The sequence below is a fragment of the Panulirus ornatus genome, chromosome 16 (assembly GCF_036320965.1).
Source record: "Panulirus ornatus isolate Po-2019 chromosome 16, ASM3632096v1, whole genome shotgun sequence".
NCBI lineage: Eukaryota > Metazoa > Arthropoda > Malacostraca > Decapoda > Palinuridae > Panulirus > Panulirus ornatus.
In genome coordinates this window covers 9,635,820-9,741,537 of record NC_092239.1, presented here as the reverse complement: position 1 = coordinate 9,741,537, position 105,718 = coordinate 9,635,820, and the positions used below count along the sequence as shown (strand labels likewise).

General features: G+C 41.9%; 3 protein-coding genes across 3 annotated transcripts; all 3 read left to right on the top strand.

Annotated features, from left to right (window-relative positions):
* The first annotated feature begins 1,989 nt into the window (after positions 1 to 1,989).
* LOC139754129 (uncharacterized) lies at positions 1,990 to 5,833 on the top strand. The gene is made up of 3 exons (XM_071671246.1): positions 1,990 to 2,178; positions 4,869 to 4,968; positions 5,331 to 5,833. Exons 1-3 carry the CDS (start codon positions 2,134 to 2,136, stop codon positions 5,729 to 5,731), a joined length of 546 nt encoding a protein of 181 aa, XP_071527347.1. The 5' UTR covers positions 1,990 to 2,133; the 3' UTR covers positions 5,732 to 5,833.
* Positions 5,834 to 8,067: 2,234 nt separating this feature from the next.
* Positions 8,068 to 15,343, top strand: LOC139754128 (uncharacterized). The gene is made up of 3 exons (XM_071671244.1): positions 8,068 to 8,181; positions 11,059 to 11,161; positions 12,765 to 15,343. The coding sequence occupies exons 1-3, from the start codon at positions 8,161 to 8,163 to the stop codon at positions 13,226 to 13,228; spliced, it is 588 nt and encodes a 195-aa protein (XP_071527345.1). The 5' UTR covers positions 8,068 to 8,160; the 3' UTR covers positions 13,229 to 15,343.
* An 8,999-nt stretch (positions 15,344 to 24,342) lies between these two features.
* LOC139754127 (uncharacterized) lies at positions 24,343 to 73,915 on the top strand. Its single transcript, XM_071671243.1, has 5 exons — positions 24,343 to 24,477; positions 26,686 to 26,718; positions 69,240 to 69,429; positions 71,216 to 71,298; positions 72,529 to 73,915. Exons 1-5 carry the CDS (start codon positions 24,436 to 24,438, stop codon positions 72,760 to 72,762), a joined length of 582 nt encoding a protein of 193 aa, XP_071527344.1. The 5' UTR covers positions 24,343 to 24,435; the 3' UTR covers positions 72,763 to 73,915.
* Positions 73,916 to 105,718: the final 31,803 nt, after the last annotated feature.

Below are 105,718 nucleotides of genomic sequence, written 5' to 3'. Positions count from 1 at the left end.
TTAATTCAGACCTAGTTCAGCGGGACACCGCCAGATGCCATTCTACCACCCCACTCACGTTCGAGGGGCATCACTGTTGTTGTCCAGGCGGCTGACGGAACAAAATAAGTAGCTGATGGAAGGACCACTCAGGAACGGTGGATGGAACGAATACCTCCGCACGGCTGAAGAATAACTGCTGAGAGGTGTGGTTGATTTACCTTTGGCTAGAACTATGCTAGGATCCGGGCAGCTGATGGAGCTCGACTTCTGAGGCGCAGCCTATGATCTAACATTCGGAGACTCAGAGAAACACCGTCTACAGGACCCGCGTCTCAAGGGATCATACACTTTCCAACACCAGCTGTGTCGTTAAAGTCGGCGGGACAATATCCACCAGTCACAGAAGCCCTCACTCCAGCTGCGGAGTAAAGGGTAGTAGCCTCATGTGTAACGGTGAGCCACAGCCGCACCTCGTCAAGCGGTTTTGGTATAACTCCACAACTGAGTGAGTGAAACATGTCAAGGATTTCTCTTTACGATCAAGCACTCTTTAAAATCTTTAGTATATGCAAATAACCGTATCATGTAAGGATATTTCCTACTTCATTTTATCCATGAAATCACTGTATTACTGGTCTGTATGAAAATAACATGAAATAAACCAGTGTATTATTACAAAAGATATTCTTGTGTGTCTGTCAGGCAAACTTAATACTCTTGAAGACTTTTTCGCTCTCTTTTCAAAGCAATAAACCCGAGACTGTTCTTAAGACTTATTCATCTGGCATATTTCATTCTCCTTTCAATATTTTTTTCTTTTTGTTTCATTTCTCATTCTTGAGATCTCGTGTCTTCAAGGTATTTGTCAGTTGAAGGTGAAATGCGTGTGATCAATGAACGCTTGCACATCTGTGTGTGCGACAATTTCTGAACCTTTTGATATCCAGTGTCTGTCTGTATTCCTCTTACGTCTCGTTTCCTTTGATAACTTATCCCCACGGAGGGAAGGTGGATGAGTGACCACGGCAGGAAAGTGTACAGGTTGCTCTTTCCAAACCTTAGGATCGAAATCAGTTTGTTTGTGTATCAGAGCATAGCCTTAAAGGCCAACAAAGGCCGAGTTATCAGAATGACTACAGCTCCATGGTAGAGCCAAGAGGTCCCAAATTTTGGATGGAGGCACTTAAGAATCTGAGCAAGGGTTTCAGTTACCGCTCTCGTTGGCCTTGAAGGGCGTTCTAAGGCCGCCAAAGGCCAACCCATCCTTATAGATTACCGTACTCCGATTATGAGGAAGGTACCCCATGATCAAAGAAGGGTCAATCTAAGGGTACAAAACCCTGCCCGTAAAAACCAACAAAGACCACATTTGAAGATTCACAGTTACTACTGCCTCTATCAGCACCAAGAGGCTCCTCTAGGTTTAGGTGTAGGTACCTCAGAATCTAGGTAAGGTTTTTAATCTACGCCACTTTGGCCTTCAAGTTCCTCTCATTCATTGCACGAAAGGCCAACCATAGGTCATCCCTGTCTTTATATATCACACTCGTTCAGAAGAGGCGATCTATCAATCTCAGATCATGATGAAGGTACCTCATGACCAAAGGCATGATCCAAGGGCACCTGATCCTGCCTTTAAAGATCAACAAAGGTTACCTTTCAAGGTTCAGGCTTATCACAGATTCATAGTACTCAGTCACCTTCGAAGTCACCATCTATTCTGATTTATCAATAGTCGTCCTTGAAAGCCATTTGGAAGTCAACAATGGACATGTTCCAATGATCTTTATTATAAAAGCCATATTTTCTCCTGTGCAGGACCAGGATCCCAACAAGTTTAATTCAAATCCAGTCCACATTCCGAAGAGCGGAAAGAATTTTTCTTAATACAGCATCAAATGAAACATTCTTCAATCCCAAATCAATAACATGGCAACCCTCGTGTTTAAGTTGTCAAACCGGGTAAAGAGATTACACATGATAGACGATAAGGTTATCAAGGTAATCAGACGAAGGTTTAGCAGCAACAGTTGTAGGCTGTGTCCCTACATGTGGTAGTTAGCAAGTGTGGACTTTACCATAAGCAACAGTTCCCTGCAACAGTCGGCCAAGTTAACAGCAAATGATAAGTTAGCAGAGGCTACTTCCATCATGGACGAGAGGTTTTCAGGCGACGTGGCCTCTTCCTCGCAAACAGTAAGGAGTGTCAACGAACGGGATGCCACTTTAGTGTTCTATAATCTTTGTATAATAGCGGGGCTCGTAGCCTGCACGGCACGGCGGCCGCTGACTGTGAAACATACCGTTTACATCTACCAGACCAAAGACAAGAATCCTAGGTCACTAAATTCCCTAAGCAAGTAAGTTATACCACATTGCTCCTCCGTCCGCGGGAGGTGGCTTAGTTCCTCGAGGCAAGGTGTTTACATCATAGGCACGACGGTGCATTAGGTATACTTGGGATCGACAGGGAAAACAGCACTTCATTTTAGTATCACGGGCTTCTGGAGGTCAGGGGATGTTATGTTCACACTCTTTCTCTCCTTACGGTGAGCGCTACGCGCTAACTCCGCCTCGTGTCAACTCAAGGACCCTTCCTCCGTGCGAGACTCCTGCAGCAGGCGTGGGGAGTTGGTCTGACTCCACTATAACTCAGTGAATTGGACAAGATCGATTCTTTGAAGCGAGGACTTCTTTGACAAGACTGTACTCGGTTTCGTCAACTGATCTTGTTACAACCTTGTCAAAGAAACAGCGTGTGTGTGTGTGTGTGTGTGTGTGTGTGTGTGTGTGTGTGTGTGTGTGTGTTTGTGTGTGTGTGTGTGTGTGTTACTGGACCCACCTGCCTGTGATTGCAACGCTAATGAAAAGCCACTTTTGGTGAGGTCTGTCGACGAATGAGCGTAAAATCTCGTCGAACAACTGCCCATTCCAAAGGAGTCCATCACTTCCCTAACACTGGAAGTAGCGCAGCCTTTGGCGGCAGAAACGTTAGAGAAAAGGGCCTAGATGGTGCCAGGACTTTTTCTTATAAATATGTCCTGAAGTGATTGTAGATAAAATTAGTATATATATATATATATATATATATATATATATATATATATATATATATATATATATATATATATATATATACGTACACAAAATGTGTGTGTGTGTGTGTGTGTGTGTTTCATTGATATATATATATATATATATATATATATATATATATATATATATATATATATATATATATATATATATATTGCAATTTGCTATATCTCGAGTGAGCGAGGTAGCGTGAAAAAGATAAGAAAAAAAAAAATCCTCGCTTGGCTCCTTCCTCTGGTCTTACTCTTGAAAATGAATTCAGGAGAGAATTTCCAGCTCCCTGCCCCCGCCTCCTTTAGTTGCATTCCACGACACACAAAGGATACCTGGGCAGTATTCCTGTTTTCCCTGTCTTCCTACCCCACCCCTCACACTCTCTCTCTCTCACACACACACACACACACACACACATGTATATATAAAACACAGGTAATGAGTTTTCTTCCATCTTCATTCTACTAAGCTGTTCCACTCCATGTTCCTATCCGTCCTGATATCTCCACACACATCTGAGGTCGTCTCCGCTGAAGCCACTTTTGTGTACACTTTCCCCGCTTTCGCCTTCTCTTGCACTGTATCGACCATGACCTGCAAATCTTCAACTCGTTTCTTCTGAACTCTTAGTTTTACACATCAGTTCCTCAGCCTCTCGTCCTCTCTGATCCTAGTTTCCTCATTCCCATTCGTCGTCTTTGATGCTTCTACGTTCACTTCCCTCACCAAGTATTAATATCAAGTGATGTAATAAGTTTCTACTAATCTACGTAGTTCACTTCGAAGGTCTCTTATTATATTCCGTATCTATTCTAACTCTCATAAACACACACACACACACACGCACACAAAAAAATGACCAGTCATAGCTCCTTCTACTCTATCTTCTCTACATCTGTATCAGGTAAATTGATCTTTCTGTAGAGCTAATGAATATCAGAGGTGCGTAACACCCCCTTGATGTACTCCACACACTCCATGCGTCGTCCACTGACTGATGCAATATTTTCCCGGAACCTCCTCTCTCTCTCTCTCTCTCTCTCTCTCTCTCTCTCTCTCTCTCTCTCTCTCTCTCTCTCTCTCTCTCCATCTAGATTATTTTCTCTGCTGGTTCCAATATTTTCCCGGAACCTCTCTCTCTCTCTCTCTCTCTCTCTCTCTCTCTCTCTCTCTCTCTCTCTCTCTCCATCTAAATCATTTTCTCTGCTGGTTCCTTTCTCCCAAGTCTAATCAGCACGATTTCCTCGAGAACAGATAGTTGCAAGGTGGCTGGTTATCTCCCGCGCTTGACATCTTGAACTCAGAATTCTTTTCTTAACTGATAGAAAAGAATTCTATATTCATGAATATTCTAAGAGAGTAAGTGACTGGTAAAATGGTGCCGTTCTTAAGGACTAAGTAAGTGGTTTCTAGCATAACCTAACACCCATGTTGAAGGGATCTGTTTATGGAAAAATATTATTATATTACTCATGCTTTTCAAATGTTATTGATTTATCTGGATCTTTTCGCATTTTTAGGGTGAACTTCTGTAATAGCATGACATGAAAAATTAGTAAGTGTGAGAGCATTTACTTCTTTATCTGTTTCTTGTTCACCAAACAACTTAAAGTTCAGATATTCCTTCAAAAGAGAATTCTGTTCTCTAGTCATATCATTCGCTGTGATTTAGGCACGTTCACCGAACGTTGGGAAGGTACAGTTACCATCAATCTTAAGACTTATTAAGGTATGCCAACATAGTACACGGGGTGGAGTGTCTGCAACTGGTGATAATACGGTATTGTTCTTTTCAGAGGAAAGTTAGGACAAAGTTCGCCGTTTGTTCGGCTGCGTGTGTCATAATGAGCATTGTCTCCAGCTTCCTGCAAGCGTATCTAGCGTCCTTATTCTTCGGTGAGTGTTTGCAGCACACGAGTTTGTTTTTTTGTTTTTATATTTTTGATAGCCAGCCATTGTTTACTGCATGCGTTGCATTATTATGTGGATTCTTTGTCCGTTTTACCATGAGATAATTATCTATTTTTCTCGTTGATATATATATATATATATATATATATATATATATATATATATATATATATATATATATATATATATATATAGATAGATAGATAGATAGATAGATAGATAGATAGATAGATGGATGGATAGATAGATAGATAGATACTTAGAGTCATCTAATGATACTTTTGTACTTTCTTGATGGATTTCTCAAAACTGTGCATTGCTAAGACCTTTGGTACCTTCCATGCAAGGTGGTGTAGCTGCGGTGTCATTCTTACTCAGTTTCAAGGCGCAAACGAACCATGAGAGTAACCTGAATACAACCACCTCCAACGCTACCAATCATCAGGGACCCTACTTCCCACCTCACAACACCACACAGCCCCCCGGACTTCAGCAACTTGATGTCTCGGGACTTGGTTTTTCAGCCTCCGCCACAGGCCACCAGCAAAACGATCCGAGGGAACCTCCTCCACCTTACTCGGAAATACACAATAGCACTCCCGTTCCTGTTAGGAATGACATATCTTCCCACCTTTACGGGACCTTCCCACCTAGATCTGACGAAGGCGGTGCGGCAGTCATGGAGCAGCCCTCGGCGAACGAGCTACCTAGCTACGAGGCCGCTGTGGCCACCAGGCTACCTCACTGACCCAGCCTGATGACACTCCTCACGAGGCTTGTGAATCTATGCTACACATCCTTAGGTCTGATCATATGTGTATTTTGTAATATAAAACAAGACAAAACTTTACATTTCTGTCTATACCACCTTTACCTTCTTCTACTGCCAGGAGGCGGTGCAGACTTTCAGTACGCATGAATATGTTAAGGAAAAAAAAAAAAATAGATGAAAACCCGTGTAGGTTCTGGAGATTTGGATGTGAGGGGGATATGGGATCAGCACAATGAAAGGGGAGAGGGTATATAACCCCAGCCTCACTGAGACACATGGGGTCGGCACAGTAGGCGGAGGGAGGAGACCTCACCTCACCTGAGGCACAGGATTAACACACTGGGAGAGAGAGAGAGAGAGAGAGAGAGAGAGAGAGAGAGAGAGAGAGAGAGAGAGAGAGAGAGAGAGAGAGAGGTAGCCAAACTTCACAAACACACGGATGAGGAGTGGCTGGAGTCAACACCGCGGATGGAGACAGTCCAGCCACATCGACACCGTCTTTAGACGTAGAATGATCTGACGCTTAAGTTTAACACCGTCCAGTCTATAAGGATTAATGTACACTGCATCCTCGACGTGGATGCTCAAGATCCCGAGTTCGTCACACCCTTATCGGTCATTCCATGCCATTAAACTGCAACAGCACACTCCTACACTACCTGGAAACGCTGTGTGTAATCCTGTCACAAGAAAAGCTTGTATAGACATCAACTACACACACGGTAAATCGTGAGACTAATTACTGCAGATGTTTAGACTTTCCCATAGTCTTACAGTATTACAATACAACAAAGATACTATTTTTTTTTAAGTCAAACAATGACAGTTCTACCCTAAATGCCTAGCTTCGGAGCAATAAATCTCGTGTCGCTGAATAAATAAACAGCAACAACAAAAAAAAAAACTACAGAATCGTTTTCTGAACTTTCAGAAGACAACGTTGTAAAAGATCTTAAGTTTCACCACACCTCTGTAACTTTGGCCTCAGGAAGTCGTCGAAAATCAGACAACAGTAAGAGTGAGGGATTTCTGATACACCACAAAAGATGACGTAAGAAACTCCGTCCCTGGGGTTGTGAAGTAATAGTTTGCATAGGTTCTATTCGTTTCGGTTTATGTTGGTATGAATTTTTACACTCCCCTTCTCTATGATCTTCAAAGACCCACCTCTTGGCAGGGAACGTAACCACAAAGACATGCTAAACTTACTTGTTCATTCTAATGAATAGGTAACAAGGCATAGCAATGAGACAGACACGAGCTGTTGTATATCAGGATTCAATTCTCACATCATCGATAGATTTCTTCCTTATTTTCCCTTAGGGTGACAACGAATCAAAACGTGGAAAAATTAATTTTTAAACCGTAGCTCGTGTCTCTTTGCTACCATGCTACTATCACTTCGTCATCTCGTCCAAGTCGGAGTAGGTAGAGGAAGCTGTGCCGAGGCGAGATGCAGATCGAGCGAGAAAAGATGCAACAGATTTGAAGGAAGTTTGGTGATGATTCAATTAGTAATCGAGTCGATTTTTTTTTTAGCCATGGGGCTGTAATATATATATATATATATATATATATATATATATATATATATATATATATATATATATATATATATATATATATCTATATCTATCTATCTATCTATATATATATATATATATATATATATATATATATATGTGTGTGTGTGTATATGTGTGTGTGTGTGTGTGTGTGTGTGTGTGTGTGTGTGTGTGTGTGTGTGTATGTGTGTGTGTGTGTGTGTGTGTGTGTGTGTGTGTGTGTGTGTGTGTTTTAGCTTTCATACATGTTTGCTATTTCCTGCGTTTGCAAGGTAGCGTCCAGAACAGATATTTAAGCCTTAGAGGAGAAAAGATCCTCATTTGGCTGTTTTTTTTTCATACATATTTGCCATTTCCCACGTTAGCGAAGTAGCGTTAAGAACGGAGGACTAAGCCTAAAAGAAAAAATCCTCACTTGGCTCCCTTCTCTTTTCCTTCTTTTGGAAAAGTCAAAACTGGATGGGAGGATTTCCAGCCCCTCGCTCCCTCCCCTTTTAGTCGCCTTTTATGACACCCACGAAATAGGGGGGTCGGGGTATTCTTTCTCCCCTAACCCCAGGGATGATATATATATACATATATATATATATATATATATATATATATATATATATATATATATATATATATATATATATATATATATATATATTTTCTCGCCGTAATCAACAACATGGTATCATTCATAATACAGTTGCCAAGTAGCGCAAGAAATGAGCGATAAGGCTATCATGCAAAACCTCTCCCAGTTGAAGCATTACAAGTGGTGTCTCGCGTTATACTTGCGCTTCAGTGGGAGGCATATTGTGAGGCAAGGTTCCAAGTATACATATATCCAGCATGGCCTCCCGGCAGTCTACAGTAAGAACCATACATTCACTACAACTTGTAATGGCGCTACTCTAATATAATATATATATATATATATATATATATATATATATATATATATATATATATATATATATATATATATATATATATATCCCTTAGAATATGATATTTGGTCTGTCCTTTTTTTTTTAAGAACAAACGTTGCAAAAATTCGATTTAATTCGCATCAATGAGAGATGTGCGATGTGTACTAATGACATGAAAATACGTGATACAGAGGGTTCATTTGGAGGAAAATTTCGACAAAAGTGTCATGAAACGAAGGTAAACTGCACTGTGGGTAAACTCAGCCTATCGCGCGCTTGTGTTGTGATGGTGCAAGAAGGCTGCTACAGTCACACTCATGTGAGACTTTCACAGTGGAAAGTTCTTAAGCTGTCTGAGGGAATACCCTACCTACCTACCTCGTGTTTGAAGGTCATCAGCGGTGAACGAATCACGATGATTGTGCTGTGCATCAAATAATAACCGGAATGGCACCAGTGTTATGGAAAAAGCTGGATGGTAAAGATAGGCCCCAACGTTCCTTTGAAGGAGCACCAAGATAACGCTTCCAAGAGTAAACATGACGTAACTATTATATTTCCCTAAACATTTCTTTAAAGCTTTGGAAGCTCCCTGTGACTATTGCAGTAAACATTTCAATGGTGAGCGAATAAAGTACGTTTATAGAAGAGCCTTGTGGATGGTGAGCACGTCTTCACCGTCTTCCTACCCAAAACGAGATGAAATTTCAAATGGGTTGTATTGTACTGTATAGATAAATAGATGAAGGTGTTTCCGTACTCCGTCCGCCAGCGGTTACACCATGAGTGAAAAACCACCCTCGGCGAGCTGGATCATTGTGTTTTGACAAGAGGGAGTGTGGTCTCGTCGAAGAGCTTCTCGCTTTCGTAACCCGTCACTTGAAATGGCTACTTCCTCGACTTCACGTCGATAAGTAGCAGTCTGCTCGGGTGGCCTTCCCCTGGTGCCTCCCGCCGAAGATAACCTACGCTTTAATCACTGATGTTGAATCAACAGAGATAGGAGTTGCTTGCGTAAAGCTCGAAGGTAGGGTTGTGTGCCTATCATGAATTCTCAACGGACATGCTATATCCATCCAACATATTTTCAGTATGATTTAGATCCAGGTTCGCTATGAGCCAGTCGACTGCCAGTCGACCTAACCTAACCTCTTCTTCAAAACAGCTAATAGGAAATATTGAACATCTTCCTCAGGTGTTCTAAAAACCATCCACTCTCTCACTGTACGATTAGCCTTCGTTCACCCATGATGTATCCTTAGATGAACAGATTTCCCATTCGACATGCCTACAAGTTATCTATCGATACTAATGACCTATAAATGGTATCCATTTCTCATGCACATATCTTTGTTTACAAGCGATAACAATTGACTGTACTATCCTTTCTGGGAAAGTTTGAAATCCCGGGATTTATGGACATAACTATCGATATCATTCTCCTGGGCTACCAACCAGGCATATAAAATCCTTTCCCTTGGCCTAGCCACCACTTGGAAACTGCAAGAGCTGCCCATGCATTAAGATATTTGTGGCTATGCGGGTGCTGAGTGTGTCTGGTTCATTGTCTATAGAGTAATACTTTCAAAACAAATAAGCTAGTGGCGGTCTTACAAAAATCTCTACATTGGGTAGGATACAAACGCCTTCCCAGTGTGTGTACTTCAAAACGAGAGGATTGAGTGCTATTGTGTTCGTAGCGCCAATGATAAAGAAAGCATACAAACATTTTGTACACTTGTAACAAAAGATCATGAGGCGAATGTGTTTTCAAGATATGATTTGCTTTTTTAGACCTTCATCTGTGGCTAGCATAATGTCACATGTGCAACCTCAGTTAGTATGTGGCAAATCTGGAAAGGTTTGTTTTAATCTACTGATAACGTTGACGAAATGGTAACATGAAATAGGTACTGTACTCGGTATCAGGGTTATGAAAATGGTCAAGTTCAGCATATGATAACTTAAGAAAAAAATTTATCATCATCACGATGTCATACTGCATTAGTATGTATGGTACTAAGGTCCAAAAATATAGTTTATTCCATTGACAACTGAGAGAGAAACTGATCACATAGAAAACGGGGTACTCTGCTTGGTACCATAGTTGAGAAGTGGACGAAGACATATGATAATTCTTCTGAAAATACTTTTTTTCAGAGACCATAATGTCACATGTATATCTTGAATACTTGTGAAACAAATCTACAGTCTTTCAGTCTATTCTATTCATTGATATTTGATTCGAAATTAGTCACTGTACTTAGTGATACAGCTAAAAAAAAAAAAAAAAGAGGACCAAGTTCAAAGCATGATAATCATTTTTCATCTGTGTTTACCGTGATATCGCAGGCGCATGCCCAATACATTGGGTGTAGATCTGCGTAATTTCAATTTAATCAACTGATAATCTTAAGATTGCCCAATGTAACCTGCCTCTATAGCTGGTGAGAGGAGTGAGGAGGGAGGAGGTGGGAGCAAGTAAACAAACAGGTCCCTATGGTGTCTGTGCTCCTCACTCGTTGAACGCTAATGCCCTAAATCTGACGCAGAAAGACATCATCATTACACAGACTGCGTTCTTTTCATAACGCTAAGTCCTTAACCGCTCATCTTAAGTGCTTGTGTAGCTCTTTCCACCGGCATGTAGGTAAACAATGCTGTAACACCGGGACTGTATGACAGAAGTGGATGCCATGCACAGCACACTGGGCACAAACTGGGAGAAGAGTCATGTTTTATATCTATATACTTTTTTTTTTTAATATGTAAGAAGAATGGTAAAAATATATTTGCAAGATTCTATCCTGTATTGCAGACAGAGAAAAGCTCAAACATCCTCTTACTTGCCATGGCGATATTCGGCGTCATCTTCATCTCCCTCGCATTACAAGGGTTGTATGAATATGCTGTTATAGCAGGTGAGTGTATTCTTTACTCATGTTTATCACTAACTGAAAGTCTGTGAGGACTTTCATAAACGCCCGTAAGAGCCTCTAGACCTTATGGTTTAGTAATGTCCTCCTTTCTTTAGTCATCAACATGGCACAGGCAAGGTATGCTGAATTTAAGACCATCCCAGGTGAAAGGGAAAAAGACTAAGAGAAGTGAGATGATCATATTAATCAAGTCTCCGCAGGTGTTTGTAGACCTTACTCTGAAAGGTAGAGGGGTTATAGGGAGATGAATAACACGAAAGATGAAAGAGAATTCACACCTTCACTGTTTTAGTGACTTTCATATTAGAGGAAATTAATTTTCCAACCATCTGTCTGTCGACGTATGTGATACCTATAAACGTCCTCACACGCTCAGCAGGCAACAACACTGTTACCCACTTTCTTGAGAAATTCAACTGTCGGTGCCATCCACTCAACCGCTTTGCCACTCTTCACCTCATGCAAGGCATTTACTACCTCTTCTCCTCTCACCAAACCACTTGCCATGACTGTCACGTCTCAAACACCTCACATCTGCCATCCTATCCTCTAATACATTCAGCAGCATTTCAAAGTACTCCATCTCCTCTTCACCTCTCTTTTACGTATTACCACTTCTTCATCTGTTGTCTACACAGATGCTCCTAATTGTTCTTTTGTCTTCCTTACACTATTCACAACCTTCCAAAACATATTCTAAGTGAAGTTGGCCGATATTCTCTCATTTGAACCCTCATTTGCCCTCTTTTTCAGTCCCTGCGTCTTCCTCTTGTCTTTTTGCCGCTTCCTCTTATGCATATCCCAACGAACTGCACTCTTTTCCTGCAGTTAAGTAACGAACATGCAACTGTCTTTATTTCATCACGAACAGCCTAACTCCCTCATCCCACCACTCACTACTCTTTCTCCCACACTCATAACACACCGTCCTCCGTCGCCCACATGCAACGCACTTCCCTTGCACATGTTAGCACTGCTTCCCTAAGTACCTTCCATTCCTCACCCGCTCCTCCTGTTATATTTTCTTTTCACTTTAACGTCTTTCTTCACCCAATCTCTCCTGATATCTCCTCACACAAGATTCTTTTCCAAGCGCACTTTCCTTCACCACCCTCTTATCATCCATATAATTTCGTCTTTTCCTAAAGCCTCTACAAATATACACCTTTGCCTCCACTAAGAAATGTTAAAACGTCCCACATTCACATCCAAAAGTCTCTATTTAGCACACCAAACAAACAGTACTGCATTATCCGCTCATGACATATTCCACCAAGAAATTCACCATTAACCAGATCATTTCTACGTAGTCTATAAGTAACAATTTATCCATTAGATTTCCGCATTTCACTGCGTCTAGTGAAATTCTAGCTTTTGTATCCCTGAACCATGTAAGGCTATCTTATTTTACTACATTCTATATGTAAAACAGGGCCCTTGGTCAAGTTCCATTTTTTGCCTAATTTCATACTTTACTAACAATTGCTAATAAACACACGGTTAGTTTGAACTTCACATTTTTCTTCACTATATGTCCATGATGCATACGCGGAGTTGTGCAATATATATTTGATTTTTCCCAAAGGTGTTCTCTCAGCATTGTTGTGTCTGGTCGCTTCCTGCTGCCACCAGGGATGCAAACAAGGCCAGACTGACCTGGAGATGGCAAGAAACCCACGGAACTTTGGGAGAATGGAAACCGACACTCAAAACGCACCAAACCAGCCGGGAAACGTACCCATAGCACCATCATTCCCCACCACACACGAATCGTCCCTTCAGGAACTAGATGCTTCAAGACTTGGCCCACCATTTTCAGGCTACAGCCTCGGGGAAGATACTGCCGCAGCACAGCATCCCCCAAGCTACTTCGAGGTGCACAACAACAATCCTATCCTTTCCACGGGTGAGCCAAATCCTCCACCCTATTGCGTCATTGATCCCATGGTTAGGGAAACAACGTCGAGTTCGCCCAGTGTCTTTCAGCCTTCTGCAGACGGACTGCCCAGCTACGAGGCAGCTATGGCCACCAGGACCTTCCCTTCCTGAAATCATAATATTTAGCAGCGTCTCCGGCCCACTTCTCTTCGTCTGGATTAACATCCAAAAATTTATGCATTTTTCTTGAAATTCGTATCATGAAAGTTATGTATATATATATATATATATATATATATATATATATATATATATATATATATATATATATATATATATATATATATATCAGGAATGATAGAGGATGTGTGGATTAGGTGTTTGCTTTGAAGAATTGTCTGTGAGAAGTACACAAAGAAACAGAAGGCTCTGGATCTGTATAGGGCATTTATGGGTCTGGAGAAAGCATAAGATAGGGATGACGGAGATTCTTTGCGGAAGGTACTGCGAATATCTGTGTGGGAGGAATGCTATCAAAAGCATAAAGAAGCTTTTGTAATGAAAAGCGTGTTGAGCAAGTAGATATAGAGGACGGGGAGACATTCCAGGTGAAGGTGGGTCTGCGGAAGGTGTGTGTGTGTGTGTGTGTGTGTGTGTGTGTGTGTGTGTGTGTGATGTATCCATGGCTGTTCAATCTATGTCCACAGTCTGTCAGGTGCTAGGACGCTTTTTTTTTCTTTTTTCTTTTTGGAGGGTGAGTCAGTTTCTGTTTGCTGGTGTCACACCGATGGAGGCAGATTCGAGTGAGAAATAATAGAAATCACTTTCTGACTTTGGGAGAGTGTGTTAGAGGAGTAAGTTGAGTCAAGGTTATCAGGTTTAGCTGTGTAAACGACAGATTTGTTAGGGAGTGTGAGTTTGAAAAGAGGAAACATGGAGGAACACCTGGAAGTAGACGTAGCGGCATAGAGATCCATGTTAGTGAGGGAGAAGAACCTGGAAGCCCTGAGGAATGTGTGGAAAGTGAAGTCACTATCTGGAAGGGTAAAGATACGTATGGTTGAAGGTATAGTAGTCCCGACACTGTTGTATCGAGGCAAGGCATTGACTCTTTTCTAACCCCGGGACTCCGTAGTATAGAGGTTAGTATTATGACCTTATATCACTACAGGCTAACCCTGGATTGGACTCGCATAGGTTCGAATCCTTGGCGTGGAAGTCGGCCTACACCCAAACCAGGTATTGGTCCCCCTTTGGGGCTGGTCGATAAATGGGTACCTGGCTCAAGTTCAAGTGTGTGTGTGTGCGTGCTTATACATATATATATATATATATATATATATATATATATATATATATATATATATATATATATATATATATATACAGAAGTAAAGACATGACACATATATACTGTTAAGAGACGGGGCAATACGAGTGTAAAAGTTTTTCCCCGTAACACAAGTAGCAGTCATGAAAGTACAGCTTAGTCGAATGTGTGTGTGTGTGTGTGTTCTGGTTCATAATCACAACCATAATCATTTCATAATAAATCTCGCCATAATTCACGACTCATATATTTATATTTTTTCCATTTCTTATGAACGGCAGGAAACTCATTCATCATATTGTACTAAAATGGACACTTATGAAATAAATGACACGTGTGATTATACTCATCTATACACCTATGAAAAATGTGCTTTACCTACTATGTGGAGTCTAGAATTCTGATGTCTGCAGTGAGACAACATTCAGAGAAATTCGGCCAAGCTGCACAACCTGGAGACCACAAAATATTTTGGACTCTAACAAATGAATTTTGATTTGTCTCATGTATTCTGAAAAATTCGTGTATTTGGAATAAGAAACCGAAGTTGAATTGAAACTCATGTTTCAGTAATGTTAATATTTTTAAGTGAACTACACCTTAATTTCATATACCTCACTCATTGTATTGCTAATCCATTCAGTTAGGCACCCTAAAGATCCAAGCCTCGTTTTCTCTAGTTCTTTCCAATTCTTTAAAGACGTCGGTACACTTAGCCTATGGCATAAATGGAAGATCAATTTCGTTTGATTATAGTATCATTTGAACAAAATACTACCTCAGTTTTATGCCAGATAATATCACAGCACATCATTGTTGAAAATTTATCTCACAGATACCACAAACAAACATAGTTATCTTTATTTGATTACATCTGGATAACTCATGAATTTTGTCTTAGGTTATTAGTTTGTCTTTTCTGTACAGTTCATTGTTGTAATCATTCGTTTTTTACATATGTATATTACATTTTATTTGGATCCTAATGAGCCTTGTACAATTACCGCTGCTCACTGATAATGGATTAAGCTGAACCAGAAACGTCTGATCGACACCTATAAAGGTCAAATATTGTAGAAGACGGCTTGGATTATTTCCTAATATGTTTCCGCTTCACAAGATGAACAAATCAGCAAGAATATATATATATATATATATATATATATATATATATATATATATATATATATATATATATATATATATATATATATATATATTGACGAGAATTTACGACAATAGGTATACGAGGTATAAGTTTATTGAGTGTACCTGTTAAGTTGTATGAGAGTAATTACTGAGAGGCGTTGATCAGGCAGTTCAGGTATGCAATCTGTAGAGATGAGAGGTCGGTCCTTGGAAGTAAGTCAGTTGTTGTTCGCTGACGTCACAGTACTGGTGGCATATTCGAGTGAGAAACTGCAGAAGCTGATGATTGAGTTTGGGAGAGTGTGTGAAAGGAGGAACTTGAAAGTGAATGTGAATTACAGCAAGATTATCAGGTTGTGGCAAAGTTGAGGGACAGATTAGTTGGAATGTGAGTCTAAATGGGAAAAAAATGGAGGAACTGAAGTGTTTTAGATACAAGGGAGTGGACATGGCAACAAACAGAACCATGGTAGCTGAAGTGAGTTATCGGGAGAGAAGGCGATGGTTTTGGAAGCACTGAAGAATATGTGGATACTGAAGTTATTATCTGGTAGGGCGAAAATGGGTATGTTTGAAGGAATAGTAGTCTCGACAATGTTGTATGGATGCGAGGCATGTGCTATACGTGAGGATGTGTGGAGGCGGGTGGAAATGTTGGTAATCAAATGTTTGAGGACAATATGTGGTGTGAGGTGGATTAATCGAGTAAATAATAAAAGGTAAGAGAGAGGTGTCGAGTAAATAATAAAAGGTTAAGAGAGAGGTGTGGTAATAAGAATAGTGTGGTTTAGAAAGCTGAAGAGGGTGTGCTGAAATGGGTTGGACATATGGAGAGAATGAGTGAGGGTAGGGAGGTTGATAGAGAGAATATATGTGTAAGAAGTCGAGCGGATATGGAGAACGGGGAGATTCGCTGGACAAAGTGAATTAGAAGGATGTGGTATACAGGGGTCGACGTGCTATGAGTATACTGAACTATGGCGCCTGAATCGGCCGGATGAACCATAGAAAGATCTGTGGGACCTAGTTGTGGATAGGGGATTGTAGTTTCGGTGCATTGTACATGACACCTAGAGAATGGATGTGCAATGCGGCTTTTCTTCTTCTGTTCCCAGCACTACCTCGTTAACGCAAGAAATGGCGATCAAGTGTTGAATCTATGAGAAAAAAGTCAGTGAACCGAGAATCACTGACCGTCAGCTTGTAACTTATACATCACTTAGCATGGTTGAGGTTAGAACAAGTGGCCTGGTACAAAAACATCCATACTTCTGTATCAAAATTTCTCCAGTAACACAAACGGCTCGGATTGTGGGGTGGGACACCTATCAGTTATTAACCCTCACTTAAACCGCAGTAACCAACTGGGAATTACCACACTGAAGAGTACTGGTTGGGGCGCAGCCTGTCAAACCTTTACCTCCTGAATGTTGGAGCCTCCTTAAGGAGTCCGTCAATTAATCCGCAGGCAGTGATGTGGTGGTATTCAGGGATATATCATCACCTCATAAACATGCTCAGCAATAGAATGAATCCCCAAAACACATTTATATATGCACTTCGAAACACCCTAGCTTTTGAAATAATCTTAAGTGAACACTGAAGAGTATTTTGATTTCTGTAATTCAGTGTCTTGCGCTAGTAAAGGAAATATGTGGGCAGGGTTATTTGCCCTAAGCATTAAAGTATTGTCTTATATATTCTCCTCCCACATGCCTATCATGTAACTGTTATCAGTCCACCCCTCCGATAAAAGACAAGAGCAGTTACGCTTATCAGTGATGGAAGAGCAATGTCGCTGGGTCATTACCTCAGCGTTATATTTCTTTTAGTCATAGAGTATCTTCCTTTACGTTTTTGGGGTCTTGACCAAAAGAAGCTTATTAGACTTAGTCCCGCAAGTACTATGAGTAGAAAACTCGTATGTAACACTCACACAGAAAACACGTTTATTGAAATGATGAGGTATCCCCTTCAACAACTACAATCAAAGAAAATGCTTCCAGCCATTTATAGGGCGCATTTCGACAGGAACTTTACTAAAATAACGTCACTCTAACACTAGTACTACTTTACATCCGATTCGAAAAAATGATGATAGCACTATATAACCGCCGATCGGTGAAAGTAAACCACTCAACTGTTCCTGCGCTCCTCTGCTTTTCGTCTTGTTGTCTATGTGTTAAAAGGGACTTAAAATGTCCCTATTTTTCTTAGACGTGCCATTAGCTCAGTGGTCAAGCTTTTATTATGTAATCTCCACCTCGTGTCATCACATGGGCCAACAGGCTTTATACAGTTTCAGTGAACAAGTTCAACGTATAATCAAAGGATAGTTGAAACCTGATCGTCGAATATCGCTCAACATGTAGCTTATAATCAAATGAAACATTTTGATGGTCGAACAAAACGATAAATCGCCTATTATTATCACTTGAAACATCGTGGTTAAACTATACTCGACATTTCACATGCAATCAGTTAAAAAAAACCATCATTGTCAAACAAGTTCGTAAATTGTAATCATGTTACGTAAGTATCCAGTTGGCTGGTATAGGACTGTGAAAACTATCAGTCACTAGCCATGAAGTTCTCAGGAAATCAATCACCTTTCAAATATCCCAGGGAATCACACTATGTTTAAGTTTTGAGTATAATCTTTGAAGGTTGTATCGTACTCAAACCATTCATTATTTCTACATAGCTCATTGTTTCACTACATTTTTCACTAACCATTATAATCACTAATTGTCATTTATCCATGTACTGGTCACCGGCCCACAATAAATCTCATTGATCAATTAATATTTGCACCATATTGTTCAGCAATCACTGAACCACGCAAGAGTGAATGTTATACTCAAATTCAATCTTTCCCCAATCCAATCAAGTAAGTTCACAAGGAAAAACTAATCACTTGATTTTTGTGCCAGAAATGTATCAAGATTTCATTGGAAGCATAAATGAATTACCGTGATACACTTGGTCTAATGTTTTCGTTAGAAATAAATGACTAGCATCATAATTTCCCAGTGATACAAAAACAGACTGGAATCACAGATGACCATATAAATGATTTACGGAGATCTGAGTCAGTAGAATAGTGATATTCGAGTAGACGTTGTTTTCCAGTTCAGTTTCACACTCAATGTGGACACGTTCTTGGTCTGGACATGAGTGGGTATAGTCACTCATTCCATTTCAAAAAATGATATAAGAATGTGATCGCTCAAAGTCGAAATTTTCTAAAGGAACTGATTCAGTTGCACTGTATTGGACAGATATTTCGCAAACACAAAAACGTGCAGGATTATAAACTTCTGTGTAGTCCCACAAAAATACCAAAACCTCTCCGTTTTCTGTGATTAGATTTCAGCATAGAAGAATGCAATACCCCACTCACGCCGTCAGAGAGAGAGAGAGAGAGAGAGAGAGAGAGAGAGAGAGAGAGAGAGAGAGAGAGAGAGAGAGAAACTTCCACATTCCATAGTTTTCTAGATATACACGTTCACTACACGTCAGCAGCACTTTTCCTGCAGACACTTGGACGGGCCAGATACATAAAGGAGGGAATTATGTGGTTTTAGAATTATCCGTAACACCTGGAGAATGCTTTAAAGATATTACGGGTGGTGGGCGTAGCTTTCCTTGGCCCAGCTAACCAACAAACCAATATACTTGTTATTATCAGCCAGCGAGCATTGTCCATATATATATATATATATATATATATATATATATATATATATATATATATATATATATATATATATATATATATATATATATATATATAACGAGTGTGAAGGTGGTCTTAGAATTATCTTCAAAATTGAACAAGGTGTTGCATAATATCTTGGTGGTGATTATTACTTGACCTTGACGGCCTTAATGACCCTCTAGTACTTTGTTGGTTTGAATCTCAACTAACCAACCTTATAACAACATTCATCAGAGGCACGGAGCGCATCCAAACCACTTTCTATTATCTCAATGAAATTAAGTAAGAATATATATATCACAGCATTTGTGGTAGCAGACATCAAGAAAGCATTTAACACTGTCCCCTGATAAATCATCTAAAATATACCTGGGTCTACTATCCTCTACGACAATGACAAAACGTGGTAGGTCAACATCTTTGCTGACCTCAAATCCTTAAGCTTTACTGTGGAGTTACCCAGGAACAGTTCTTTCTCCAACTCAATGGGCATATCTAGGAGGGGGAGGGGAAAGACGACTGGGACAGTCGTCCCTAGCTTGAGCTTCGCAAAATATATAATAATGATGATTGATATCTGTTTACAGTTATTCAGTTTATTCTAACCCTTTCTGATACTGAAGATGAAAAATGAATGTATATCTACGTATGCAAAAACACCACGTATTCTAGATGACACGCACTACTCTTGACTTCTAGCAATATCTATGTATATTCAGCTGCTTCAGTGGTTTAAGTTAGTGACCACTGAAAAACCTTGTTAGTTTCCCACTTATAAAGAAATTTTCTCTGCCAAAACAAATGGATGTTTTATCAAACATAACCCCCTTGATTATTGCTATCAGCTGTTTTAAGTTATTAAATAGCATAATTATTTTTACTCGAAGCTGGTCGCCGGTCTTACACTAAACTTATCTCTGTACAACGGCTGTATTCCATTTCATGAGAATTTGAACCGTATTAGTAATCAAAATTAACGTCCATATAAACAAAAAAATCGTCATGCTATTTATGGTACAATGTGCTCTTACATACCACTCTTGTTTTGAACTTTTAATCATTGTCTTAGTGAGTTCATTATTTCCTTTTCCCTTCCTCTGAATACGCGCTTGCTCTAAACTTATTCAGTCTACTCCTTCATGACCTGTCATCACCTCCTGAAGACCACACTCTGGGGGTCTTTTCGTATGCAGACTTCTTAACACATCACAGACAGAAAATGACACGCAACACCTACGTTACCAACAAACATGGAAAGCTACAGCCATCATACAGAACGCCGAGTCTTCAGCCAACCCTTTTGACCCGACAGACACGAAACTAACTTGCGCCCTCCCGTCACTCGACCTTCCTAAGCCACACTCGCATTTCTTGTTCCATGCCCTCCACCCCACCTCTGGTACACAGCCTGCCACAAGTGGTGGCGGTCATGCGGGGAGGCTCCGACCGCCGCCGCCGCCGCCGCTCTGTGCACCTCCTCTCAGCGGGTGTTGGCAGTCATGCTGTGATGCTCTTACCGCCAGCAACGCTCTGTGCTCTACCCTGCTGTAGGACTGTTTTATTCGTATTCATGTTCTCTTATGACATTGTTCGGTCATTTCTAATGTATAGATAAACAAAGAATATATTTAACGGACAATTTGCCTCTGGTGTCTTGAGAAACTTCTCTGCTTCTGGTAAGGTTGAACTAACGGTATCTCGAGCCTCAAGCGAATTGAGAGTTCTGGGGCCACTAGTTCAAACTAAGGAATACAGATAGCTCGTTGAAAAGGTTGAGGATATTCCCTACCGGGACACACACACACACACACACACAGACACACACACACACACACTTTGCATCTCTGTTTACTAAACCAAGGAGATGGGCAAAACACCATATGCGAATATGACTGGCTGACTTGTTTCATGAGTGTATGCAGGCCACATTAAATACCATTCGCATTAGCTGCTCCAGTTTCAACCATGCACTTGACTAATTTACCCAGCAACGTTTCCAAGAACGAGTATTTTCACTTTTCCTTGGTCAACAACGACTTCCTTGACTAAAAACAAACTGAAACGTCTTGTGTCCATTTGTACGGAAAAGAGTCCAACATCTCCACTTTCCTTGACAATATCTATATTGATCATGTCTCCAAAACAATGAAAATCTTCGTCACAGTTGTCTTACCTAGAAAGTATAAACGTTTCCTCTCCCCCATCACCCTCCCTCTTTTATATTCTTAATGAGATATGATTGTTTTCTTGATCTTCTTCAAATGTTCCTATAGATCTAGATCGTACACCATGAACTTCAAGATGCTCCTCCTCAAATACAGCTGCTACAACATCTTTATGCCTGCATCGGTACGGCCAGTTCTTATAATAGAGAATAAAACACAGTGACAATCATACAGGTAAAAACAGCACAACTGCATATAAGTCTTGTTTAATTCTGAGAAATAGTTAATCACGTCAAAAGCTGTTTTAATAGATTTGTCATTGGTGCTTATGAAAATACAAATGTCTCGTTGAAAAGTTGAGAGCACATAAAAAGTTGATAGCAATAAAACACAGTGACAATCATACAGGTAAAAACACCACAACTGCGTATAGGTCTTGTTTAATTCTGAGAAATAGTTAATCACGTCAAAAGCTGTTTTAATAGATTTGTCATTGGTGCTTATGAAAATACAAATGTCTAGTTGAAAAGTTGATAGCACTGACAGATCTTGTGCTCAAGCTGCCGAATTGATTGTGGGGTCAAAAAAGAAAAAAAGAATATTGAGTCTGCAGTAGGAGATGAAAATCTATGCTATGATCATCACACCCTCAGTTAATTCAGTATCGTCGGTAAAAATTACATAGATTAATTTAGCATTTTTCTTATACCGACCTTGCTACTGGTCTCTTGACAGCCCGATTCGACAGTCCGTGTTCGATTCCCAGCTAACCAGCCTCTGGTCAGCATAAGCGAGTTACAGACGATCATAATCATATATGGCTGACTGCATTTACTTACTGTTTTTCTCAAAGTCTATTAAGCTTCCTTAGGCATTTCAATCTTTTATTACGATGGCAGTTAAACAAGGATTGATTTTTATAATCTATGTCTAAAACTGCTCAATGTGAATCATTCTATTGTACAACTCCATGACCATTTTCATTGGGTTCCTACAGCTTCAAGGCTGAGATCCGATTAGAAACAGGAAAATGGTGGACTCTTGAAACGAAAAGCTCCTGAACGAGAACGTACTTCTTTTGGCCTACTGATGATACAGCCTCGCCGAAGGTGACATTTCATTATCTGTGTAACCACATTTATCTTCGAATCCCTGCAATAAATTTCTATGAAATTTCATGCATTCTTATCATCATCTGACTAATAAGTATGAAGAGATACGAAGTTAAAGGTACTGAAAGCTGATGTTAGTGGAATGGACTTTGCGACTGACTTGGGCCTAAATTCTGGGGTTCTCTACTGCAGAGGGCAAAATCCTAGAAAGGGTGGACCAACATCTACCCCTTTACAACATGTCTTGCAAATCTATAAGTATTCTTACACATGGGTCTAGATGCACGCGAAGCAGGCATAAACCAACAAGAACTAATAGTGTTATAACAGGGCGCTGTACAACACTGTGAACATCAGGGCGCTGCCTCAGGCCAGCTGGACGGCCCGCACGCGTTGTTGTCAGCTCATTATTGTAAATGTCGCTATAGATATAAGCGCCATGAGTGCAAGCAACACTGTTGATCAATGCTATTCAAAACAAAACAGCTAACGACAGATACGCCGAATGTGACGCCCGGAAAGCGGGAGATCTCAACTGATTGCGTAAGTTTCCCGTCGAATGCGGGAGCTTGGCATGTCTGAAATTGCCACTAGGGCCCTAACAAATAATGCTACGAGGAGTCAAATGGAGAATGATTCAGAGGCAAAACGAGTCATAGGAAAGTTAAAACTTCAACAACACTAGAAAAAAGATACGAATAGTTTTAAATATATGACGAAAATAATTTTGCACATTTTGTATTACCTCGATGTATTCTGCTCCAGTGTTTTGAGGTACATAAAACTCAATGCTGCTAACCTTGGAATCACTACGGTTTCCTGGGTTATGTTACCTTTCACTATGATAGGAGTTCTAGTTCTTAATTTCTGTTCTTCTTTAACATGATATGTACCAGGAATAATCAAGATGTGTCAAGATAATAACCCATATGACTCATAAGAATACGACTGCCAGTAACTGATATCATTTAGCTTACGTTTACGTGTTACATGTAATATTCTATCGGAAAAGCTTATGCATGTTTTAGCGTGGTTTGCCATGTATACCACACAACCATGGATTTATCGAATATCATTGAAAGAGCGTGTGAGGACATATATAATGTGCAAGCCTGGATGGCCATCTGAAATGTACAAAAGTTCATTACTGATATCTTAAATTTCCCTATGAGCTTTGGCTTTATGGGAGCGAATTTTCTACTCATATTGTCATTGCTTATGGATGCATATATTCATATAACTGAAATATGTGCCGCGTAGAAAGTAATAAATTTTAGAGATGACATCTAAATAAAAGTGGAGACATATCGTCAACTTGCTTTCTTAGCTGTTAAATGTCGATACTTTAATTGTCTCACCAACGTTTTCATTCCATAACAGTTCTCAAGCACACATGTATGACGAATATTATCGCAACGTCTCGTTATATTGAAAATGCGTAGTTTCGAAAATTTTCAGAAGGAACATCTTGGGGGACAATATCTCTACATCTTTCTCATTAGTGTTAAGTCCAGCTGGATCACCACTCTTGTTGGCGTCCGTGTGGCCTGCGCATCTATGTCATAACTCTACGATGTCAAACCCATCGGTGTTTGCTAAGCTGTACATGATGTCTAGTAGTGTGCGTACACTGGGTTAGTGTGGTAACGCACGACGTTTGCAGTGGTGCTAACCCAAGCGTGTATCCCCCATCCACCACCCTACCCCATCGTCCCCCGCAACCACCACACACACACACACACACGGAGCGCGTCGCCTTTTCAGTACCCTCTACATCCCCCGCCATACCCCCAACTCCCAACTCTCTCAGCCCCTCCATTCGGCGGAGCGGCAGTTGGAGACAGGCGTTCAACGAGTGAAGTTGCCGTCGTTCTTGGACCGGGACTTGTATACCAATAACCATGCCTATCCTCAGTAGCTGCTGTTTTTGTTTGGACCTTAGGGTAAGTAACATTTTAATTGACATTAGGGTTCTGTAAAATACATTTAGATAACACGGATTAAAGGTCTGGATCACTGGTATAGCTAGTTCAGTAATATGAATACCGTTACTTAGTGTTTGAGTTTTATACATTATAACTCAGTTGAATTAATGGATTTCTTGTGTTACTGAGTGTATTTACTGAGAGGTCAGAGATATTCAACCACTATTACGATCGTGCATAACTGTGAGGAAACCACCGCAGAAGTGTGTGGTTTGTCCATGACATTCAAGTTCTTATGGGAAACTGTCGGATTATGATTGAAATATAACGGAATTGTGGAGAAGTTTTAGAAAGTGTACGAAGTTCAGAACTAGTCTAAAGGTCTACGAAACTATGCAGTTTACTAGCGATTTTAGTTGTGGCGTCGCGCTTGCGTTACCGTAGCCTGGCGTTGCGCTTACAAGTTGTTTGTCAATCCTGGCGTGATTCTTCAATGAACTCAGTGGTGGATTAGGGTCTGGAAGCAATAAAGTAGGGCCTAGCCAGCTACAGGGAGAATCATCGTTTATCTTGAAGTGCTGCTAAGGCACCATCGCTGTTTTAGAGGGCTACAAGAACACTGTCATCTTTGGTTTAGGTTACTTTGGTAGCATCATTGGACTGTGGTGCATTATGCATGAGTACCACTGTCGGACTAAAGAGTTCTTCCTAGGGTATTGTATGGAAGTCATGATAGTCTAACTGATGCAGTAGAATCGCTGTCGACCTAGGATTTGCTCTGTGATGTTGCAGTAGCACCAACTTTGGTCTAGGATGCTGCTGTAGTACCAACTTTGGCCTAAGGCGTTGCAGTTGCACCATCTCAAAGGTAGGATGTCAGTAGCACCGACTTTGGGCCGGTCCAGGATGCTGCAGTAGCACAACCTCTAGTCTGGGATGCTGTAGTAGAATTAACAAAAGGCCATTTTTTTTTTTTTATGCACGAGTCACATCTGGAGGTCTGCATATTCCCTTGTCCACATTATGGTGGGTTCTAAAGATATAGTTTCCTGAAAACTGACCCACTGGTTTGAGAAACCAATTTTAATGAAAATAAGCCGAACTGCTTCTTTAGATTTTGTTTAGATTGTTTCAACATTAGTCGTATTGAATACGGGATGAAGCATTCGAAGTACCGTGCCCATTTCCATAGTTGATAGCTGACCTCTGGCAAGGAGACCATCCAGTCCTGAATGGTTCTGTCGTTGTTTAGGCCTTATGTTGCATATCTGCCAGTGGTTTCTGTGTATAAGATTTAGTCTTCTACAGGAAACAGATCAGTGTTTGGTAAGGTGGAAGATATAGTATTGAAAGAGGGCCATTTTGGACGACGGAACTGGTGAGTGGGAGGGAGAGTTGACGTCTTGCCCATATATGGAAGCAAGATCGGTTTATTTTGTTTGGCCCCCACTAATTCGGTCTTAGGTTTAAATGTTCACAGATACATATTCATTTCATACAGTAAGAATGTCGTATAATCCACAAACCTAAGTGAATGGTTTGCACATTTAAGATAGAAAATTGTATACCCTTATAAACAAATGGAAAGTTGAACTGTTCGTCGGCAACATCCTATTGAAGGTTCCTGTAAACCATTAAACTGTCCTGGTTTACGTTCGGAGCAACGCCTGGGCCTATCCCACGATATACGACATATCCGTATATCTGGCCTCATAGTTTGCTTGTAGCAGATGTGATAGTTCACTTTCACTCATTATCGCCCCTGATAACATAATAAAGGAGGATGCATGCATAAAACACTGCCAGCGGACTCTCTCTCTCTCTCTCTCTCTCTCTCTCTCTCTCCACTTGCTGGCATTCGAACCACAAACGCTAACTTGCCATCTTCCACATAACACTCGACAACGCGTAACTCGTTTGCTTTTAACTAAATTTTCCGGCGGTGAGTGCTACGCCCTAGCCTTGCCTAATGGCGGAAACTCCTGGTGGGTATTGGTAGGTAAGTATGTACTCTCTGCAAATGACAAGTCTTGTTTGAAGGTGCATAGTGCTTAACTAACACAGGTGTTATTACGTGGACTAGTTCCCTCAACGAAAGTAGAAGTAATTGACAAACTCGATCACTCCGGTACAATATTGGCAATATGTATTATGTATTTTATTGGCTGTAGAGCTAGCTGTACATTGAGCAGTGGAGTGTTACTAATTGCTTTGTACTTTTCGCAGGTCGGGACCAAGATAATAGGGGCTTTGAAACTGGTGAGTATTAAAACCGATTTTACTTCTGATAACGTCTGTTTTGATTATGCAGCTTATGCTCACCCTTTGAAGGTTAGCGGAAATGGATTGCTGAGATTATCAGTGGGCAAATTATTATACATTTGATATCATATTCATATTCATAAGAGTTAACTCATTGAACTGTCCTGATATTTTCTTATAAAAACTATCTAATGCAAGACTATAAGACTTCAGGTCTTATATTCTTATCAATAAAATATTGTGTTGTTTCTTACAGGGTTTGTTCAGATCTTTAAAAGGATGAATTTGATCAGTCTAACACATAGTGCTTTAGTGTGTCTAAATTCCTGCCACAATAGGTTTCATGTGATCAGCTAAATTGTAAAGAAAAAAAAGAAGAAGATCGGCTGAATCGTATAGTGACATCTTGTAGGCTGTTGATCTTGTTGCTTCCCCCCCCCCCCCCACCCCTTTGTTTGTATAACTTCATGTGGATAGGTGTGTTGATCTGGTTGTGCCTGTTTGCATTCTTCCACTTGCTACAAATGTATGACTTTCTCTCTCTCCTGGTTACAAGTTTTAATCATGTTGGTGATCTTGAATTGCTCTCTGTAGTCTCATCAGCGTACGTTTACTCTTAAGGCATCAATCAGCTTGTGCTCTCGGAGACCTGTGTTTGGAGGAATCTTCAACAATTCGACTAGAAATCCTCTATCGGATACGCATGCATATCTTTATCTGGCTTTAGGAACAAAAATTCCCTTTTCGGTAGTAGGGCGTTTGGACAAGACTGTCCAAGAGTTGCCCTCAGTGTTAGCCGAGGAGCGAGTCTCGGCAGCTACTCCCCACCGACGCCCCTCGTGCTGTCATTGACCTTTGATTTGGCTGCCTGTTGCTACTCACTTTCTCGAGACTGCATGTATTTCCAGAGCCTTGGGCTATCTTGTATGTTTGAGGGTAACTTTCTCAGCTTTCTACTGAACAGCCTTTCGTAATGCTGGTATTTGAACCACTCGACATGGTTGCTTCGTTGAAGCGAAGATATGTGCCTTGATTGTCATTTTTTTTCCTGTAATTGTAGTACTCTAGGGTGGCTGTGGGATTCAACGGCTGGCGCGCACCACACGCGCTCAAGGGGCTTCATGAATGACATTTGAAGGGCAAAACTTGTATATGCTCGGCGGATGGACGCGGACCTCTGTTGAGACATGATTCTAGCTTCTTAGGACGAGATAGTCAAAGTAAACGATTATATGGAGTCTTGTGCACGAGCGACGCGGCCTTCTGGCGAAGACATAACATTTACTTCCCTCCTCACCCCCATCTGTCATCACCTTCCTTGCTTGTTTTCACCTCACGTATACTGTATCCTCATCTTACCTTCTCAAGCCTCACTTGTTTTCTCCCCACCCTTCGTGCCTGCTTTCCTTGCTTGTTTTGCCTTCACACTGTTGTCTTTTGTCTTCTGTCCCAGCTTGTCGTCTCATACGTACCTGTCATTTGCTCATCATCTGCTGTCATCCTTTCTTTCTTTCTTGTGACTTTCTCCTTCCCATCAGTAGTATCCTGGTTCCCTATCTGTTGTCCCATTGTTTCACCAGTCAGTGAAACAATCTTTGGTCAGTCGCCACTAATTTCCTATCTTTCGTACCGATGAGTCACAATGCCAACACTGAACTCTTTCTATCACCTTTTCACCCTGAACTAATAGCCCAATCCCGGCCAAAACACTACCTCATCCCGTCCATACACCTTCCCTAACTACCTCTGGACACAGATATTGGATTTGCACCACCAGGCTGTAGAATCCACAGGCTTTGTGGGCAGGTTGGAGGCATTAGGTGTCGAGGTCTGATACCGACAACCGACTGCCCTCTGCTACGTTAGTATCAGTGTAGCATTTTCCTCATTTTCCTGTCAAGAAGTACGCATCTAGCTTCTCCTCTGTACTTCCTGATCCTAGTCAGGTTTGTAGGAAACATAACTGATGGTTATGGTACTTATATTTTACATTGCAAAGCCGATCTGGCTAGCTATCTCTCAATATGTGTGTTTTACGTATATGTACTTGTATGCCTTTTGTGTAATGGTATGGCGACAAAACACGAACGTTGCTTGTTTTATATATGTCAGCGTCCACCATCCCAGTCATCTGTTTCATATATGTCAGCGTCCACCATCCCAGTCATCTGTTTCATATATGTCAGCGTCCACCATCCCAGTCATCTGTTTCTGAGGCCGAGTGAGGCTTGATCGTGCACTAGGAAGGCGACACCCCGACCTTTCTGGTTGGCGTTGGCTCCAGACTGCCTCTGACGGACTAAGGGTTTAACCTAAGGATCTGCTGACGTATATGATGGCTCGGGAGATTCAGCATAGCCAGCTTTCACGAGTAGAAGTAAAAAAGAAAAGGGTGATAGGCTGAGACATAATATATTTCTCAGAGCGGTTACACGTCGAAGAGCAACAGAGGTGACAGGTAAATAATCACCAGAAGACGTGTCCAACTTGGGAGATAGGATTAAAAGTAGTACGAAATTTGGAGGCGATTAGGTACTTATGTACAGGCATGAGGATGTAAATCACGGGCATAGAGGGTAACTTTAAGGTCTTGTATGTCATGCTGCAGCGAAGAGGAACTTCTTTTTGTCATATCACGACACGGTCTTCACGTGTTCTGGATTTGTTGATTCTGCCAAGTGAATACTGGAGTTTGTACAGTATATTGTTTTTGCATTGCACAAGGTCAGATTCACTGCTCAGCCACAATGTACAGAAGATTCGTGTCTGTTCATAACACTACGAGAGAAACACTTTTAACACGCAGGTAAAAGGGGTAGTATCACAGGGGCGAGGGAATGTGTTGGTTGGCGGGCACTTGACTACCCACCCTCCGGCAGGTTCACAGGTGCCCTTGTCCAGACGCTTTACATTGTTTCTTGTTTCGGTGAGATACAGTTCAAGGTCATAATGGAGAATATGGATCTTGAAGTGATTCAGAAATGAGCTCGAGTTCCAGCTTTCGAGAAGCCTATGAGACACGTTTTCATAAGGAAAACTGTTCCGTCAGATCGTGTCCTGAGGCTATTAAAGGAATCAGAAGCTCTGTGACTCGGCAGTTCTGTGGGAAGCGGCAGCATTAGGAATTACATCACTGCCGCCATGGCCGGACGTGTTGGTTGGGCGTTGCTGTGAGGCAGAGGCGGCTCGCTAGCTGCCGCGGAACGCCTAGCAAAAAGCGAAACAGCGTTTTGGACCCTCCCTTGCGGATATCCTGTGAGACAACTCACAACACTTGACTTCCAGTTTGTAACCCTGCCATTGTGTGCAGATTGGTGATGCTTCCTCCTAGGATAAGTTCATATCTATAGCTTCACATAGATAGGTCCCAGACAGTCATTCACCTCACTGTTTTGCTGTGCATCCTAAATTTTTCCAAGTACTCGGTCGTACATACTCGTATATTTATTTCATGGGCCTCTGTAGTCATATGTACTTCCCCGTTGTCTCTCCCTCATTATCCAGTGTCCTTTACGGTCCGTGTTGTGCTCTCGTGCTCCTCCTTGGGCAGAACGACACTTGTATGATCTGAGTTATTCACGTTTACACATCCCCACTCCTGTCCGTTCCACAAGCTTTGGTCCTCAGCTTAACTCTCTGTAACTTGCCTGCGACAGCTCTACAGCCCATCTGTGTGGTACTGGTGCCACCTGCGATGTTTGTCTCTCAGTCCATCTCTGTAACTTGCCTCATTTACCACAGTGCTTTGCCCTATCTGTTTACTAGGCCAACGCTTTACGCGTATCACTCTCGTACAATGAAATGATTTGAATACCGTCATCAGACTTTAGATTTCCAAGCCTCAGGTTCTATGAACTCTGTAACTATTTGTAAACAGATCTTTAATATCTGCAATAACTCTACAGTGACTGGCCCAAGCATGTTGAGTGATAGAAAATTGAAAAAGGAACTGAATGCCCCACACCTTAACAGGTCCCGCTTTAGGTAGGCTCTCGTTCATGTTTCTTGTCTCAGTCCCACGTGTTCATAATTCAAATTTTCATAGTGTCCTTAACTTAGCATTCATCGTCTCTCCCGCCTGGTATACCTCCTATCCATTACACAATAAGAGCAACGAGAAGAAATGTAAGAAAGTGCAGGATTTTTCTCGGTACCCTCATGTAACATCTATCTAGAGGCGCTAGACACTGTGGTCGTCAACTCTCCAACGATCATCTAGATCTATTTTGACATTTTGGGGAGAAGCTATTAAAAACCCATCACATCCCCGTCACCTCCTACCACCAGAGATAACATCGTCTTCGAGTTGTAGATCACAGCCACAACGAACCCTTTCAAACTCGTACAGACAGCTGCAACAACAGTCTACTCCGAACTACTGTGAACATCAGTAATAGTCAGTAGGCTGCCACCACACTGTTGTGATGAGGTGTCTATTTAAAGCCCTCTCACCCTGTTGTATCTCCATTGTCTTTACTGTATATAGATATTTTTCTATGGCACTTGGCTGTAGGCAATTCCAAAAACAATTTATTATTATTATTATTATTATTATCATTATTATTATTATTATATTATTATTATTATTATTATTATTATCATCATCAATCCTCACTGAACCATTCGAAACATTCATATTCCTCTCAATTTTGACCTGCCATGTCATACCCTCTACACACTCCGCCCTCTTCTGCCCCACCTCAGCCCATCGTTATATATATATATATATATATATATATATATATATATATATATATATATATATATATATATATATATATATATATATATATATTCCTATGAGTCCACGGGGAAAATGAAACACGAAAAGTTCCCAAGTGCACTTTCGTGTAATAATCACATCATCAAGGGAGACAAGAGAGAAATATAACAGTCTGTTGATATACATCGAAGAGACGAAGCTAGGACGCCATTTGTAAATATATATATATATATATATATATATATATATATATATATATATATATATATATATATATATATATATATATACATACATATATACTCTCTCGACCAGGAAAGGCCATTGTGGATGTGATAACAGGGCGCAGCTTACCGCGGGCCTGCAGGAGGTGGTCAGTATGAGTGTTGCAGAGCGTAGCGTACCGCCGCCAGCAAGTTTGGCTTGTGGATTGTTAACCGCAGCAGGGCAGGGCAGGGCAGGTTAGGAGTGGCAACACCAGGTGATACCAGACTCTTGAGTTGTTGGTGGGATGAGGTTGGACACGCGCCTACACGTGAGCCTCAAACCGGAAAGACTAGAATTACTACTTGGTGTTATCGTTCGTTTTCATTTCATCAGCCGATTGTTTTGTCGTACATTGTTGACGAAATAGATCTCCGTGCTTACTGGAACTATTGTTTTCTTGTACATTATTGACGAAATAGATCTCCGTGCTTACTGGAACTATTGCTTTGTTGTACATTATTGACGAAGTAGATCTCCGTGCTTACTGGAACTATTGTTTTCTTGTACATTATTGACGAAATAGATCTCCGTGCTTACTGGAACTATTGTTTTGCTGTACATTATTGACGACATAGATCTACGTGCTTCCTGGAACTTTGACGTGCGAGATATAGCATCAACAACACTGGATATTCCAGTCTTCATCGGTCTATGCTCGAAATTCATTGGATGAAAAAAAAAATTCGTCTAGTGAGGTAGTTTATACTAATCCCTGATATGCTTATGTGAACTCGGAGAGGAGCGTGAACATTCGAGGTTATTTACTCGCCTGGAAATATTTAGGAAAAGTTATGATTCATGGTGGAGTTGTCGACGAACTCGAAGAAAAACTTAAAGAGGATGTACTTGGCAAGAAGCCCTGTCGGTTGCTCCCACAAATTACAGGTGTGTTCGAAAGTCCTGAGGCAGTCTGGTCGAGAATTGGGAAGCAGGGTAGATACGATAGCTTTCGGAGCTATTTCTGGGTAAAAAAAACCAGGTGTGACACCGCTTTCCAAAGATCTCATGGCGCACCGCAGGCCATGTAAATGCTATACCTGGTGCACCTGGCATGTGGTGGCTTCTTGACCACCATTAGTCATAGGTTGTTACACACACGCACACACACACACACGCGGACTTCCATGGTGCAGTGGTTAGCGTCGCTAACGCATTCAGGTTAAGATCCTGGATGCGGCAGTCGGCCCTCAGCCAACCCAGGCGTTCATCTTCCCCTTCAAGGGTTGTGATGAATGGGTTCCTGGTTTAGGCTGGGGTCTGAGTGCATACACACAAAGGACATGATGCATATATACAAGATTGTGAGACGGCACAACACGAGTGTTCAACTCTCCCCGTAAGGCACAAATAGCGATCACACATACACACACGTTTATATATATATATATGATTTGAGCCGATGGTTCGATGGCTCGAAAGATTGACTGCGGAAGAGACCCACCTCAGGACTGGCAGCCGTGACCACACAACCATCAGGGGTCTTCGCCCTAGGTAGACGAGGTTTGCCTGCTAATATATACTCTGGGAGTACCAAATGGTTCTGTCGTGTCACAGTCTCAAGTCCACTTTTTCTTTTATGCCTTCTTGTCGAGGCGGGTGGGAAGCGAAAGGAGCCTGGTCCGTCTGGTCATTGGCACGCGCAAGCCACGATCATGAACGTGCAGGTGGTGACACTTGCAAGGATTAACTCAAGACGAACTTAAACACGTGTGTGTTACCTGATGACTTACTCAAAATGTGTTGACGCATCGCGCGCCATGGGATGAGGTGCTTGGTGCGAGGGATGAAATGGAAAAAATCTTAGATCGTACGGTCAACACCTGATGTGCGGGCCCCACGGGCCCTCTACGAGTGCAAGGATACCATGAAATAGTCCTTAGGGACGGAGCTTCTAGGGGTCCCGGACGAGGAGAGATGAAGAGATATTTATAAAGTGACTGATCAGATAACAGAAAGTATAATAAATATAAATATGGTGGATTATGATTTGCTTTTCCCATCACGTGGGTCTCCTTTGCTCATTATCCTTGAGGGGCCCAAGTGCTGGCAATATGCCAACCTCTCCCTAAGGCCCGTGTCAGCTCTTAGAAGCCCTAGTGGTGTGTTCATGCATGTCTCTGTGTCTGAACATGTCCCTCATATGCCTTGCGTCTTTATGAATTCTGGAAGAGGAGTATTGGAATTTAGTATCGAAAATAAAGGTACATGGTTGACAATAGCGAAAACCAGGAGGACCTATACATTCCAAGCGAGAGCAGTTAAAAACACTGAAGAAATTAAGAACGTTGGAATCATTTGTTGGGGGCGGAATAATCTGCCAGTGGTGACGGTGGGGCCTGAGGAAGAAGTTTTAGGTCAGTTAAACTCCCTCCGGACCATCCCTGACACGATAGTCCTTTCTCTTTTTCTGTCACCATCTTGCAGATTATGTCTAACTCATGACTGATCTCTAGTCATGTAGACTAGTAAGGTCTCACGATGTTTGCGTGACCAACGTATCTGTCACAACTCCTTTTTTCTTGCAAGAAAACCGATTTCTAGTCAAATAACATTTGACAGCATGTATTGTGAGTTGACCAGAGTACCGTGAGGTATGGGATCACCGTAAGCATAGCTTGGAAGCTTCAGTTATTGACGCCCCGAACCCAAACGACACACACACACACACACACACACACACACACACACACACACACACGTTATCAGTGACGAGGATTGCTTTCGTATGACACGATTTGGTACAAGTTTGGAGAAAGTCGTGCTCGGCGACAGAGCTTATGGATGGCAGTGTGTGTGGTGCTTTTTTGGCTGTGTGTGGTACATTGTGGCTAGTTGTGCTACGATACCCTTGATAGGTTTTACATCAGGGTGGGAGATAGTGAAGTGGAGCCCTCTAACGCTGTTACAGGGTTCTGTGTCATTTGGCGGGGCAGGTATATTACAGACTTGTAGGGAGTAGTACTCAGTTGTAGGGTAAGATGCTGGGTGCTCCGTTGGAGTGTGTGGTGCTAGGTGATAGAAGGCGATACTTAGTTGCAGCGTGTGGTTGTAGGTGCAAGGGTGTGGTTTAGGTGAAAGAAAACGGTGCCCATTTCCCGGTGTGCTAATGTTTGGCTGAAAGCGACTTAGTGTGGCTGACTTCCCTCTGAACCGCTAGAGGGCAGGACGTGGTGTCAGTGAGCCACTGGGGTGTGTGCTGTGACCGAGAGTGTTACTGAGTGGTATAGTATGTTGCTAAGTGGGAGAAAGCGGTATTCATTTATAACAGCTGTTCTCAACTCTTTTATTTTTTTATGTTTGATTACTAGTTGTGTTGACGGGGAGAGAGCTTTACTCACATGTTGCTCCATCTCTTAGTTTTGTATATTTGCAACATTTCTTCTTTCCTTTGTACACACACACACACACACACACACACACACACACACACACACACACACACACACCTAAGCCAGGTGCCCATCTGTCGATCAAACCCGAGATAAGGATGAACGGGTGGGATTGGCTGTGGACCGATTACTGTGTCCAGGGTTCGAATCCATGCGCGTTCGACCCTAGGTAGGCATTTGCTGATATATGGTTTAGTATGGAGGAGGCTAACTTAGACGAAAAGTTCCGTAATATTTATATCTCTGAATGACTGGCATTCCCTTCGCTGGGCCTCGGATATCGGTCTGCATGGTAAGAATTCGACCAGCTGTTCCTTCTGCTCCCCTTACTCCCTACCCCTTGTTACCCCTTCTTCCTTTTTATCTTGTCTTCTTTTTCTCAGAAATGAATCACTACAAGTTCGGGATGAACTTCCTTGGAGTTTGAACACCTAATGACTGACAGATGAGAATATTATGCTCAGGGAAGATGGGAATGTTTATTTGCAGAGAATCTAATACCATTTCTGTCTTGTTAAAGAGTCAGAACCTATTAATCAAAGCTGAATTTTATAAACATATTTACACCCTGAGACAACTGCGACTGTAGGGGTTCCTTATGCAGGAAGCCCTTATTTATATTTTCTTTGTGAGGACAAGAACCATGCCAAACTGGTCCGGAGGACATATTCAGCCTGTGGGATTCCCCGTGAACTGTGGTCTACACAGCTCACTCATTTTGTGTGTGTGTCTCCGAAGAAAGGAGCTGGGAAATGAGTGCGAGAGTGGTTGTCAGTCTGGTCTCTAAAAAGATTGCGTGTGTTGCTTTGGAAATATTATCGGACTTGGGTTACTACGAGCCGGAAAACTTCCGTGGAAACTGAAGACCTTTGAGAAGCATTTGAGAAGTATTTTCCCTAAAAGTTTGCTTCATGACTATATATATATATATATATATATATATATATATATATATATATATATATATATATATATATATATATATATTGCTCATAGGAGTCATTTGACTTGCAGTGGCCCCTAAAGAGTGGTAGCACAAAAGTATTTGCTTTGCGTAATTGTAAATGTGGCTCTGGGTTTAGCGTCAACAAGAACCTTCCACGCCTCGCCTCTGCTCGCTTATGATTCTCCACTTACTGAGATAGAGTGAGGCAAGGTTATAGACAACAAGAGACATAGTTCACTGATAATCTTCTTTTATGATGGGGATTATTTTTAAGATGAGAGTTAAGATAGGCATTGGTTGCCTCAAAGCATCATCGCTATCCTCGAGCCGGCTAACGTGACTGTATTCTTTGCCTCCTTCAGTATGGATGTAACTATGGATGGCTTCTCTTCTTCTTACGCAGCGTTGACTATCCTTCTTTCGTGAATCTGTAGAATCGTGTGACTTAAGATTTGTGGCTGTACGGTGTCCCTGAGAGCCTGGCGTGGCTGGGGTTTGGGGGTGTAGGAGGGAGGCAGGGAAGGTGGTGGGGGCGCAGGTAGAGTCAGTGGTACCAACGCAAGAAGGAAGAGAATTATGGTTTCGAATGATGTGTTGCAGTGAATCTGTTAGTTCTAACGTTCAAACAAAGTCTGGATTTCATGATTTTTTATCGTGTGAAGCATTCGCCGTTTTATTGTGATGAACACTAACTATGCAGGTCAGAGAGATTTGAAACATTGTTGGTAATACTAATGAGAACAACCGGTCTTCGTCTCATGTAAGATCACAACTGCAAAGATACACTGGTAAAAACTAGTTTTACCATTTACAAAACATTCAAGTTGAATGGATTATTTGCATTTTATTATTAGAATTCTCTATCTGTGATTCGTGTGTATTGTAGTTGTCAATTACTCTCAAGAAATTATGAAAACTTGATTGCACACGGAACTAAGATTTCTCTCCGTTGGACGTTTGGAATGGTGTGGTGTACATGGCGGGCCAGCTAGTGTTATGGACATTCCTGGGACTCTCCGCTTTGCCTCAGGGGCTCTTGACGGCGTCACAATCGTAAACGTTCCTGAAATTATCCCTGGCTCTTGGCAAATGTCGGAATTAGGACCGTGCGGAAGAAGAAACCTGGCAAGATTTTTGTGTCATTGTTATGTTGTCGGTCGGCAGGAAATAACGTCTCATCTTGTCACCGCCACCTGAACACAGTCGTAGTCGGACAGCAGTTGTTGCTATGGTGTACTTTATATGGTCACAAGGTTCAATCCAGTGACATGTGAAGTTGTATTACTTACATGAGTTTAAAACTCTTCCCACAACACACGTAATCACACACACACACACACTCAAAGTTTCAAATGGTATTCCGATCTGCCTAGAAATGAAATTGACTGAAGCTTAACCGCCCTTCCTCATCCATATCCATCTGGCCTTGGGCTCTCAAGAGGCAGCCCCATTCACAGCAGTGTGTCGACCGACGCTCAGGACCACTTTTGTCAGCAAAGCCGTAGCTTACATGTTTTTATTCTCTATTTTTTTCTTAGCTTGTATGACATGTTTGATATTTACACAAAACTTGGAGGCTCGAGATTAGGGAATAAAGATCTCTCGATTGTTTGTTTGTAAGGAAAGATTCTGGAAGATGAAGTATTTGGGAGTGGTTCGTTAGAGGGATCTTAGAATGAGATGAGGAAGAGAAAGCTAGGGGAAGAGGAGAGCAGCAAGTGCTGGGGCTCAACCCAGGTGATCCATTGTCCTCACCTGAAGTCCTGCGTCTTATTAAGTGTGCGGAGAAATATTGCGCATCTCCTCTGCAAAATGGTACGAATGTTGTCCATAGACAGTTTCGACACTTTTTTTTTATGAAAAATAATGGAGTTTTTATCCATTCAGGGATACAGATATTTCCTTTTACTTTTTTTGTCAGAAATTGAAATTACAAATTGCTGCTTCCTTAATCAAAAAATTGAATTCTAACGTCTTAGACTGGACATCTTTCTTTCCGAATAAATTCGTGAAGAATACATCATGTCAGCCTTTTCATCCTTATTTTGATGCATTATCTGATTTTAGGTTTACATCCTTGGCTTATTTGATCAATAACATATGAAACTTCAACCAAGTTTCCGTAACACCCACATACAGCAACCCGTCATCGTATGTATGCACCAGCCTAGTTAGTGCCTTTCCATGTTTTCACATCCTCAATGGTTAGCATGCGTAGCGGCAATCAATTGGTAGTTTAAGTTCTCTGCTTGACTAATATTAGTGCGATAACTGTTTGCAGTAAGCGACGTGCCTCGATATATCCCAATACCTACATGGATAAGCACGTATCAGTGCTAGACTGAACGTGGTACCCAGTGAAGTTAGGGCCCAGAGGATTTCATCTGAGGGAATGTGGTCGTCGTGGGTATCCATTAAATGACAGGTTATCCTCGCCAGCTGTGAGCCTCGAGGTTTTCATCTGAATGTTATAATCATCCTGTATTGAAAGATAGGCTGCCTTCGCCGGCTGGGTGACGCAGCGTCTCTGTGAACTCACGGGGACTTGAGGTTTATAATCATCCGCCAACAGAGAGATGCACGGAACTGTGTGGCAAAGTCTTGATGGACCCAAGTCCAGATATCTAATCAACAGATGATGAAAGTTACCAGGTTATAACAGCTTGGTACTGTTGCCAGGGTAATGGAGCATACATTGTTGTAGTAACCAAGTTATGTTTTTCTCTAGTATATTAACCAAGTTGGTCAAGGTTACGACAACCAGGGTATCCACGTGATATTTTTGCTTGCGTTACAGGACTTGCTGTCTGTATGGTAATTCCTATGCATCTTGTACGACTCTCTCTCTCTCTCTCTCTCTCTCTCTCTCTCTCTCTCTCTCTCTCTCTCTCTCTCTCTCTCTCTCTTCTCTTCTCTTTTTTTTCTCTCTCTCTTCATGCACTGGCCAATCGCTGTCTCCATTAACCAGCACATTTGTATAGTGCTGTATCATATTGTGTGGTGTCACCGAAGCTAGGTCTGAATGCTTGTCTCTGATTAGTTTGTGATCCTTCAATCTTCCTGTCGAGGAGAATATGTTTGTAGATTTGCTCTTAATTTCATTTCAATATTTTCAAACAGGAAATGTACTCCATACAAACGAAGAGATTTCAGGAAGATGCTCATGAGATATCCCCAAACCTTTGTTCTCACAGGTACAGGAAAGAACTGGTAGATGGTGAATGGAATATTTACAGCATTTTCCAAAAGCTGTACTGATACTTTAGCGTTTTTTTTTTTTTTTGTTAGGTGGCTGCTACGGCCCGGGCACTGAGGCCCTTATCAAGGCTATCCCATTAACGCTATATATATATATATATATATATATATATATATATATATATATATATATATATATATATATATATTGTATGATGAGTATGAAAGTTATATTCCCACAGTATAATTAAATGATTTTAGGAAAAAAAAAGCGTCAGTTAGAAGTTTATATTATACCCGAAACTGCTGGAGCGACAACATCCATCTGGTAACTGTACCTTCGACTGAGAAAGACGATGTTAACAATCAGATCACTGTGATCCAGGAAGGTTAAACCCTAGAACCGGCCTAAGCATTTTCTCTGCCCATGGTTTAGTGTGTTAAAGTTGTCACACTGGGTCTCGCACTTTATGGCTATAGGGCTCCACACACAGACTGCTGAACAATGTTTGCACACGCAGTTTCTCTTTCTTTGGTCTCATTTCATTATAAAAGTAAGTATTTACACTGGAAAGGTAGGTGAACGTACTGAAACACACTGAGTTTATCATTAAACGAAACTGTGGATGACTTAATAGCAGACATGATTTTTACCTATAAGCACCCTCTTCACATATGCCTTTAGGCAAGGCAATTGCGTAATGCTTACCTAGGATAACCTAAAGTTAAGAATAACAAGTGGTGTGTCCTAGGTGTTGTCAGGTGTTGCGTGTGAGGTGGAGAGTATGTTTGTGGACTGGATATCTACAGCTTACATTTTTATAGGTGAGGCGGAGACACGAAACAGCAACCTGGGCCAAGGAGCAGAACCTGAAAGCTAATAAAGTGCTGGCTCTGCATCGCCATCACTAACCATCCCGATACCTACGCGATAGCATCTCCTTGGTAGACTAGTCTATCCCGGACTGACTGGAGAGAGAGAGAGAGAGAGAGAGAGAGAGAGAGAGAGAGAGAGAGAGAGAGAGAGAGAGAGAGAGAGAGAGAGAGAGATTCCACGGGCTTGTCATGCTAAGCTGTCAGGAGCATGAGACGACACGTACGCACAAAATAGTTTCTATGGGTCGGGTGGCATATGTAAGTTATGTGTTGTAATCATGACGCGCCTGTTGCCATTGGCTACCGTCTAGACTCTAGATTACCTGGTATGACTGGAAAAATCCCTCCCTGGGAAAATGAATAACAATACTACTTACTACGTGCAACGAACAGGTTTGCTAACCTGTGAACACGATAAACAAAAAAGTGATTCGCTGGCAATTCGATCAAGAACCGGAGTATGTTTCCTTTTGTTCTGTCCTTTTGTTCTTTATAGACTCATGGAATAACGTAACATGAAAAAAAGTATGATACCCAGCTGAAATGGTCAAAATGCGGCGTTATTAATGGTATAAATGAATAAAGAACTATGGATGGAGTTCCAGGGTGAATACGGGTCCACTTGCGGCCAAGATAATGCGTGAAGTAGTGGAGGCTTGGCGGGTAATGGAGCGTGTCAGTGGAAGACACCTTTTAGTAGACGCCAGCAGGTTTCTTGCTTGCGTTCAGGTGCCACATGGTAGTTTCTCGCCCGCACTGAATTGTTAACAGTTCGTTAGCCTATTAGTGATGCAAAGTGGGTGATAAGTATTACAGTAATAGCTGTGTAGCTACTGTATCTACGTTGTGGCAGGTCGGGCAAAACCCCACAAGGATCCGAAATTGTTGCGCTATACAAAGTAAATTAAAGTTGGGAGTGAAGGGGATGGGGGACATTCATCGCAGCTTTTGGCTATCATTTTTTTTTTTCTTTTTAAAATGGCCTTCACTTGTGTTGTGGGTAACTAATATGATACTCTCACATGCTTTGAAAAGCCCCGGATATACCCTTGCATGACCAAGTGCTGTAATTTACAGTATATGTCGGTCTTTACTTGAGGCCGTCATGACACATTCATCCATTACTGTGCAGGGAAAAGTAAGTGCTCGAGAGAGAGAGAGAGAGAGAGAGAGAGAGAGAGAGAGAGAGAGAGAGAGAGAGAGAGAGAGAGAGAGAGAATAGACACGAAATGTTTCCAGTTTTTGACGTTAGTGGATATCACTTTTTGTTAACAGTCCTTTTAGTAAACGTTTGAATCGTGTTTAAAGTGTTTTCTTTGGTAGTGAGTCTCCAGCTTTGCAGGCTTACTAGTCTATAGGAAATCGACATTCGACCCCTCTCCCTCAACCCAAATCTTTATAAACTCATACACACGTATATCCATCCATACACAGAAGCATACCTCCGTACATATTGACATGCAGACGTCCAAACATGTTCGCATACACATTCATACATGCGCACATGGGGCTGATCGATCAATGGGTACGGGAGTTAGGCTGGTGTGTGTGTGTGTGTGTGTGTGTGTGTGTGTGTGTGTAGACTCACAGGAGTAAAGATATTGTACAAATATATAGGGTTAAGAGACGGGGCAACACGAGTACTGAATTATCTTCCCGTAACAGTGTGATAATCACCAAAGAAATGCAACGCGAGGATGGCTCACTTCTGGATGTTCCTTGGTCGAAAAAGGCAATCACCTGTGCATGACACTTCGGCCCGATTGGTTCTGGATCTGTATATTCATAAACTCTAGATAATCGTGTGTCTTAGATCGTTACAGTTTATTTGATTTAGCCGTCTCTATTCCTTGCAGTTCGTATAATTAATACGTGAAGAAACTGCATATTGTTCAATTTAGCTTTTCATAATTATTTTTCTTAATGTGTATGTGTAATGTCGTTAAAGATCATTTAGAATTATTATCATCTTGCATCGATGATAAATGTATGTGATAATTATGCGTACGTAAGGTTTCTAGAGTTTGAGTCAGTTCAAAATTCTGAATGAATTTTGCACTTGAAAAAGTTGCGAGAGATCAAGTGTTTTCATATTTCTTTTGTCTCCGATCAAGTCTACCGATGATCTTTCTACTTCTCTTTGTGAACCTACAAGATTATCAGCATTATGTTCATATGTGACTTAACTTAATTGTGATGAACATGGGAAAATGACTGTCATAATGGTTTATCTGATTTATCGAGGTGAATGAAGTCGAGGTTGAAGGTTGAGATAATGTATGTAATGAATATGATTCTGTATTTTTTATTTTTTCTTGATAGGAAATGGAAGGTTGGTAAATTCAAAAAGCATTTTACTATAGCCCAATCTACGGTTTCTTCAGTTTCAGTCAGAAACTCAATCACATTTCACAAAAACAAGTATAGTTAACCAATATATTACGGGATGGAAATGAGCACAATATCGTAGATACTGGGAGTTGCTGGGCTAGAGGGCCTTCCAGCCTCAGGGATGTTGCGTCTTACCTCAATAATATTTCTGTATTCTTGTTTTTAGAACTGTGAGGTAGTTCACTGAGCTTACTTACAACTGTAAAGCATATTAAGACCAATGAATCATAGTAAGAAACTTTAGTATATGTGGTCACAAGATGCGGAGATATAGATTCCAATACGAATACTTTTACATCAAAAACAAATTGTCCTTGAACCGCAGACATAAAGAAAGCCGTGCATGTGAAATACGAGTTGCCGTATGCGGACCTACAGAGAGCTGGCCGCTTCTGAAGCTTTCACACAATGTATAAAGCATGGAATGTACTTGTAGAAAATCATCTAACGTAAATTGGCAAATAGAAGTAGATATAATATTCTTAGAAGGGTCCAAGAAGCAAAACAGACCAGTCTTTTGTGAGGAGCGAGAGCAGGGAGGAGAAAAGGCGGAGCAGCTGCTGGCGGGAGGCTTGTTGACGGAGGGTGGCGGCAGGGTGATGGGGTTCACCGTCTTGTTGCCATATGAGGCTCTAAGGGACGCTGTCGGTTTATCTGTCCATTCATTACTAATTCAGCTTGATTTTCAAATGTTTTGTTTTCAAGAGAAAACAGAACCCATTCACAGTATGATGAAGTGCCTGCATTACATTATTACCAGTTTCATCTGGCTTCGCAGATGTAAGCATCATGTATCATTTGTGTTTACATTATTCCCAGTTTAAAAACAGGGTAATTCTTTCTATATCCATCATGTATCACTTGTGTTTATACCCAGAGTTTAACGACCTAAGATAATTCCCTCTATAAATTACTAGCATTATTTACCGTATCATCCTCTAAACCTAGAATGTTACATTCTTAACATAATGAAATATTCAAGCGTCTCTTTTCTTCCGCAAAATGCATCTAATATTTGAACTTCGTCCTCACAACTTATTCCATATCCCACTACTGTCTCCTAGTCCTACCTAGCCACAATATTATCCTTAGCCTTATTTTTTCCGTCTATACCTAATATTTTCTTTTGATTATTCTTTAATTATCATGTCTTTTAGTCGCATGAAATCATTCTCATTATTGTAGTTCCCTCATATCACATTTCATAATTTTCTTCCATCATGAAGTTTTCGAACTGCGTATTTTTAGGCATGGCAGAACAAGGCTAAGAATAGTACAGGAAAGAATAGCTGTTGAAAAGGGAGACCAAGCGCACATAGACCATCCTTCACCAAGTATATTTTTTTTCTCGAAAATGGACTTTACGTTCCTGAGTTACCTGATAGTTGGAATTTCCTGGGCGCCAGCAGGATATATTACAGAGAGGAACTCCTGAGAATCTTGAGTCTGCGAAGAATATAGAAACCATAGCTGGAGGACTTAATGGCAAAAACATATTCATTCAAAGCTAAATCTGTCGTCCAGAATGATACCGAGAAGCTAAGTGCATCATCACCAGAGAGAGGACTGGGGTTTAGTGAGACATTAGAGGATAGGACGTCATTGCCGACGTGCATGACACTGGCCTTGATTTAGCTGGTGACGCCGCTGTCGGCGGAGGTGCGGTTATCATGGTTATACTTGATGAGGGACGTTGCGTCAAGGCGTAGTAGTTCTCGCCTCTCTAAACGCGAAGGGAACTGATTCTTTTTTTTTTTTTTTCAAGCATCCACAGTAGTCAGTGCTTATATAATAAACAGTGAACTGTACGTAGAGTACTTTAAGCAATAGTTGTAGGAACTAAAGGCTGGCGTTAGAGTGATGAAAGTGGGCACACTCTTTTGTTAACCATTGTTGGTCTGTTGTGCTGAATTAATACTGAGGACTTCGTCCAGTACACATAAACAAGTGTTGAGAAGTAGCTGACGGACTTAATGGCTGGGAAACGATATTTTTTTTCATGTTGAGCTTAGAAACGGTGCGAAACAATTTAACTTTCTCACTTAACTGAGAAGTAAGCTTACTCATCATTCAAGACGTTCGCATTCATACGTACAATTGATAAGTATTTGTCTCGTCGCGCCCTAACCCCTTGAGGATCCCTGCCCCATCACACCATGGTCTAGTGGAACCTTGTCTTTTTCCAATAGCTTGGTCAGGGGAGAGGAAAGTAGTGGTTGGACAGGGTGAAGGTGCAGTACCTTATCCCTTCTCCGTCACATCCCCGCCTCAGAGTTTCACGGTCCTGTGGATCTCAACCCCGTCGCTCCCCCAGTCCCATGATTTCTCGCCCCGTTACATTCTGTTCCCTTGAATCTCTCCACCGTCACATCCGTTCCCCCTGCACCTTGGTAAGACAACAGTGAGATGCTTCAGACTCTCTTCCCCGCACTGATATTAATACCATGATAATATGGACAGCAGGATCATTCATATCAAATTTCTCTGGAATAAAACGCCAAAAGGGAAGGGAGAAGTGGCAAGACTGTGGGAATACACTTAAATATTAGGTGATTTAAGTACAGTCAACGAGTCTATGTGACATCCGGCAGGGTTGACTTGCCGCTGTTTGCTGCCAGCATCTGTAAGAAGACTTGCAAACAAATCACAAGATGTATTGTAGAGTGATTGTTATGACCCTACCAGCACGGACAGGTTGTACTTGTTTGTGGGGGGAGGGGTGATGACTGTGTCCCTTGGACTGTCTCGTTAAAGACTGAGTATCAGATATGTGAGCAGAACAGCGTGTACAGCTCAGGAGGTAGTGCTACGGGTGTTTGTACCTGCTGGCTGGTAACTCGGCCCACGTGACTCCAGTTGGCTCACTACTGGGTTTGTAACCCGCCTACCCTTCACAAAACTCCCATTGACCAGCTTCTCGTACGAGACTTGCATTGACTTACTGTGATGCCCCTTTTCAGTGACTCCTTCCTCCCATCCTTATCAGCTAGTACCGTGATATCTGGCCACTGTACTACTACACCTTCATACCGTGCCACTCCATCGCCAAGGTACATTATACAGTGAGTCCGTGGCGCACCAAGTCACCATGGCATCCTAGCATTGTGTTACCGCGTCAGAGTAGCCAGGCAGGGCCCTGTTGTTATATCTCAAGTCTGTAGCGTCACGTTACAACAGCTATTGCTAGGCGGATCACAGATAACGACGATATAATTCTGCTCCGGGGTAAATGCTCTCAAGTCGTGCCAGAAGTTATAGTTTCTTAGTTTTCCTTTATTCTATTTGACATGAGATTTGGACCTCTCTCTTCCTCAGAGGACTGAAGTGTGTGTGCGCCAATGCACCGTTGGTCTGAAATGTCACCATGTATTTTTGAACGGTATGGTTGAGGTTGTGAACCTGGGGTAGGAGCTGGACGAAATGATTATGGCACGACTGAACATTTTTGGAACAGAGTGGAAGCTACCACGGTTGCCTTATCTACATGATGCTCTTGTATCAGTCTCGAGGTAGAGGAGGAGCTGGACAATAGAAGTCACTTCGGTGATGTGAATGACTGCTGGGAGTAAATGCTAATAAGAGAGAGAGTAAAAATGTATCATCTTATGTAAGGGATGGACTAATATGCAAAGCCAGTATGGATGAAGGAGAAATAGAAGCTGTTAACAAATTTGAGTTCTTTGAGTGAAAACTCAGGGAAAACAGTCTTGAGGAGATTAAAACATAGAGAGAAGTCTTGGTGCTTTGGGGGACATTGAGTGGATAGGGAGAATTAAGGACAGAATCTGCAAAATACGTAAGGGATGGGGTATTCTTTCTAATTTTGTGATGGGATGGTAATTCATAATTCTTTAAGGCGCAGATGGGGAACATGAATGTCAAGAATGAAAGGCATAGGTTTATTTCAAATAACAACTGTGAAATGACGTTATTTTTGTTAACATTTAACATCAGCCCACATCACCCGTAAAGGCATGGTATTCAAAATAACTTGGTGATAACTGTATTTACGGTGGAGGATATATATATATATATATATATATATATATATATATATATATATATATATATATATATATATATATATATATATATATGTGTGTGTGTGTGTGTGTGTGTGTGTGTGTGTGTGTGCGTGTGTGTGTATGTGTGTGTGTGTGATCGGAGCCTGAACATGCAAGAGGGGGAAAGGCGTGCATGGATAGAGTGTACTGGAACGATATGACATACAGGGGTCGCCGTGATTTCAGTGGAATTGAACCAGGGCATGTGAAGCGTCTGAGGTAAACCACGGAAAGGTCTGTGGGGCCTGGTTGTGAATAGGGAGCATAACACATGTCAGGTAGAGACTGAGAGCGAGCGGATGCAAGCTACCTTCATCTGTTATCTCCCGTAACGCCGGAAACGATCAAGTATTGAGAAGAAAGGAGAATAATTTACAAATTCATGTGGAAATTATAAAGATCAAACAACAGGCCTACGTTGTGCATTGGTTAGCATTGCTGACCATGAGTCAGCACCCGCATGGGCACGAATCTTGGGCGTGGCATTTGGCTCACAACCTTACCCAGATGTTCATCCTTTCCTCGAGATCGGTTGATAAATGGGTACTTGACTTAAGCTAGTGTGTGTGTGTGTGTGTGTGTGTGTGTGTGTGTGTGTGTTTATACAAATGGGAGCAAACACATGGTTCATAAATATAAGGTTAAGAGACGGGACAACACGAGTGTAAAACACTCCCCCGTCCCACACAAAAAGTAATCGCATGCAAGCAAATTAAAAAAGTTGCACTTGATTCATATCATATGCAACTACGAGTTTCTTGGTGTTGTTGGTAATATATATATATATATATATATATATATATATATATATATATATATATATATATATATATATATATATATATATATATATATATATATGTCTTAGGCTTAAGTAACTAACGTAACCAGAAGGTAATATCGTCAAGTTAACAATAAAAATTGGTCCTGAACAGAAAGATATCCCAGAATAGTATATCAAACCCGGCTATACGTCTTCCTGTGTCATGTTATATTGATGGTTTAGGTGGCGGCATCGGACCTCCGGCGGGTTGAGTGTGTGGCCTAGATTAGGTTGGGCGTGTCCGGGCTCGCAGGGTACTACTGACTAGGTCTCTGGGGAGTTGGCTGAGTGTGTGTGTCCAGGCTTCCGTGTTGTTGGCCAGGTGTGTTCAAGCTTTCCCGGGTTTTTTAACCGGGTGTGTCTATGTCCCCCAGGGTGGTAGACGGGTGTGTCTAGGTCCCCGAGGTGTTTAACCGGGTGTGTCTATGTCCCCCAGGGTGGTAGACGGGTGTGTCTAGGTCCCCGAGGTGTTTAACCGGGTGTGTCTAGGTCCCCTGGGGTGTTAACCGGGTGTGTCTAGGTCCCCCGAGGTGTTAAACGGGTGTGTCTAGGTCCCCCGGGGTGTTAAACGGGTGTGTCTAGGTCCCTGGGGTGTTAAACAGATGTGCACGGACCTCTGAGGTGTTGGGCGGGTGTGTCCGTGAGTGTTGACCTGGTGTCTACGGGCCTCCGGGGTGTGTCCGGACCCCTAGGGTGTAGGCCATTAGGCGTCGACCGGCTGCGCCGCCTGGGGCGGAGGCCCATAGCAACGCAGCAGCTACGCAGTTACGTCTCCCTCTTGAGCCGGGAGTAAGGCCAGCGAGGGTCTGGCCTGTTATTTTAATCGTGAGGGGAGAGACGCAGGCGTATGGTGGAGTCTAATGGTAGAGAGATAGCATGTAGTGGTAGGTTGGCAAGGAATGATACAAGGAGAACTAATAGCAGTCCTGGTTCTCTTAGGAAAATAGGTTGGTAATTGAGATTTGAATTCAGAAAAAAAAAAAATCGAGGGAAAGAGTAACAGATGCTCATTTGACGATCGACGTCATGGTAAGGGTTTCTGGGGTTTGAGAAAGGATAGAAAATATCACTGATTGAAGAAGAGGTGATAGTCATGGTCAGCGTATGGAATACGTGAGAGGTTCCCTTTCAAAAGAAAAGTTTGGGAGGTTTCTTATATGAAGAGGTGGTAGACAGAGGTCGCCCTCTGACAACTTTTTACCAGAGACTGTCCTAATATATGTATACTTTGCCAGTAGCATATTCTGTGAATTCATGACGTGGTACGTATCGAGCAGGATTTTTGTATGGAATTATTTGGCGGACAGTGTGGGCTGGTGACGATATTGATCCTGTGTCGTAGACATCAATAATGGCCGTAGTGGGTAGTCATAATGTATAGGAGACATCACCTTGGGCCGTCCTGCCTGTTGATATTGTGTAGTGGGTATCAGGTTGCTGCTACCGACACTGAAAACACGCAACAGTTGTCTGGTATCCAGGTACCTAGCCACTACCTGTAGCGTCGGACCGGGCATGTTTGCTTTTGAAGTTTAAGCTCAATTAGAGGTCGAGATTAAGGTTAAAGGTGGTCTGGGCCTGAGGGCGAGGGGGGGTCGAGTTCTGGCCCGGGCTTGATAGGGTTAAACTCTGGACGAAAGTTGAGCGTCGAGGTCTGCCCTAGGCTTGAGGAGATAGAGGTATATCCCGGAGGTCTGAAAGCTGGACTTATGGATTGAAGATCTGGTTCATAGCTGGACTTCATCGAGCCTCTTGTATTACAAATATTGCTAAGTACAAGGATGGTCACCTCGTGATTAAACTATGTTTCCCTGAATGATGCCATTGTAGCTAAGCCACCATTAAGAGAAGCGTTTAATGACTTTTTTTATTAGTTATTTTGGAAAAGGATCCTGTGAGTTAATAATAGAATAATACCGGCAGCATGATACAAAGATCGTGGCATACATATCACACCCAGATAAGCTGGTTGACGAGTCGTGTTCCTTGGATGTTATGTGGTTCCTTTAGTAGCGCACGCATGGCGGCTGCGCAGAAGGAACCCATTGTAAACATGGTTCATGACCAAGCCTCGGGTGGGGTGTAGGGTGGCCGTGGCTCGTCGTTCAATAATCTATATTCTCGCCTACGACCACCTGCGGTCCTGACAGCAAGCGCACACACACACACAGTTTTTCTTACAATATGTTGACTGTGATAGATGTTCACGCCACGGTCCTAGAAACATGACGAAGGATTGCTATAAACTCTCTTGTTGTACTTACAGTGAATATGTCGTTCATTTGACGTTGTTGTCACTAACGATGTCTCTTCTGAGCGATTTTATCACAGTTTAGTCGAAGTATAGCAGGATAAGCCTTGGCAACGTGTTGCTGTCGGAGCTATTATTTCCGGGTGATCTCCCAAGCGAATGCCTTCCTTTCTGTGAACTTCAGTAGACTATAACACGAGCTTGATGTAGCAAACAGGTCCATTACTCTTCGTCTAGTCTCCTCCTTTCGTATACATAGTTCCCCAGTAGGGGAGTAGTGACGCAGTAGGATTTCAAGGATCAGATAATTAAAAGACAAGGATCATATTTCAGCCTCTCGGAGAAAACTCAGGTGTATTAGGAAGTCCACGTCAGTGATACCGCTGAATCCTATGCAGACTTCTATAGTGTAATGTAAGCCACCCTTATGAACAAGGAGTGTCCGGGGTTTCACATCCCTGACAATAAAACAAAGGGGGAGCACTGGACGTGTGAATATGACGGACGGTAGTACGAACATTCAGGGTGATGGAGAGCCAGGGACAAGGTGTTCTCTACATCCTGTACAACAGTCTTCGCCCCATGAGTAAACTGTGGATGTAAAATAACAAAATAGTTAACACTTGCTAGATGATCACGAGATTTCATGGGTGTTTCCTGAGGCACAGAGTCGGTCCTCATCTTGATATCCTCTCTCATTCTCTCACTTCGGACGGTATTCATGACCAACAAAAGACTCGAAACACATGGGATTCTGTCGGTTAACCTTTTTTTTTTTTTTTGGAACGGAGGAAAGATTCTTCATGATAATTTTGAGGAAATAAATGGTTTACATAACCTGCAGGTAACAGGCAGGCAGCGAAGCAATTTATGATATCGAAATTGTTGGGTAGGTGTAACACCGTTGGTCTTATTCCCCTCTTGATGAGCAGAGGAGCACACTTCTATCAGTCAAAACAAGGGCTGTCTCTTCATTCTGACAGAATAAAAAAGACATTTCGTGTAACATGTCGCCACCCTGAACCACTGTTTCTTTATCATTCTTAATTTTCATTTTCCATGGAACGAAAGCCATGTTTTTGCTGTGTTTCTCCTTATCTTTTAATTTCATTTCTATTGCCATTTCCAACAACGAACAACATAGTACCCCATTACTTCATTTCTGGGCCGACGGACCTGAAATCTTGCACGAAGGTGCTGTATCTTAGGTTTAATACACCGATACACCCATATTTCTTGATCGCTTCTTTAATTCGGGTCTGTGGGAGGACTTTGTGAGGACAATGGTCAAACAATCATGTTCTATAAAAGTCTATCACCAGCGTTACTTGGAACACTGTCAATAGAAAATGTCCATTATATAGTTCTTATTCTCTTTAGGAAGGAGACATATTGTCAGAGCCTACCAATAAATCAAGTTATAGTTTCATACTTTTTTCTTTAGCATTTCCACCAGTGTTGGTAAGCCTTATCAAAGAGATTCCTCGCTGTCTTTCCCACACACTTAGGAACTGGTGAATAGTGTAATTGATTTTATAAGACGTAGCACAAAGACCTGTGTACTCGCAGGTCTGGGCCCTAGAGCTTGCGTCTCCATATGGGTGGGGGACTCCTACCCATCTGGTCATTGACCTTTGGACTCGAACTTACACTGAGCCCTACCACACCCTCCCTCTCTACCACTACACTCTTCCTTCCCGGCTAGCACACCCTCCCTTCGTGACTACCTCATTCTCCCTTGCCACCACGTCCCTCACCACCATCAGTTTCTTCCACTCTGGCGACCACACACTCCCTTACCACCACCTCGCCTTCCCTTCCTTGCTAGTACACCCTCCCTCACCACCACCACGCCCTCCCTCCCTGGTTACCACACCCTACCTCCTTGGTTACCGCCGCGTCCCTCACCTAAACCATTTCCTCCCACCTTTGTCACCTTACCGTCATCATCACCATTTCCTCCCTCCCTAGCTACCACAGCCTCTCTCCTCACCGGTATACCCTCCCTCCCTGGCTACGACCTTCCTCCCTGGCAACAATAACTCCTCTCCGCATCACCACCACTCCCACTCCCTGGCTACCACACCCATCCCTGATCACCACACACCCCATGGACACCACCATGTTCTCCTTCCTCTCCCATCACATCTTTTCAGACCACCACCTTGCTCTCCTTCCATGGCCAGCACACTCTCCATCACTACAGGCACTCCATCCCTCCCAGGTCATGACGAAACTTGAACGGCGGAACAGCAATATTCAGTGGTATAATCATTCATTCCCTCCAGTTTCCCTCTTCATTCCCCCATATCGCCAGCACAACCTACCTGCTCAACAGTAATTTTTCTGAAAATATATCATCCCATCTGTGTGTGTGGAGGTTAGTTGTGTGTCTGGCTGCTTCCTTGGTGCGTCTACATATGGGAGATAGACATGACCCCCCACCTTTTATAGAATAGATAAAGTAAGAAGATACAGGGCATTCGCTCGCGAATGTTTACCTTAGTAGTTTTTTAACTGGCCTCTCTCTCTCTCTCTCTCTCTCTCTCTCTCTCTCTCTCTCTCTCTCTCTCTCTCTCTCTCTCTCTGATTGAAATTCATGATTTCTGTTTGTGAGTTTAGGATAGAGAGAGTTTTACGTTCGTGGTATCCTGTCTCTTAAACATTATTTTTTCATTGTTAGCTGAGACGGCACGGGCAACTAAGGCCCTAATCAAGGGTATCTCATTAACGCTGCACACACACACACACACACACACACACACACACACACACACACACACACACACTAGCCTAAACCAAGTGTGTGTGTGTGTGTGTGTGTGTGTGTAGAGGTCTTTTTGCCTTTGGATCAGCACCTGTTCGACAGTGAAAGGCATCGTACTATAAGGTAACAGGATTTTTCTCCCATTAAAGTGTTTAGCCTTGCAAGCTTATGAGATCCTCAGCGTTTGGAATGAGCTGACAAATGTCTGCTTTGAGAAGAACCAACCGGACATAGAACTTTACGTACGTCTTCTTTTAGGATCATTCAGAATGACGAAGACCCATATACTCGGCCAAAGACAGGCCTCGATGGCCGGGTCTGGTGACCAGTAGCAGTCAACTTCCAAGACTTCTACGTCTAGTAACGTCTGGTGTTTGTAAAAGTTCAGCTTCATATGAACTGTTGGCACCACTTCCTTAGTAACTACTATGCCTTGAATGGTATCAAGGAAGCTTTCTGTGTATACGCGACGAACGCCAAAGAGCTATTTGATAGCGTAACTGACTGGCGTCTCAGCGCAGGGTACGGCTATTTGATAGCGTAACTGACTAGCGTCTCAGCGCAGGGTACGGCAGACTGAAATACAAATATACAGAACACAGACGTATCTCACCAACCTCTGGGCCTGTGTTGTATGCGTCAGAGAACTGTTCTCAGTTGACGTGTGTATTGTTGAAAGCAGAAGGTAATGAAATGGAACCATAAATCATGTGAACTAATAAATCTTTCGTCTAATCCAAACTAAACTTCAGTTTGGTGTAGCAAGGTTGATTCTAAGACCCTGGTCGTATTGCATGTAGGTTCACCTTGTTTACCCTAGGATATTAAGATAACACGGGGTGGGTGGGTGGTGAATGGGGTTGAGAACAGGTAAGAGATTTAAACCAGTCTGGCTGTGTACCTGGTACCAGATGGGCTCAACGTGATAAATATTTACTTTTGTTGTAAATCTTAGTGTCGGGTGCTTTTGCTGAGTCACATATGGCGACTCAGCATCTTGGTAAGGGTCGTGATAACTCCATCAGCTGAGTTGTGGTTTGATCTTATGTGCTCCTGTGTCACCCTGTCATTGTGCCTGCCTCACGGACTGTGGTCCCTATATCATCCACCCAGTCTTACGGACCCCTGTGTCACCCTGCCAACAAACAGTACGGACTGTGGTCTCGGTGTAACCCTGCCAATATACCCGTCGCATGGACTGTGTCTGCCACGGACTTTACTCTTAAAAACACGAGAACCCCTTCAGTGAGATGACAAGGTACTATCTTGAAATTTCGTATGGAACGTGAAACGCCCTTTGAGACTGACCTAAATTTGTCTGTGTATGACGAGGATGTCGATGTACTTGAGCAGATGTGTGGATCCCCACAGGTGGTGAGGGGGTAAAGACTGAGGGTGGCCTGTGTAGTGAACTGCGCTGTTTGAAAGCCAGGAATCTGAATCTTGTTTGTGGTAATAAGCGGTCAAGTATGAGAGATAAACGCATCCTTGTGCATATGCGCATGTGTTTGTTTGTCTTATAAGTGGGTATGAATGGAGTGTACGTACTTGGAATAGTCTTCAAAAGTCTCCTACTTACCCTTACATTTCGGGCTGAGCCTAAGCTACTGAGTTGAATTGTTGGTCGACTAAGCTGTTGGAGGCCGCAGCCCGCAGGCCCACGTGACCGACACAAACTGTAAATTTCTCCACTGGGCATTCCACAGTGTTTTCTGATGACTGCAGGCAGTGCGTTGAATAGCCTTGGGCCGCAGATGTTCAAGGCATTTTTCATGCTTTTCTCACCTTTTGATTTTAGGGATAATATTTTACCGAGTCTTCCGCGCCTGCCTCGCCAATTTATGGGTGTAGGTTGGAGACCATGCCCTCTAGGAGCCTGTGTGCAACCGCATGAGTGCAGGTGTGGATACAGAGTGAAAGGCTTTAGGGGCATGATCGTCTCGTGTTAAACATTGGTGTGTGTGTGTGTGTGTGTGTGTGTGTGTGTGTGTGTGTTGAGGCTGATGGATCCAGGTTTCATAAGCTCCTCGAGTGATCAGCCTCCATCAAATCGTGTTAGTCTGCCCCTTTGACACCCTGGTTGGGTAACTCGCGACACGGAGGAGAAAATTGACCCTTCCCAGACCTCGTTCATACCAGCCGTCCACTCTCGTACTTCTTTTGGATGGCACGGTTCGTTCCACGGGTCTTACATTTGGCTCCCGGGTACCGCAGTTTGCTTCCCGAACTGCACGGTTCGTTCCTTGGGTAGCATGGTTCGCTTCCATGTTCGTACGGCTCGTTCCTTGGTCCGAGCGGTTTATTTTTTCCCCCACTCATGTTCAGTTGCGCCCGTGTTGTGAAACATGCGTTTGTGTGTGTGTGTGTGTGTGTGTGTGTGTGTGTGTGTGTGTGTGTGTGTAGTTACCCACAAAAGGATTACAGGGGTCACAATGGGTCTTACTCTGATTGCTCTATTCCTACATCTCTCGAAGAACTGCTCACTGTCTCCGTCATGTCTATTCTAGAAAAAGAAAAAACGTAGGGATTGTGATCAGCTGGTCACACCCCTTCACTCTTCCCTCTTCCAGGGTGGACTAATTCAAAGCCTTTCAACCTTTCCTCGAAACTCAGCTGTCTCAAATCTGGCTGGCACCATCTTCGTGGCTCTCCTATGGACCAAATATGAAAAGCAGATTCTAGTTTTGGCCTTTTGTAAGATGTGAAGACCTTGCTCAGTACATCTATAACCCTGAACTTAACTGTACTTCCCCTCAGTGCCAGTAGGCAGTCGGCAACTGTACTTCCCCTCAGTGCCAGTAGGCAGTCAGCAACTGTACTTCCCCTCAGTGCCAGTAGGCAGTCGGCATCCTTAACTCTTCTCCTGACGTGGGGCTCTGGCGATAGATTAAGGGACGATATTGATGCCCAAGTCTCTCTTTAACACACACATTACTACAGCGTATTTCCTGCTTGATCATAATCATATGGAGACCTTCTTTTGTTGTGTTTATGGTTTGTTGTGTTTGTGGTGTGTGTGTGTGTGTGTGTGTGTGTGTGTGTGTGTGTGTGTGTGTGTGTGTGTGTGAGGAGTGACTGGTGCATGGGTATGCATGGGGGGGGTGGTGGTTTTAGGGTGACGCTGTGTCAGATCTAACTGTCTAGTGGTGAGGTTAATGTCATGTTTGTACAAGTGGCGTTAATTAAGGCCGTTGTCTTTAATTGTGGCTTTAAGGCCGGTGCATAGAAGCGAGAGAGGGGTGCAGCGTTATCAAGAGATGGTGTGGAGAAAGTGTCTGGCGTTAGGTGGTAACTGATACGCCGGAGATGAGGCAATGATGATAACAGACTAGAGCAACAGGAGGCGGACAGTGGGAGCCTGTCTACCACGACACAACAACTACAGTGGCTGGGAAGTAGCCCGTCAACCACAACACGACCATGGTCTTTGGAAAGTGGTCCGTCAGCCACTATACGACCACAGTGGCTGGGAAGTAGCACGTCAACCACAACACGACCATGGTCTTTGGAAAGTGGTCCGTCAGCCACCATACGACCACAGTGGCTGGGAAGTAGCACGTCAACCACAACACGAGCATGGTCTTTGGAAAGTGGTCCGTCAGCCACCATACGACCACAGTGGCTGAGAAGTGGCCCGTCAACCACAACGCGACTATAAATACTGTGTCGTAAACTACGTGCTATGTACTCTGCTTTCAAGAAGACTAATGTGAAATTGGCGGATAGCCAGAGTTAGATGGAATAATGTATATTATTAAGAAATAAAAGGGGTACTTTCGGATAGCTGATTTATTCATTTATGAAGAATTCCAAAGTTGTATGACTTGTTTGTGTGTCGTTTGGCAGCCTGGAGGAGAAGGGTTCGTTCTCCCGGACGGGTATCAGCAAGTGTGTGGTACGGGAAGAACATGGAAGATGTCGAACGTTTAAAGAATTTAACTGGTTATTACATCACTGGTCACATCAATTGTCCGTTGGTGTGTGTGTGTGTGTGTGTGTGTGTGTGTGTGTGTGTGTGTGTGTGTGTTTTATTCCTTGCTAGTCTTGTCACCTCGATATAAGCCACGAGCTTAACTGACGTAGTGAATCAAAACTTTTGAATCATGTTAACATTACTCCTAGATACTATGGATGGATCAGGTACATAAGAAGCATATACCTCTTATGGAAACTTAGCAGGACTGGTCGTTTAATATATTAACCCCAACTACAAGGGGTAGGGACGCTCAAAGCCGCTGTGGGTGGATGCTAACTTAAGATATATTTTTGTAAGATATCTTGTAATGCGTTTTTGTGTTTTCTCTGATGTCGTCATAAACTGATCATTTTACTGACAACTTTGCCATACATGGTAGTATAGGGTAAAGACGGCCAACAGAGAGAGGGGCTCGGTGGACCATGTCTAAGTTGTCTGTTTTGAACTTGAATGTAAAACATATACATGGATGATGTAACACAAGAGAAATGGACGAGTCTTCCCCGAGGTGGAATATCGTCTGAGTAAGGTTCAAAGTGTGGGGTCATACGCGTTACAAAAGTTAAGGAGTGCCGTGATCAACAAGGTGGTGGTGGTGTTGGGTCGTCTCGCCTGCGGTAACGAGGCTTTGTTGAGCGACAGATGGTCGGTTGAAGTTGCAGACATATAAGGGGAAAAAAAAAGACTTACTTCACTTAAGTTTTGGGCCTATGGTTACGCAGACCCACCTGGCCCCTGACTTTCCCGGAACGACGTCGCGTCGCCTCCTGCCGTCCACGACCTCATTCTTAGCCGGGAAGTCGTTTTTGATGACTGTGGGTCGCATCTGCTTGTATGTGAGCATTTGTCTTGTGCCTCTGATGTTGTGCCAGTACAGAAACTAATAAGAGACGGACATTATAAATGCACAACAGTGAATAACAGCGATTTGTCTTGGAAATAGAGATGAAAAAAGATAAAATGATAATCATGGTAAACTTCACTAGTCGTAAAAAAGAAAAAAAAAAAAAACAAGAATGCGCTGACAACCTCTTCAGGATCTTCTGTTAAACCAGTTTGTCGAAGACACATCAGACCTACAAGGTTCGTTCAATAGTTTCGGTCATTGTGCAGTGACGAGTTAGTAAGGCGAGGTCGGGTATTATTACTCTGACCAAACGTCATAGCCCAACTTAGGTTTCTCTGCACGTAAGACAACGTATGTTGTACGTGCACAAGTGGTGGAGGCCAGGCACAGAGGAGCAGTGTGCGCCTTTACATAAATCGTCTCCCACTGACTCTAACCATCTAAACAAAAGAAGCCATGTCTCATTTCTTTTTTCTTTTTTTTTTTTTGTAGGGAGAAGGTGGGGCCCAAGGGAGCAGTGTATGGCTCAACTCACAGAGCTAGTGGCCCATGGAGATTGCATGGGCGGGTGCGCATGTTTGGCTGGAGGCGTCCCTTGTGTTACTAACTGAGCTGTGGGTGGCTGGTGTACGTACACCTGCCTCACTTCTGTTATTAACATTATTGACTAAGTGATAGGTAAAACACCTGCCTTTATTATCAACAGGATTGTACGTACACATATTATGTTCTTTATTTCGACTGGCTTACACCTGCCTGGCAGGCATAGAAATACACGCATCTGCTTCTGTTCTGTTGACTGCTTTACACACACACACACACACACACACTTGCCTCAGAACTACTCAGCCATTGACTATACGCTCGGGAAATATGAATCATAATTTCCTTATAAAAACACCCTTGAGACGTAGCCCCCCCAGTCTACATTCATATATTATTCCTTTTCAACATGACAGATGACGAAAACCTTTTAAGATAACACCAGTAAGGTACAAAAGTAGAATATGAATAATATTACAAGTGTAGAGTTTTGCTGTAACTGTAAAATCCTTGATCCGGAAATTCTCAGTTCTTTAGCAGTAAATATCTGACACGTTACAAACGTTCTCAAATTCTCTTGGATAAATATATATATATATTCAAAAGTGTTCCTCAGGTAGCCTGACGGAACTTGAGCAGCAGCACAGTAGCTCGTTACGGATCAAGAGGTAGCGACGAGGCTACAAAATTGACGTAAAGTATTTGTAAGATACGTTACTCATACTCGTTTGGCATTTATACACTCGTGACTCACTATATTAATCGTTAACCTAAAAGTATAAGTTCCCTTTCTCGAAGACATAATGGCTAAAGCCTTGAAGTCATCTAGACATCCCAAACACGCACTAGCAGCCACTGGCAATAACATGACCCTACATTCCAAAAAGATCATAAATAATTGCATATAGCACTCCAGACTTGGTTCGTAGAGGTGACGTAATCAACTAATCTTAGGTTGAAGTCCTCATATGACAACGGATGAAGTAGCTTAACGCGCTTGAGTGCTGAGTATGATGTTCGTGATATTTGATCTTTGGTGCTACACAAGGTTATCAAACTTGGCGCCAGTGATACAGGCGAGCGGTGGTGGTTATTGGTACAGCCAGAAGTGGAAGCGGGTGGCGGCGACCTGGGGTACGACAAACAGTGATGGAAGTGGGTGGCATTGATTCGTAGTGTTGGTCGTCGGAGGGTGACACTGTTCACCTGTGCAAGTGGTGATAGAGACAGGCGGCAGTGAATAAAGTTAACACCAGTGGTGGAAGTTGCCGGCGGGTGGCAGTGATCAACGGTACAACTAGTTATGGGGATGCGGTGCGGCCTGAGGAGGGAGGGATTAGTCGGGGGAGCAATGAACTACAGTTCTCCTCCGATCAGGCGGGCGGGCAGCCGGCTCGGCAGGGCTCGCCGTGGGCCCAGCCAAGGACACCTCTCCTGTTCCTCTCTTTACCCAAGAAGGAACATGTCTTACCGGGATGCACTCCAGGCATAGATGATTAGTTGATTTGATCATGTTACTCACACGCTATCCTACTATAGAATGGGCAGGACAGACACTTGTCAAACTTCAGTTAGAGAGGTGGGCGAACTCGGTATTCAGTACCTGAATACAAAGAAAAGCCCAGGATGGATCATTGCCCATATATATATATATATATATATATATATATATATATATATATATATATATATATATATACAATTAGAATGCTTACAAGCATTTTTAACGAGATTTTGTCAAAAAGGCAGGACCAGTGCGTAGCGCTTACCACAAGAAAATGTAGTTACCAAGAACGATTTGTGTCAGTTGTTGTAATGTGTTATTTCTGGGGAAGAGAGATTGTATGTTTATGGACGAAGTCACAGGTCCATTACAGAGAGAGAGAGAGAGAGAGAGAGAGAGAGAGAGAGAGAGAGAGAGTGGGGGGGGGGGGCTGAGGGCCTAGGGTATGTTAGCTGTAATAGATGTGTTAACTGTAGTAGATCCAGTTACGTCTCAGAAGGTAGAGAGATGTTTGTTTCTTATGGTTTAACTCTGTAACTTCTTTTTTGCTTTTCACTTTTTATCACCAGCGGATAAATACGCAACCTCAGGATGCGTCTTTATTATGAAATGATTTTGGCTGAAGAAACTCTGTGATAGTGAGGTTGAGGCACTGCGTTAGAGACACTGAAACGCAATGAAGAAGTTGAGACAATGTATTGCAGAGGCTGGAACGCTGTGGAAAGATAGTGGTGGAGAGGCTGGACCACTGTGATGGAGAGGCTGAGTCACTGTGATGGAAATGTCTGAAGCACTGTAATGAAGGTGGAACGCTTTGGAGAGGTTGAAGCACTTTGATAGAAAAGCGATTGAGTTGAGGAACTGGGATGAAGTTCAGAGGAAAGAGAGGTAAAAGGTAGGAAGGTGAGAGGTGTTGTTGAGGAGCTATGAAGGTGTGAAGATGACGAAGAACACCGAAATTAGTGAAGGTAGTGGAGAGGTGCACTAGAAGATAGTGGTGGTGGTATAGAGAGGCAATAAAAGTGGCGGTGGTATTGGGTGCGAGGCAGTAAAGGTGGTAATGGTGGTAGAAAGGTCTTGTGGAGGTGGTGAGGGAGGTGAATGCCAGTGAAAGTGATGGCGGTGGTGAGGAACACACGAGGAAAAGGTCACCCGTAGCATCAAGGTGGTAGTAGTGTGAGGTGATGTTGCGGAAGGATCATTATATTACTACGTGCATTTAGTACGGGATGTCTCACAAACGCGGACTCTTGGCAGAGTTCACCAAATAACTATGATTCGACAGATACTGAAACTACATTATATATAAGTTGAATGTTTGTAGAACTACAGTAGTAAATTTTGCCAGCGAGTTCCGGCTTTTGGAAACACCCTGTAACGTACTACATTCTCTGACGGCAGCAAGTCTGATGCGACATGGTCTTGGATTTTAGTTTCCTTTTACAGCAGGATTTTTCTTCTTTTTTCTTTTTGTTTGAGTTGTAGCTAGTTAACTTGGCCGTTACGACTGGCCAGTGATGAAAAATACACAAAGAAAAATAATCAATATTATCAAACCGAAAAGGAAACCTAGCGATGCTTGAAAAGATGGAGTATATGATACGTAACGTTGTTGTTGCCTCCTCACTCTGTATTAGGTTTTCCAGACATCCATTCGTTGTTGAGGTGTCCTTTAATTACCCTCATTACTTAGGGTACTTTTTAAATCATCTCTCAAAAACTCCGTGATGCAGAACAATAGAATAAATGCACAAATCAAGGGCCTCAGTAGAATTCACACTGGATGTGGTGTTTGAATATGATTAACAGTGGTCACTTATGATAACGAGTGTGAGCGCTTTTAGAAATAGATATTTCAGTAACAGATAAGAGATAAACCTGCTTGTACAGAAACTTTTCTTTTTTTTCTTTCAAACTATTCGCCATTTCCCGCATTAGCGAGGTAGCGTTAAGAACAGAGGACTGGGCCTTGAGGGAATACCCTCACCTGGCCCAATTCTCTGTTCCTTCTTTTGGAAAATTAAAAAAAAAAAAAAAGAAACTATGTATCGATTATTTTGAATCAAACGAATAATACTTTGAAGTAAATGCAAACTATACTTATGAGGTGATTTGATATAATTGCATGTCTTTGTTGTCCAACCCTAACCTGTCTCGTATACAGTGGATTTATCAATATCTTTATAAGCAACATTTGTTTTTTTCATTTCTGTGCTTATAAAAACGTAACTCTTTACTGCATTGAGATATTAAGTGATACATAATGCTTATTATGAATGTATTTATCATCTTCCACCTCCAGCACTCTACAATGATTGTCAAGAACAAGCCAGATGCGTGTATTTCCAACGTTTTTCAATTTTTTTAAGTTCGTCTTGACGTAGTATAACATTTGGCATATGCCCAACTTCGTAGTAACTTAATTTTTCGGGAGAGAACATCTTAATGTCGTGTTGTGTTGTGGTGTGATAGGCTGTGTGGCGCTAATAGCAATGGTCGTCTTCGTACGTAACATGCTTCATACTACTGGGATCGGTGTATTCGTTATCTTAGGTCCCGCGGAGCCGCGTTGGGTGGTATAGTAAAACTTTGCCTTTATCATAAAATGCTATGAATGTTGATGCAGTATAATTCATAATTACATGCAAGTTAACCACACAGCACCCTATTTCTCTTAGATTACAGGAAACTTGATACAGTGCAATTTATCATTACATACAAGTAACCCTCACACCTTGGTATCTCTTAGATTACACAAACACTCTCTCTCACACACACATAAGGGCCTCCTTGGTGGGTTAGCGTTGCTGACCATGAGTTAGCAAAGGCCCACATGGGTTCGAAGCTTTGAGGGTGGCATTCATCCTACAGCCAATCCCAGCTGTTCATCCTCCCATTGGGGTTGGTTGATAAATGAGTACCTGGCTTAGGCTGGTGTAAGTCTGTGTATACAAACATAGGAGTAAAGACATGGTTCATAATACATACAGTTTTAAGAGATGGAGCAACACGTATGTCGAACTCCTCTTCCTGTAACACACAAATAAGTCTCACCTCCACATTCCCTCTCCACTATTTTTCTCCAATATAAACACAATTATTGAGGTTTGCCACAAAGTTGATTGGTGTGTATCCATTCCTCTTATTTAGGGTGTTTTATTTTGTTATGTTAAAGCTCTCATTAATCCTGCTCTCCAGATCCTTCCGCGCTTCAGTGGCTGGCGTCATCATACGTCTCTCGCTGAACTGTGTACGGCGCTACTTCACTGTGCTTCCGCTCTTGGAGGAGACGCCTGCGCAGCATTTGAAATTTGCGTCCTTCACACCTTTCTTGATATTTTCCTCATTGAGTGTTTCATATTCTCATCGTCAATCACTGCAGCTAACGTCCGACAAATGCTCAACTATGCCTTAAAGGAATTGGACTTCGTATTGTTCCGAAAAGCTTGTGGCATTATAACAAACACATATGCTGTTCTTATGTTTAGGTGCTACGAAGTTTGTTTAAAATATAATTGCTATTTGATGTCTCCGGGTCATATTACAGCACGTTAGGAGTTGCTTAACTGCCTCATTTTAAGTCTGACAACAGTACATATGAAAGCTTCTGCCAATGGCGATGAAAATATAATTTACACAACAGATTCTTTCACGATGCTCATTGCTAACGTTGCACTGGAAACATGGCTTCAACCTAGTGCTGAATATTATATAAACTCTCCTCTTTAATCCCTATATAAAAAGGGGGTTCATGTATTTAACATATACAAAAATTATATGTCTTCAAATGTCATTAAAAGTATTTCCTACTTGACAGCATAGCGGATTAAAAGATTGCCAGTTTAGCATTTCTTCAGCTTCAGTCGTAAGAATATGGCAGATGTAAGACATAAGGGAGATGTTTGGTAGAAGTGATCTATGAATATATGTGATTAGTAACCTACGCTTGGTCTTGACAGGAAGGATAAGTTGTAGACAAATTTAAGGTAAGAATTCATTCTACGTTGGAAGGGCTAAATGAATCGCATATCATATCGTAAACTGGAGGAATATATAGACTAATACCGTATCCTGCTTGGCTTTGACTTAGTAAAGGGAAGACCACAGCTGAAAAATAAGTGGCGCCACAGTCGAAGGAAGAGATAACCACAGAACGGGAGAAGAGGGGACTACAGTGAGGTCTAATCTGTCTCATAGATGAGGGGAATTTATATCAGTCAGGTGAAGTAAGTATTGCGTTCGGATGTCCACTGAAAGTGGGGATTCCCGTGCTCCTGCCCTTTAAAGTGAGTGGAGGAATCTTGCTTCACTGCCTACCATGATGCCGCCATGACGCACATAAAACAGCTGGGGTGAGGTTTACGACACAGTTTGTCATTGTGACAAGGTTCAATCAGACCCTCCCTAACTTGCTGCGCGGGTCGTCGGCGGCTGCGGGACGGTATCCAGGCGGTGTAGAAGCGAACTAATATGGACTGCCGCTTGTGATACATATGGATGAAGGGGTCACAACCATTTTGTTCCTCTGTACCTACTGGGCATTCTGACGGGTTTCCATATACCATTAAAAAGTAAAGGATCAAAAATTGATCAAATTAGATTGATTTTATATGATTATGAAATCTGTAATAGTCTATATAAGGACTTTATACTATTGATAACATCGATAAATTGAACTTTGTGAATTTATGAAATATCTTGATCTGTCCCATACATATCTGTTATGGACGCTAATCAAGACTGACGAGTAAAAGTACACCAAACTTGTCAAAACAATATACTAAAAACTAAATACTATCACTGATGAGATGGCTGTGCCTTTTTATTTTTTTTGACAAGTTCATTAATACGAGGAGAAACTTTAGCAACTGAACAACGAAGATCATGATGTTCAGGTGTTTTGAGATCTGATCTGTTTTGATTCAATCCCCAACAGCACTGAAAATGTTGACTCACAAAACCAGTTCATGGAAATAACAGCAGTGCTCGAATAGCAGGTTCAGCAACCCGTTTGTATGGGTTTCTCATGCAAGACCGAAAACCACACAACTTCTTCTCAGAATATACTACATCACGTGCAGAATCATCATCGTGCTGGGCCTGCCCCAGCCTGCAACACCTGAGCATTGGCGGTGAGGGGATTCCGAAAACACACCACTTTAACTTGACCAAAGTTTTGGGACCAATACCCATCTTGTTCCTCGTCCAGTTTCATGAGGTGCTCGGTGATTGATCCTTTGAATGTGTCAGTCTTAGATGGTGGATTCTGATCTAGAAATTCTGTCATAGTACGAAACATAGCCAAGGTTGATATCTGGCTGAATATTTCCTCCCCATAGGCGAGGTTATTATACAAAAAAATTCTCTGAGCTTAGGCACAAATTCACAAGACTGTTGCATCTGTTCCTTGAAAACTCTGGTTTAGCATATTTAGAGCATCAAAGATATCAACAACAAGGTAAGCAAGGTTAAGGAAGAAGAAATCATCCTTCAAGGAAGTGACAAAATCTTCATGACTGATAGAATGTTGAAAAAATTCCAGCAATTCTCTTCGAAGCTCATAGACACGTTTTGTGACATTTCCGCGGGAAAGCCAGAGCACAGTATTGTGGAATAACAAAAGTACACTGTGGGCAGCACCAAACTCTTCGCACAACAGTTTAAATAACCGGCTGTTAAGAGCACACCCTTTTACATGGTTAACTATCTTGATCATCAGTGATAATACACTGGATAGCTCACCAGGCAGGACCCTGCAGCATACCAAAGCAAACCGATGGTCTCATGTAATGCATGTCACACGAGGAGCTCCTCCTGTGACACAAGCTCTGAAGACGCCAGACCTTCGTCCTAACATTGCTGGTAACACATCAGTTGTGAGGCCTTTCAGATTTTCCTATTATAAACCATCTTGTTTGAAAAAATGAACCTACTATTTCAATGACATCATCTGCTTTATAGTTGTTGCTTCTAGTGCTGCATTCCTCAATAGCATTTCCTTAATGCCTTCATTTCCAGTATACCTGGGAAATACCACTAACTTGGCAAAATTTGTCACATCTGTAGTCTCATCGAGTTGCACTGCAAACCCAATTTCAGACTTATTAATCTCGCCACTCACTTGCTGCAAAATATCTACTGACATTTCTTTTATTCGTCGTTGGACAGTATTGCAGATTCATCTCCGAGGACACAACGTACCATTTCTTTTGCTCCTGGAAGGACAAGGTCTTCTCCCGTGGTTTGAGCTTTCTTTTGTTTGGCAACTCCATACGAAGCCTTCACTGCTGCTCTGGTTTGTTGGAAAATACTTCCACTTGGAGCCAGTCGTTGTAAGGGGCCAAGTGAGGAGAGGATATTCCCTCTAATGCTCAGTGGTCTGTTCTTAACGCTACCTTGCTGACGAAAAGTAGAAGGGAAAGGAAGGGGTAACTCCATCAAGGGATCAGGCCGTCAAGGAAGGGTCAGGCTTCACGGGAAGGTTCATGTTGCCAGGGAAAGGATTCAGGCTGCCAAGGGAAAGGGTCATGTTAGGAGAAGGGTTTAGGCCATCAGGGAAAGAAAGGGTCAGGTTGCTAGTGGAAAGGTCAGGCCTCCAGGGTTTCCCTTTGTAAGATATCTAAGGGAAAGAAATAAAGGATAAGTGTACTTCAAGACCGGCGTGGGGCCCTGACGAGTGTGTAAAGAGCCGCATTAGTGCATTTGAAAACGTCCTAGGTATGTATAAGTGGAGGTGCCTAAAAAAAAAACGAATATAAGCCTATTATGGGTGATAATCTTTCATTTGATAACTTACATGAAAACAAATAATATCAGCCCAGATCAAGTAGTTAATTAAATTTGCAAGAGCCGTGTTAGCGTACGGGAATCAGAACAACGACAGAGTAAACAAAGTGCATATCGTGTGTTTAGTGTAATTATGGATATCAAACCAACTCACATTATATATCATTTTTAAGTGACAATTATCTTTAACAACGGAAGTAAATATTTTATTCAAAGAATTTTCTTTGTTTACTCGGTTGAAGTGTAATTACAGGTTTACACGTACTTAATCACATTCTGATTCCTATAATTTGAGTTGCCATCATAAATGTATGTAAAAGTACTTTAACCTCTTATACGTTGGGTCATGTATAACACTAAAACAACGCAAGTTTTGTTGCAGGGACAAGTGTGCTACCAGATGGCAACACAGGCATGACATGGCGGTCTTGCTGTCAGCTTATGGTATTTTCGTGTGTGTGATGAACTCAAGGGTTGTTTAGGTGTTTGTCCAAGGTGTACAGGATGTTTACGAATTGCGTCTTTGCACATCTGCCTCTTGATCTGAAAACCCTTAAGAACAAGAGAGCAGATGTTCTGAAGTTACACGATAATAATTCGCACAACGCACTACTTTTAACAGCTTAGACATTCATAGACAGTTAAAAACTTGTATACCACATCTTTCCACAGATGGTCGCACTTGGTTTTGCTGGTGAACTGAGCCACGCGCACTTCTCTTTCATTATTAACGCATTCACTCTGACTAGAGGACAGACACTACCACACGCACTGAGCATTTGATCGATTTGCTTTAGTTAATTTAGAATTCGAATCTAGCCCCAATGGTTTCCAACTCTTTCACACTAAATTCGTATCTATTATGTCTTTGCTTTATACGCAGGTTCCTAAACACATCCCTGTCATTTTATTGTAAGTCTCTATGGATACTCCATTGCCTTATTTAAGGTCTGTAAATATGCATCCGCCTTAAAACAGATCCAAAATCACGTCATCCTGTCATTCTGGTCCCTAAACTTGCTCTCTTCATATACTAGTCCCCGAGACGGCTTCACATTACGTCACACCCTATACTACATCGTCTTCACTCCAGAGTCCTGCACACTTCTTCACGTTAACTCAGATTATACATTCCTTGTATTTTTCACGCTCCTGCGAACACCCAAAGGCTACATCACTCTTGCCTTTACAGATATATCTGCCTCATATTATTTGAGGTCGCCCAGCAAACGACTTTATTTTTGATAGTGTCTCTCTCTTCAGGCTCCTTCAAAAGCCATTGCCTCAGTCCAAAAGCCGTGCAAATACCCTTACTTCACGCTAAGACCCTACCAGTGCCCTTATCTCTCTGCAAGCCCTTACAAAATCCACTTCTTCACTCAACGCTCCAACAAAGTCCTTCACTCAAGGCCCAGTATAAGCCCTTGCCGCACTGCAGGGCGTTGAGTCCGGGCGCGATACAAGTTCTCGCCCCTACTTCAGGACATATGCACGCAGGAACTTGACTGCAGAGTGTAGACCCCAAGCACGCTGACGCCTCACTCAACCCTTTGTACGCCCACATCTCTCTCTTAGATCCTTAAATCGCGCTCTCCTCACTTTCGGCCCTTCACGCTTTCGCCTCAGGCTCTCTGCACTCCTTTACCTCACTCTAAGCTCTACCGGAATACACTCTTATCCTCTGCACACACTCTTCAGCCCTAGTATACACCCTAACTTAATGAGCCCCACTGTACCTCCTTATTCTGCAAGTCCCAGTACATCAATACATGCTCTGTACACACCCTAGGCCCTCCTATACAGGGCCTAACTTAAGGGGGAATAGATTATTCCCTTAGGCCCGGTAAGCTTTGTTTATTACTCATAGAGAGTAATAGTTCGTATTCAAGTTTGGTAATTTCCATTACACTTGGACAGTTGTCTGTTATTCACAGTATGGTAAAACTGTCTGAATTCATTTCTTCACAGTATTGTAAAACAGCGGTTTAAATCTGAATTAATGCACTGTCGCTTCTGAAAGAGCCCCATCTTAAAAGTAAATTCGTTTCGTGGGCGTTAGTGACGGCGTTTCTCGGTGAAGCCATCACCAGCGCCATCTGGCTCGTGGGGGTCATACACCTCTGTCTACACCTTTGTTTTCTCTTTTTCACCCTGCCTTCTCTTACGGTGAACTTCCCTTGCATCCTTCATGTCTTTATATTTTGATGGATTAAACGGCTTTCGACTACTGGAAAGCTTCTTAACCAAGTATTCATAAGTAATACTTGTTAAATGTCCGCTTCTGGTACGCTGATTTCTTGCTATGTATACAGTATCGCTTTTCTCGGTACGCAGATTTATGCATTGATACGTAGGTTTACGATTCTATCATCTTCGGTATTACTACACTGTTGTAGGGCGTAGCTTTACTGTGGCCTCACCCCCGGATACTAATAGCAGGGTTCTCCCCCTTCACCTTTGTTGGGAAAAATGACGTATGGCAACAACCACATCCTGTACATCACAACTTTCGCTGACTTATTTGATACATAAAGTTTTTCAGCCCTGTCTTGTTATTGATAACATACATTATAAAATGATCAGTTACCTTCTTTCTAGATAAGTCTGTTATTTTGGCTTTTACGAAGTTAAGAGGCAGCTTATTCCAGTTTTACTTAATTTTTAAGGAAGTCATTCATGCTCTCTGTCAGTACAATGCCATTTTTCCTTTAAGCTTTGTACTGTTGTTTCTAGGTACTACATTTCATGTTTGAAAGTCCTTTTCTCTCTAACATGGTGTCCGATTAGCAACATACCGATTTTCTTAGCCTCCTTTGCCTTCTCTCTCTCTTTCTGACCTCTATTGGATTGACACATACATAGGATCTACTTTTTTTTTTTTATGAGGGAATGGTTCAGTCATGTCATTCTCGTGGCAGACAGATTGGTTGATGGCGAACCTAAGAGTGAGCTGATACCTGAAGTTATAGTAGCTGGCGATGGTTAGGGAAGGCTAATGATATACTACCAATTAGATAAAATGTTAGAAGGTTCTAACCCCTTAGATATCCAAGAGATATTTTGTTACTCGTAGGAAGCAACCTCCAAAAGATAAAGGTTGTTTATGCTGTACACTTGGAAAACACAGTAACAAAGTAGTGAACTTTGGATCATTTTTATGTTTACAGATTGGAAGCCTGATGAGCTGCATCATGTGTGCATGCACTTTGGTTCTACTGATGTTCGTCGGCGTCGGCATTGAGGAAACAAGAAAATCCCGGCCCACACCTGATCCTCTTGAGGCTGACGATGACTATATTGATATTCGGGAGCAGCAAGAAAACGCCTTGGAGTGGCTGAAAGACCACATTGACATGAGTAAAGAATAAGAATTAGTATGTCTACATGGACTATAGAGAGTGTTTACCAAGAGAGTCACTCCGAAAGACACGTCTGCTTTCACATAACACTTGTTACATTCACCTTCATCATTCCACCCTGTGCACTGTACACTATCCCATCACACATACGATATGTCAAAAGGAAAGAAAAACTTTTTCATCCCCATCTAGACCTTACATCCTACCAACCTCATATATCTTTTTCGTCTTCTGTCACTGTCCCAGTCGTATCCAAATGACTTGGTAGAACTTCTTAGTACTATCTTAGTACTATCTATCCAAATGACTCGTATCCAAATGACTCGGTAGAACTCCTTAGTACTATCTTAGTACTATCTATCTTGGTACTATCTAGTACTTATCCATTCCTTCCCCAGATAAATCCAGTGCCCTTAACTACATTGCCATGCTCAGTATATTCAATGTTCCTACTCTGTTCTATGTTATACCCTGAATTTCAATGCCCTGTAGCACCTTCTTGTCACTGGCAATGCGTGTTCTTGTAATCCTGATTACACCAAGTACCCATTTGTAACTTCTTGGTATATCCAATCCTTCAGAGCATATCCCACTCCAGAGCATATCCCACTTCATTTTGTATCCATACTTAAGCTTTATCTTCTTTGAACAATCACCTCCACAATTCTGTTCATGTCGTAGTTTGTGTCTCTTTAAAGATGTTTGGGATATTAGGCACATTCCATTTACTTAGATCTCTTGGTATAATGTTGACTGTATGAATATGAAAGTAATTTGATTTTCTTGATAGATTTTCATTGTCATAGAAGTTGTGTAGGTAGAAAGAGTGCAGCATAAATGTGAGGAGATGCAGAACACATGGTGATGATTTTCAGTAAGATAGCAAAAATCTCCATAACTCCAGGGAATGACTGGTAAGCATGGTATATCCAAAGAATCAGGTGCTGGGTGGATTCACATGTGAATAATCAGTTTACAAAATGAGTTTGATTAATACAAAGGGGTAATGTTGTTCCCCCCACCTCGTTCCCCTTTTTCTTTGAGAGAGAGAGAGAGAGAGAGAGAGAGAGAGAGAGAGAGAGAGAGAGAGAGAGAGAGAGAGAGAGAGAGAGAGAGAGAGACAGACAGACAGACAGACAGACAGAGAGATGAAAGAACATTCCTGTGTCTAGTATGTGAATTCATTGTGTTTGTTATAAGGGATTTGAGTTCAAAAGAATGATTACTGAGTCACCATCATTACTGTTAATGCAGTGGTAAAATAATGAATATGATGATAGGAATCGAACTTGGAAGATAGTGAAGTTGAATTATTACTATAGTTACAGTTAGTCACTAGAATGAATAAGGTGCAACGAGATGGACTATCCCATGAGCAGGAGATGGAGCCAAGTACTTTCATGCAGGTAAAGTAATCAGTTAAACAAGAAATGTGACAAAGTGATCATTCTTAAGGTAGGCAGAACTACATCCTAGAAGGTAATAAATGAAGGGCTTTTATCATTCTCAAAACCCTAAATTCTACGTCTGCTCAAACAGTATATAAATGAAGAGAAATTAGTTCATTTAAAAACCCCTTTATATATATATATATATATATATATATATATATATATATATATATATATATATATATATATATATATATATACAGAGTTGTTATTCTCTAGAATCTAGATTAGCCAGATACAGTAAAAGCAGCAGGACTGACTTGACTAGAAAATTTATCTTATATAGGATTTTTTTTCTCTTACAGTATTCTAATTTTCTTTTTTTATTTTCAGTCAAGATATTGCTTTACATCTTTCTGGGTCTGTCACTGCTTTTGGTCATCACCACCTCCATGCTTATTCATGGTGTCAGGCGGGTACGTCAGTCTTCTGCCTCTTTAATGTTTATAGTATATTTATCATACTTTGTCGCTGTCTCCCGCGTTAGCGAGGCAGCGCAAGGAAACAGACGAAAGAATGGCCCAACCCACCCACATACACATGTATATACATACACGTCCACACACGCACATACATACCTATACATTTCAACATATACATATACATACATACACAGACATATACATATATACATATGTACATAATTCATACTTGCTGCCTTGATTCGTTCCCGTCGCCACCCCTCCACACATGAAATGACAACCCCCTCCCCCCCGCATGCGCGCGAGTTGGCGCTAGGAAAAGACAACAAAGGCCACATTCGTTCACACTTAGTCTCTAGCTGTCATGTATAATGCACCGAAACCACAGCTCCCTTTCCACATTCAGGCCCCACAGAGCTTTCCATGGTTTACCCCAGACGCTTCACATGCCCTGGTTCAATCCACTGACAGCACGTCAATGTTATTCTGTTAATGTTATTCTAGGAAAATTATCTAAACTTAAATTGTGAGACCCTCAGCAATATAATTTGAATACATTGCTTGAGAAAAATGTTTGATATTTCGTTTTTTCTTTCAAAATGATAGGAGAGTTGTTTAGAATTCTGTTTTGAGTTAAATGCATTCTGTGTGCGATATATCACTGCTTCATCATTTTAAGCTGAACAGCACTGTTTTTGATGAGATACTGAACACATATAAGCATTTTTCCATGTGTTTAATGTTCTACATTTCACTCAGACTTATTTCATTTCATCTCCTCAAAAGATGGTGTTTATCTGTTCTCTACACAGTGCTTATCTATGTATTATGTATGCAATATCTATCTATTAGTTTCTCTGAGCATATCATGTCAATGGGTTAAACGCAATGACCCCATTGGGCTATGAAGACTTAGGAAGGGAATGTTAGAGATTGGATGAAACCACTTTCAGTGTTTTAACACATCTTTTCATAGTCAAATTTTGGTCATATGAGATGGCTGAGGGCCCTTACAAAAAATATTCTCAGTGTTCAAATATTCTCATTATTGTAATATTCTCAGTAATATTATTATACAATTCTTTCCATTAAGGTTTTACTGTATAAAACTTTCATACATTCCACAGGCTGTTTATTTAAATGGATGTAGATTTCTTTGAAGTAAATGTGCATAATTGATGATTCTTGATCCCCATAAATTAATTGATTATTTTACTGTTACAGAATCGTCAAGGACTGCTTTTGCCCTTCATCGTACAAGAGTCAATTATGTTGGTGGTATATGTTCTTTTGATCATCTTGAGTCTCGTCTCTCTTGGAAGTAAAATGCCAATCATCTATTGTGATATTACTTTTGTTGTTAGCTTCGTGGTTGATCTGTACTTTCTATTGGTAGTAATCTCTCAGTATCAAGCCCTTGGACTCATTCGTATGCATGAGGAGATCAGCATGAAATAGCAAATACACAAGTAGCAGAGTAGGTAGATATACAGTATTATATCTGCCTGGTGATGTAGATTTTGGGGTGGTTGTAAGATTCTTTTTTAAATTTTTTTATTCTATTATGAGAGATTTTTTTTTTATTATACTAAGATTTAAAATTGTTATACTTTAACATATCTAAGAAAAGATAGCACTCATGTTTGAATCGTGTTTGAATTATTTAATATGTCAGTAAGTTTAAGTTTTTCTTTATCTAAAATGTAAGGGTTCTATCAGTTCTAGATATAAGCATACATTCAGGATATCTTTTTTTAAGTTTAAAGAAATGTTAACTCATTGATAGCAGAATTGTTAGATATTTATGTTGTTTAGTATCAAAAATTTTCTTTACATCTGAAAAGTAATATCAGTAAATGAGAAGAATTTGTTAACAATTTGACTGACGGTCAGTCCAGATAACCACACTACTGTAACACAGACAAAAGATCACTGCTTACTACTCATGCCACAGACAAAAATAGAGTTTTGGTACAAATTTAACAAATTCTTTTCACTGATTTCTTTTTTGAAACAGGATCTGAATTATAGATGTGGCATGAACTGAAGGTCTCACTTTGTTCATGTATTCTTTGTGGATATACTATGAAAAATTAATTTCTACTAAAAGAATAATTCATAGTTTTTAGTCACTTTAGCCAAGTGCTGCCACAGATCGTATCTAACTGTAATATATTGCCTCAATGACGTGCCTTGCAATATGACTTCAAGCCACTCCTGGTGTATGTGTGTGTTCATTGTACTCCAGGAATTTACTAATGACTCATGTCTAGATGAATGTTTCTAAAATGTAATATGATGATAATGAATATGAATCAAAGGATTTATATAGTATAGTATTTAATTACCTTAGGAATGGAATCAGATTAATTGTTAAGCCAGGCTAGCTGCTCCCTTTTTTATTGCAACCTTGAAAAAGAATTTCATTATGGTATTTTCATAAGAAATATTTCAAAACGTGGTATTGCACATTATTGCACATTATTTTTCCAAGATTTTTTTTCTTTTTATATTTTCCACTGCTGAGATAGTGAAGATAGATATATCATAATGATAGGTATTTTACATTTTTTTTTTCGAAAATGAATTTCAAATAAATGTATTGTATCTGGTTTGTTTCTGATTATCCAGAACTTTGATAGCATTTGATACAAACTGTTGAAAAATACTTGAAGTGATTTGATTAATTGTTCATGATCTCAGAAAGGCAATATAGTTCACAAATTTGATAATGATTTTTGATTTACAAGCCACAACCTGATGGGTGTTTACCATTTTCAAAAGAGAGCCAGTATAAAAGCTTCTCTGAATATATATATTCATAAACATCTGCTGTACCTTCTTCACTTGGATACCCACAGTCACCTCCCTAATACTTCTTCTGCCTAGCATAACATGACATTTTCCTGTGTTTATAACTTTAAGTAATCATACTAGGAGGGCTTAATATTTTTTTTTCCTCTTCTCTTACATGGTTTTGAAATCTACTTCATATTTAGACATCTTCATTTCTCATTCCAACTTTTTAGATAATTCAGTCGAATAAAACCTCAGCTATCACTGCGTTAGACTTGTCTTCTGCCAATGGCCAGCTAACAGGCTACTGGCAAAAGGTGAGCCACTAAAGGATAAGTGGTACTGGAAGTCTCCAGTTATGGAGACTGTCAATCTGTCTATAGACATAGTTTATGTCTTTTAAGTTTATCTCAGTACGGCCATTTTTGTTTTGAAATAACAACCCCCTCCCCCCGCACGTGCGCGAGGTAGCACTAGAAAAAGACAACAAAGGCCACATTCGTTCACACTCAGTCTCTAGCTGTCATATATAATGCACCGAAACCACAGCTCCCTTTCCACATCCAGGCCCCACAAAACTTTCCATGGTTTACCCCACACGCTTCACATGCCCTGGTTCAATCCATTGACAGCACGTCGACCCCAGTATACCACATCGTTCCAATTCACTCTATTCCTTGCACGCCTTTCACCCCCCCGAATGCTCAGGCCCCGATCACTAAAAATCTTTTTTCACTCCATCTTTCCACCTCCAATTTGGTCTCTCACTTCTCGTTCCCTCCACCTCTGACACATATATCCTCTTGGTCAACTTTTCTTTATTCTTTTCAGTCCCTTGATAGTATATCTTCTGGCAAGGTGATGTGATTATCATTTCCTTAGCTTTGTTCATGGATGTTTGTTGGGGGCCATCTCTTTCTCGGCACCTATTCCTCTGGTGTAACTGTCTATTCTTTGTCTGACTGGTATTGTCTTCAACCAAGAGCTTAGTTTTGCTTTAAATTTTTGTGATTAATCCATATTTATTTCTAAGTTCTCCTGATATGGCATTAAACATTGCTCCAGTTTCCTCACATGGAATTTAAAACTCTATATGGTGCCTTTTTTTAGTTGGTATTCATGTAATCCATTTGATTTGATGATTCTGTATCTACCTTGCTAACTGTTTTCAGTTTTAGGGTGTTGCTTTTTATACCTTGTACTTGTTGCCAAGCGTATATTATCATGTATCTTTCTCCACTTTTCAGTCTTTCATGGTAGTTCATGTGTTTCAGTCCAGCGATTTTACTTTTAAAGCGTTTTTGAATTCTCTTTAGTTTGCATATTTCAATCTGCTTCACTGGTGACATACAACACAGCAGTATTCAATTTTCCTTAAAAAGATACATAAAACATTTTCATCATTAGTTCTGTTTCCTGTTGTAAAGTTATGAACCTCATTGTTTGGTACGGTTGCTATCAATTCAATGTGTTCTTTAAGTTCAGGGATTTTATTCATAATGATTCTCAAATCCTTGATGTTTACTTCACCCTATTTCTTTTCTTGTTGAATCTTTATAAACAGGTACTGAAGTATTCTTGTCTCATGACTTATGTGTTTGAATATCTTTTAGTTTAATTCCATTAGGTTCTCTTCTGCACATTTATATGATATTCAAATCTTTTTTCAACTTACTTGACCTTTTGTGTTTTCAGCCTTATACTCACTCTAGTGCCATCTGCAAAACATATAACTATACTCTTCGTTGCATTCATGTTGAGTGGACAAGTAAGTGCTAGTGACCGAAACCCCGTTTCGGTCACTAGCACTAGCATTGTCTCAATGCCACTAGGTTAAATAGAAGTTACTAGAAATATACAAATATCAAAAGGAACCATGTATTAGGGAGAGAGAGAGAGAGAGAGAGAGAGAGAGAGAGAGAGAGAGAGAGAGAGAGAGAGAGAGAGAGAGAGAGAGAGAGAGAGAGAGAGAGAGATTGTACTTTGAAAATATCTTTATTTATATGATTTGGTCTTAACATTCTAGTATAACTTGAATAGTAGCGGGAAAAAACAGCATATTCATTATGACAAACATGCCATGCTTGTATGTAACACTAAAGTGATGTAGCAGTATATCTACTATTGATATTTGTATTATGGTTTAAACTTGATAATTTTTTGACCAGAATGCCTGTTACCCAGCTCATTCTAGCATTTGTATCATATCAGTTACTGTCATTTACCCCTAGTGTCATTAAAACCAACAAGTGGATTCTAACAGTCGCTGTTACTTAGCTGTCCAATCAGGCGTTTGAAAAATGAAGATCAACGGTATCCCAATTTCCATTTCAACTCCTGCATAAGTTTGTTGTACATTGTTTGCAAGTCCAGTTCTGAACTGGTCTATTGCTCTAAGTTATCAGCTGGATTACCCGAGCAATAGAGGGTAAGTTGTGTAAAGGCAGATGTGGGTCGATGGTCACTCACATTGTATAACTCAAAGGCAGCATTTCAGCAATGTCACTGACTTTGCATTGGTGATGAGAGTAGATTTTGACACACCAAGTGGTGGGAAATTTGCTCTAGTAGGGTCTCTTGCCTGTCCTATCACTGAGAAGAAAACCATTACATTTGCCCAGCAGACAATGGCATATCAGGCTCCTTACAGAAACATTTTTGTCTTCTCTGTTACCTATTTGCCCACCAGTGAATTTCCTTGAAATAGACTTCATGAGTTACTTCTCTCCTTTGATGAAGATTTGTTATACCTAAGGTATATCAAGACTTTCCATGCTCATGCAAGATGTTAACTGTATTTGCTTTGAGAGCAGAAAGTCATGTCCTGACTTTCCTGATGGAGTTACCTTCTGTAAGTGTGTGTACAGTTGGGAATATGTTAACTGATTGTTCATCCTTTGCTCCCTGAATAGTATCATCTAGCGCCAGCTAGATTAAAAGTCCCAAAGTGAAGCTTTACCTTGATGCCCCGTGGGCCATATCGAACCCCAATAGAATCGTCTAGCGCCAGCCAGAGTAAAAGTTCCATGCGTCATAAACCCAAGTCGTATGGTTGCCATGCATGCTAAACAACCATAAAAAATGTAAATATAAAAGATGAATTCCAATCTTAATCCACTTTTGTGCATTTCAATGAACATAGTACATCAAGAGTGTATTGATTTGCAACAAAAACATTTCCTCTAGTAGAACAGTTGCTAAGAAGTGGGTTGTGGAGGGTGGAACACCCTCTCAGAACATACTCACAGGGGCTCTCAAATGGCCAGACTAGCCAACTCACTTTTAGGATCCCTATGAATTAGGTTGAACACCTGGAAGACTGTCTGAGAAGCAGTGATGACCATTCTCTATTGATTTTTCTCATAATTACCCCGCATCCACTGTCTGTAGTAAATGTCTTCGGATGGACATGCACTGTCTATGGGGTAATATATTCGTGTCGACTAGGGCCCCCACATGCAGAATCAACGGGAAATATCTGGAGGTAGACTGGGGCCCCCGTCATACACTAATCATGAACAGTACATTAACTATGTTGATCTGATATTCTAATCACTTCAAACTAACTTAAGTAATTTATATGAATATCTGTAAAACGAAAAATCCATGAGTCATAGGTATGATTATCATTTGAACAATCAGTCTTGCTTTGACATATGTCAAAGTAATGTGTGCTACAGTAAATCGTATATCAAATTCCTTAGAAATACAAATAGATAAAACTGAAACGTGCGATCATTAATGTGTTAAATAACAAAAAAATAAGTGGTGTATCTAGGCTACTTCTCAACCTCAGTTTCTGAACATAAAATTTTGATGTGTATACAGAGACTTCAAATCCCAGGGTAGGTCGTACCAGTGATTTACCTCCCTATGTCATTGCCTGCCTACCAACTATAACCTAAGGCAACAATGGCCGTATAGTAAGTCAATCACGAGTAGACATCTGGCATTCTGTGCACAATTATACAATCTCTTTTTGTCATACAACGCTGATACACACACAGCTTATTCTTCGCAACAAGATTTCCCTGCGGTGAACACTAAGCGCTAGCCCTTCCATTTAGAAAAATGGTATAAGCAATAGACAGAAATAGTAGGTAGCTAAATCCAGGCAGTAGTATTTGGTAGATATAGTACGTAGAACCATCAGAAAGGAGTATGAGACAGAAGTAATCAGAAGGAAATAGCATCTGGAAATACTGCGCTAGAGTTGCCCTCTCTCGGTGTCTTGTTAAGGGTGAAGCATTAGATGCTGAGAAATGGCACTGAATATCACTAGTTACGGAGACTCTGTCACTGTAGCCACACCTCTGAGGAAGTTCCTGGAGGCAACAGGCGTCAGAGATATAGATAGATATTAGGCTCTGGCAGAAGCGCAATCCTTAATGGTTTAAGTTACCCCTCTATACGTTTTCTTTGTTAAAGACTACACCAATTTCCTTTATTAAGGGTAACTAAAACATCTGAGAAAGTCATTCAGACCATCCTATAGACATAGGCTTTTCAGTATACTTTATGATATGTCTCAATCAAAAGCTCACCCCTAAAGTTTATTTGATAATATCTACATACGTGGTTGGCTGTGTGACTGTGAATTTAAGGCCGATCGACTGACAAGGTCATTAAGGTCTTTAAGCTGGGATTTGGACCTATTGAATGCCGAGGTTATAAAGGTCGTTAGAGTTATTCTATAACCATCTATCGTAAAAACTTCAACTCTTTCTTCATATTTTCAACATATTTCTAAAACTATACACACTCTCGCTGCATTAATGGGCATTGTGACATGCTCTTGTGTGATTTTGCTTTTTCCATTTGTCTGTCACAGTTTTCCAAACGTGCATAAGCTCGAAGTGGATTGACAGCACACCAGACTGCTTTCTGTTCTCTGTTTAAGCAAAATTTCTATAGGCATGAGTGATCTTTGGACGAATTCTTCATTATAATAACCTTGGGAAGGGAATAATGAGCTCATTCACGAAGATTGTGAACAATACAAATTATCATTAGGAGATTGGGTAACCTAATTTGAAACGACATATATATATATAATATATATATATATATATATATATATATATATATATATATATATATATATATATATATATATATCTTCGAACTTATCAAATATATTTGTGGAGAGGGTTCGTCTAGGGAGAGAGCCTCGTCAGGGGCCTTATCAGTGTATCGAGAACTCTCACTTATGACATCCAAGTTTCCCTGAACAATACCATGAGAGACACCCTACAACCAACTGCCTCCCACTCGACATCAGAGGGGGGGCACCAAAGGTCTCAAAGGACTCAGAGAATACGACAAAGACGCCACGAGACACAGATCGAATGTGTGGAGTCCAACTGAAAAACAGGAAACATCAAGTTGGACAAGGTCGTGAGCATTCATAAATCACCAGCGTTAGCCAGACTCACGAACAGTGCATATACATCTCACAGAAGCGATTAACCTAGCAGAGAAGGTTGATTTATGACTATGTTTTAAGGAATAATCTAACATAAGTACATAGTGTGATAATAATGTTATCCCTAGAAATATCAAACCAGGAAGACTGAAACGTTTACACTCCAGGGTATAAAGAACATGTTAAAACTCCAAGGTAAATAGCAAGTTCAGAAATGTCGATTCTCCGTTGCACCAAACATACTCGCGCAATTTGAAATTACGTTTTCTACGCAATAGTGACGACGGGATATTCACGGAAAGGTCAAATGAGGGCATGTTTTACGTCATTGGTTAAAACAAGTTCAAAATGACCACCTTTAGAATTCTCCCTTGTAACCTGTTGGGTTCCGTTCGGATCAGGAGCCTTTCTCGAAACAAGTTTCAGCAGAGGTAGAAGATTTTTACTTGGTCACCCACTATAAAGAAAATATAGATACGATTAGGAAACCAATCAAGGGAAATGAAGGACAGAAGATATATAAGAGCGAATAGTTTCTGGTGGAGCTGAAGAGTATTAGCTTAGTAAACCAAAGTTATGTCTAAGTCCATTTTGTGGTTTTGGAGTATTGCTGATACAAAGATATCTCATCCACAAGACGGCAGAGGTGAGGTCACATACAAAAAACAGAGCCTCAAAGACCAGCAACCTCTTGACACTCTTATTCAAATTCTAATGTTCTATCTGACCAACATAAAGCCTCTGAAGATTATCTTTTTTTTCTAAGCTTGAGGCTTCAGTCGCTGACGGAAGGCCACATCGAGGTCGGGGCCTTAATTTGAATGTGAGGAATGATTGGGAAAGGAAAAGTGTTAGAAAAAGATTGAAAGATGGGTTCAGGAATATCGGAGGAAATGGAAAACCTGCTTTTTGAAAAAAAAAAAAAAGATCAGTTTAAAAAAGATATATTATGTGAACTTGTTTCTCAAGAATGGACCAAAAAAAGAAAGGAGGGTAGGGGGTAAAAAGATACAGAGAAAAGTTACAGAAATGTATTGTGCAGGTAAGTCATTTTCTACCTGCGATGATTCATCACCAGGACACAGTGTCGTGATGCACCGTGATTGAAAAGGAATCAAAGTGGATACAATGAAGATCAAGGCCACAAAAGAAACGATGAAATCGTTGGGATATTCAGGTAAAGCCTTTTATCTATTCACCAGAATTCTTGACAATGCTATCAAGCAGATCTAGGTATAAACTGAAGCGAATACAAACCACGAGATAAAGACTAAAAAGGAACTGCCTATCGATGGTCCAGTAATAAAATTTATCAATACCTGAACACTGCTTCAGGTATCATTTGGACACAGCTTTTCTTTTGTCTACTATCCTGGATGTCTGTCTAAACGTGGTGAGTGATACGCTTTCTCATGTGATGCCTAACTTATGACAATAAGCAGTACTCATCTGGATCTGAGCCACGCAGCTACAGACCAGCCATACGTAATTACTATGGGACAAAGAAATGGGTATTTGAAGAGGGAAATCCTCGAGAATTTGCTAAAGTTTCATGTCTCAATGACTCAGTGTGAAGGATCCCCTTCCTGTTAAGACGATCTGAATCGAAAGGAAATATCATCCACTGAATAGAACTCTGTATCGAGTTGCTGTTTCCTCTCAGAGCTTTTTTTCCTAAGTTATGAACTCTATTCACCTCACTCGCCATCGTGCTTATCCTGACGAAGATATATTGTTCTATTACAAGCCTGACTAACAACTAATCTACACCTGTGGCTCAAGGCGTCACCAAGTATGAAGATAAGAAATTGTGTCGCCCGTATGCATGACTTTCGCAATGTTACCAGCTGTCATGGAGACCCATCGTGTACTTCATAACCCGAGGAAAACAGTGGCCATGGATCTGCTGAGCTGGAATTATTGTTAACATATGGTTGAAATATATTCGCATTAACATTTGTAGATTACTTCTCTAATTCATATAATTGACGATTATAGCGAGTGTGATTGTGGAAGAGAAATTATGCGCTAGTAGTTTGATGAGAGTTATCAAATCAAATTTTAAACCGGGTAAATGATGTGATCAGTCATTTGCACATACGTATGTGTGGGTAAAGGGTTATGGATCTTTTTCTATATGACTGTGTGCGGGGAGAGACAGGCACAAGGTCCACTGGTATCCCTTCAATCGGTGGACCTGCCAGTATTCTCTGACGTAGACATCTTATCATTGGAATTATGATCTAGTATAGCACCTCTGAAGAGCCCTACTGGCTGGGACAAAATTAACTATTTACCGCCTCATCAATAGGTACCACTTAAAGTTCCAGATGCAGAGGATGAGTTCCATCAGCATCCCAGAAGATGACCTGGTTCTGGTCATGGGTGGAGTCAGAAGAGGCACCCTAGGTGCCATGGTTGGTGACAGAATAGGCATCCAAGGTGCTATAGATAGTGTCAGATTAAGCATCTGATGTGCCATGGATGGTGTCAGTAGAGGCTAAGACCCTAGTTGTTATGGATGGTGTCATATTAGATATCTGAACTGCCTTTTGGTAACTGACACAATCAAACCTGACTTAGTAACCAAATCAGCATAACCAACAAGTTGCCTCTGGTGAGGAAGGGCATGGATAGGACAAGGTCCATGCTCTAGGGACACAGTGCCACTCCATCAGATGAGAGAGTATCAAAAACATATATGACTGAATTAATGCTCATCGGTAATTAAGAGTAATTAATTCCTGTTAAAGCTGAATCATCCGAACCGTGTGAGTCCGATCGCCAAATAGTCAATACAGAGGCCGCGCGACGCCCAGGAACCGGAGCCTAAAGGCAAGCTTCGGGCGGAGCGATTGCGGACGGAGGAGCTGTTATGAGGAAGCTGTGATGCAACACCGAGGGAAGAGAGAGGACGCCAGGCCACAGGAGGAGGAGGAAGAGGAGGAGGAGATGATGATGATCAGGTAGAAGGTGGGTGAACTTCAGGAAATTCATAATGGAAAGTATATAATCTATGAATGATCAAGGTTATCACGATAAAGAGACAATAGCAGTATTGTGGTTTTAATCTGGAAAAAAAAAGAAGAATGAAAAGCACAAGTATTTAGAAAGTTATTGATGAAAATGGAGGAGAAGAGGATCCAGAGAAATTGACGAGAAGCAGAGGGGGAAGCAGATATACGTATATTACTGAGAGACGAGCGTAGGAAAGACCGGCCCCCGGTAAAAGAAGATATCATGACTGCTGACAAGTTACCTTATAACGTGGCTGGAAAATATTGGGGGGGAAACTTCTCCTTTGCTACGCGTTCAGTCAAGAATCCATATTTCCGTGTGACACCCAATCAACTTTTGCTATCATACTCAAAGGCCATTGGCTGATATCTTACCTTCGTTTTCCTTTGACAGCCAATCAACTGTGAGCCAAGAAGTATGCGACCAGGAGAGGAGTCTGCCATCTCTTGGGTTCACCAACCTTCGTTGTAAACTAATTGGCTGTATTTTACACTGCAGCGTTTTCATCAACCAGTGAGACGCGAGCATTGCCGTCCATAGCAAAACACCAGCTTTATTCCTCATACACCGACTGTGTAGGGAACCCTAGTGTCCTGGAAGACATGATATTCCTCTGAGCAATGTTAAAATATCATGTCGGCTGTTGGGGCATCAGGCGGCATCGATGATCGCTTACGCCTTTCCAAAAACCCGAGGGATAACATAGCCCAGGGATCACCACCAGCAAAATCCCAACCTTATTGAAGATGGTGCGGTAAATAATCATATCCGGTCGGAACCCCGATGAAAGATGACCCCCCCAAAAAATTTTCAGTGAAGGCAGTCCAGACCGCAGAGAGAGAGAGAGAGAGAGAGAGAGAGAGAGAGAGAGCAAAATCCTCATGATACACCGAGAAGTACTGAAAAAGAATTCCACGATAGCAAACACAAACACAGAGACAGGAGAGTGAAGATACACAGACGCAGCGAGAAAGACAACGGGAATCAGATATGAATCGCTGGTGGGGGTACGAAAAGGGTAAATAAAACATAGAAGAAAAAAGATGATGTCTCTAACTTTTCTTGATATCATGGCATTTGCGACTCTGATATTCTTGTATGTATTCGGACGTGAAGGGCTTCACTGTGCGTCTCCTCCTCTTGGGCTGATACTCGAATATTCGTCGCTTCTTACACGCAACTTGCTTTATCACATGGGAAAACGAAAACGGAGTAAGCCCCTCTTAAGACGTGATGCCAAAATCTCTTCCTCTGCTGCTGCTGCTGCTGCTGCTTAGTTTGGGCTTAACGCTGTGGCAACGTGGAAGTTTTGAGACCCAGATCTGTTGTGTGGGAGAGACTGGGATGCTAAGTCTCTCGCTGCTGCTGGGGTTCGTGGGTTGGTCTTCCCTGTGGTGTGGGATGGATCTTAATTCTGAGTGGCCGTCAGATTAGGACTCTGAATGTCCTATTGCAGCAGCTGAAGACGTAAATCTCGCTTGTTTCCGCGTGCGGCAGAACCCTAACTCCATATCACGGTAGTCAGAGTCCTAAATCTACCTTGTTATGAGAGTTGAGAAGTTAGAATATGACCTGCACCAGGAGTGTGTAGCCTCAAATCTCATCTTGCAGCTAGGGGTTGCAGCCCTAAAGTTGTTCTGTCGCGGGACCTTAAACTCTGCCTTATTATGGGTCTTGAATCTCGTCAATCAGTGGAGGCCGTTGTCACGACGTAATCTGATCCGGGTGCAGGTAAATGGTGCAACTTGGCGGTGCTGGAGTGTTGATTAAGGGGATGACGTCGGGGGGGTGTCTGGATAGTGGTGGAACGTGGGACACATTGTGTCCTCCACTTAACTCACTCCTCCACCACAATACTCCCTCATCTCCATCATTTTTCACCGAGGAAACTTTCATCTACACCATCATCCACTCTTACGATCACAAAGCCTCTCCTCGACCCCTTTTCTCACCTACGAATTCCCTCTCCACTACCACCACTCCCATCAACACGTTGCCTCTCCTCGAGCCCCCTCCTCCTCCCGGAAAAATCCCCTAACTAATCATTCTTGCCAACACTGGACTCCCGACCTTTACCATGTTCCCTTTAAGCTCTCCCACCACAAAAGCATCTTGAGTTCCCTTCATCCCGCCTATTTCTTCCCCCCGACCCCCTTCGCCTCACCAGACATAGCAATTTCTTCCTCTAGAGCGTTATTACACACGTCTCTCTCTCTCTCTCTCTCTCTCTCTCCCTCTCCCTTTACTCCGCATCTATCGCTCTGCCATCTCGTTGAACGCTAGTCTATCAGTATCTTTTTTTTCTTTCCTATCATCTGACATTCTCCTATGTGTGCTGACGTTCCAGTGAAGCCGACTCAAATCGGATTAAACTCCCGCTTTCCCCACCCACCCAACCCCCCCAAGCTCTCGAAAGCTTCTGCGGAATCGCAATATTAATTCTGGACATCCTTGTCATATCGTGCGTGCAGTGCCAGCCCTTCAGTGAACGTATCCTGTCCTGCCAGGCAAGATTTAAAATGTACATGTTTCCTGCCGTAACTCGCTGGTAGCGTGCCGCCTTCAGAACCAGAGGCGTTGTATGACTCCTTCCCTTTTCCTTCCCACAGCCCAGCCCCCCCCAACCGCTCCCCCCCCCTCCCCTTCACGCCAGCCCCTACACTCCTTGCCATCGTTCACCGTCGCCGTCTCTCTCTCTCTCTCTCTCTCTCTCTCTCTCTCTCTCTCTCTCTCTCTCTCTCTCTCTCTCTCTCTCTCTTATTCATGTTCGCCTGTTATTCTCATTTGAAAGTCTCGTCGAAACAGTGCCTTTTTTTTTTTTCTTTATGTATGGCGTTCTCTGTTCTTAACGCTACCTCGCTAACGCGTTTTTGGGAATATATATATATATATATATATATATATATATATATATATATATATATATATATATATATATATATATTTGCCTCAACATGGGCCGCCGGGCGTAAAAGTGGCGATAAATTTCAAGGAATTTTTATATCGGGGGGCGGACCACTTTCTGTTCTCTTTCATTTACTTTCTAATTTGCATAATTAGAAACTTTCGCCGATGGGTATTCACAAGATGCGTAGTTACCTACTCCACGCAAGTATGAGGAGGGTGTTTTACACTCGTATGGGGCTCTACCACCTTGAAAACCACTTTTTTTTCTTTTTTTTTTTTTGGTGGGGGGGGGGGGGGGGGGAATCATGCCAAAATTTTGATACTGTGCAAGGTTAACGCGTGGCACTCACCACAGGAAAATCTGGAGTTAAGAATAAACAGACGTAAGAGATGCATGTTGGTTAAGTCTTACGTGTGTGTGTGTGTGTGTGTGTGTGTGTTTCTGGATACCCAGTGACGATAATCTGCCTCTTGTCAGGTAACAATCTACTTAGTGCAGGGGTCACAGCGGTAACGGAGTAACCACTGCTCACATCCCCGTTACGACATCTCCCAGAGAGCTTACGACATTTCCCAGAGAGCTTACGACATTTCCCAGAGAGGTTGGCCCTTGGAAAACGTGACTGGGATACCCCAGTGGCCGCAGAGGTCATTTTCCAGAAGCACAGATTCCAGGACGAGTAGCCTATAGTCTTGGAGACCACAACCCCTGGATAGGGTCATGCTGGATATGCCAAACCCCCTCACGCCACCACCACACCGTCCAACCCCACCCTGGGGAAGGTTTCCTTCGGAATCCCCAACCCAAGAAATGATCGTCTCAAAGATCCAAACCCTGACGAAGGATCATCTTGGAAATGTCAGGGTTTGGAGAAGAGTTGCCTCCTACCCCGGAAAACTTCAACTCCGGAAAAGCTATTCTTGAAAGGTCCAGGGAAAGGTTTTCCTGAAAATCCAACCCTTGGGAAAGGTCACTTTGGAGACTTTTGCAAACCTCGGAGAAACTACCACCCCCCACCCCGCGCCCTAAAATCCTCAACCCTAAAAAAAAAAGGTCAAAAAAAGGTCATAACAGAAAGGCCTGTATCATGGGAAAGGCCATCCAGGGGATATTTTCAATCCAGTCTGAAAAAAGAAAAAAAACCCGGAAATCTGGACTCTTCTCGACCCATTACCTGTGCTTAGCGACAGCTGCCACTTTCATATCATAAAATCCAGTTGCTTTTGATGTTTGAGTATACACACAATATCGTATACCTTTGATGTTTGATTATTACACCAAAAAAAACAAAAACAAAAAAAAAAACCGGACCAATATTTATTTCTTTGGCCGAATTTATTTCTATTTTTGCAACAGAGGTATTTATTGGTTCGTATATGCTGTCAGACCTCTTACCCTCCTACTGCTACAAACGAAAATCATAACATGACAACTATGCGTTTCATCAAATCGTCTCAGAGGCATCCGGATATTTTGGTATGGTGTTTACACGAATCCATCGCAACAAAGAACCAAAGACCGAGGCTCGGGTGACATACGCTACCTTCAGACACCAGAGCTGGAGGGTGGGTTTGTCACGCTTTGTAGAGACTGGTCGAGACTGCCAGGCAGATACCAACAGTCTGGATGATCATGGACGATACGAGTGACAGCTGGTGAAACTGCTGCCAGACAAGGAGGGTATTGTGGCAGACAGACCAGAGGAAGAGCCAAAGAATCAACGACAGATTAAATACATATATATATATATATATATATATATATATATATATATATATATATATACATATATATATATATATATATATATATATATATATATATATATATATATATATATATATATATATCGTTACTGACCATGAGTCAACACGGGTAGGCTCGGGGTCGAACCCGCACGAGTTCGAAAGCTGGTAGCGGCTGGCGGTCCGCACTCAACCCAGATGTTCATCCTCCCCTCGGGGTTAGTTGATAATTGAGTATATGACTTAGGTTTGTGTGTGTGTGTGTGTGTGTGTGTGTGTGTGTGTGTGTGTGTGTGTGTAAAGAAGTAAAGACAAGGCACATATATGGAAGTCGTATGCATGCTGTTGTCACTCGAAAACTCTCGGCACTCTTCTAAAAAGAAAAAAAAAGAAAAAATCATCCAAATGCTCTTCTATTTTGGGTTGTCGGGACGACAACCAAAAAGAATACAAGTGGGCTAATATGTGAAGGGGACGACGAAGACGATGTTATTTATGGAGACTGTGGCAAGGAAGATGTTGCCGATGGCCAGGTCATTCCCAGAGATCTTTAAGCAATTTCCAATAATGAACTACTTTTGTCAACAACGGGAGGTATGGCACCAGACGGCGCAAGGATGGGACCCAACACCAGGAAAATTTGACGAGAAGTGTTCACTGTCTTGAGGGAAAAAGAAAATGACTGGAGGAAAAGTCTTATCTTCCGTCGTTCTCTAAGAAAAAGAACCATTCAGTTATCAGAGGCATATCTCAGCCAATCACTGGAACAAAACAAATGAGCATCACGATAGCAGAGAAAGAGATCCAAGAATCTTAGACGATGTTCACAGGATCTAGATGCCTTCCATTGGCTCTTACTGCCACTATAGGTGACTCTTGACCAGCGAATAACACACAAATGATGGAGGTATCGACAGAAGTTTGCTGCTCTAGAGGCTGTCCCAGTCATAATTCATCATCTGCCATAGTAAGGACGTTCAATGGTCTTGGTAAGACAGTAGAAAAAGTGGGGGGGGGGGGAAGGAAAATAAATATCTGTGTTTGCGGATCATCAATTCTTATGCAAAATGTGTTCTACTGTACTTAAAAAAGAAAATACCCTTACAAAGTCGATGTTATGTCTGATAAATACAGGGATTACGCTCATGACGGCTGTCGAAGACTGATCATCTAGATTACCCATCAAAACAGAACTAAAGAGATCATCAGAGACCAGGATCCCAAAAAAGGTGAAAGCAGATTTTTTCCCCCTCCTTTTCTCGCGAGATGATCAGCAATCATGAAACGTCTGAAGACGAGGAGCAATCAAGAAGTGACGGACTGAAGAATGATTATCTGTTATTTTCCATGGACTCGATTATGAGGTATTATCTCCTTTGCATATACACACCACGAGGAAGCCAACAAGAGAATGCTCATAAGTTCATGAAGCGGAAGATAGATATGTAGAGATAGATGGATAAATAGATAGACAGAGATAGATAGATAGATAGAGATAGATAGATAGTTAGATAGATAGATAGATAGATAGATAGATAGATAGATAGATAGAGAGAGAGAGAGAGAGAGAGAGAGAGAGAGAGAGAGAGAGAGAGAGAGAGAGAGAGAGAGAGAGAGAGAATAGCCTTAGTGATGGTATCGAAACTATCTACATTTCGCCCCATGTGAAGAGGAAGGAAAGGAACAGTATTGTTGTCACCTCTAGAAAACCTCAGATGATCCGGATTTTATGATAATGAAACGTCAGTCACAGTCACTCACACGGATATACACAGTGTGAAAGAAAAAAAAAAGAATAAGTGTATTCTTAGGTAACTCACATATTCGGCACAAACCAAAAGAAAAAAAAAAGAGAAAAACGCCGGGCGACATCACGGTGCAATACGAAGCATGACGAAAAGGTTGAAATAAACTTTTGCAGCTCACATGCTCGCCCAGCTGGCATCTGTGTTGTCAAATGTAATGCAAATACTGAGGATTTACCAGCAACAACAAAAGCCCGCCTTCAGTCTACCATTCGAGGCTTGCACTCCATCAAGCCTTTGAGTAGAGCCAGTGTCTCTTACCACAAGATAATAAACAGAAAATACATCCACCAGATCACGACTTTATTGCTTATGGCAATATCTTTCTTCTTTTTTTTTCCTTAAATAAAAATTCGAATTGAAGTTTGGAAAATAAAAAGTCCTGAGTAAAAAGTCAAAACAGGTACTTATATGTCGCCTTCCAAGTGTTTACTCTGGGTTGGAGTTTGTGGGTTCGCCATGGCTGCTCGGAATATCCATTAACTTCCAAAGTGAAGGGAAACCTTGATTTAAATATGAAATACATGCAGCTGACTGGAATATTGATGTCAACACTCGCAACACACAAATCGACATTCGGTTTGCAAGGTGTCAGAAGTGTTCGCTTGGGGGTTTGCCGAAGTAGAATGGATAGAAGTTGATTAATACTTAAGTTATTAACGATATCTGTGGCTTCTAAAACACAATTTTATTGGTCGTAGATAAAAAACTTTTTTGGATAACACATAAACCACTGTTTTCTATCATGAATTCCTTCAGCGTAATAACTCATCCTCAAAAGATCATTTTCAATTACCTTCAATGTCATAATCATTTCAAATAACTGTCGTTGGAAAGATAATTAAAAAAAGAGAATATTTTGGAAATTGTTTCAAATCCTTTTAGAAAATGGTAATAAGTGTCACTTATCGCTGAAACTAACATATTAAAGCTGAAAATATCGAATTAGTAACATGAAGAGCACATTTGAGCCGTCGTGTCACAAATTGACAAGAAAGAACAAATGTTACGGGAGACAGCCGAACTTGAGCACTTCAAGATCTCTGGAAGTCATTTCGACAGACGATGTTATTTTGTTTCACAATTCTACAACACTACCGCCGACAACAAAACACACTTAGACCCTACGATGGGGAATCATCTTCTACAACAACATTGCCCATTTTCTGACTCAGACGCCTTCGCTGTACCTTTCATCTGTTGCCAATAAAGTGAGCGGGAAGAACATGAATGCTGATTAAACAGTTCCATCGTCTATCCATTGTCCAGACAAAGTACACAGAAATGACGAGCCAAAGACTCATTTTCGTTGACGAGTTCAAAAGCCTTATCATAAGCAGGTCCTTGACGCCTCCAGAACAGGAAATTGTATCCTAATACATAGTCCTAACGTTCTGGAACCTCTTATCACAAAGCTGTTTGATGCTCTTTTGGCATCTGATTACTACACTTATTGCTCCTGGGATCCTTAAACCTGATCCACACAGATAGAACGCACCTCCAGGGACTCTTTACATACGATCAGCAAAGTCTCTGGGATAGATACGTGGCTACAGCGATATTCTGATGCTAGTGACTTCACGTCTTCATTTCTACCAAGCTAAAATTCGACCTCTTCGCCCAGGCTGAAATTCGACCTCTCCGCCAGACAGAGGACACCATCTAAATCATCTCCTTTACATTCAATCCAGGCAGTGTGCCATTAACGCTTCTTTGGTTATACACAGATAACGTCCGTTACTCACACACAGGAACTCCTTAAGAGTCCAAGGTGCGGAAGACGAGATTAATCCTCTTGTTCTTCAATACAGAGGCGTATTGTAGAATACCCAGATGTGTGAGTTCCGATGTTAAACAAAGGTTTTAATCCTGAGAGAAAGAAGCTAAATGTACATTAACGAACAAGAAAAGAACAGACAGCTCGAATTTCTATTCATTGGCATATGTAAGATTAAATCAAGGTCTGTTATGCCTTTCAGTTATACTAAAGACTAGACATTTCTTCAGCAGGTTTCTGAGGCTCCTCAGCGCCAACGTAGAAAGTCTGCAATGGATAGTTTCAAGATTATTCTTAAAATCCTCACTATGAGTCTCGTAGACTTGCGAAAACTTGAGAAGCGATCCCTGATACAGAAACAGGCCTTCTTTTCTTCCCCGGTATTATTACAATTAACGATTTAGTTTTCAGAAACTGATCTAAATGGGCGAGGTAATTTGCGTCCCCTGTAGCAGTATAGCGCTAGTTGCTGTGTAAGCAGCAGGTGTGGCTTCACACGAGATGTGGTGTATAGATGAAGTTCTTCACCAGCCACCCTAAGAGTCGACGGGTAGAGCTGGCCACAATGTGTTGAGGTAAAGGTAGATAGTATCCCAGGACTTACCTATTTTTGATTTTCTTTAAAGAGTTTGTTTTCTGTATTCATATATTTCAAATCTTATTTTCTGCATTCTTTTTAATGTATATCATCTGAATGCCTTCGTGATAGCATCTGAATGCCTTCCTCAGGATTCGATATAGATACAATCTTCCTTTGAAATAACCTTCACTTTAAGGGTAATTCTATAAGCTTATAGCATACAACTTGATGCGTATATCTCCTTGAGGCACTGTTCATTACCCAATACATGTCTGATCGCCGTTACTATACTGAAGCATGAATAGCTATTTGCCTTTAATAATCTTGGATTTCCTTTTCAGATTCCGAGGATTCGACTCATCTGAACAGGTGATCCGATTATATCAAGGATTGTTTCATCACTGCATTGGATTACTGCTCTCACACCTAGGGCGGTTCTAGCTCGACATACTTGACAGAGTAGAAGCCAAAGCAATCCGACTTACTAAACTCTCCCAGTGTAACCTCAAAGCATGAACCTCTCTCACACTCTCTGCCCTGCAGTTCTATTCCCCACCTTTGTAGATGTAATTTCAGTTTCTGCTCTCGAGAACTGGCTACTTGCGTGCCTCCTCCCACAAGTTAGGCTTTGTATACGCGGCAAGCTACTTATATGATCACTGTGTGGGCCGATGTGACATATGTTTCTTTCCCTACACCACTATGCTTTGAAAATCTACTCTTTCTAAGAGCTGCAACCTGCTCGCTTTTAAAGCGCAGGATTTCCCACTTCCCTAAAAACTACGCATAATTAATTCCTTTTGGTAAACGCCACAAGCGTTGACGTTTAACACGGAGCAGGCGGAGGGGATGGTGCAAGTCAGTAGGGAGATAATGGACAGAGAAATGGTCAGATGAATCAAACAAGCGAGGACAAGATGGCGTGGGTGCAGCGCGAAGGATCAGAGGTAAACAACAGATCCAGAGTGTCAGGAGAGCGGTAGTAGCGGCTGATGATCCGCTAAGGTCGTGAAGCACAGAAAACGTTACGGTTTTCAATCCCATCTTCTTCCTTCTGTGAGAAAGGATTTCAACCAGTCCCTATGGTGTGTACACTGAGATCTTCTCTTAAATGAAGGACTTCAGCGTGAAGGTGAGAGGATGGCACGGCTCCACAGTAGGAATTTCGAGAGTAGAAGAAATCTGTAACGGTTGCAGAGTTAGGAGAGCTGTGGGACGCAGCAGAGGAACACAGAAGTAGGTGGGAGACTCACCCTAGTCCAGATTGTGTCCGTAAATACTATGATTTTTCTTTAATCTTGACATCACCTTCTTACAGGAGACGTGTGACGAGTTACATCATGATAACGTACTATTGTCTCTAAGCAACATGGGTTCGTAGGTCTTTTTTTTTTTTACGCTAGCTGAGACGGCACGGGAAACTGAGGCCCTAATCAAGGCCATCCCTTAAACGATATATATATATATATATATATATATATATATATATATATATATATATATATATATATATATATATATATATATCCTAGCCTAAGCCAGTTACCCATTTTATCGATCAACCCTTAAGGGTGGATGAACAGCTGGGTTGACTGTGGACCGAATGCTGCAACAAGGATTCGAACCTATGCGCTCGAACCTGGGCGGGTTGTGAATGCGTCACGGTCAGGAACGCTAACCTAACCCGATAGATATATATATACTTTTCTCGCTCTTTATTATCTGATATTTCTTCCCTTTTCTCGACAGTCTATCTTTCTTTAATAGGCAGATCTATCATCACCTAAAAAAAAAAAAAAAAGGTAAAACTATTCTTTTATTTCCAACCCCACCCCCACACCACAGGCCTGATCTTAATCCTATCACCAGTTTCCGCTCCCAATGGCTTTCCGTTTTACAGTCAAATAAAATGATATCTACCCATGAGAATATCTAAAAACTGAAACATATTGATATTTTTCCCCTAATATCACATCATCTTCAACAAAGGGATTCTATCTCCTTGTTTATTATGGCATCAATAACTTAAGTGGAAATCCGTGTTCTTCATAGTACTACCATTAACGTGCAGTGGGGGTGAACAGCCAAAGTTCTTCATAAGGTTAATCTAAGAAAAAACCTGGATTATCTCTGTGATGGGACCTAGAGATAACCTGCTTAAGAGTAGCCAGGTGACGGCTCTAGAGTTAACTCTAGATTAGCTCTGTGGTGGATATAAAGTTAAATCATATATATATATATATATATATATATATATATATATATATATATATATATATATATATATATATATATATAATGGACGGTTGTATAAACGGAAGGACAGACAGAGAGACAAATAGGGATATCATTGAACAGATAGATAGTTTGATAGATATACCAATAGATAGATAGATGGGTAGTAGATAAACATATACATAGATAGACAGGCAGAGAGATAGACAGATTAAAGGTTTACTGGTGTTGATAAGACATGTAGATATATGGAAGCAAATTTGATAACAGTGTTGGTGAAAATAACACCAAAGTAGATTATACACAAGGCTGAAAATGATGAAACTCTCTGATCAGAGTCGAAAAGCAAAGGACACGTAGCCCCACTTCCTGATGACATTACACAGATCTCCTGCTAATCCTCTGAAAGCGACGTATATATAGTCCCACAGTCTGACCTGGTGTCGTAATCCAATCACCTTGAAGTTAATGACGTGTACCCTTGCCTAATCTCTTTCCGGGTAGCAAGCGTTGGGGAGACATGGCCTTCGTGTTCAGGTGTTCCTTCGTGCCTAACCTCTCACTGGTCGGCGTCCTTCCTTTATCCCCTACGGGAATGATTGTCCTCGAACGTGGATGTCACGTCTATTCACGTAACACTTTGGGGTTCAGGTGGTCGGCCGAACTCTACTTGCGCCAAACAAGAGTATGGTCCTGGTGCACTAAACACGACTTGGCCACGTGAGTCAGGATTCATCTCCAAAGAGTAGAGTTCGTAGTAGAGTTTCACTGTGGCCTGTAACAGTCCCCGGGTGACTCTTGACTCCTTCTTACCTTGCTGAGAAGACTTCCCCTGGGACCTTGCTGATGCCCGACCTCTTACTAAAGCTACGGTAACACGACTACGCCGTCTCTATGTAGTAGCAGCACACCTCGCCTACATGAACAACCTACTTCCTTCCAGACATCGGAAGCTTGGCGATGCCTCATTACCCCCGCCACACCGCAAGTAAAGCTACGGGGGGACTTCGGCGACGCCTTTTTCACTCCCATTGCTCAAATCTCAGGACCTTGGTTTCGACACCTCCTTTTAGCAGAAGCACCACTAGACCCGACAACAAATCAATCGCCTCTTGTATGGGGCTCCTGCCTCACCTTCCCCTGCATCTACATAAGTCCTTCGGGTTTCCTACCTACCTCATCTCGCCTCACGGGAACTCACTCCATCTCCTTACCTAACCTTGCACCAACTGCAGTACTTTGCCAGAGCTGCATCACCCATTAAGAAGGCTATGTGTTTTAAACCCATGTGTTCGTAAATCTCTCGTAATCCAATCACTACCACAAACAGTGAAGTTAGATTCCCATACGAATACCCACATAAAAGATACAAAAACTATGCTGTATACACGACTGAGAAAAGCAATAAAAAGGAATCACTCGAGAAATGATGTGATGAAGTTAAGCGATATCAACGACATTATAAGATACAGTCCTTGGAAGCTTCTTCAACGGCGGGATGTGTGGGAACCTTCAGCTGTCGGTTGTAGCCCCGCGCCCCCAAGCCAGAGGGGAGAATCATCGAGATTCTTAACCAGTCCAATCCATCAACTTGACACCGTTATCAAACTCGGGAAAAGAAATCTACTCAAGATAAGAATTCCTCCTTATGGCGGCCGAACACAGGCCCAATTTTATCTCAGGCTTGGCCTCTAAGGGCGGCCTGGGAACCACCCGTGACTACATTATCGACCCAAGACGTCCTACGGTATGAGGCAGGTGCCGGGTAGACAGCCTGCCAGGATTTCTTCTCAGCCTGTTTATAACCAAAGGACTTACTACCCTGGGGACGCAGACGGTCGCCTGCCTCCCTCTCTCCTTCCCTCCCTCTCTCCCTCTCTCTCTCTCTCTCTCTCTCTCTCTCTCTCTCTCTCTCCACACACACACACACTAGCCTTGCCTTAGGCAAAAGTCTCGGCGTAGATAGGTAGGTAGGTCTCTCTCTCTCTCTCTCTCTCTCTCTCTCTCTCTCTCTCTCTCTCTCTCTCTCTCTCTCTCTCTCTCTCTCAAGGGAATAAACGCTACAATATTTATGGAGAGAAAATATGACAGGCTTGCTGGATATTTTGTGGACTGAGGAGGAAGTTGAGGAAAATTTAGGCTTAAGAAGTCTCGGCATTTTTATTTCGTGCAGCATGGCTGTGTTTTAGGAGACTTGGGGGTTGAACGTCCACTCTGGGGAAACGTTTCCAGGAAGGATACTGTTAGGGCAAGACGGACGACTATTGCTGGAAACCTTAGTAGAGTACAGTCATGCTCGTGCTGGTGGGTATACTGGAGTCTTACGAGTATACTGGAATCTTATGGGTATACTGGAGTCTTACGAGTATACTGGAATCTTGTGGGTATACTGGAGTCTTACAAGTATACTGGAATCTTATGGGTATAGAGGAGTCTTACGAGTATACTGGAATCTTGTGGGTATACGGGAGTCTTACAAGTATACTGGAATCTTAAGGATATACTGGAGTCTAACAGCATGATGAAATTTTATGGGTGTGCTGGAGTCTTGCCATTATACTGGAGTCTTATAGGTGCACTCGTGTCTTGCAGGTATGCTGGAGTCTTGTGGGTACACTGGGGTCTTATGGATATGCTAAACTCTTATGGATATACTGGATTCTTGCGGGAGTAATGGAGTCTACCGGGTGTACTGGAGTCTTACGGGTATACTGGAGTCTGACAGGTGTACTGGAGTCTTCAGGGTGTACTGGATTCTTACGGGTATACTGGAGTCTGACGGGTGTACTGGAGTCTTCTGGATGCACTAGACTCACAAGGCAGTCCTGGAATATACGTATGTATTGGAGGGTTGCTACCCATCACTTCGCTGGTGTCCGGTGTACAAGCTAAAGTTCTTGTGTAAGTAGCAGACTCCCGGGTTTGGCCTCAGTAACGAGCGGCAGCCACCAGCGGTGGACCTCGGAGTAAGAAAATTAATGGTACCGTCATGGAAAAGCTCCAAGAAATCCCAGAGTTCCAGAGTCCCCGTAATCGCCTGTTTGAAGCTGTGCCGACCTACTTCCCCCAACCTGTTGAGGCAGAGGGTTCGGTCCATCTCCGCTGAGGCGAGTGCTATGGCTTTGGTCCACGTCTATACATCTGTGGGTAGTTATCCAACCTGAATGACTTCACTGTAAAGAGGCCAGCGTGGGTCTTTCTCATTCTTAACCCTCAAGCGAGGCAAACGTATTTATTCATATAACCAAATTACTTCTATGCTTGTTCATGGGTCATTTCTCCTACCACTATTTCTCTTTATTCATTACTTTTTACCGAGCATTTATTCAGTAGTCGACTGATTTATTAGTATTTCAGTGTAGCTTTATATATCAACTCATATATGTGATATATGATTATCCATCGGGAAGCGGAAGGCTCATATACCTCGAAAACCTAAACTTTGAGAAATATGACAGAAATTCTCCATCACTATTCCATTGTGTGCTATGTTCTTTGGTATTCATAAAGCTATTCGACAAAATTCTAAGTTCCTTCCGCGCCTCAGTATATAATTCAGAACGCTGGCCGACCTCTGATGAATTGATTAATTAAGGGCATTAAAAAATACAGACTTCTTCCCGCTCCACATATGAAGTTTCAGATAGAAAGACGTATGGAGACGGGTTGAGGAAAGGGAGCGTGGCAGACTGAATATCAAGAAGCAGATGAAGTGGACACAGTCGAGAGTTTCAGATGGTAACGTGTGACCACCCTGAGCTCGGGGTTGTTGCTGCTGCTACGGTCTGACGAGAGCAACTGGTCACTTTGTCATAAGGTCTGAGTCTGATTAATCACCAGCGCCACCAGCTCTAATGATACAACTAATTCAATATATCTTACCAGTAGACCAGCAGAAGCCTCACACACACACACACACACACACACACACACACACACACACACACACACACACATTTCCTTCTCTGGAGGGAAGTTTTCGAAGTCCTGTGAAAGTAGCTGACTCGCTTAACTTCCTCCTTCTCTGTCTCTTTTTGTCTCTGTCAGTCTCTGTGTCTGTCTCCATATTTCTTTTCCAATGATCTTCGTATTTTTGTTTCTTTTTTCTCATCTGTGCTTCTAACCACACACAAACACACACACACACACACACACACATACACACACACACACACACACACACACACACACACACACACACACACACATTTGTCTTTCTGTTACTCTCTTTCTATTTCTCGATCTCTTCCAACGCCGTCAATGAACTCTCTCTCTCTCTCTCTCTCTCTCTCTCTCTCTCTCTCTCTCTCTCTCTCTCTCTCTCTCATCAGTTATAAAAACTGGCGCTCATTACTGCACCTACGCTCAACAGTCGAATCGAAATTGGCTTACCAGGAAACAAATCGTTGGCATTACGTTATCGCAAAAGTCGTACTCAGCCTAAATGCATAGGCAAAGATGATTAATCACGAAGGGGTAACTGTTGTCTTTCTACTTTGCCTCAACGACTCAGTCCTTGCTGGAATAACCATGATGGTGAAAGTAAGAACAAGCAATCGTGTCGTGGCAACACGACACGGTGCAGGGAGGTGTCACCTCGTTTCACTACAGTTGTGTTGGGAGGATAAAAAAAGAAAAAAAAAAAAAGCGCGCTCGCGGCCACCCGCTGTCTTACACTGGTGGCGCCAATTTCTTAGATCACCAAAGGAATGTGGTGGACGACGTGGTGTTCGACCCCCTCTCACTCTGGTTTGTTGTTCCCTAAAAGCGTTCCCGAGGCGACCTCTCCTCACGCCAGCTGTCTGAGGCCTCTCATTCCAACCGGCCGAGATCTCAGAAGCTCTCTCAAGAAACTCGGAAACCTTCTGTACCACGTGCACATACTTGAGGTCATCGCGTACACATGATCTATACAGGATGTGCACACACACACACACACACACCATAATCTGGAGTACGCCTACACAAGCACTGAGGAGTGTGCAAGGAAGAAGACCTGTCGTCCAGGTTCTTAGAGTTTACTGTTTCATTAAGACTAGACTTTCTATCTTCTCTTGACCCTCGTAGTGGTTGTCGTGTCTACTGTGGCAGACGTCTCCGTACTAGGCTCAAGGTCCTAAGTGTTCTCATTCTACTTAAGTAACTTATGGTCTTTGTCAGCGTGATCTTATTGCACCTATCCTTAATCATTTCTATTCTTATGTCTTCACAGTCTCTTTTCTGTCCCATTTTTTTAATTTTCCAGTTCCTCATAAGCTGTTGACTATGTCCTTCCACTTCTTTGCTCCAATCTTTTTACACACAAGAATTTTGTTTCTACTAGGATCCTTATCGGTGACGAAAAATACAAGAATATGAAAAAAAGAATTGAATCGAAGTCTTAAGGATTGAAAAACTTTAAAAATCAAATCTGTGACTCAGCTGTTCACAGGGATAACAAAACCAAAAACCTCCAGACGGTCAGGAACTTCCTCAAATGAGTGTCTCGAGGTCAGCTGTGGCCCCCGTGATAAAGTGGCAAGTCTGGAGGCTGTAGGATATTGACACAAACGATGAATGTAAAGTGTTTGCAGTACCCGGTCCTCGTTAACCCGTTTTGTTCGCATTCTCTGGCATAAATGTTTACCGAGTATCATGATATTCAAAGCCTTTTTTTTTTGCATTTTTTTGTATATATATTGCGGTCAGTCGAGGCTAATGAGAAAGAGAGAAGTGAATTCGTTTTTATAAAACAGTAATTTTTTTTTTTTCCTTAGCCAAGCTTCTATTTATGTGATTTTCTTTCCGAGGATGAACTGCATTTCAGTTATTTAAAGTCAAGCATGTAATTAGTCAATTATCGAGTGATAAGGAAGACAGATTTTGGTTCACATTATTCTCAGGAGCCAGCCACTAACGAGACACCTACATGGTACACTAAAACAACATTTTTTTTCGCATTTTCCCTCTTTTTACCTTCTATGATTCATAAAGACTGGCGAACTCACAACCTGCGTGACCTCGGTGCTGAGAAATATATTTAATGAGTGACTTCCATTAGCCTTGACGGCCAAACAGAGAGAGAGGGGTGGGAAAGGAAGCGTCAAAATGGACAGGGCCTCTGTCTCTGTCAGTCATAGACAGATCAGACGAGTCGAAAAACAACAATGTCCATCAACATTACCAGTTGACTGTGTGGTGACCGTGATCTCATTTTCGGGACTGTGTATGGTCAGGGTGCCTGGCTGGGTGGGTTCGAACTCCTCAAGTATCCTTCAAAGGTATTTTGTGGTATGATACACGGGGAATGTATTCATCATAATAGAGGAGCATCGCCCAACTTACAGTTTTTAAGAATGGCTGCGACGCCCGCAGCCTTGTAAATTCACAACTGACTTCGTAAGGAACGAAGCGAGGAAACTCACCATACAGAGTCGTGAGGATACATAATTTTTTCTCATGATTTATACTTCTGTCTAGTGAAAGTTATACGCTATAGAGAAGAGTTCTTTCTTTTTTTTTGAGGGAAACACATTTCATTTGTCACACTTGACAACAGATTTCACCTCCTTATGACTTGAAACCCACTGCGGTTTGTTCTGCTGCCAATACAGACGGTGTTTATCTATTGTACGTTCCAGCAGATAGTTTAAAACGCGACTCAGCTGAAAGACGTCATATCAATAGATAAATAAATGTCTATATGACACAAGTCATCAATGGAACAGCAGAAGATTCATGGGAGGATGGGAGTCCATGTGAATCCGAAGTGATGACCAAATGTGACATCACCAGTGGCATGAAAGATATAGGATTCCTCTTTCTACTTTGGCGTTCTGTCGGTCGGTGGGCTCGGACAATCTTATGGGTTCCCCCTCCCGGCAAACTGCTCTATTGTCAGCCTCTCTCTCTCTCTCTCTCTCTCTCTCTCTCTCTCTCTCTCTCTCTCCCAATCCTGACATTCTTGTCGACGTTCACGTCGTCCAGCATTGGTTTCCTCTCCCTTCCTCCCTCATCTGGGATAACGTATCAAAAACTATTCTTGATGAAGTTTGCCTTTCAGGAGAGGTTGAAGGATTCGAAGGTGATGACGTATTGCCTACGAGGTCACTAGTAAATCACAAAATCTATTTCTAAACTGTATCTTACACGTGAGTGAAAGATGTATAGTTGTTAAGGAAACCATAGTTCCACACACGAGCTATAGATGAATAATAACCTTCTTTACATAAACCTTTCATACCCCCTTGTCTTGTTCTCTGTGTCGAACTGCCCAGCGTTTGGATATCAATCGAGGTTTGTTACTTTATTCAGAGGGATAATCCTATCTACTCCCTTCTTCTGGCAGCTGCAAAGCCATACTTAGAATGTTAATCTCATCTATATTCATCCTTCGAAGATCTATGATTTCCTTTTACGGGAACACTTACCACTTCCTCAGCAGTCGTCACAATTCGGCGCCTCCACTCTCTAGACGTAGAGCCCTCTTCCTCTCTCTCTCTCTCTCTCTCTCTCTCTCTCTCTCTCTCTCTCTCTCTCTCTCTCTCTCTCCCTATGCCACTTCTTCCTGCTCTCGCTTTTAGGGGCCGGAGTCACACTCGGCCACAAGGGTTCAGACTGACTAATGCTGACACCGTGAAAGGCAGGGACAATACCCTAAAGCGTCTTTGTCCATCTGGGGTTCGTTCTTATGGTCGCGGTGGCCATCCACTCCACCGCCATGATGCGTATGTGGTTATCTACATACCAATATCTATTCAAGCGTGGAGGGGGATACTAAACTCAACGGTGATCCTATCAATGTCCATTTTCTCGTATGTATATGTCTTGAGCCTCCACTTGTTCCCTGCATTCATTAGTTCTCCACTGTAGCTCATTCCAATCGTCATTACACTCCTCCACTACCCAACGGCTATGTATTTTAGTTCTAGTCTCTTATGATTCTTCTCTTGCGTGTCTGAGACAAATCAAGGTATGACTGGAGTACTTGTGGAGTACTATGAGTAGAAATAGCCTCGGCCCAGAGATTAGGGCCGATGAAAACTCCGTTGGTCACTTATACACTGCTTGGTAAGGCGCCTCGAACACGGGTCCTCTGTTTCCTTCCGTTGAGATGATTACCAGTTCATCCAAGGAACTCTTCTCTTACTTCTGCCAAGACTGATCTTACTTTACGGTTTTTTTTTTCTATTTCTATTATCTGCCTCCCATGGGGAACAGTGCCGTTAGCTATATTCTGGTCTTTCAAAATTCGTACAGCCCACCAACTCATTTCTTTGATTTGAGCTGGTACCTATGTACTCTCCTATAGGATTCCAGAACCAATGTTGTTTCTCATCTAAAAATTTCTCATTTTGGAAGTACTGCCTGATCTTCTAGTACGCTACAGACTCGTGTTTTGCTGATAATAATTGTTTGTAGTCTTGTGCAATTTCTCTATTGCCTTACTTAAAGATTGGCATGATATTTGCGCTCCTCCACATCTTTGGGAATGGTCCCTCCTCCGCCTCCTCCTCCAGCCAGTAATCATATTCTATAATCATATTCTTAAGAGGTGTTTCAGTTCTTTTTCACACATTTTACATAAACATAATTGTATAACATATGGGCTATGGACTATGTACAGGAGGCTAATGGATCTTTGAATATGAATATTCGCACTCTGACACATTCATGAAAGAACCATCTAACTAGCGTTATGAGCTGACCACCCGGTCAGTGTTGTAAGCTAGCTCGAAAACCAATGTTGTGAGTTGTTCACCCAGCTGGCATTATGAGCTGACTACCCACCCACCCGCTGTCAAGAGCTGCCCATCCAGTCGATGCCATGAACTCATAACCCACCCACCGTTGTGAGATAACCCAACTACTGATGTGAACTGTCTGCTCAACCGTTATTATGAGCAAACCACGCTAATAGATTTATGTTATGGCTGTAACACACACACACACACACACACACACACACACACACACACACGTATGCCATTAATTTTCATGGGCTATTTATCATCATTACTTCACTGTGAGTTACTTATACTTAATTGCATCACATAGAATGTTCCCACGGGGCTCGCTGTTAGTCCGCTAAACAGGATGTTTGGACACGTAGAGCTGATCTGTGGCTGATTGAGTGTTGACTGTGGAGTTAACATGAATAAAACCTGGGAGCCGAACACCTGTCTCCCTCCCTCTATACCCAGCCGCGTCATGCCATTCTCAAGTGTGTGTCGAAGTATGTCATAGACCGGAGTGCTAAAAATGCACGTAACTATTTTCTTATTCTGACTGTAAAGGCCACCGGACCTTCATTGAGTACCACGGAACAGAGAAGGACTAATCCAGCCTTACATGGCCATCCAGCTAGCGCTACACGTTAAACAGCTAACCAGTGATATTGGATGACCTTCCTACCATCACTAATTTTGAGCAGACGACCCAGCCAATGGTAGGTTGTGATCACAGCGTCAGATCATTTCCAGAATGGAAAAAAGAAAAACATTCTTCTTTGAGGTATCCCAGCGTCTCTGAGCCAATGGTAAAACCCGTCGTGATGATATTGCAATAGACTTCACTTCACGTCCCTCTCATAAGAACGTCTCCACCGAATCATCACCACCTCACAGCTCAGACTCCATAACTTCCTCCTCACTGGAGGTGCTCCTCCGACGTACAACATCCTGGAATTCAACCTGTCACCATCGAGATCGGCCCCCCACATTCTGACTTCCTTCCCGCAGACGCCACTCGCTCGCTCGTGTAAAATTTACACATTTCAACTTCTTTCTTGAGCAAAAGTGGTACAAGTCTAGACTCCCCGTATGGTGTATGGTGATTATTCAAAAGAGCAAGGGAGGGAAGACAGGAGTGTTGGAGCTCTTTCATTTTCCCGTCCATCATCTTCTGTAACCAAAGAGATATATGAAAAGTAGAACGAGACAGATTTTGTTGTTAAATATGCGCTACGTTTGAATGAAAATCTGTCATATATATATATATATATATATATATATATATATTGCTTGCTTTCTGGCTTTATTATGCTTGCTTGTTGCGCTGCTTGGCATTGTACATCACGGCTGATCTACACACACACACACACACACACACAGAGGCATGGGAAGCATTGCTCCTCACTTCCCGCTCTCATGTTCCCGTCGGGTCGGTTTGGTGGATCGTTCTGTGAAGCATGTGAATGTTGGCGCTCCGGCGTGTGTGTCTTTATGTTCCTGCGGCTGCCTCTCTCTCTCTCTCTCTCTCTCTCTCTCTCTCTCTCTCTCTCTCTCTCTCTCTCTCTCTCTCTCTCTCCCCTGCACCAATCCTATGCACCACTACCTCTCGTAGTGGGGGGGGGGGGAGAATACGAATCCACGCAATATTACCACACATACACGAATACATTTATTCGTACATCTGTATGAATGAATATAATTGACTGCGGCAAGGGAAAGTTGGCGATACGTGGCCAGCAATTGTGGTGTGGAGTTACATGAAGGGATGTATCATGAAATGAAGTCTCGATTCTACAACACGCGGGGCCATCATATTACTGAAGTTATCCATCACAATGAAGACTATGACAAGAACTCTGTTCTTTTTTTAATTTTTCCCCCTCAACCTAACACGGCTGCTCACCCTACCTTACCCAGGAACTCAATTTAGCGGTGAAACAAAACATCATGTGAGTGGAAATGGTGGCTGGCTGCAGGACAGCAATAACAAGTTAGGGTACAACTCTGCAGTAAGCGAGAGACTCAAATAATCCATCACAACAAACCTTGCCAGCCGCACGATGCGTGACGCCAGCCCGTGGAAATTACACGGGTCGTGAAACTTCGTACAATCATCATTTTCCGTCGTATAATGAATAGAGGCAGAGATGAGATCCTTCTGCATCGCAGTGTATTGCAACATATGATCTACTTGGGGCATCAAAACATACCGTGAGGCGAAGGAACATCGATCATCAAAGGGTTGTAGAGACATCAAGGTGTATGCGAACATCATGAACGAGGAGACTAAGATGTTATATGGTGAATATCATTCGTATATGGATAACGCCAGTGTGAATAGGTGTAAAAATCTGAATCGGGAAACTTAAGCTGTAGAAAATAAGCCAAAAGCATATGACTGCAGCAAGTCATATGAGAAAAATAGTAATTTGGAGAAGACAAAGAGTGTATAGAGATTCAAAGGACTTCAAATCGTACCCAGAGACCGTGTCATAGGATTGCCCTTACGCCATTACGGGTCACCTCTCGTCTCCAGGACGTGGGTTCGATTTTCAAGCCAGACGGAGTAGGATGTGTGTCGCTGGAAATGGTTTGCTGAGTCGCTTCTTACACTGTCAAGAATCTCTGTCGCAGGCAAGACGTACGTAAGGATAGAACCAGATGAATTTTTTACCTTAGTGGAAACCGCCTGGAAAACAGTGAACGCAGCAACAGTGAAAGGGGGAAAAAAAACCTGTCGTTTGGTCCCTCTTTCATATCATTTTCTTTATAATCACTAGTCACAGTGATCGCATTGAGCCCATCTCAGTGGCAGCAGTTACACACCGCCTCCCACATACACTAAACGTAGCAAAAGCGAAACTTGGAACAAGTGTTGGTGTAAAACACAATTGAACGGTCGTCTACTTTATTCTACAGTGGGTATAAAAAGAACTTCCGGAAAGTTTCCTTCTTCTGAAATAGCCATAAACTTTATGGGAACACGGTGGCCCCTCTGCCCGCTTTACCTAAGTGAATATGGTGGCATTTGGTGGGGGATGGTCCCAGCGGGTCGAGTAAATTCGTCTAAAAGGCAAAGTTTGCGGCGTTAGGGGGTGGAATTTGGGCACCTGGGTGAACACGGTGGCCGTTTGTGGATCTACCCAGAAGAAAATCAAGGTTTCCCTTAAGTATAATAAGAAGCTCTTATTTAAGGTTGATGCATTTAGTGCTCCTGGGGTAGTGTGGAGACTCTGAGCCAGATGTTCAGCGAGAGTTTGGCGATGGAGACGCTAAAGGGCGGGTTTTCTGTGATCGTCGGTGAGAGTTTGAGGATTTTTAGAGGTGAATTAGAGGTCTTGGTCTGGATGTTAGTGGTCTTAGAGCAGACCCTACGAAAATATATCTTGCTTTCTTGGAGTTTACCCCAAGATT

What these genes read in the sequence shown, in the direction of transcription:
- LOC139754127 (XM_071671243.1), top strand. Translation starts at nt 24,436, where the DNA reads ATGCCTATCCTCAGTAGCTGCTGTTTTTGTTTGGACCTTAGG. An exon ending in TAATAGGGGCTTTGAAACTG is followed by an intron (nt 26,719 to 69,239) that starts GTGAGTATTAAA and finishes TTATGTTTACAG; the next exon opens with ATTGGAAGCCTGATGAGCTG. An exon ending in TTATTCATGGTGTCAGGCGG is followed by an intron (nt 71,299 to 72,528) that starts GTACGTCAGTCT and finishes TTACTGTTACAG; the next exon opens with AATCGTCAAGGACTGCTTTT.
- LOC139754128 (XM_071671244.1), top strand. Translation starts at nt 8,161, where the DNA reads ATGGCCTCCCGGCAGTCTACA. An exon ending in TGGCCTCCCGGCAGTCTACA is followed by an intron (nt 8,182 to 11,058) that starts GTAAGAACCATA and finishes CCTGTATTGCAG; the next exon opens with ACAGAGAAAAGCTCAAACAT. An exon ending in TGAATATGCTGTTATAGCAG is followed by an intron (nt 11,162 to 12,764) that starts GTGAGTGTATTC and finishes TTTTTCCCAAAG; the next exon opens with GTGTTCTCTCAGCATTGTTG.
- LOC139754129 (XM_071671246.1), top strand. Translation starts at nt 2,134, where the DNA reads ATGGACGAGAGGTTTTCAGGCGACGTGGCCTCTTCCTCGCAAACA. An exon ending in TGGCCTCTTCCTCGCAAACA is followed by an intron (nt 2,179 to 4,868) that starts GTAAGGAGTGTC and finishes TGTTCTTTTCAG; the next exon opens with AGGAAAGTTAGGACAAAGTT. An exon ending in TCTAGCGTCCTTATTCTTCG is followed by an intron (nt 4,969 to 5,330) that starts GTGAGTGTTTGC and finishes CTTCCATGCAAG; the next exon opens with GTGGTGTAGCTGCGGTGTCA.